Genomic DNA, 119824 nt, shown 5'->3' with positions numbered 1-119824 from the left:
CAGTAGTAAACAATCCACCTGCACCATACAAGACCCAGGTTCCATCCCGTCATCAGGAAGATCCCCTGTAGTAGGGAATAGTAACCCACTCCAGTATTTTGCCTGGAGAATCCCATGGACAGAGGAGCCTGGCAGGCTATGGTCTGTTGGGTTGCAAAGAATCGGACATGACTGAAGCGACTGAGTACCCACGCGAGCATTTAAAGTAACTGTATTCCTCTGGAATTATGAACCGTTAGGTAATGTGATATTAATGCCCTTTTGAACACTGGGATTCTAGGGTGTCTCTGCTTGAAAAGATTCTTCAAGGTAGCACTCTTTCATCCCACCTGGCTCTCCTCCAGCAGAAATGAAGAGAGGTCATTTGGAGCAGAATGGAGATCATAAAGTATTTCTTTTCAAAGAATCAGCGTTTTCTTCTATTAATTAGCCTGGGAATTAGTTGGGGGCGGCAAACTCAAGGATGATATTGTAATAGATATTGGTGTCTGGCTGCTCGCACTTAAAAGCCAATACAGAGGCCAGGTTGGGGGAAAGGAAAGTTAGCTTTATTTTGGATGCCAGAAACTGTTGAAAGTGAAAGTGTATTTGCTTAGTCAAGTCCAACTCTTTGCAACCCCATGGACTGTAGCCTACCAGGTTCCCCTGTCCATGGCATTTTCTGGGCAAGAGTACTGGACTGGGTTGCCATTTCCTTCTCCAACAACTGTGGAGGGCGGGGCACTGTGGCCACTGCTGAGTTTTCCAAATTTGCTGACTTATTGAGTGCAACACTTTCACAGCATCATGTCTGAGGATTTGAAATAGCTCAACTGGAATTCCATCACCTCCACTAGCTTTGTTCATAGTGATTCTTCCTAAGGCCCACTTGACTTCACATTCCAGGATGTCTGGCTCTAGGTGAGTGATCACACCTTTGGGATTATCTGGGTCGTGAAGATCTTTTTTGTATAGTTCTGTATATTCTTGCCACCTCTTCTTAATATCTTCTGCTTCTCTTGGGTCCATACTATTTCTGTCCTTTATTGTGCCCATCCTCGCATGAAATCTTCCCTTGGCAAATCCAAATCCTTTCTCACACCCGTGGAGTGCACCGCTCCTCACACTCTCTACCTTCTCCTCCACTTCCCAGCCACCTTGCACATGTGACCACCCCAAGCCCAACTATCTTTGCAGTCTGGCTTGTAGGGTTTTCCTCCGCTGTCTGGAAAGTCCTTCCCCTGATACCCTCAGGCTGTCCTCCGATCTCCACACAATCAGTGGTTCTATGAGACGGACAGGCCTGGCTGTTGCTTTATCACCCGCCATCTCACTCCCTCACCACGTTTCCTCAATAGCAGTTTCTCAGCCTCGGTATGTATTTTATTTTTAACTCCATTTATTTTCGGCTGTGCTGGGTCTTTGGTGCTGCTCGGGGCAGAGGGCTCCTCTCCAGTCGCAGGGCACAGGCCTCTCACTGCAGTGACCTCTCTTGTGCGGAGCCCGGGCTCTCGGGGCTCTGGGCTTCAGTAGTGGCGGCTCCCAGGCTCGGTGGTTGTGTCGCACGGCGTTAGTTGCTCCTGAGCCCTGGGACCTTCTCGGGCCAGGGATGGCACTTGTGTCCTTTCATTGGCAGGCACAGCCTTTATCTCCGAGCCTCAGGGGAAGCCCTATTATTCACTTTTCTTAACTAGTACTTAACTGCGTCTATGTTTTGAAGTCTTATTCATATTTCATCGTATTAATTTCTTGTGTTGATTCCTCGATAATGGTTCTAATACCCCTGTTTCTGAAGGGACCCAATCTTTATATTCTATATTGCTTCTTTGAATTAGTTGCCTCCATCTTGGGCCTGTAAGGTAAAATCCTTTAAGACAGAAGGAGGTGACAGAGGATGAGATGGTTGGATGGCATCACCGACTCAATGGGCACGAGTTTGAGCAAACTCCTGGGAGATAGTGAAGGACAGGGAAGCCTGGAGTGCTGCAGTGCATAGAGTTGCAAAGTAAAAGAAAGTGAAGTGGCTCTTTGTGACCCCATGGACTGTAGCCTACCAGATTCCTCCGTCCATGGGATTCTCCAGGCAAGAATACTGCAGTGGGTTGCCATTCCATTCTTTCAGGGATCTTCCCACTGAGGGAGCAAACCCACGTCTCCTGCATTGGCAGGTGGATTCTTTACCACTGAGCCTCCTGGGAAACCATGAGAGAAGCTGCCACAATTCTGAGAATTGACCCAAGAAATGAAAACAAATGGACCCTGGAACTGAAGGTTAACTGTATTTACAACAATAAAGATGACACTGATTAGACCAGTGATAACCAGTTTCAAGATGATTGTCAGACCTGACTGTGCTGTTTCTGCCTGTAGCCCCTTCCCTCCATCTATAAAAGCTGTTGCTCATTAATTGTCCGGGGTGGGAGGTGGGGGGAGTCAGCCATTGGCCAGATGTCTGCCCTGCCTCCACAGTTGTTGGAGAAGGAAAAAGCAACCCAGTCCAGTACTCTTGCCTAGAAAATACCATCAACTGAGGAACATGGTAGGCTACAGTCCACGGGGTCGCAAAGAGTTGGACATGACTGAGCGACTTCACTTTCACTTTCAACAGTTTCTGGCATCCAGAATAAAGCTAACTTTCCTTTCCCCCAACCTGGCCTCTGTATTGGCTTTTAAGTGCGAGCAGCCAGACACCAATATCTATTAAAACGTCATCCTTGAGTTTGCTGCCCCCAACAAATTCCCAGGCTAATTAATAGAAGAAAATGCTGATTCTTTGAAAAGAAATACTTCATTATCTCCATTCTGCTCCAAATGAGCTCTCTTAATTTCTGCTGGAGGAGAGCCAGGTGGGATGAAAGAGTGCTACCTTGAAGAATCTTTTCAAGCTGAGACACCCTAGAATCCCAGTGTTCAAAAGGGCATTAATACTACATTACCTAACAGTTCATAATTCCAAAAGAATACAGTTACTTTAAATGCTCTCGTGGGTGCTCAGTCGGTTCAGTCATGTCCGATTCTTTGCAACCCAACAGACCATAGCCTGCCAGGCTCCTCTGTCCATGGGATTCTCCAGGCAAGAATACTGGAGTGGGTTGCCATTCCCTACTCCAGGGGATCTTCCTGATGAAGGGATGGAACCTGGGTCTTCTATGGTGCAGGTGGATTGTTTATCGCTGAGTCACTGGGGAAGCCTTACAGAGGCACGATATTTCCACATAATAATTGCCATGTAACAAACCGAAGCTATCATCTACTCCATATAAAAAATCTTGGGAATAGGGTGGGATGATTTGCGAGAATGGCATTGAAACATATATAATATCATATATGAAACGAGTTGCCAGTCCAGGTTCGATACACCATAGTCGATGTTTTGCGCTGGTGCACTGGGACGACCCAGAGGGATGGTACAGGGAGGGAGGAGGGAGGAGGGTTCACGTTGGGGAACATGTGTATACCTGTGGCAGATTCATGTTGATACATGGCAAAAACAACACAAGATAGTAAAGGGAAAAAATAAAATAAAGAAAAAAAAAATCATGGAAGCCGAAATACACAGGACACTTATTTGACAGAAATGTCTCAGTTTATTTGAAATTTAAATTTCACTGGTGATCCTCTTTTTCATCTGGACACTCTGCTAGGAGCATCCTATTTTACGACGAAATGTTCTCTAATGGGGGGACAATCAGCAGTCACCTCAGTTTCACGAAGAAGAAAACTAATGAGACCTGCATTCACTGAAAGAAGAAAACACAGGCTACACTAAAGTAGAAAACGAATTCTGAAGGGAAAGATAAGTCATCACTCAATATTCACCTAATTCATGTGAATGGAACCCCATTGGTGCCAGTATGATTGTAAGTTCTTCACATGTCACCCTTTCATTGTATCACATAAGTGACAAATAATCCAGAATTTCCTTCTCGGAGCAGACGGCACTTGGACCTGATGGTGGGGTCCTGGGTGACTCATTTGGAATGGATTTTCCGGTGGCGTTTGAAAGTCCCCAGGTGACGAAAGGCACCGTGACACTCGGGGCACACGTAGGGCTTGAGGCCAGAGTGGATGCGTCGGTGAACCTTGAGGTTCCCTCGGTGGCTGAAAGCTCTGTCACAGTGCTCACAGCAGAAAGGCTTCTCCTGGGTGTGGGTCCTCTTGTGAGCGCGCAGTGTGGAGTCGTGGGTGAACTTCTTGAGGCAGAGATCACAGCTGTAGGGCTTTTCGCCAGTGTGGATCTGCTCGTGAACCTGCAGATCTGAAGGCTGTATGAACCCTTTGGCACAGATGTCGCATTGAAAGGGCCTCTCTCCTGTGTGTGTCCTCTGGTGCAAGATAAGCTGAGATTGATAAGGAAAGCTTTTTTTGCACATCCTGCATTCAGAGGGTGCCCGTCCCGGGGTTTCTGCTCCCTCAGGAAGACTGGTGGGTCCCACGGTGCCAGATGAACCAACGGAATGGGACCCAAGCTGTCCTGAGAACTCTCCTTGGTCCAAACATGTGGCTGCTTCTTGACCCATGTCTTGGCAAGTCGGACTGCTGTCCCGCTTCTTTTTCATATGTCTGTGATTTTTTAGAGGACCTCGTCTGGATCCCCTCATAGTGGAAACGTCTCCCTCTGGAACACAGAAGGAGAGGGTTCAGAGCCACATTTTAAATACCACTTTCTTCTTGAGGATTCTTCTGTCTCTCTATGCTCCCAGAATTCGCTGAATGAAATTCAGCACCACATTTAACATGGAGCATTTTCTGTGCTGCCGGCCTCACTGGAACCCTGATGTTGGCTGAGAAGTTCCCATCAAGCAACCAAGCTAAGAGCTTGGACTGTGGGACACTGGAACATTGATGATGGAGAAGGTTGGCACTGGACAATGATCTCCACCCACCCATCCAAGGATGGTGATGCTGGCTACCCAGCCTCATGCCACCACAGGAGGGAGTCACTAACTCTGCTGGATTCCACGGTTTTGAGTACTCACCAGGACCCTTCAGAAGTTGAGGTGCTTCAGATTGAAGGGTTTTTGTCTCTCCCCTGTCTTCCAGCAGGTCCTTCTCCAAGTTCTCCCTGGGCGTCAGACCCTCCAGCTCACCTGTTTCAGGAACAGTCTCTGGCGGGAGAGCTCTCTCATCCTGACAAGGGACAAACAAGCAGAGTCAAAGCCATTTACCTTAGTCCATGGAAAACTCTTTCCTATTTCCCCATCTGCCTCGTATCTTGACCTTATACTCCAACTTTCTTCATGTCATTTTAGGGGCTATGCCCTGACTTCTGGTCCACCCCATCACCCTGATTGATAATCATCTCCTGATACTCAAGGCTGTCCTGGATCTATACAGACTGTATCTTGCAATCAAATCAGGACATCACAGTTGGCACTCTGACTTCTCTATGCATAGGTCTCTCCAAATCATACCCACTCCTTCCTGCTCCTGACTCTGGAAGTAAAGAACTCTAGGTCCAGCTCTCTTGACTCCATCACTGTGGGAGACTTTGCCTGGATTCACCTTCGTGATAGTGGTTAACCAGTACATAGGAAGAATGATGACCAGTATTCTTGGTCTCTACTCCATGCAAGTCAATAGCATCCCCTGCCTATACCCAACCTTATTTGAACAAATCAACTGTCTTCCATGCATTCTTCAGTGTCTGAAAGGGAAAGTGTTAGTCGCTCAGTCGTGTGTGACTCTTGCAAACCCATGGCCTATAGCTGCCAGGTTCTTTTGTTGATGGGATTCTCCAGGCAAGAACATTAGAGTGTGTAGCCATTCCCTTCTCCAGGGGATCTTCCTGACCCAGGGATCGAACCCAGGTCTCCTGCATTGTCGGCAGATTCTTCACCATCTGAGCCACCAGGGAAGCCCAATGTCTACTGGGGGGCAAAATGAGTCCACTTTGGAGTCACTCCTTCAGTTGCAAGGAATGATCATATTCTGAAATATGACGTTCCCTTGGGCAAAGTGGCCTTGGGTAAATCAGCTGTCAGTGCACTTACCTGCAGAAAATTGAACCTAGCATCATATCAGGAAGACAGGATTCCCTTCTCCCCACTCCTAAGACTAGAAGCTTTCATAGCAGAGGGACAGAGATGGATTATCTTCATTTTCACACTGATTAGAAAAAATGCCTAGGAACTGAATGCATCCACGGGGATTCCTGGAAGCAATGGATCCATTCCTGTCCTTTGCCAAATCTCCCCATTACTCCAGCAGCCACACCCACCTCACTCTCTTCTATCTGCTTCCACGCTCTCACCTGCTCCCTAGATAGGTTCGTGGCTCCTGGCAGATTCTGCAGGTCTTGGCTTCCCTCCTGGCCATCCTCTGGAGGTATGACCCTTGAGGAGGGTTGGGGCCCCCGGCACAGGTCTCTCTCATCGTCCATGTCACTGGCCTTGGCTTCAAACATCTCAATGTCTGGATCACGCACAAGATATTTCTGCCCTTGTATGCAGACTATAGTCTGTGAGGGGAGAAATCAATCAAGATCAGTCTCTATAAGACCTGGAATGTAGTTTTCAGGCATCCAATGGCATTGACAATAGAAGCTCCCGTTTGCTGTAAAAGATCTACATCCTTCGAGTTGAGACAGCAAAAAGGATCTCCCAAATTGCCCAACTGTGAACTTCTCTCACCTGTTTGGGAACCACTGATACAAAGCCAAACCCGCAGGTCCTATCTTGTGATCCCTGCAGCTTGCACGTGTCTCCTTGTCCCACACCCATCATGAAGGTCCTACTTACCCAGTTCTTGGGTTTCTGCTTATTTTTCAGCATGTCCTCCAGGTCTTTGCAACTCTGCACCCCACTTTCTTTGAGCAGGACCTGGCACTCCAGGGGCATGCAGATCATGAACTGTTCCAGCACCAGCCTGTCCATCATCTGCTCCTTGGTGTGAAGATCCGGCCTCAGCCACAGATGGCAGAGTTTACGGAGTCTCCTCAGATCCTTGACGGGGTCTGACTCCTCTGAGCTGCTAAATGTTCTGAACCGGACGTGCCAGGTTTCCTGGTCACAATCTGAGTTTTCCATGAGTGTGTTTTGGGGTGGCACGGACGCCAGTGACTCTGCCCCAGGGCTGTCTTTGATGTTTTCACAACCCTGAAAAAATGTCTGGTCCTCAGCCATATTGATGGAGCAAATTTCCAGTAGGACTCTGAGTAAATGTTTCTAGAAGTGGGTGCCCAGTTGACGCCTATGGAAATGGATGTCTTCTGCTTTTCCTCAGTAATAAAGTCACTGGGTAACAGTCTAGGGAGACAAAAAAAAAAAAAGAAACAAATGGGTTTCATTTTGTTCCACCCTTCTGTCTCCCCTACATCCCAATATTGGACACCATTGCCCGACTCATTCAATATTTCATGAAACTGTCTGGTCAGAAATGACCATAGGGCTTCCTTGGTGGTCCAGTGGCTAAGAATCTGCTGCCAATGCAGTTTGCCAGGCAATCATACCTGACATGGGTTTGATTCCTCATATGCGAAGACCCCGCCTGCCTCTAAGCCTGTGCATCAGAACTCTTGAGCCTGAGAGGGGCAACTACTGAACCCGAGCTGTAGACTCCCAGCTCTGCCATGGGAGAAGCCACCACAATGAGCCCATACCACTCAGCTAGACAGTAGTCCCCACTAGCTACGACTAGAGAAAGCCCTCACAGTAAAGAAGACCCAGCCCAGCCAAAATGAATGAATTAAAAAACTTAAAACTAATAATAATCATATATGTAGTTTTTAAATGGCCATAGGGTGCTGCTCAAAAACCCTTGAAGAAAACGAGCCACCTCACAGCAACATGTGTGGAAACATTCTTATCCCCTTGCAGAAGAGCTTGATTAAACATGGGGTTAGAGTAAGGTCTCCTGTCACAAGGTCTCCCAGCTAATGGAGGATGAACAGAAAGCAAGACCTTTCTGAAACCCACCAGTGTGTCCTGATTACTAGGCATCCTCCTTGGACGTGCCCACTCATCGCTTACCCCTTCCAGGTCTCTTGCCTTCAGCCTCCTCAGGTCAGGCACTGGTTCTCAAAGTGTGACTAGAGCTGAAATGTCTGTATTTATAGAGAGTTGGGTGAAACTCCAGGGGTTTCCAGCCATAACCTCATCATCCCAGTGATTGGATAAAGGGCATGGAAGGAACCACTTTGGATAATCTGGGTAGATTCCACATCCTGTGGAGATTCCAACAGGAAGAACCATTAAAGAGGCCACCATATTGCTTTGGCAGTAAACTTTCTCTAATGTATTTTATTTACTTTAGACTTCATGGATGGCATGTCTTGGGGAAACAGATTGATTTTCCTGATCTAATGAAGTTTTTTCTCTCTCCTTGGAGACTGTGAGGCAGTCCAATAATTGTAATCCGATGGTGGTAATCAAATTGGGTTACTTAATCTTGTTTCTTTTCTTCTGAAATAAGTCATGAAAGACTCTTGTCTAAAATCAGCTGATGAGATCTACTGTCAGAAACCATTTCAGAGAGGCATCACAGAAACCAGAGGTTGTACACCAGTAGGGAAAAGAGGAGAAGGCAATGGCGCCCCAGTCCAGTGCTCTTGCCAGGAAAATCCCATGGATGGAGGAGCCTGGTGGGCTACAGTCCATGGGGTCACTAAGAGTCGGACACGACTGAGCGACTTCACTTTCACATTTCCCTTTCATGCATTGGAGAAGGAAATGGCAACCCAGTCAGGTGTTCTTGCCTGGAGAATCCCAGGGACAGGGGAGCCTGGTGAGCTGCCATCTATGGGGTCCCACAATGTCGGACACGACTGGAAGGACTTAGCAGCAGTTAGCAGCAACAGGGGAAAAGAATGACACTTATCAATTTAACAAGCCTTCTTTTTCTAAATACCTAAGGAAGCAGTATCCAAACTAGTACAAAGGGAACATATCTCAACATAATAATGGCCACATAGACAAAACCATGGCTATCACCCACCTGTAGCAAAGTCTTAGAAGAGAAAACACACAGGTCTTTCATAGAAATGTGTTTGTTTATTTGAAATTTAAATTACACTGGTGATCCTGTATTTAAACTAGCCATCCTGCTGCTGCTGCTAAGTGGCTTCAGTCGTGTCCGACTCTGTGTAGCCCCATAGATGGCAGCCCACCAGGCTCCCCCATCCCTGGGACTCTCCAGGCAAGAACACTGGAGTGGGTTGCCATTTCCTTCTCCAATGCATGAAAGTGAAAATTGAAAGTGAAATCGCTCAGTCATGTCTGACTCTTGGCGACGCCATGGACTGTAGCCCACCAGGCCCCTCCATCCATGGGATTTTCCAGGCAAGAGTACTGGAGTGGAGTGCCATTGCCTTCTCTGGCCGTCCTGCTAGGAGTATCCTATTTTACAAGGAAATCACACCTGACAAGAAGGCAATCAGCAGTAGCCTCACTCTGATGATGAGGTACTGATAAGCGGTGAGACACAGCTTCATTGGAAGAACAAGAACACCACAAAGCGAAAAAATGTAAGAAAACCAGAGTCTAGGCAAAACACTCTCTGACATACATCACAGCAGGATCCTCTATGACCCACCTCCCAGAATATCGGAAATAAAAGCAAAAATAAACAAATGGGACCTAATTAACCTTAAAAGCTTCTGCACATCAAAGGAAACTATTAGCAAGGTGAAAAGACAGCCTTCAGAATGGGAGAAAATAATAGCAAATGAAGCAACTGACAAACAACTAATCTCAAAAATATACAAGCAACTCCTCCAGCTCAACTCCAGAAAAATAAATGACCCAATCAAAAAATGGGCCAAAGAACTAAATAGACATTTCTCCAAAGAAGACATGAGGATGGCTAACAAACACATGAAAAGATGCTCAACATCACTCATTATCAGAGAAATGCAAATCAAGACCTCTATGAGGTACCATTTCACACCAGTCAGAATGGATGTGATCCAAAAGTCTACAAATAATAAATGTTGGAGAGGGTGTGGAGGACAGGGAACCCTCTTACACTGTTGGTGGGAATGCAAACTAGTACAGCCACTCTGGAGAACAGTGTGGAGATTCCTTAAAAAACTGGAAATAGAACTGCCTTATGATCCAGCAATCCCACTGCTGGGCATACACACTGAGGAAACCAGAATGGAAAGAGACACGTGTACCCCAATGTTCATCGCAGCACTGTTCATAATAGCCAGGACATGGAAACAACCTAGATGTCCATCAGCAGATGAATGGATAAGAAAGCAGTGGTACATATACACAATGGAGTATTACTCAGCCATTAAAAAGAATACATTTGAATCAATTCTAATGTGGTGGATGAAACTGGAGCCTATTATACAGAGTGAAGTAAGACAGAAGGAAAAACACCAATACAGTATACTAACGCATATATATGGAATTTAGAAAGATGGTAACAATAACCCTGTGTACGAGACAGCAAAAGTGACGCTGATGTATGGAACAGTCTTATGGACTCTGTGGGAGAGGGAGAGGGTGGGAAGATTTGGGAGAATGGCATTGAAACATGTGAAATATCATGTATGAAACGAGATGCCAGTCCAGGTTCAACGCACGATTCTGGATGCTTGGGGCTAGTGCACTGGGATGACCCAGAGGGATGGTATGGGGAGGGAGGAGGGAGGAGGGTTCAGGATGGGGAACACATGTATACCTGTGATGGATCCATTTTGATATTTGGCAAAACTAATACAATTATGTAAAGTTTAAAAATAAAATAAAATTAAAAAAAAAAAAAAGAAAACCAGAGTCTAACATCGTAAGGAAATTCTTCTCCAATTGAAAATTCACAAATGAAAAAGAAAACTATAGTCTATAGCAAAGTAGAAAACAAAATCCAAAGGGAAAAATAAGTCATCACTCAAGTATCCTAATTCACGCGAATGGAATCCCACTGGGTTCCACGATCCTCCTAAGCCCCTCCCCTGTCATCCACACTTTGTATCACACAGGTGACAAATCATTCTAAATTTTCTCATTAAAACAGAAAGACTTGGACCTGAGGGCAGGGTCCTAAGGCAGTCATCTGGAATGGATTTTCCAGTGGCGTTTGAAACTCCCCAGCTGATGGAAGGCTCTGTGACACTCGGGGCACACGTAGGGCCTGAGCCCAGGGTGGGTGCATCGGTGAACATTGAGGTTCCCTCGGTGGCCGAAAGCTCTGTCACAGTGCTCACAGCGGAAAGGCTTCTCCTGGGTGTGGGTCCTCTTGTTAGCGTGCAGCGTGGAGTCGTGGGTGAACTTTTGAGGCAGATGTCACAGCTGTAGGGCTTCTGGCCTGTGTGGATCTGCTGGTGAACCCGCAGGTCTGAAGGATGTATGAACCCTCTGGCCCAGATGTCCCACTGAAAGGGCCTCTCTCCTGTGTGTGTCCTCTGGTGCAAGGTAAGCTGAGATTAATAAGGAAAGCTCTTTTTGCAAACCCTGCATTCAGAGGTGCCCAACCTGGGGTTCCTGCTCCCTCAGGAAGACTGGTGGGTCCCCCGGTGCCAGATGAACCAACGGAATGGGACCCAAGCTGTCCTGAGAACTCTCCTTGATCCAAACACATGGCTGCCTCTTGAAGCACCTCTTGGCAAAAGGGACTGCTGTCCCGTTTCCTTTTGACGTGTCTGCGATTCTTCAGAGGACCTCGTCTGGATCCACTCGGGGTGGAAACATCTCCCTCTGGAACTCAAGAGGAAAGGCTTCAGGAGCCACATTTGAAGTATCACTTCCTTCCTGGGGACTCTCCCCTCTCTCTCTGCCCTCCCAGAATCTGCTCAAAGAAGAGATTCAGCACCATATTTATCAAGGAGCTTTTTCCATGGTGCCGACCTCATTGGAACCATCCCTAATTTGGCTACAGACTTCCCAGCATACAAACTACTAAGAGTCTAGCTAATGAAACACTCTGAAACATTGACGATGGAGAAGGTTGGCATTGGAGAAGCAACTCCTACCCCACAACACCAAGGGATGGAAATGCTGGGTACCCCTTCCTGGACATCAGTGGAGGCAGTCAGTACCTTCTGTGGTCTCCAAGTTTTTAATACTCACCATGATCCTGCAGAAGTTCAGGCTCTTGAGACGAAAGGGTTCTTGTCACTCCTGTGTCTTTCACCAGGTCCTTCTCCAAGTTCTCCTTGGAGGGCGTCTGACCCTTCAGTTCAACTGTTTCAAGAATGGTCTCTAGCAGGAGAGCTTTCTGGTGCTGACAAGGGGCAACCAAGCAGAGTCAATCCCACTGCCTTAGCCCACGGCAAGCTCTGTCTCCTCTTTCCCCACCCGCCTCGTACCCTGATCTCACACTCCAGCTTTCTGGATATCAGTTTGGGGGATATGCCCTGACTGCTTCCCATCACCCTGATTGGCAAACCTCTTCTGATTCCCATGTCTGTCCTTGATCTATACCGACCACCTCTGGCGAAAGTCCAGACTTCATAGCTGGCTCTGCCAATTATCTTTGCACATATCTCTCCACCTCATCTCACATTCTCCAGGCCCTGAATCTGAAAACAGAGGATTCTGGCTCTAGGGCTCCTGACTTCACCACTTGTTGATACCTTGCCTGGATTTCTCTTCGACATGGAAGGTGGCCTGGGGCATAATAAGATGATAAGCAGTATAGCTGTTATACTGTATAGCTCTATTCTATACTATGTAGCTCTATTCGTGAGAAATCAGTAGCATCTCCTCTCCTGATTCACATTTCAAAAAATCCACTCTCTCCAGACATACTCCAAAATCTGAGGAGGAAAATGACTCCAACGGGGAACTTGTTATAAATTCAAGGTGTTTACAATATCCCCCAATATTAGTGCGTCTGACGAAATCCATCATGGGTGAAACAGCTGTGAGTGCATTTACCCCTGATGAACCGACCCAGCACCATCCCGTGGAAACAGGACTCCTCTCCCTCATGCTTAGGGCCACAAGCTTTCATGGTGAAGGACTATGAAAGATGGACTGTCTTCATTCTCACACTGGCTGGAAAACGGCCGGGAACGGAATGCATCCATGAGAATTCCTAGAGGCAGTGGGTCCATTCCTGTGTTTTTCCCCAGTTCTCCAAATACTTCCGCAGTCACACTCACTCGACCCTCTTCTACCTGCTCCCAGACTGGAGGTCAGGACATCATACTCACCTGCCCCCTCAACAGGTCCTTGGCTCCTGGCAGATGCTGCCCGTCTCGGCTTTCCTGCTGGCCATCGTCTGGAGGGACGACACTGACTGTAGACTGGGGCTCCCTGGCTTGGTCTTCCTCACCGTGCCTCTCACTGACCTCAGATCCTAACATCTCAACACCAGAGACTGGCATCAAAAAATCCTCACCTTGGACACGGACTACAGCCTGTGACAAAAAATTCAAATAGGATTAGTCTCCCTTCACAAGACCCAAAAAGGTATTCATTGCATATACTACCTTAGAAGCCCACCTCCTGGGAATGACATTTGAAAGACCAACACCCTCAAGTGAGGATCTACAGAAACATCTCCAGTGATGCCACAGGCCAAGTGCTCGCCCTTCTGGGAATCACTGATTCAGAGCCAAGCCCTCTGATCTTTCTCCTTCATCTCCCAGCTCCCAGCCGCTCATGCCACCGTTCCCTGTCTCAGCGGGTCACTAGGGTCCTACTCACCCATTTCTTCAGTTTCTGCTTCTTTCTCAGCACCTCTTCCAGATCCTTACAAGTCTCGGCACCACTACTTTTGACTAAGACCTGGATGTCCGGCGGCATGCACTTCACGAACTGCTCCAGCACCAGCCTGTCCACCATGTCCTCCTTGGTGTGAAGATCCGGCCTCAGCCACAGACTGCAGAGTTCACGGAGCCTCCTCAGAGCCTTGATCGGGTCGGATTCATCTGAGCTCCTAAACGTTCTGAAGCGAACTCGCAACTCTTCAAGGTCGGAGTCGGGGTTTTCCCTTCGGGTGTCTTGGCGTGGCGCAGATGCTGGCGACTCTGCTCCGGGGCTGTCCACGACAGGGCCATGACCCCTTGTCTGGTTCTCAGCCATACCGACTTTAGAGCTTTTCAGAGGGCTCTGGGCAAATGGTCTAGAAGTGGGTGCCCAACTGACCCCGATGGAAAGGAATTTCCTTTTGCTTTTCGTCAGTAATAGATGCAGTATTCAGAAATATGGGGGAAAAAGATAAACGAATGCAGCCAAATAGTTTTATTTTCATCCACCCTACCATCCCTCATCCCAATACTGGACATTATTCCCCCCTCAGAATTTCACACCAGGGACAAGAATCCATTCTCTTATTCTTCCAACATCCATCTTATAGTACAAGAAACTGTGTGGTCAAAACTGTCCGCAGGGCAGTGTTTAAAAGCCCTTGTTGGAAAAATGAACCACACCACACGACACCATGGAGTGTGGAAACAATCTCATCTCACAGAAGATTCCACAAATGAACCACAGTTCACGTGTGGCTGGAGGGAGATCGGTGGATTTCACACGGTCTCTGAGCGAATGCAAGGTGAACAGAAAGCCAGGACTTACTGAAACCCACTTCCACGTGCCCTGACTTCGAGCGTTCTCTTTAGACATTTCCCACCAATTACCTCTTTGAAGCCTTCTCGCCTCGGTCCTCCTCAGTTGGGGACTTGCTCTCAAACTCGGCCGGCGGAGAAGCGTCTCTCTATGGAGCTGGAAGAAATGCCGGACCTCTCGGCCTGTTACGCAATCGGCGCATGGATTCGTTGAGGGCGGAGCAAACCATTCTAGATAATCCCACTTTACTTAATCACAGGGATTCGATTGCCCATGGAAACTCGCTCAGGAGAAACCACGATTTACTAAAGAGGCCTCCATAGTGATTTAGCCACAGATTCTGTGTTTTTTTTTTCTGTTTTTGGCCAATCAGGGGGGCAGGTTCGGTCTCAGTTCCCAGACCGCGGAAGGAAACCACGCCACCCGCAGCGGGAGCGCTAAGTCTCACCCGCTGGACCGCTAGGGAAATCCCTCGGTTTCCTTTTGGATTTGATTGATTTTGGACTTTGGGGACTGCATTTTGGGGTGAACGGACTGGTTTTAATGATCTCTTGAATTTTTGGTCTCACTGCCTGGAGGGTTTGACGGAGTCAGAGACATGACTGGAATCTGGCTGGGAGCCAGATCGGTTGGACTCCTCTCGTCTGTTCTGTTCTTGTGAGATAAGTCTTAAAAGGCTTTCCTAAAATCAGCTGATGAGCTAAGGTGTGAGAAGCCCCGATTTCTAAGTAGCCTTTTTGAAGACTAGAAGTTGTACACCAATAGGAACAAGAATGACACCTATCACTTTCGGAAGCCTTCCTTTTTCAAAACACCTCGGGAAGAAATACCTGAACAAGTATGGAGTGAGTGAATCTATCTCAGCATAAAAGCAGCCATGTAGGCAAAACCACGGCCATCACCTATTCCCTGTAGAAAAGTCTTAGAAACTACACAGACACATTTGACAGAAATGTGTTTATTTGAAATTTAAATTCCACTGGAGAGCTTGGCCTCTGTGCCAGGACCATGCAGGTTTACAGAGAAGTCCTGCCTAACAGGAAGGCAGTCAACGGTAGGCTCAGTTTCATGATGAAGTACTGATAACTAATGAGACATGCTTTCAGTAAAAGAATAACAAAAGAAAGAAAAACTTTTTCAAACAGGCTACACTAAAGTAGAAAACAAAATCCAAAGGGAACGATAAGCCATCACTCAAATATCCTCCTCATTCATGTAAATGGAAGCCCCTGGACCCAATATCCTCCGAAGCTCTTCCCATGTCATCCACCCTTTGTGTTACAGAAGTGACAAATCATTGTGAATTTCCTTCTTGGACCCGAGGGCAGGGTCCTGGGCCAGTGGTTCGGAATGGGTTTCCTGGTGGGATTTGAGAGACCCCAGGGAGCAGAAGGCACGTGACACTCAGAGCACATGTAGGGCTCGAGCCCAGAGTGTGACCATGAGGTTCCCACTGTGGTCGAAAGCTTTTTCACAGTGCTCACAGCAGAAAGGCTTCTCTTGGGTGTGGGTCCTCTGGTGAGCGTGCAGCGTGGAGTCGTGAGGGAACCTCTTGGGGTAGAGATCACAGCCGTAGGGCTTCTCGCCCTGTGGGTCTCCTGGTGAACACACAGATCCGGAGGCTGCATGAACCACTGGACGTGGATGTCGCTTTTTTCTTTTTGTAATTTCAAGGGCCGTCTCTCTTTATGCGGTTCCAGAATAAGGGCCCATTACTTTGATAACCACGGGCTCAGCAGAAGACTCAACAGAATATGTGTAAAAGAATGTTTCCAAAGGCTCCAGAGATGACCCCAACTCTGCTTCCTGCTTCCCCTGGACAATACTCCATCTCCTGGGTGGGGCGGCTACTTGGTCCAGCTGACTTTAGGAATGTCATAGTGCTCCGTGAGCGTGTCCAGGTGTCTGTTGAAGTCCTCCACTCTCTGCTTGTGGGTTTTGGATGCTTTCTTCAGGATCCTCTCCATTTGTCGCTTCTCCTGCACCTTCTCAAAGGCCACCTGGGCTGGGGTCAGCTTGTCGAGGTGGCGCCTCAGCTCCTCCTCCTGGTTCTTCTGGATTTTCCCCATCATTTCCAGGAGTTTTGCCTTGTCTCTGTCCTTTTTCTTCTTCTGCTTGGTCACACCAAGCTCTGTGACTCCTTTGAGCTTCAGGGGTCCCTTTTGGACCTGCTCGTAGGCGTCCATGCTGCCCATGTTTGGATTCGGATTTCTAAATGGACAAAAGTCAGGGGTGGGTCAGTTTTCTGAAATGGAAATTGGGACAATATCGTTCTCTACTGTAGATCCGAGAGGTTCTCTCTTTGCGGGTTAACACAAATGAACACAGACGAACATGTCTGCTTAGCCCAGGGGTCAAGGTTCAGAAAGCCTTGTGGAATAAATGCGCCACACCCCACCGCAGCATGGAGGGTGGCAACACCCTATAAATCAGGGTGATTTATAAACCTATACATCAGATGGAGGCAGGAGGCGGGTGCCTGAAAGACCTCTTATTTAAAATGTCTTTTATGCAAGGGAAGGATCTGTGTTCCATTATAGTTCCCAAGTTCCATTTACATGTTTAAAGTCAGTTCTTCCCCCCTCACAGAGAGCTCAGCAGTCAACCGTAGTTAATATGGAGTTTAAGGGAGATCCACTGCTTTCACAAGGCCTCTGAGCTGATGCAAGGTGAGTAGAAAACCCAGCCTTCCGAAACCCACCACCTCCTTCTGTACTGATTCCAAAACCTTCTCCTTAGATGTTCTCACTCATCACTTACCTCCTTTGAGCCCTCTTGTCCTCAGCCCCCTCAAGTCGATGACTGGCTATCAGAGTGTGTCTGGGGCTGAAACATCTCTATTTATAGAGAGGCAGAGGAAATGGCAAGGGTCCTGCTTGTTACCCCATCAGCACAGTGATTGTGTAAGGGCGGGTTGAACCATTAATATGATGTCATTTTAGATAATCCAATTTATCCATGGATCCAGTTTCACATGGACACTGCACCAGAAAAAAACACAGTTTATCAAAGAGGCCTCCATATTGGTTTTCTGGTAGACTTCTCTGATAGCTCAGTTCGTAAAGAATCCTCTTGGAATGCAGGAGACGCTAGAGTAATTCCTGGGTCAGGTAGATCTGCTAGAGAAGGGATAGGCTACCCACTCCAGTGTTCTTGGGCTTCCCTTGTGGCTCAGCTGGGAAAGAAGTAAAGTGAAAGTCTTTCAGTCATGTCCGACCCTTTGTGACCCGCATGGATATACAGTCCATGGAATTCTCCAGGCCAGAAGACTGGAGTGGGTAGCCGATCTCCAAGGGATCTTCCCGACCCTGGGAGCAAGCCAGGTCTCCCACGTTGCAGGCAGATTCTTTACCACCAGGGAAGCCCGTGCACTTTGGCATTAAGATTGATTTTTTCTGGTCTAGCAAATACTTTTCTCATTTACCTGAGAGTTGGAAGGAGTCAAAGCATAGGTATCTGAGTTTTAACCAGTTTGGTTTGCCTATGCATCCCTGGTGGCTCAGTGGTAAAAAGTCTACCTGCCAATGCAGGAGACGTGGGTTCACTCCCTGGGTTGGGAAGATCTCTCGCAGAAGGAAATGGACAACCCACTCCAGTATTCTTGCCTGGAAAATTCAATGGACAGAAGAACCTGGTGGGCCATGGAATAGGAGAGTTGGACACAACTCAGTGACTAAACAACCCTTTTTAAAATTCCGCATGTAAAGATCTTGGATGAGATCAGAGTCCTGTATGTTCTGCAGGGCATGTGCCACTTTTGGGGTCGCAGCCTGGCTTTTCAGTAAGTACACTTTGGTGTGGCACAGACACTTGTGGTTCAGATTATGGCCTGTTTGGGACTATTCCATGACCCCACAAAAAATGTACATTCTTTAGCCATAGTGACTGAGGAATTTACTAGCAAAATGTTGAGCACATGCTTCTAGAAGCCCATGACAAATTCACCCCTACGTAAAGGGATTTCCTCTACCTTTCCTCAGCAATGTATTCACTGTTCAGAAGAATGGGGGCAAAAGATAAATGAACAAGACTAGTTTCATTTTATTCCACCCTTCCATCTCCTCTACATTCCTCACCCCAATACCCAATACCATTCTCTCATTGGTACAATATTTCATATTGAATGGTCATTAGTCCATCCATCATTCTGACATCCAGCTTTATGGGAAAAAATGGTTGAAATGTCTGAATGGCTCCCTAGATTTTGACTTCTGTAGTCTGGGACTATGGTGTTCCTTGCTGTACTTTCAAGAAATTTGCAGTGTGTGAGACTCCTCAAATGGATATGAACAGCAAGTGCCAGTTTTTATATGATTCGGTCAAGACAAGCCACCAGGCGAGGCTCTCAGTCATGATTCTTCTGGGGAAAAAAAATAGGAGGAAGACTATTTAAACACTGAATTCCATGTAGTATAGTGACGTTGGAAACGTTAAGCAAAGATTGTCCACCCAAAACATTTCCTTGTTCTCACCAGGGTATTTATTAGCTCCAAGGAAGGGACGCACAAAAGGATCCAAAGAGAATCAAGTTCCTGATCACATACTTGTTATGGTTATGAAACACACAACATACAGTTTTGACTCTTTTATAAAGTGTACAATCTCATTCCACCAAGTTTGTTCAAAATGTTGTGCAACTATCAATGTTGTCTATTTCCAACTTTGCTCAACACCCCAAGAACAAAATGTGAATCATGAAAAGTCCCTCCCCATTCTCTGCCCCCCTCCCCCTTTACCCTGGTCAATCCATTCATCTACTTCTTGCATCTATGGGTTCAGTTCAGGTCAGTTCAGTTCAGTCGCTCAGTCGTGTCCAACTCTTTGAGACCCCATGAAATGCAGCACGTCAGGCCACCCTGTCCAACAGCTCCCGGAGTTTACTCAAACTCACATCCATTGACTCAGAGATGACATCCAACTGTCTCATCCTCTGTCATCTCCTTCCCCTCCTGCCTTCAATCTTTCCCAGCATCAGGGTCTTTTCAAATGAGTCAGTTCTTTGCATCAGGTGGCCAAAGTATTGGAGTTTCTCCTTCAGCTCAAATATTTTCCAATGAATATTCAGGACTGATTTCCTTTAAGATGGACTTGTTGGATCTCCTTGCAGTCCAAAGGACACTCAGGAGTCTTCCCCAACACCAAGGTTCAAAAGTATCAATTTCTTGCCTCTCAGCTTTCTTTAAGTCCAACTCTCACATCCATACATGACTACTGGAAAAACCATAGCTTTGACTAGCTGGACCTTTGTTGGCCAAGTAATGTCTCTGTTGTTTACTATGCTGTCTAGCTTGGTCATAACTTTTCTTCCAGGGAGCAAGAGTCTTTTAATTTCATGGCTGCAGTCACCATCTGCAGTGAGTTTGGAGCTCCCCTGCCTCGAAAATAAATTATCTCACTTTTTCCACTGTTTCCCCATCTGTTTGCCATGAAGGGATGGGACTGGATGCCATGATCTTAGTTTTCTGAATATTGAGTTTTAAGCCAAGATTTTCACTCTCCTCTTTCACTTTCATCAAGGGACTCTGGTTCTTTTTCGCTTTCTGCCAGAAGGGTGGTGTCATCTGTGTATCTGAGGTTATTGATATTTCTCCTGCAAATCTGATTCCAGCTTGTGTTTCATCCAGCCCAGCTTGTCTCATGATGTATTCTGCATATAAATTACATAAGCAGGGTGACAATATACATCCTTGACGTACTCCTTTCCGATTTGGAATCAGTCCGTTGTTCCAAGTCAAGTTCTAACTGTTGCTTCCTGACCTGCATACAGATTTCTCAGGAGGCAGCTCAGGAAGTCTGGTATTCCTGTCTAACAATTTTCCACAGTTTCTTGTGATCCACACAGTCTAAGCCTGTGGCATAGTCAATAAAGCAGAAGTAGATGTTTCTCTGGAACGCTCTTGCTTATTCAATGATCCAATTGATGTTGGCAATTTGATCTCTGGTTCCTCTGCCTTTTCTAAATCCAGCTTGAGCATCTGAAGTTCATGGTTCACGTACTGTTGAAGAGTGGCTTGGAGAATTTTGAGCATTACTATGCTAGCATGTGCGATGAGTGCAATTGTGCAGTAGTTTGAACATTCTTTGGCATTGCCTTTCTTTGGGATTGGAATGAAAACTGACCTTTTCCAGTCCTGCGGCCACTGCTGACTTTTCCAAATTTGCTGACTTATTGAGCGCAACAGTTTCACAACATCATGCCTGAGGATTTGAAATAGCTCAAGTGGAATTCCATCACGTCCACTAGCTTTGTTCATAGTGATTCTTCCTAAGGCCCACTTGACTTCACATTCAGGATGTCTGGCTCTAGGTGAGTGATCACACCTTTGGGATTATTTGGGTCGTGAAGATCTTTTTTGTATAGTTCTGTATATTCTTGCCACCTCTTCTTAATATCTTCTGCTTCTCTTGGGTCCATACCATTTCTGTCCTTTATTGTGCCCATCCTTGCATGAAATCTTCCCTTGGCAAATCCAAATCCTTTCTCACACCCTCGGAGGGCACCACTCCTCACACACTCTACCTTCTCCTGCACTCCCCAGCCACTTGGCACATCTGACCACACCAAGCCCAACGGGCTTTGCGGTCTGGTTTCTAGGGTTTTCCTCCACTGTGTGGAAAGTCCTTCCCCCGACACCCTCAGGCTGTCCTCCGATCTCCACACAATCAGTGGTTCTTTGGAGACGGACAGGCCTGGCTGTTGCTTTATCACCCGGCATCTCACTCCATCACTACGTTTCCTCAGTAGCAGTTTTCCAGCCTCGGTATGTATTTTATTTTTAACTCCATTTGTTTTCGGCTGTGCTGGGTCTTTGTTGCTGCTCAGGGCACAGGGCTCCTCTCCAGTCACGGGGCACAGGCTTCTCGCTGCAGTGACCTCTCTTGTGTGGACCCCAGGCTCTCGGGGCTCTGGGCTTCAGTAGTGGCGGCTCCCAGGCTTGGTGGTTGTGTCGCACGGCCTATGCTCTGGAGCCCTGTGACCTTCTTGGGTCAGGGATGGAACTCGTGTCCTCTCATTGGCAGGCACAGCCTTTACCTCCGAGCCCCCGGGGAAGCCCTATTATCCACTTTCTTAAGTACTACTTAACTGTTTTTGAAGTCTTATTCATATTTCATCATATTAACTTCTTGTGTTGATTCTTCGATAATGGTTCTAATACCCCTGTTTCTGAAGAGACTCAGTCTTTATATTCTATATTGCTTCTTTGAATTAGTTGCCTCCATCTTGGGCCTGTAAGTTAACATCCTTTGAGATAGAAGGAGGTGACAGAGGATGAGATGGTTTGATGGCATCACCAAATTAATGGACACGAGGTTGAGCAAACTCCTGGGGGATAGTGAAGGACAGGGAAGCCTGGCGTGCTGCAGTGCATGCAGTTAGCAAAGTGAAGTGGCTCTTTGTGACCCCATGGACTGTAGCCAACCAGGTTCCTCCATCCATGGGATTCTCCAGGCAAGAATACTTCAGTGGGTTGCCATTCCCTTCTCTTGGGGAACTTCTCCACCGAGGGAGCAAACCCATGTCTCTTGCATTGGCAGGCGGATTCTTTACCACTGAGCCTCCTGGGAAACCATGAGAGATTCTGAGAATGACCCAAGAAATGAAAAGAAATGGACCCTGGAACTGAAAGTTAACTGTATTTACAACAATCAAGATGACACTCATCAGACCAGTGATGACCACTTTTAAGATGGTTGTCAGAGCTGACTACACTGTTTCCGCCTGTAGCCCCCTCTCTCCATGTATAAAAGCTGTCACTCATTAATTGTCCAGGGTGGGAGGTGGGGGGAGTCAGCCATTGGACAAACGTCTGCCCCACCTCCACAGTTGTTGGAGAAGGAAATGGCAACCCAGTCCAGTACTCTTGCCTGGAATGCCATGGACGGAGGACCCTGGTAGGCTACAGTCCACGGGGCTGCAAAGAGTTGGACATGACTGAGCAACTCTCTGATGCTTTCTGATGCTTTCTTCAGGATCCTCTCCATTTGTTGCTTCTCCTGCACCTTCTCAAAGGCCACCTGGGCTGGGGTCCGCTTATTGAGGTGGTGCCCAGCTCCTCCTCCTGGTTCTTCCGGATTTTTCCCATCGTTTCCAGGAGTTTTGCCTTGTCTATGTCCTTTTTCTTCTTCCGCCGCTAACCAAACTAGGTAAAACTTTCAGATACCTATGCTTTGACTCCTTCCAACTCTCCAGGTAAATGAGAAAAGTATTTGATAGACCAGGAAAATCAATCTTACTACCAAAAAGTGCACGGGCTTCCCTGGTGGTAAAGAATCTGCCTGCAATACGGGAGACCTGGCTTTGATACCTGGGTTGGGAAGATCCCTTGGAGAAGGGAACAGCTACTGACTCATCTTCTGGCGTGGAGAATTCCATGGACTGTATATCCACGGGGTCACAAAGTGTTGGACATGACTGAAAGACTTTCACTTTACTTCTTTCCCAGCTGAGCCACAAGGGAAGCCCAAGAATACTAGAGTGAGTAGCGTATCTCTTCTCCAGCAGATCTTCCTGACCCAGGAATTACTACAGCATCTCCTGCATTGTAGGTGGATTCTTTACCACCTGAGCTATCAGAGACGTCTACCAGAAAACCAACATGAAGGCCTCTTTGATAAATTGTGTTTTTTTTTCCAGTGGAGTGTCTGTGTGAAACTGGATCCATGGATAAATTGGATTATCTAAAATGAGGTCATATAAATGGCTTGAACCACCCTTGCACAATCGCTGTGCTGATGGGGTAACAAGCAGGGACCCTTGCCATTTCCCTCGGCTCTCTATAAATAAGATGTTTCAGCCCCAGACACATTCTGATAGCCAGTCACCGACATGAGGAGCCTGACGGCAAGAGGGCTCCTAGGAGGTAAGTGATGAGTGAGAACGTCTAAGGAGAAGGTATGGGAATCAATACAGAAGGAGGTGGTGGGTTTCAGAAGGCTGGGTTTTCTACTCACCTTGCATCAGCTCAAAGATCTTGTGAAAGCGGTGGATCTCCCTTAAACTCCATATTAACTACAGTTGACTGCTGAGCTCTCTGTGAGGAAAAGAACTTCCTCACAGACTTTAAACATATAAATGGAACTTGGGAACTATAATGGAACACAGATCCTTCTCTTGCAGAAAAGACATTTTAAATAAGAGGTCTTTCAGGTTCCCCCTGCGTGCCTCCATCTGATTTATAGGTTTATAAATCACCCTGATTTATAGGGTGTTGCCACCCTCCATGCTGTGGTGTGGTGTGCTGCATTTATTCCTCAAGGCTTTCTGAACCCTGGCCCCCTGGGCTAAGCAGAGATGTTCGTCTGTGTTCATTGCTGTTAACCCACACAGAGGGAACCTCTCGGATTTACACAGGAGAACGATATTGTCCCAATTTCCATTTGAGAAAACTGACCCCGCACTCTTGTCCATTTAGAAATCCGAATCCACAGATGGGCAGCATGGACGCCTACGAGCAGGTCCAAAAGGGACCCCTGAAGCTCAAAGGAGTCACAGAGCTTGGCGTGACCAAGTGGAAGAAGAAAAAGGACACAGACAAGGCAAAACTCCTGGAAACGATGGGGAAAATCCAGAAGAACCAGGAGGAGGAGCTGAGGCGCCACCTCGACAAGCTGACCCCAGCCCAGGTGGCCTTTGAGAAGGTGCAGGAGAAGCGACAAATGGAGAGGATCCTGAAGAAAGCATCCAAAACCCACAAGCAGAGAGTGGAGGACTTCAACAGACACCTGGACACGCTCACGGAGCACTATGACATTCCTAAAGTCAGCTGGACCAAGTAGCCGCCCCACCCAGGAGATGGAGTATTGTCCAGGGAAAGCAGGAAGCAGAGTTGGGGTCATCTCTGGAGCCTTTGGAAACATTCTTTTACACACATCCTTTTGAGCCTTCTGCTGAGCCCGTGGTTATCAAAGTAATGGGCTCTTATTCTGGAACCGCATTAAAGAGAGACGGCCCTTTAAATTACAAAAAGAAAAAAGCAACATCCATGTCCAATGGTTCATTCAGCCTCCGGACCTGTGCGTTCACCAGGAGACCCACGTGGGCGAGAAGCCCTACAGCTGTGATCTCTGCCCCAAGAAGTTCCCCCACGACTCCACGCTGCACGCTCACCAGAGGACCCACACCCAAGAGAAGCCTTTCTGCTGTGAGCACTGTGAAAAAGCTTTCAACCACAGTGGGAAGCTCAGTGGTCCCACTCTGGGCTCGAGCTCTACATGTGCCCCCAGTGTGACCTGCCTTCTGCTCCCTGGGGTCTCTCACATCCCACCAGGAAACCCATTCCGAACCACTGGCCTAGGACCCTGCCCTCAGGTCCAAGTTGTTTCTGCTCCAAGAAGGAAATTCACAATGATTTGTCACTTCTGTAACACAAAGGGTGGATGACATGGGAAGAGCTTCGGAGGATATTGGGTCCAGGGGCTTCCATTTACATGAATGAGGAGGATATTTGAGTGATGGCTTATCGTTCCCTTTGGATTTTGTTTTCTACTTTAGTGTAGCCTGTTTCAATCAGTTTTTGCTTTCTTTTGTTATTCTTCTACTGAAAGCATGTCTCATTAGTTATCAGAACTTCATCATGAAACTGAGCCTACTGTTGACTGCTTTCCTGTTAGGTGGGACTTCATGTAAAACTGCATGTTCCCGGCACAGAGGCCAGGCTCTGCCGTGGAATTTAAATTTAAATAAACACATTTTTGTCAAAGAGTGTCTGGTATCTTCTAAGACTTTTCTACAGGGATAGGTGATAGCCGTGGTTTTGCCTACATGGCTATTACTATGCTGAGGTAGATTGACTCACGCCATACTTGTTCGGGGATTTCTTCCCAAGGTGTTTTGAAAAAGGAAGGATTCCGAAAGTGATAGGTGTCATTGTTTTTTCCTATTGGTGTACAACTTCTACTCTTCAAAAAGCCTACTAGAAATCGGGTCTTCTCACACCTTAGCCCATCGGATGATTTTAGAAAAGCCTTTGAAGACTTATCTCACAAGAACAGAAAGAAGACAGGAGTCAAACCGATCTGGCTTCCACCATCATGTCTATGACTCCGTCAAACTCTCCAGGCAGTGAGACCAAAAATTCAACAGATCATTAAAACCGGTCCGTTCACCCCAAAATGCAGTCCCCAAAGTCCAAAATCAATGAAATCCAAAAGGAAACCGAGGGATTTCCCTAGCGGTCCAGCGGGTGAGCCTCAGCGCTCCTCTGCAGGTGGCGTGGTTTCCTTCCGCGGCCTGGGAACTGAGCCCGCACCTGCCTCCCTGCTTGGCCAAAGATAGAACAAAACAAATACACAGAATCTGTCGCTAAATCACTATGGAGGCCTCTTTAGTAAATCATGGTTTGTTCTGAGAGAATTTCCATGGGCAATCGAATCCCTGTGATTAAGTAAAGTGGGATTATCTAGAATGGTTTGCCCCGCCCCCAACGAATCCATGCGCCGACTGCGTAACAGGCCGAGAGGTCCGGCATTTCTTCCAGCTCCATAGAGAGACGCTTCTCCGCCGGCCGAGTTTGAGAGCAAGTCCCCAACTGAGGAGGACCGAGGCGAGAAGGCTTCAAGGAGGTAATTGGTGGGAAATGTCTAACGAGAACTCTAGAAAGTCAGGGCACGTGGAAGTGGGTTTCAGTAAGTCCTGGCTTTCTGTTCACCTTGCATTCGCTCAGAGACCGTGTGAAATCCACCGATCTCCCTCCGGCCACACGGGAACTGTGGTTCATTTGTGGAACTCTTGAGTGAGATGAGATTGTTTCCACACTCCATGGTGTCCTGTGATGTGGTTCATTTTTCCAACAAGGGCTTTTAAGCATTGACCTGTGGACAGGTTTGACCACACAGATTCTTGTACTATAAGATGGATGTCGGAGGAATAAGAGAATGGATTCTTGTCCCTGGTGTGAAATTCTGAGGGGGGAATAATGTCCAGTATTTGGATGAGGGATGGTAAGGTGGATGAAAATAAAACTAATTGGCTGCATTCGTTTTTCTTTTTTGCCCTCATATTTCTGAATACTGAATCTATTACTGAGGAAAAGCAAGAGGAAATTCCTTTCCATTGGGGTCAGTTGTGCACCCACTTCCAGAAGCATTTGCCCAGAGTCCTGCTGAAAAACTCTACAGTCGGTATGACTGAGAACCAGACAAGGGGTCGTGGCCGCTTCGCGGACATCCCCGGAGCAGGGTCTCCAGCGTCTGCGCCATGCCAAGACACCCGAAGGGAAAACCCCGACTCCGACCTTGAAAAGTTGCGCGTTTGCTTCCGAACATTTAGCAGCTCGGACGAATCTGACCCGATCAAGGCTCTGAGGAGGCTCCATGAACTCTGCAGTCTGTGGCTGAGGCCGGATCTTCACACCAAGGAGGACATGGTGGACAGGCTGGTGCTGGAGCAGTTCGTGATGTGCATGCCGCCGGACATCCAGGTCTTAGTCAAAAGTAGTGGTGCCGAGACTTGTAAGGATCTGGAGGAGTTGCTGAGAAAGAAGCAGAAACTGCAGAAATGGGTGAGTGGGACCCTAGTGACCCTGTGAGACAGGGAACGGTGGCATGAGGGGCTGCGAGCTGGGAGATGAAGCAGAAGGATCAGAGGGCTTGGCTCTAAATCAGTGATTCCCACAGGCGTGAGCCCTTGGCCTGTGGCATCACTGGAGATGTTTCTTTGGTCCTCACTTTGAGCGTGTTGGTCTTTCAAATGTCATTCCCAAGAGGTGGGCTCCTAGAGTGGGATACACAATGAATACCTTTTTGGATTTTGTGAAGGGAGACTGATTCTATCTGAATTTTTCCTCACAGGCTGCTGTCCGTGTCCAAGGCGAGGATTTTTTGATGCCAGTCTCGGGTGTTGAGATGTTAGGATCTGAGGTCAGTGAGGGGCACGGTGAAGGAGACCGAGCCAGGGAGCCTCAGTCTACAGTCAGTGTGGTCCCTCCAGACGAGGGCCAGCCGGAATGGCAAGACGGGCAGCATCTGCCAGGAGCCAAGGACCTTTCGACGGGGCAGGTGAGTGTGATGTCCTGACCTCCAGTCTGGGAACAGGTAGAAGAGGGTCGGATGGGCGTGGCTGCAGAAGTAATTGGGAGAACTTGGCAAAGGACAGGAATGGACCCACTGCCTCCAGGAATTCCCATGGATGCATTCAATTCCCGGCCATTTTCCGTCCAGTGTGAGAATGAAGACAGTCCATCTTTCACAGTCCTTCACCATGAAACCTTGTGGCCTAAGGATGAGGGCAGAGGAGTCCTGTTTCCACGGGATGCTGCTGGGTCGCTTCATCAGGGGTAAATGCACTCACAGCTGTTTCACCCATGATGGATTTCGTCAGACCCACTAATATTGGGGGATATTGTAAACACCTTGAATTTATAACAAGTTCCCCGTTGGAGTCATTTTCCTCCTCAGATTTTGGAGTATGCCTGGAGACAGTGGATATTTTGGAAATGTGAATCGGGGGAGGAGATGCTACTGATTTCTCACGAATAGAGCTACATAGTATAAAATAGAGCTATACAGTATAACAGCTATACTGCTTATCATCTTATTATGCCCCAGGCCACCTTCCATGATGAAGACAAATCCAGGCAAGGTATCAACAAGTGGTGAAGTCAGGAGCCCTAGAGCCAGAATCCTCTGCTTTCAGATTCAGGGCCTGGAGAATGTGAGATGAGGTGGAGAGATATGTGCAAAGATAATTGGCAGAGCCAGCAGTGAAGTCTGGACTTTCGCCAGAGGTGGTCGGTATAGATCAAGGACAGACATGGGAATCAGAAGAGGACTGCCAATCAGGGTGATGGGAAGCAGTCAGGGCATATTCCCCAAACTGATATCCAGAAAGCTGGAGTGTGAGATCAGGGTACGAGGCGGGTGGGGAAAGAGGAGACAGAGCTTGCCGTGGGCTAAGGCAGTGGGATTGACTCTGCTTGGTTGCCCCTTGTCAGGGCCAGAAAGCTCTCCCGCCGGAGACCATTCCTGAAACAGGTGAACTGGAGTGTCAGACGCCCTCCAAGGAGAACTTGGAGAAGGACCTGCTGGAAGACACAGGAGTGACAAGAACCCTTTTGTCTCAAGAGCGTGAACTTCTGCAGAATCATGGTGAGTATTAAAAACTTGGAGACCACAGGAGGTACTGACTGCCTCCACTGATGTCCAGGAAGGGGTACCCAGCATTCCCTTCCCTGGTGTTGTGGGGTAGGAGTTGGTTCTCCAATGCCAACCTTCTCCATCGTCAACATTCAAGAGTGTTTCATCAGCTAGACTCTTAGGTAGTTTGGTTGCTGGGAAGTCTGTAGCCAAGATTAGGGATGGTTCCAATGAGGCCTGGCACCATGGAAAATGCTCCTTGATAAATATGGTGCTGAATGTCTTCTTTCAGCAGATTCTGGGAGGGCAGAGAGAGAGGGGAGAGTCCCCAGGAAGGAAGTGATACTTTAAATGTGGCTCTGAACCCTTTCCTTTTGTGTTCCAGAAGGAGATGTTTCCACTCCAAGTGGATCCAGACGAGGTCCTCTGAAGAATCGCAGACATGTCAAAAGGAAGCGGGACAGCACTCCCACTTGCAAAGACGTGGGTAAAGAAGCAGCCACGTGTTTGGACCAAGGCGAGTTCTCAGGACAGCTTGGGTCCCGTTCCGTTGGTGCATTTGGCAACGTGGGACCCACCAGTCATTCTGAGGGAGCAGGAACCCCGGGACGGGCACGCTCTGAATGCAAGGTGTGCAAAAAGAGCTTTCCTTATCAATATCAGCTTACTGTGCACCAGAGGACACACACAGGAGAGAGGCCCTTTAAATGCGACATCTGTGCCAAAGGGTTCATACAGCCTTCAGACCTGCGGGTTCACCAGCGGATCCACACTGGTGAGAAGCCCTACAGCTGTGATATCTGCCTCAAGAAGTTCACCCACAACTCCACGATGCATGCTCACAAAGTGACCCATTCCCAGGAGAAGCCTTTCCGCTGTGAGCACTGTGACAGAGCCTTCGCCTACCGAGCGAACCTCACTGTTCACCGACGCACCCACTCTGGCCTCAAGCCCTACGTGTGCCCCGAGTGTCACAGGGCCTTCAGTCAGCTGGGGTCTTTCAAACGCCACCGGAAAATCCATTCCAGATGACTGGCTCAGGACCCTGCTCTCAGGTCCAGGTCTTTTGTGTTCTAATGAGAAAATTGAGAATGATTTGTCACCTGTGTGATACAAAGTGTGGATGACAGGGGAGGGGCTTAGGAGGATCGTGGAACCCAGTGGGATTCCATTCGCGTGAATTAGGATACTTGAGTGTTGACTTACTTTTCCCGTTGGATTTTGTTTTCTACTTTGCTATAGACTATAGTTTTCTTTTTCATTTGTTTATTTTCAATTGGAGGATAATTGCCTTATGGTGTTAGACTCTGGTTTTCTTACATGTTTTCGCTTTGTGTTGTTCTTGTTCTTCCAATGAAGCTGTGTCTCACTGGTTCTCAGTACCTCATCATCAGAGTGAGGCTACTGCTGATTGCCTTCTTGTCAGGAGTGATACCTTGTAAAATAGGATGCTCCTAGCAGGACAGCTAGATTAAATACAGGATCACGAGTGAAATTTAAGTTTCAAATAAACAAACACGTTTCTATCAAAGACCTGTGTGTTTTCTCTTCTAAGACTTTGCTAACTGCCGCTAAGTCATTCCAGTCGTGTCTGACATTGTGGGACCCCATAGATGGCAGCCCACCAGGCTCCCCTGTCCCTGGGGTTCTCCAGGCAAGAACACTGCAGTGGGTTGCCATTTCCTTCTCCAATGCATGAAAGGGAAATGTGAAAGTGAAGTCGCTCAGTCGTGTCCGACTCATAGCGACCGCATGGACTGTAACCCACCAGGCTCCTCCATCCATGGGATTTTCCTGGCAAGAGCGCTGGAGTGGGGCAGCATTGCTTTCTCCTCTTTTTCCCTACTGGTGTACAACTTCTGGTTTCTGTGATGCCTCTCCTAAATGGTTTCTTACAGTAGATCTCATCAGCTGATTTTAGACAAAAGTCTTTGATATCTTATTTCATGAGAAAGAAACAAGATTAGGAAACCCAATTTGATTACAACCATTGGATTACAATTATTGGACTGCCTCACAGTCTCCAAGCAGAGAGAAAAAATTCATCAGATCAGGAAAATCAATCTGTTTCACCAGGAAATGACATCCACGAAGTATAAAGTAAATAAAATACATTAGAGAAAGTTTACTGCCAAACCAATATGGTGGCCTCTTTAATAGTTCTTCCTGTTGGAGTCTCCACAGGATATGGAATCTACCCAGATTATCCAAAGTGGTTCCTTCCATGCCCTTTATCCAATCACTGGGATGATGAGGTTATGGCTGGAAACCCCTGGAGTTTCACCCAAGTCTCTATAAATACAGACATTTCAGCTCCAGACACACTTTGAGAGCCAGTGCCTGACCTGAGGAGGCTGAAGGCAAGAAACCTGGAAGGGGTAAGCGATGAGTGGGCACCTCCAAGGAGGATGCCTAGAAATCAGGACACACGGGTGGGTTTCAGAAAGGTCTCGCTTTCTGTTCATCCTACATTAGCTGGGAGACCTTGTGACAGGAGATCTTCCTCTAACCCCATGTTTAATCGAGCTCTTCTGCAAGGGGATAAGAATGTTTCCACACATGTTGCTGTGAGGTGGCTGGTTTTCTTCAAGGGTTTCTGAGCGGCATCCTATGGCCATTTAAAAACTACATATATATTTATTATTAGTTTTAAGTTTTTTAATTCATTCATTTTGGCTGGCCTGGGTCTTCTTTGCTGTGAGGGCTTTCTCTAGTTGTAGCTAGAGGGGACTACTGTCTAGCTGAGGGGTATGGGCTTTCATTGCGGTGGCTTCTCCCATGGCAGAGCTGGGAGTCTAGAGCTCAGGTTCAGTAGTTGCCCCTCTCAAGCTCAAGAGTTCTGGTGCACAGGCGTAGAGGCAGGCAGGGTCTTCCCATATGAGGAATCAAACCCATGTCCCCTGCATTGGCAGCAGATTCTTAGCCACTGGACCACCAAGGAAGCCCTATGGTCATTTCTGACCAGACAGTTTTATGAAATATTGAATGAGTCGAGCAATGGTGTCCAATATTGGGATGTAGGGGAGACAGAAGGGTGGAAAAAAATGAAACCCATTTGTTTCTTTCTTTTTTTTTTTTTGTCTCCCTAGACTTCTAACCAGTGACTTTAATGCTGAGGAAAAGCAGAGGAAATCCATTTCCATAGGTGTCAACTGGGCACCCACTTCTAGAAGCATTTGCTCAGAGTCCTACTGGAAATTTCCTCCATCAATAGGGCTGAGGACCAGACATTTTTTCAGGGTTGTGGACACATCACAGACAGCCCTGGGGCTGAGTCACCGGCATCCGTGCCACCCCAAGACACACTCATGGAAAACTCAGACTGTGACCAGGAAACCTGGCACGTCCGGTTCAGAACATTTAGCAGCTCGGAGGAGTCAGACCCCATCGAGGATCTGAGGAGACTCCGTGAACTCTGCCATCTGTGGCTGAGGCCAGATCTTCACACCAAGGAGCAGATGATGGACAGGCTGGTGCTGGAGCAGTTCATGATCTGCGTGCCCCTGGAGTGCCAGGTCCTGCTCAAAGAAAGTGGGGTGCAGAGTTGCAAAGCCCTGGAGGACGTGCTGAGAAATAAGCAGAAACCCAAGAACTGGGTGAGTAGGACCTTAGTGATGGGTGTGGGATGAGGAGACACGTGCAAGCTGCAGGGATCACAAGATAGGACCTGCGGGTTTGGCTATTCCCAAACAGGTGAGAGAAGTTCACAGTTGGGCAATTTGGGAGATACTTTTGGCTATCTCAACTCGAAGGATGTAGATCTTCTACAGCAAACGGGAGCTTCTATTGTCAATGCCATTGGATGCCTGAAAGCTACATTCCAGGTCTTATAGAGACTGATCTTGATTGATTTCTCCCCTCACCGACCATAGTCTGCATACAAGGGAAGAAATATCTTGTGTGTGATCCCAACATTGAGATGGTTGAAGCCAAGGCCTGTCACACGGACGATGAGAGAGACCCATGCGGGGAGCCCCAACCCCCCTCAAGGGTCATACCTCCAGAGGATGGCGAGTAGGGAAGCCAAGAGCTGCAGAATCTGCCAGGAGCCACAGACCTGTCTAGGGAGCAGGTGAGAGAGTGGAAGCAGGTAGAAGAGAGTGAGGTGGGTGTGGCTGCTGGAGCAATGGGGAGATTTGGCAAAGGACAGGAATGGACTCATTGCTTCCAGAAATTCCCATGGATACATTCAGTTCCGAGGCATTTTTTCTAGTAACTGTGAGAATGAAGCTCATCCATCTTTGTCCCTCTGCCATGAAAGCATCTATTCTTAGGAGTGGGGAGAAGGGAATCCTGTCTTCCTCACATGATGCTAGGTTCAATTTGCTGCAGGTAAATGCACTGACAGCGGATTTACCCACGGCCACTTTGCCCAAGGGAACTTCATATTTCAGAATATGATCATTCCTTGCAACTGAAGGAGTGACTCCAAAGTGGACTCAAAATGCCCCCCAGTAGACATTGGGCTTCCCTGGTGGCTCAGATGGTGAAGAATCTGCTGACAATGCAGGAGACCTGGGTTCGATCCCTGGGTCAGGAAGATCCCTGTAGATGGAATGGCTACACACTCTAATGTTCTTGCCTGGAGAATCCCATGAACAGAGGAACCTGGCAGCTATAGTCCATGGGGTTGCAGAAAGTCAGACAAAACTGAGCGACTAACACTTTCCCTTTCAGACATTGAAAAATGAATGGAAAACAGTTGATTTTTTCAAATAAGGTTGGGTATGGGCAGGGGATGCTATTGACTTGCATGGAGTAGAGACCGAGAATACTGGTTGTCATCTTCCTATGTACTGGGTAACCACCATCACAAAGATACATCCAGGCAAAGTCTCCAACAATGATGGAGTCAAGAGAGCTGGACCTAGAGTTCTTTACTTCCAGAGTCAGGGGCAGGCAGGAGTGGGTATGATTTGGAGAGACCTATGCATGGAGAAGTCAGAGTGCCAACTGTGATGTCCTGATTTGATTGCAAGATACAGTCTGTATAGATCCAGGACAGCCTTGAGTATCAGGAGATGATTATCAATCAGGGTGATGGGGTGGACCAGAAGAAGTCAGGGCATATCCCCTAAAATGACATAAGTTGAAGTCTTAGATTAAGATATGAAGTAGATGGGGAAACAGGAAAAAGTTTTCCACAGACTAAGGTAGATGGGTTATTGACTCTGCTTGTTTGTCCCTTGTCAGGAGCAGAGAGCTCTCCCACCAGGGACTGTTCCTGACATAGGTGAGCTGGAGGGTCAGACGCCCAGGGAGAAGTTGGAGAAGGAATACACGGGAGAGCCAAAAACCCTTCCATCTCAAGCACCTGAACTTCTGAAGGGTCCTGGTGAGTATTCAAAACTGTGAAATTCAGCAGTTAGTGACTCCCTCATATGGTGGCATGGGGCTGGGTAGCCAGCATCATCATGCTTGGATGGGTCGGATGGAGATCATTGTCCAGTGCCAACCTTCTCCATCATCAACGTTCCAGAGTCCCACAGTCCAAACTCTGAGCCTCGTTGCTTGATGGGAACTTCTCAGCCAACATCAGGGTTCCAGTGAGGCCAGCAGCACAGAAAATGCTCCTTGTTAAATGTGGTGCTGAATGTCTTTCAGCAGATTCTGGGAGCATAGAGAGACAGAAGAATCCTCAAAAAGGAATTGGTATTTAAAATGTGGCTCCTGAACCCTTTCCTTCTATGTTTCAGAGGGAGACGTTTCCACTACGAGTGGATCCAGATGAGGGCCTCTGAAGAATCGAAGACGTGTCAAAAGGAAACGGGACAGCAGTCCCACTTGCCAAGACGTGTGTCAAGAAGCAGCCACGTGTTTGGACCAAGAAGAGTTCTCAGGACAGCTTGGGTCCCGTTCCGTTGGTGCATCTGGCACCGTGGGACCCACCAGTCTTCCTGAGAGAGCAGAAACCCTGGGACGGGCACCCTCTGAATGCAAGGTGTGCAAAAAGAGCTTTCCTTATCAATCTCAGCTTACCGTGCACCAGAGGACACACACAGGAGAGAGGCCCTTCCAATGCGACATCTGTGCCAAAGGGTTCATACAGCTTTCAGATCTGCGGGTTCACGAGCAGATCCACACTGGTGTGAAGCCCTACAGCTGTGATCTCTGCCTCAAGAAGTTCACCCACGACTCCACGCTGCACACTCACAAGAGGACCCACACCCAGGAGAAGCCTTTCCGCTGTGAGCACTGTGACAGAGCTTTCAGCCACCGAGGGAACCTCAACGTTCACCGACGCACCCACTCTGGCCTCAAGCCCTACGTGTGCCCCGAGTGTCACAGTGCCTTCCGTCAGCTGGGCACATTCACACACCACCAGAAAATCCATTCCAGGTGACTGGCTCAGGACCCTGCCCTCAGGTCCGAGTGCCTTCTGCTCCGAGAAGGAAATCGGGATTATTCATCACTTATGTGATACAAAGAAAGGGTGACATGTGAAGAACTTACGATCACACTGGAACCCGATGGGGTTCCAGTCACATGAATGTGGTGAATATTGAGTGATGACTTATCTTTCCCTGCAGATTTTGTTTTCTACTTTAGTGTAGCCTGTGTTTTTGTCATAACTTTTGGCTCTGTGTTGTTCTTCTTCAGAGAATGCAGGTCTCATTAGTTTTCAGTACTTCTTTATGAAACTGAGGTGACTGCTGATTGTCTCCCCATTAGGCAAGATTTAATTGTACAATAGGATGCTCTTAGCAGAGTGGCCAGATGAAAAAGAGGATCACCAGTGAAATATAAATTTCAAATAAACAAAGACATTTCTGTCAAACAAGTGTCCTGTGTATTTCCCCTTCCAAGATTTTTTTTCTTATTATTTTTATTTTTTAACTTTACAATCTTGTACTGTTTTTGCCATATATCAACATGAATCCACAACAGGTATACTCATGTTCCCCATCCTGAACCCTCCTCCCTCCTCCTTCCCCGTACCATCCCTGTGGGTCGTCCGAGTGCAGTAGCCCAAAGCATCTACTATCGTGCATCAAAACTGGACTGGTGACTTGTTTCATATATGATATTATACATGTTTCAATGCCATTCTCCCAAGTCATCCCACCCTATCCCCAAGTTTTTTTATATGGAGTAGATGATAGCTGCGGTTTGTTACATGGCCATTATTATGTGGAGATATCATCCTTCTGTAAGACTTCCCCAGTGACTCAGCGGTAAAGAATACGCCTGCAGCACAGAAGACCCAGGTTCGATCCCTTCATCAGGAAGATCCCCTGGAGAAGGGAATGGCAACCCACTCCAATATTCTTGCCTGGAGAATCCCATGGACAGAGGAGCCTGGCAGGCTATGGTCTGTTGGGTTGCAAAGAGTCGGACATGACTGAAGCGACTGAGCACCCACGTGAGCATTTAAAGCAACTGTATTCTTTTGGAATTATGAACTGTTAGGTAATGTAATATTAATGCCCTTTTGAACACTGAGATTCTAGGGTGTCTCTGCTTGAAAAGATTCTTCAAGGTAGCACTCTTTCATCCCACCTGGCTCTCCTCCAGCAGAAATGAAGACAGGTCATTTGGAGCAGAATGGAGATAATAAAGTATTTTTTTTCAAAGAATCAGCATTTTCTTCTATGAATGAGCCTGGGAATTTGTTGGGGGCGGCAAACTCAAGGATGACATTTTAATAGATATTGGTGTCTGGCTGCTCGCACTTAAAAGCCAATACAGAGGCCAGGTAGGGGAAAGGAAAGTTAGCTTTATTCTGGATGCCAGCCACTGTTGAAAGTGAAAGTGAAGTCGCTCAGTTATGTCCAGCTTTTTGTGACCCCGTGGACTGTAGCCTAACATGGTCCTCTGTCCATGGCATTTTCCAGGCAAGAGTACTGGACTGGGTTGCCATTTCCTTCTCCAACAACTGTGGAGGCGGGCCAGACGTCTGTCTAATGGCTGACTCCCCCCACCTCCCACCCCGGACAATTAATGAGCAAGAGCTTTTATATATGGAGGGAGGGGGCTACAGGCAGAAACAGTGCAGTCAGCTCTGACAATCATCCTGAAACTGGTCATCACTGGTCTGATCAGTGTCATCTTGATTGTTGTCAATACAGTTAACCTTCAGTTCCAAAGTCCATTTGTTTTCATTTCTGGGGTCAATTCTCAGAATTGTGTCAGCTTCTCTCATGGTTTCCCAGGAGGCTCAGTGGTAAAGAATCCGCCTGCCAATGCAGGAGACGTGAGTTTGCTACCTCAGTGGGAAAGATCCCCGAGAGAATGGAATGGCAACCCACTGCAGTATTCTTGCCTGGAGAATCCCATGGACGGAGGAATCTGGTTGGCTACAGTCCATGGGGTCAGAAAGAGCCACTTCACTTTCTTTTACTTTGCAACTCCATGCACTGCAGCATGTCAGGCTTCCCTGTCTTTCATTATCTCCCAGGAGTTTGCTCAAACTCGTGTCCATTGAGTCGGTGACGCCATCCAACCATCTCATACTCTGTCACCGCCTTCTACCTCAAAGGATGTTAACTTACAGGCCCAAGATGGAGGCAACTAATTCAAAGAAGCAATATAGAATATAAAGACTAGGTGTCTTCAGAAACAGGGGTATTAGAACCATTATCGAGGAATCAACACAAGAAATTAATACGATGAAATATGAATAAGATTTCAAAAAACAGACACAGTTAAATACTAGTTAAGAAAAGTGAGTAACAGGGCTTCCCCGGGGGCTCGGAGGTAAAGGCTGTGCCTGCCAGCGAGAGCACACGAGTTCCATCCCTGACCCGAGAAGGTGCCAGGGCTCAGGAGCAACTAAGGCCACGCGACACAACCACCGAGCCTGGGAGCCGCGACTACTGAAGCCCAGAGCCCCGAGAGCCTGGGCTCCGCACAAGAGAGGTCACTGCAGTGAGAGGCCTGTGCCCCGTGACTGGAGAGGAGCCCTGCATCGCGAGCAGCAACAAAGACCCAGCACAGCCGAAAATAAATGGATTTAAAAATAAAATACATACCGAGGCTGAGAAACTGCTATTGTAGAAACGTGGTGATGGAGTGAGATGCCGGGTGATAAAGCAACAGCCAGGCCTGTCCGTCTCAAAGAACCACTTATTGTGTGGAGATCGGAAGACAGCCTGAGGGTGTCGGGGGAAGGACTTTCCAGACTAAAACCCTAGGCACCAGTCTGCAAAGACAGTTGGGCTTGGTGTGGTCACGTGTGCAAGGTGGCTGGGGAGTGGAGGAGAAGGTAGAGAGTGTGAGGAGCGGTTCCCTCCACGGCTGTGAGAAAGGATTTGGATATGCCAAGGGAACATTTCATGCAAGGATGGGCACAATAAAGGACAGAAATTGTATGGACACAAGAGAAGCAGAAGATATTAAGAAGAGGTGTCAAGAATATACAGAACTATACAAAAAAGATCTTCATGACCCAGATAATCCCAAAGGTGTGATCACTCACCTAGAGCCAGACATTCTGGAATGTGAAGTCAAGTGGGCTTTAGGAAGAATCACTATGAACAAAGCTAGTGGAGGTGATGGAATTCCAGTTGAGCTATTTCAAATCCTCAGACATGATGCTGTGAAAGTGTTGCACTCAAGAAGTCAGCAAATTTGAAAAACTCAGCAGTGGCCAGAGTGCCCCACCCTCCACAGTTGTTGGAGAAGGAAATGGCAACCCAGTCCGGTACTCTTGCCCGGAAAATGCCATGGATGGTGGAGCCTGGTAGGCTACAGTCCATGGGGTTGCAAAGAGTTGGACTTGACTAAGCAACTACACTTTCACTTTCAACAGTTTCTGGCATCCAAAATAAAGCTAACTTTCCTTTCCCCCAACCTGGCCTCTGTATTGGCTTTTAAGTGTGAGCAGCCAGACACCAATATCTATTACAATATCATCCTTGAGTTTGCCGCCCTCAACAAATTCCCAGGCTAATTAATAGAAGAAAACGCTGATTCTTTGAACAGAAATACTTTATTACCTCCATTCTGCTCCAAATGAGCTCTCTTCCTTTCTGCTGGAGGAGAGCCAGGTGGGATGAAAGAGTGCTACCTTGAAGAATCTTTTCAAGCAGAGACACCCTAGAATCTCAGTGTTCAAAAGGGCATTAATATTACATTACCTAACAGTTCAAAATTCCAAAAGAATACAGTAACTTTAAATGCTCGAGTGGGTGCTCAGTCACTTCAGTCATGTCCGACTCTTTGCAACCCAACAGACCATAGCCTGCCAGGCTCCTCTGTCCATGGGATTCTCCAGGCAAGAATACTGGAGTTGGTTGCCATTCCCTTCTCCAGGGGATCTTCCTGATGAAGGGATCGAACCTGGGTCTTCTATGGTGCAGGTGGCTTGTTTATCGCTGAGTCACTGGGGAAGCCTTACAGAGGGATGATATTTCCACATAATAATGGCCATGTAACAAGCCACAGCTATCATCTACTCCACATAAAAAATCTTGGGGATAGGGTGGGATGATTTGGGAGAATGGCAGTGACACATGTATAATATCATATATGAAACGAGTCGCCAGTCCAGGTTCGATGCAGAATAGTGGATGCTTTGCGCTGGTGCACTGAGACGACCCAGAGGGATGGGACAGGGAAGGAGGAAGGAGGAGGGTTCAGGATGGGGAACATGTGTATACCTGTGGCAGATTCATGTTGATACATGGCAAAAACAATACAAGATAGTAAAGATAAAAAATAAAATAAAGAAAAAAAAATCCTGGAAGCCGAAATACACAGGACACTTATTTGACAGAAATGTCTTTGTTTATTTGAAATTTAAATTTCAGTGGTGATCCTCTTTTTCATCTGGACACTCTGCTAGGAGCATCCTATTTTACGATGAAATGTTCTCTAATGGGGGGACAATCAGCAGTCACCTCAGTTTCACGAAGAAGAAAACAAATGAGACCTGCATTCACTGAAAGAAGAACAACACGAAGCCAAAACTCATCACAAAAACACAGGCTACACTAAAGTAGAAAACGAATTCTGAAGGGAAAGATAAGTCACCACTCAAATATTCACCTAATTCATGTGAATGGAACCCCATGGGTTCCAGTATGATCGTAAGTTCTTCACATGTCACCCTTTCTTTGTATCACCTAAGTGACAAATAATCCAGAATTTCCTTCTCGGAGCAGAAGGCACTTGGACCTGATGGTGGGGTACTGGGTGACTCATTTGGAATGGATTTTCTGGTGGCGTTTGAAAGTCCCCAGGTGACGAAAGGCACCGTGACACTCGGGGCACACGTAGGGCTTGAGGCCAGAGTGGATGCGTCGGTGAACATTGAGGTTCCCTCGGTGGCTGAAAGCTCTGTCACAGTGCTCACAGCGGAAAGGCTTCTCCTGGGTGTGGGTCCTCTTGTGAGCATGCAGTGTGGAGTCCTGGGTGAACTTCTTGAGGCAGAGATCACAGTGTAGGGCTTCTCGCCAGTGTGGATCCGCTCATGAACCCGCAATTCTGAAAGCTGTATGAACCCTTTGGCACAGATGTCACATTGAAAGGGCCTCTCTCCTGTGTTTGTCCTCTGGAGCAGGGTAAGCTGAGATTGATAAGGAAAGCTCTTTTTGCACACCCTGAATTCAGAGGGTGCCCGTCCCGGGGTTTCTGCTCCCTCAGGAAGACTGGTGGGTCCCACGGTGCCAGATGCATCAATGGAATGGGACCCAAGCTGTCCTGAGAACTCTTCTTGGTCCAAACACGTGGCTGCTTCTTGACGCACGTCTTGGCAAGTCGGACTGCTGTCCCATTTCCTTTTGACATGTCTGCGATTCTTTAGAGGACCTCGTCTGGATCCCCTTGTAGTGGAAACGTCTCCCTCTGGAACACAGGAGGAAAGGGTTCAGGAGCCACATTTTAAATACCAGTTTCTTCTTGAGGATTCTTCTGTCTCTCTATGTGTCCAGAATCCGCTGAAAGAAATTCAGCACCACATTTAACATGGAGCATTTTCTGTGCTGCCGACCTCACTGGAACCCTGATGTTGGCTGAGAAGTTCCCATCAAGCAACCAAGCTAAGAGCTTGGAGTGTGGGACACTGGAACTTTGATGATGGAGAAGGTTGGCCCTGGAAAATGATCTCCACCCACCCATCCCAGGATGGTGATGCTGGCTACCCAGCCCCATGCCACCACAGGAGGGAGTCACTAACTCTGCTGAATTCCACGGTTTTGAATACTCACCAGGACACTTCAGAAGTTCTGGTTCCTGAGACTAAAGGGTTTTTGTCTCTCCCCTGTCTTCCAGCAGGTCCTTCTCCAAGTTCTCCCTGGGCGTCTGACCCTCCAGCTCACCTGTTTCAGGAACAGTCTCTGGCGGGAGAGCTCTCTCATCCTGACAAGGGACAAACAAGCAGAGTCAAAGCCATTTACCTTAGTCCATGGAAAACTGTTTCCTGTTTCCCCATCTGCCTTGTATCTTGATCTAAGACTCCAACTTTCTTCATGTCATTTTAGGGGATATGCCCTGACTTCGTCTGGTCCACCCCATCACCCTGATTGATAATCACCTCCTGATGCTCAAGGCTGTCCAGGATCTATACAGACTGTATCTTGCAATCAAATCAGGACATCACAGTTGGCACTCTGACTTCTCTATGCATAGGTCTCTCCAAATCGTACCCACTCCTGCCTGCCCCTGATTCTGGAAGTAAAGAACTCTAGGCCCAGCTCTATTGACTCCATCACTGTTGGAGACTTTGCCTGGATTCATCTTTGTGATGGTGGTTACCCAGTACATAGGAAGAATGATGACCAGTATTCTTGGTCTCTACTCCATGCAATTCAGTAACATCCCCTGCCTATATCCAACCTTATTTGAACAAATCAACTGTCTTCCATTGATTCTTGTTCAGTCGTTCAGTCCTGTCTGACTCTGCAAACCCATGGACTATAGCTGCAAGGTTCCTCTGTTCATGGGATTCTCCAGGCAAGAACACTGGAGTGTGCAGCCATTGTCTTCTCCAGAAGAGGTTCCTGACCCAGGCATCGAACCCAGGTCTCCTGCACTGTCAGCAGATTCTTCACCATCTGAGCCACCAGGGAAGCCCAATGTCTACTGGGGGGCAAAATGAGTCCACTTTGGAGTCACTCCTTCAGTTGCAAGGAATGATCATATTCTGAAATATGACATGCCCTTGTGCAAAGTGGCCTTGGGTAAATCAGCTGTCAGTGCATTGACCTGCAGCATATTGAACCTAGCATCATATCAGGAAGACAGGATTCCCTTCTCCCCACTCCTAAGACTAGAAGCTTTCATAGCAGAGGGACAGAGATGGATTATCTTCCTTCTCACACTGATTAGAAAAAATGCCTAGGAACTGAATGCACCACGGGAATTCCTGGAAGCAATGGGTCCATTCCTGTCCTTTGCCAAATCTCCCCATTACTCCAGCAGCCACACCCACCTCACTCTCTTCTATCTGCTTCCACGATCTCACCTGCTCCCTAGATAGGTTCGTGGCTCCAGGCAGATTCTGCAGCTCTTGGCTTCCGTCCTGGCCATCCTCTGGAGGTATGACCGTCACGGGGGGTTGGGGCTCCTCGCACGGGACTCTCTCATCGTCCATGTCACCGGCCTTGGCTTCAACCATCTCAATGTCGGGATCATGCACAAGATATTTCTGCCCTTCTTTGCAGACTATGGTCTGTGAGGGGAGAAATCAATCAAGATCAGTCTCTATAAGACCTGGAATGTAGCTTTCAGGCATCCAATGGCATTGACAATAGAAGCTCCGTTTGGTGTAAAAGATCTACGTCCTTCGAGTGAGACAGCCAAAAGTATCTCCAAAATTGCCCAACTGTGAACTTCTCTCACCTGTTTGGGAACCACTGATACAGAGCCAAACCCACAGGTCCTATCTTGTGATCCCTGCAGCTTGCACGTGTCCCCTTGTCCCACACCCATCACTAAGGTCCTACTGACCCAGTTCTTGGGTTTCTGCTTATATCTCAGCACGTCCTCCAAGGCTTTGCAACTCTGCACCCCACTTTCTTTGAGTAGGACCTGGCACTCCAGGGGCATGCAGATCATGAACTGCTCCAGCACCAGCCTGTCCATCATCTGCTCCTTGGTGTGAAGATCCGGCCTCAGCCACAGATGGCAGAGTTCACGGAGTCTCCTCAGATCCTCGACGGGGTCTGACTCCTCCGAGCTGCTAAATGTTCTGAACCGGACGTGCCAGGTTTCCTGGTCACAATCTGAGTTTTCCATGAGTGTGTCTTGGGGTGGCACGGACGCCAGTGACTCTGCCCCAGGGCTGTCTGTGATGTGTCCACAACCCTGAAAAAATGTCTGGTCCTCAGCTGTGTTGATGGAGCAAATTTCCAGTAGGACTCTGAGCAAATGCTTCTAGAAGTGGGTGCCCAGCTGACGCCTATGGAAATGGATTTCTTCTGCTTTTCCTCAGCATTAAAGTCATTGGTTAGCAGTCTAAAGAGACAAAAAAAAAAAAAAGAAAGAAACAAATGGGTTTCATTTTTTTCCACCCTTCTGTCTCCCCTACATCCCAATATTGGACACCATTGCTCGACTCATTCAATATTTCATGAAACTGTCTGGTCAGAAATGACCATAGGGCTTCCTTGGTGGTCCAGTGGCTAAGAATCTGCTGCCAATGCAGGGGACATGGTTTGATCCCTCATATGGGAAGACCCCGCCTGCCTCTACGCCTGTGCACCAGAACTCTTGAGTCTGAGAGAGGCAACTACTGAACCCGAGCTCTAGACTCCCAGCTCTGCCATGGGAGAAGCCACGACAATGAGAAGCCCATACCCCTCAGCTAGACAGTAGTCCCCACTAGCTACGACTAGAGAAAGCCCTCACAGCAAAGAAGACCCAGCCCAGCCAAAATGAATGAATTAAAAAACTTAAAACTAATAATAAACATATATGTAGTTTTTAAATGGCCATAGGGTGCAGCTTAGAAACCCTTGAAGAAAACCAGCCACCTCACAGCAACCTGTGTGGAATCATTCTTCTCCCCTTGCAGAAGAGCTGGATTACACGTGGGGTTAGAGTAAGGTCTCCTGTCACAAGGTCTCCCAGCTAATGTAGGATGAACAGAAAGCAAGATCTTTCTGAAACCCACCCGTGTGTCCTGATTTCTAGGCATCCTCCTTGGAGGTGCCCACTCATCACTTAACCCTTGCAGGTCTCTTGCCCTCAGCCTCCTAAGGTCAGGCACTGGGCTCTCAAAGTGTGTCTGGAGCTGAAATGTCTGTATTTATAGAGACTTGGGTGGAACTCCAGGTGTTTCCGGCCATAACCTCATCATCCCAGTGATTGGATAAAGGTCATGGAAGGAACCACTTTGGATAATCTGGGTAGATTCCATTTCCTGTGGAGACTGCAAACAGGAAGAACCATTAAAGAGGCCACCATATTGGTTTGGCAGTAAACTTTCTCTAATGTATTTTATTTACTTTAGACTTTGTGGATGGCATTTCTTGGGGAAACAGATTGATTTTCCTAATCTGATGAATTTTTTCTCTCTGCTTGGAGACCGTGAGGCAGTGCAATAAGTGTAATCCGATGATTGTAATCAAATTGGGTTACTAATCTTGTTTCTTTCTCATGAAATAGGTCATGAAAGACTTTTGTCTAAAATCAGCTGATATGATCTACTGATAGAAACCATTTCAGAGAGGCATCACAGAAACCGGAGGTTGTACATCAGTAGGGAAAAAGAGGAGAAGGCAATGGCGCCCGACTCCAGTCCTCTTTCCAGGAAAATCCCATGGATGGAATAGTCTGGTGGGCTACAGTCCATGGGGTTGCTCTGAGTTGGACACGACTGAGCGCCTTCACTTTCACATTTCCCTTTCATGCATTGGAGAAGGAAATGGCAACCCACTCCAGTGTTCTTGCCTGGAGAATCCCAGGGACAGGGGAGCCTGGTGGGCTGCCATCTATGGGGTCCCACAATGTCGGACATGACTGGAGTGACTTAGCAGCAGTTAGCAGCAGCAGGGGAAAAGAATGACACTTATCAATTTAACAAGCCTTCTTTTTCTAAATACCTAAGGAAGCAGTATCCAAACTAGTACAAAGGGAACATATCTCAACATAATAATGGCCACATAGACAAAACCATGGCTATCACCCACCTGTAGCAAAGTCTTAGAAGAGAAAACACACAGGTCTTTCACAGAAATGTGTTTGTTTATTTGAAATTTAAATTACACAGGTGAACCTGTATTTAATCTAGCCATCTTGCTGCTGCTGCTGCTGCTGCTAAGTCACTTCAGTCATGTCCAACTCTGTGCAGCCCCATAGATCGCAGCCCACCAGGCTCCCCCATCCCTGGGACTCTCCAGGCAAAAACACTGGAGTGGGTTACCATTTCCTTCTCTAATGCATGAAAGTGAAAAGTGAAAGTGAAGTCGTTCAGTCGTGTCCGACTCTTAGCGACCCCATGGACTGTAGCCCACCAGGCCCCTCCATACATGGGATTTTCCAGGCAAGAGTACTGGAGTGGAGTGCCATTGCCTTCGCCAGCCATTCTGCTAGGAGCATCCTATTTTACAAGGAAATCACACCTGACAAGAAGGCAATCAGCAGTAGCCTCATTCTGATGATGAGGTACTGATAACCAGTGAGACACAGCTTCATTAGAAGAACAAGAACAACACAAAGCGAAAACATGTAAGAAAACCAGAGTCTAACTTCGTAAGGCAATTCTCCTCCAATTGAAAATACACAAATGAAAAGAAAACTATAGTCTATAGCAAAGTAGAAAACAAAATCCAAAGGGAAAAATAAGTCATCACTCAAGTATCCTAATTCACTCAAATATCCTAATTCACGTCAGGGGAACCCTGGGTTCCACGATCCTCCTAAGCCCTTCCCCTGTCATCCACACTTTGTATCACACAGGTGAAAATCATTCTAAATTTTCTCATTAAAACAGAAAAGACCTGGACCTGAGGGCAGGGTCCTGAGCCAGTCATCTGGAATGGATTTTCCGGTGGCGTTTGAAAGTCCCCAGATGACGGAAGGCCCTTTGACACTCGGGGCACACGTAGGGCTTGAGCCCACAGTGGGTGCATTGGTGAACACTGAGGTTCCCTCAGTGGCCGAAAGCTCTGTCACAGTGCTCACAGCGGAAAGGCTTCTCCTGGGTGTGGGTCCTCTTGTGAGCGCACAGTGTGGAGTCGTGGGTGAACTTCTTGAGGCAGACATCACAGCTATAGGGTTTCTCGCCAGTGTGGATCCGCTGGTGAACCCCCAGGTCTGAAGGCTGTATGAACCCTCTGGCACAGATGTCGCATTGAAAGGGCCTCTCTCCTGTGTGTGTCCTCTGGTGCAAGGTAAGCTGAGATTGATAAGGAAAGCTCTTTTTTGCACACCTTGCATTCAGAGGCTGCCCGTCCCGGGGGTTTCTGCTCCCTCAGGAAGAATGGTGGGTCCCACGGTGCCAGATGAACCAACGGAATGGGACCCAAGCTGTCCTGAGAACTCTCCTTGGTCCAAACACGTGGCTGCTTCTTGACCCATGTCTTGGCAAGTGGGAGTGCTCTCCCGCTTCCTTTTGACATGTCTGCGATTCTTCAGAGGACCTTCTCTGGATCCACTTGGAGTGGAAACGTCTCCCTCTGGAACATAAGAGGAAAGGGTTCAGGAGCCACATTTAAAATATCACTTCCTTCCTGGGGACTCTCCCCTATCTCTCTGTCACCTCCTTCTATCTCAAAGGATGTTAACTACAGGCCCAAGATGGAGGCAACTAATTCAAAGAAGCAATATAGAATATAAAGACTGGGTCTCTTCAGAAACAGGGGTATTAGAAACATTATCGAAGAATCAACACAAGAAGTTAATACAATGAAATATGAATAAGACTTCAAAACACAGACGCAGTTAAGTAGTATTTAAGAAAGTGGATAATAGGGCTTCCCCGGGGGCTCGGAGGTAAAGGCTGTGCTGCCAATGAGAGGCACACGAGTTCCATCCCTGACCCAAGAAGGTCACAGGGCTCCAGAGCATAGGCCATGCGACACAACCACCGAGCCTGGGAGCCGCCACTACTGAAGCCAGAGCCCCGAGAGCCTGGGGGTCCGCACAAGAGAGGTCACTGCAGCGAGAAGCCTGTGCCCCGCGACTGGAGAGGAGCCCTGTGCCCTGAGCAGCAACAAAGACCCCGCACAGCCGAAAACAAATGGAGTTAAAAATAAAATACATACCGAGGCTGGAAAACTGCTATTGAGGAAACGTAGTGATTGGAGTGAGATGCCGGGTGATAAAGCAACAGCCAGGCCTGTCCGTCTCCAAAGAACCACTGATTGTGTGGAGATCGGAGGACAGCCTGAGGGTGTCGGGGGAAGGACTTTCCACCACAGTGGGAGGAAAACCCTAGAAACCAGACCGCAAACGCCCGTTGGGCTTGGTGTGGTCAGATGTGCCAAGTGGCTGGGGAGTGCAGGAGAAGGTAGAGTGTTGTGAGGAGTGGTGCCCTCCGAGGGTGTGAGAAAGGATTTGGATTTGCCAAGGGAAGATTTCATGCAAGGATGGGCACAATAAAGGACAGAAATGGTATGGACCCAAGAGAAGCAGAAGATATTAAGAAGAGGTGGAAGAATATACAGAACTATACAAAAAAGATCTTCACGACCAGATAATCCCGAAGGTGTGATCACTCACCCTAGAGCCAGACATCCTGAATGTGAAGTCAAGTGGCCTTAGGAAGAATCACTATGAACAAAGCTAGTGGACGTGATGGAATTCCAGTTTAGCTATTTCAAATCCTCAGGCATGATGTTGTGAAAACTGTTGCGCTCCAATCAGTCAGAAATTTGGAAAAGTCAGCAATGGCCGCAGGACTGGAAAAGGTCAGTTTTCATTCCAATCCCAAAGAAAGGCAATGCCAAAAGAATGTTCAAACTACTGCACAATTGCACTCATCGCACATGCTAGGCATAGTAATGCTCAAAATTCTCCAAGCCACTCTTCAACAGTACGTGAACCATGAACTCAGAGGCTCAAGCTGGATTTAGAAAAGGCAGAGGAACCAGAGATCAAATTGCCAACATCAATTGGATCATTGAATAAGCAAAAGCGTTCCAGAGAAACATCTACTTCTGCTTTATTGACTATGCCACAGCCTTAGGACTGTGTGGATCACAAGAAACTGTGGAAAATGTTAGACAGGAATACCAGACTTCCTGAGCTGCCTCCTGAGAAATCTGTATGCAGGTCAGGAAGCAACAGTTAGAACTGGACTTGGAACAACGGACTGATTCCAAATTGCGAAAGGAGTACGTCAAGGATGTATATTGTCACCCTGCTTATGTAATTTATATGCAGAATACATCATGAGACAAGCTGGGCTGGATGAAACACAAGCTGGAATCAGGATTTGCAGGAGAAATATCAATAACCTCAGATACACAGATGACACCACCCTTCTGGCAGAAAGCGAAAAAGAACCAGAGTCCCTTGATGAAAGTCAAAGAGGAGAGTGAAAATCTTGGCTTAAAACTCAATATTCAGAAACTAAGATCATGGCATCCAGTCCCATCCCTTCATGGCAAACAGATGGGAAACAGTGGAAAAAGTGAGATAATTTATTTTCGAGGCGGGGGAGCTCCAAACTCACTGCAGATGGTGACTGCAGCCATGAAATTAAAAGACTCTTGCTCCCTGGAAAAAAGTTATGACCAAGCTAGACAGCATAGTAAACAACAGAGACATTACTTGGCCAACAAAGGTCCACCTAGTCAAAGCTATGGTTTTTCCAGTAGTCATGTATGGAGGTGAGAGTTGGACTTAAAGAAAGCTGAGAGGCAAAAAATTGATGCTTTTGAACCTTGGTGTTGGGGAAGACTCCTGAGTGTCCTTTGGACTGCAAGGAGATCCAACCAGTGCATCTTAAAGGAAATCAGTCCTGAATATTCATTGGAAAATATTTGAGCTGAAGGAGAAACTCCAATACTTTGGCCACCTGATGCAAAGAACTGACTCATTTGAAAAGACCCTGATGCTGGGAAAGATTGAAGGCAGGAGTGGGAGGAGATGACAGAGGATGAGATGGTTGGATGGCATCTCGAGTCAATGGATGTGAGTTTGAGTAACTCCGGAGCTGTTGGACAGGGGTGGCCTGACGTGCTGGCATTTCATGGGGTCTCAAGAGTTGGACACGACTGAGCGACTGAACTGAACTACCTGAACTGAACCCATAGATGCAAGAATAGATGACATGGATTGACCAGGGTAAAGGGGGAGGGGGGCAGAGAATGGGGAGGGACTTTTCATGATTCACATTTTGTTCTTGGGGTGTTGAGCAAAGTTGGAAATAGACAACATTGACAGTTGCACAACATTTTGAACAAACTTGGTGGACGAGATTGTACACTTTATAAAAGAGTCAAAACTGTATGTTGTGTGTTTCATAACATAACAAGTATGTGATCAGGAAATTGATTCTCTTTGGATCCTTTTGTGCATCCCTTCTTGGAGTAATAAATACCCCTGGTGAGAACAAGGAAATGTTTGGTGGACAATCTTTGCTTAACGTTTTCCAACGTACTATACTACATGAATTCAGTGTTTAAATAGTCTTCCTCCTATTTTTTTCCCCAAGAAGAATCATGACTGAGAGCCTCGCCTGGTGGCTTGTCTTGACCGAATCAATGATAAAACTGGCATTGCTGTTCATATCCATTTGAGGAGTCTCACACACGTAAATTTCTTGAAAGTACAGCAAGAACAACATAGTCCCAGACTACAGAAGTCAAAATCTAGGGAGCCATTCAGACATTTCAACCATTTTTTCCCATAAAAGCTGGATGTCAGAATGATGGATGGACTAATGACCATTCAATATGAATATTGTACCAATGAGAGAATGGTATTGGGTATTGGGTGACGAATGTAGAGGAGATGGAAGGGTGGAATAAAATGAAACTAGTCTTGTTCATTTTATCTTTTGCCCCCATTCTTCTGAACAGTGAATACATTGCTGAGGAAAGGTAGAGGAAATCCCTTTACGTAGGGGTGAATTTGTCATGGGCTTCTAGAAGGCATGTGCTCAACATTTTTGCTAGTAAATTCCTCAGTCACTATGGCTAAAGAATGTACATTTTTGTGGGGTCATGGAATAGTCCAAACAGGCATAATCTGAACCACAAGTGTCTGTGCCACACCAAAGTGTACTTACTGAAAAGCCAGGCTGCGACCCCAAAAGTGGCACATGCCCTGCAGAACATACAGGACTCTGATCTCATCCAAGATCTTTACATGCGGAATTTTAAAAAAGGGTTGTTTTAGTCACTGAGTTGTGTCCAACTCTCCTATTCCATGGCCCACCAGGTTCTTCTGTCCATTGAATTTTCCAGCAAGAATACTGGAGTGGGTTGTCCATTTCCTTCTGCGAGAGATCTTCCAACCCAGGAGTGAACCCACGTCTCCTGCATTGGCAGGTAGACTTTTTACCACTGAGCACCAGGGATGCATAGGCAAACCAAACTGGTTAAAACTCAGATACCTATGCTTTGACTCCTTCCAACTCTCCAGGTAAATGAGAAAAGTATTGCTAGACCAGAAAAAATCAATCTTAATGCCAAAGTGCACGGGCTTCCCTGGTGGTAAAGAATCTGCCTGCAACGTGGGAGACCTGGCTTGCTCCCAGGGTCGGGAAGATCCCTTGGAGATCGGCTACCAACTCCAGTCTTCTGGCCTGGAGAATTCCATGGACTGTATATCCACGGGTCACAAAGGGTCGGACATGACTGAAAGACTTTCACTTTACTTCTTTCCCAGCTGAGCCACAAGGGAAGCCCAAGAACACTGGAGTGGGTAGCCTATCCTTCTCTAGCAGATCTACCTGACCCAGGAATTACTCTACCATCTCCTGCATTCCAAGAGGATTCTTTACGAACTGAGCTATCAGAGAAGTCTACCAGAAAACCAATATGGAGGCCTCTTTGATAAACTGTGTTTTTTTCTGGTGCAGTGTCCATGTGAAACTGGATCCATGGATAAATTGGATTATCTAAAATGACGTCATATAATGGTTCAACCCGCCTTACACAATCCCTGTGCTGATGGGGTAACAAGCAGGACCCTTGCCATTCCTCTGCCTCTCTATAAATAGAGATGTTTCAGCCCCAGACACACTCTGATAGCCAGTCATCGACTTGAGGGGGCTGAGGGCAAGAGGGCTCCTAGGAGGTAAGTGATGAGTGAGAACATCTTAAGGAGAAGGTTTTGGAATCAGTACAGGAGGAGGTGGTGTGTTTCGGAAGGCTGGGTTTTCTACTCACCTTGCATCAGCTCAGAGGCCTTGTGAAAGCAGTGGATCTCCCTTAAACTCCATATTACCTACGGTTGACTGCTGAGCTCTCTGTGAGGGGGGAAGAACTGACTTGAAAACATGTAAATGGACTTGGGAACTATAATGGAACACAGATCCTTCCCTTGCATAAAAGACATTTTAAATAAGAGGTCTTTCAGGCACCCCCTCCTGCCTCCATCTGATGTATAGGTTTATAATCACCCTGATTTATAGGGTGTTGCCACCCTCCATGCTGCGGTGGGGTGTGGCGCATTTATTCCACAAGGCTTTCTGAACCTTGACCCCTGGGCTAAGCAGACATGTTCGTCTGTGTTCATTTGTGTTAACCCGCAAAGAGAGAACCTCTCGGATCTACAGTAGAGAACGATATTGTCCCAATTTCCATTTCAGAAAACTGACCCACCCCCGACTTTTGTCCATTTAGAAATCCGAATACAAAAATGGGCAGCATGGACGCCTACGAGCAGGTCCAAAAGGGATCCCTGAAGCTGAAAGGAGTCACAGAGCTTGGTGTGACCAAGCGGAAGAAGAAAAAGGACAGAGACAAGGCAAAACTCCTGGAAACGATGCGGAAAATCCAGAAGAACCAGGAGGAGGAGCTGAGGCACCACCTCGACAAGCTGACCCCAGCCCAGGTGGCCTTTGAGAAGGTGCAGGAGAAGCGACAAATGGAGAGGATCCTGAAGAAAGCATCCAAAACCCACAAGCAGAGAGTGGAGGACTTCAACAGACACCTGGACACGCTCACGGAGCACTATGACATTCCTAAAGTCAGCTGGACCAAGTAGCCGCCCCACCCAGGAGATGGAGTATGTCCAGGGGAAGCAGGAAGCAGAGTTGGGGTCATCTCTGGAGCCTTTGGAAACATTCTTTTACACATATTCTGTTGAGCCTTCTGCTGAGCCCGTGCTTATCAAAGTAATGGGCCCTTATTCTGGAACCGCATTAAAGAGAGACGGCCCTTTAAATTACAAAAAGAAAAAAGCGACATCCACGTCCAGTGGTTCATGCAGCCTCCGGACCTGTGTGTTCACCAGGAGACCCACAGGGCGAGAAGCCCTACGGCTGTGATCTATACCCAAGAGGTTCCCTCACGACTCCACGCTGCACACTCACCAGAGGACCCACACCCAAGAGAAGCCTTTCTGCTGTGAGCACTGTGAAAAAGCTTTCGACCACAGGGGGGACCTCATGGTCACACTCCGGGCTCGAGCCCTACATGTGCCCTGAGTGTCACGTGCCTTCTGCTCCCTGGGGTCTCTCAAATCCCACCAGGAAACCCATTCCGAACCACTGGCCCAGGACCCTGCCCTCGGGTCCAAGAAGGAAATTGACAATGATTTGTCACTTCTGTAACACAAAGGGTGGATGACATGGGAAGAGCTTCGGAGATATTTCGTCCAGGGGGTTCCATTTTTATGAATGAGGAGGATATTTGAGTGATGGCTTATCGTTCCCTTTGGATTTTGTTTTCTACTTTAGTGTAGCCTGTTTGAAAAAGTTTTCTTTCGTTATTCTTTTACTGAAAGCATGTCTCATTAGTTATCAGTACTTCATCATGAAACTGAGCCTACCGTTGACTGCCTTCCTGTTAGGCAGGACTTCTCTGTAAACCTGCATGGTCCTGGCACAGAGGCCAAGCTCTCCAGTGGAATTTAAATTTCAAATAAACACATTTCTGTCAAATGTGTCTGTGTAGTTTCTAAGACTTTTCTACAGGGAATAGGTGATGGCCGTGGTTTTGCCTACATGGCTGCTTTTATGCTGAGATAGATTCACTCACTCCATACTTGTTCAGGTATTTCTTCCCGAGGTGTTTTGAAAAAGGAAGGCTTCCGAAAGTGATAGGTGTCATTCTTCTTTCCTATTGGTGTACAACTTCTAGTCTTCACAAAGGCTACTTAGAAATCGGGGCTTCTCACACCTTAGCTCATCAGCTGATTTTAGGAAAGCCTTTTAAGACTTATCTCACAAGAACAGAACAGACGGGAGGAGTCAAACCGATCTGGCTCCCAGCCAGATTCCAGTCATGTCTCTGACTCCGTCAAACCCTCCAGGCAGTGAGACCAAAAATTCTCGAGATCATTAAAACCAGTCTGTTTCACCCCAAAATGCAGTCCCCAAAGTCCAAAATCAATCAAATCCAAAAGGAAACCGAGGGGTTTCCCTAGCGGTCCAGCGGGTGAGACTTAGCGCTCCCGCTGCAGGTGGCGTGGTTTCCTTCCGCGGTCTGGGAACTGAGACCGCACGTGCCTCCCTGATTGGCCAAAAACAGAAAAAAAAAAAAAAAAAATACACAGAATCTGTGGCTAAATCACTATGGAGGCCTCTTTAGTAAATCGTGGTTTCTCCTGAGCGAGTTTCCATGGGCAATCGAATCCCTGTGATCAAGTAAAGTGGAATTATCTAGAAAGGTTTGCCCCGCCCTCAACGAATCCATGCGCCGATTGCGTAACAGGCCGAGAGGTCCGGCATTTCTTCCAGCTCCATAGAGAGACGTTTCTCCGCCGGCCGAGTTTGAGAGCAAGTCCCCAACTGAGGAGGACCGAGGGGAGAAGGCTTCAAGGAGGTAATTGATGGGCAATGTCTAAAGAGAACGCTCGAAGTCAGGGCACGTGGAAGTGGGTTTCAGTAAGTCCTGGCTTTCTGTTCACCTTGCATTTCGCTCAGAGACCGTGTGAAATCCACCGATCTCCCTCCGGCCACACGTGAACTGTGGTTCATTTGTGGAATCTTCTGTGAGATGAGATTGTTTCCACACTCCATGGTGTCGTGTGGTGTGCTTCATTTTCTCAACAAGGGCTTTTAAACACTGCCCTGTGGACAGTTTTGACCACACAGTTTCTTGTACTATAAGATGGATGTCGGAGGAATAAGAGAATGGATTCTTGTCCCTGGTGTGAAATTCTGAGGGGGGGAATAATGCCCAGTATTGGGATGAGGGATGGTAGGGTGGATGAAAATAAAACTAATTGGCTGCATTCGTTTATTTTTTTTCCCTTATATTTCTGAATACTGAATCTATTACTGAGGAAAAGCAAAAGGAAATTCCTTTCCATCGGGGTCAGTTGGGCACCCACTTCTAGACCATTTGCCCAGAGTCCTACTGAAAAGCTCTAGAGTCGATATGGCTGAGAACCAGACAAGGGGTCGTGGCCCCGTCGCAGACAGCCCCGGAGCAGAGTCGCCAGCATCTGCGCCACGCCAAGACACCCGAAGGGAAAACCCCGACTCCGACCGTGAAGAGTTGGGAGTTCGCTTCAGAACGTTTAGGAGCTCGGATGAATCCGACCCGATCAACGCTCTGAGGAGGCTCCGTGAACTCTGTGGTCTGTGGCTGAGGCCGGATCTTCACACCAAGGAGGACATGGTGGACAGGCTGGTGCTGGAGCAGTTTGTGATGTGCATGCCGCCGGACATCCACATCTTAGTCAAAAGTAGTGGTGCCGAGACTTGTAAGGATCTGGAAGAGGTGCTGAGAAAGAAGCAGAAACTGAAGAAATGGGTGAGTAGGACCCTAGTGACCCGCTGATTCAGGGAACGGTGGCATGAGCGGCTGGGAGCTGGGAGATGAAGGAGAAAGATCAGAGGGCTTGGCTCTGAATCAGTGATTCCCAGAAGGGCGAGCACTTGGCCTGTGGCATCACTGGAGATGTTTTTGTAGATCCTCACTTGAGGGTGTTGGTCTTTCAAATGTCATTCCCAGGAGGTGGGCTTCTAAGGTAGTATATGCAATGAATACCTTTTTGGGTCTTGTGAAGGGAGACTAATCCTATTTGAATTTTTTGTCACAGGCTGTAGTCCGTGTCCAAGGCGAGGATTTTTTGATGCCAGTCTCGGGTGTTGAGATGTTAGGATCTGAGGTCAGTGAGAGGCACGGTGAGGAAGACCAAGCCAGGGAGCCCCAGTCTACAGTCAGTGTCATCCCTCCAGACGATGGCCAGCAGGAAAGCCGAGACGGGCAGCATCTGCCAGGAGCCGAGGACCTGTTGAGGGGGCAGGTGAGTATGATGTCCTGACCTCCAGTCTGGGAGCAGGTAGAAGAGGGTCGAGTGAGTGTGACTGCGGAAGTATTTGGAGAACTGGGCAAACACAGGAATGGACCCACTGCCTCTAGGAATTCTCATGGATGCATTCCGTTCCCGGCCGTTTTCCAGCCAGTGTGAGAATGAAGACAGTCCCTCTGTCATAGTCCTTCACCATGAAAGCTTGTGGCCTAAGCATGAGGGCAAAGGAGTCCTGTTTCCACGGGATGGTGCCGGCTCAGTTCATCAGTTGTAAATGCACTCACACGTGTTTAACCCATGATGGATTTATTCAGAGGCAATAATATTGGGGGATATTGTAAACACCTAGAATTGATAACAAGTTCCCCGTTGGAGTCATTTTCCCCCTCAGATTTGGAGTATGTCTGGAGAGAGTGGATTTTTGAAATGTGAATCAGGGGAGGAGATGCTACTGATTTCTCGTGAATAGAGCTACATAGTGTAGAATAGAGCTATACAGTATAACAGCTGTACTGCTTATCATCTTATTATGCCCCAGGCCACCTTCCATGACGAAGGGAAATCCAGGCAAGGTATCAACAAGTGGTGAAGTCAGGAGCCCTAGAGCCAGAATCCTCTGCTTTCAGATTCAGGGCCTGGAGAATGTGAGATGAGGTGGAGAGATATGTGCAAAGATAATTGGCAGTGCCAGCTATGAAGTCTGGACTTTCGCCAGAGGTGGTCGGTATAGATCAAGGACAGAAATGGGAATCAGAAGAGGACTGCCAATCAGGGTGATGGGAAGCAGTCAGGGTATATCCCCCAAACTGATATCCAGAAAGCTGGAGTGTGAGATCAGGGTACGAGGCGGGTGGGGAAAGAGGAGACAGAGCTTGCTGTGGGCTAAGGCAGTGGGATTGACTCTGCTTGGTTGCCCCTTGTCAGGGCCAGAAAGCTCTCCTGCTAGAGACCATTCTTGAAACAGTTGAACTGGAGGGTCAGACGCCCTCCAAGGAGAACTTGGAGAAGGACCTGGTGAAAGACACAGGAGTGACAAGAACCCTTTCAGCTCAAGAGCCTAAACTTCTGCAGGATCATGGTGAATATTAAAAATTTGGAGACCACAGGAGGTACTGACTGCCTCCACTGATGTCCAGGAAGGGGTACTGAGCATTTCCATCCCTTGGTGTTGTGGGGTAGGAGTTGCTTCTCCAATGCCAACCTTCTCCATCGTCAATGTTTCAGAGTGTTTCATTAGCTAGACTCTTAGTAGTTTGTATGCTGGGAAGTCTGTAGCCAAATTAGGGATGGTTCCAATGAGGCCGGCACCATGGAAAATGCTCCTTGATAAATATGGTGCTGAATCTCTTCTTTCAGCAGTTTCTGGGAGGGCAGAGAGAGGGGAGAGTCCCCAGGAAGGAAGTGATACTTCAAATGTGGCTCCTGAAGCCTTTCCTCTTGTGTTCCAGAGGGAGATGTTTCCACTCCGAGTGGATCCAGACTCGGTCCTCTGAAGAATCGCAGACACGTCAAAAGGAAACGGGACAGCAGTCCCTCTTGCCAAGAGGTGCTTCAAGAGGCAGCCACGTGTTTGGATCAAGGAGAGTTCTCAGGACGACTTGGGTTCCATTCCGTTGGTTCATCTGGCACCGGGGGACCCACCAGTCTTCCTGAGGGAGCAGGAACCCCAGGATGGGCACCCTCTGAATGCAGGGTGTGCAAAAAGAGCTTTCCTTATCAATCTCAGCTTACCTTGCACCAGAGGACACACACAGGAGAGAGGCCCTTTCAATGCGACATCTGTGCCAAAGGGTTCATACAGCCTTCAGACCTGCGGGTTCACCAGCGAATCCACACTGGCGAGAAGCCCTACAGCTGTGACATCTGCATCAAGAAGTTCACCCACGACTCCACACTGCGCGCTCACAAAAGAACCGACACCCAGGAGAAGCCTTTCCGCTGTGAGCACTGTGACAGAGCTTTCGGCCACCGAGGGAACCTCAATGTTCACCGATGCACCCACTCTGGGCTCAGGCCCTACGTGTGCCCCGAGTGTCACAGAGCCTTCCGTCAGCTGGGGACTTTCAAACGCCACTGGAAAATGCATTCCAGATGACTGGCTTAGGACCCTGCCCTCAGGTCCAAGTCTTTCTGTTTTAATGAGAAAATTTAGAATGATTTGTCACCTGTGTGATACAAAGTGTGGATGACAGGGGAAGGGCTTAGGAGGATCGTGGAACCCAGTGTTCCACTGACGTGAATTAGGATATTTTAGTGAATTAGGATACTTGAGTGATGACTTATTTTTCCCTTTTGATTTTGTTTTCTACTTTGCTATAGACTATAGTTTTCTTTTTCATTTGTGAATTTTCAATTGGAGAAGAATTGCCTTACGATGTTAGACTCTGGTTTTCTTTTTTTTTTTAATTTTATTTTATTTTTAAACTTTACATAATTGTATTAGTTTTGCCAAATATCAAAATGGATCCATCACAGGTATACATGTGCTCCCCATCCTGAACCCTCCTCCCTCCTCCCTCCCCATACCATCCCTCTGGGTCATCCCAGTGCACTAGCCCCAAGCATCCAGAATCGTGCATTGAACCTGGACTGGCATCTCGTTTCATACATGATATTTCACATGTTTCAATGCCATTCTCCCAAATCTTCCCACCCTCTCCCTCTCCCACAGAGTCCATAAGACTGTTCCATACATCAGCGTCACTTTTGCTGTCTCATACACAGGGTTATTGTTACCATCTTTCTAAATTCCATATATATGCGTTAGTATACTGTATTGGTGTTTTTCCTTCTGGCTTACTTCACTCTGTATAATAGGCTCCAGTTTCATCCACCTCATTAGAACTGATTCAAATGTATTCTTTTTAATGGCTGAGTAATACTCCATTGTGTATATGTACCACTGCTTTCTTATCCATTCATCTGCTGATGGACATCTAGGTTGCTTCCATGTCCTGGCTATTATAAACAGTGCTGCGATGAACATTGGGGTACACGTGTCTCTTTCCCTTCTGGTTTCCTCAGTGTGTATGCCCAGCAGTGGGATTGCTGGATCATAAGGCAGTTCTATTTCCAGAGTTTTAAGGAATCTCCACACTGTTCTCCATAGTGGCTGTACTAGTTTGCATTCCCACCAACAGTGTAAGAGGGTTCCCTGTCTTCCACACCCTCTCCAACATTTATTATCTGTAGACTTTTGGATCACATCCATTCTGACTGGTGTGAAATGGTACCTCATAGTGGTCTTGATTTGCATTTCTCTGATAATGAGTGATGTTGAGCATCTTTTCATGTGTTTGTTAGCCATCTGTATGTCTTCTTTGGAGAAATGTCTATTTAGTTCTTTGGCCCATTTTTTGATTGGGTCATTTATTTTTCTGGAGTTGAGCTGGAGGAGTTGCTTGTCTATTTTTGAGACTAGTTGTTTGTCAGTTGCTTCATTTGCTATTATTTTCTCCCATTCTGAAGGCTGCCTTTTCACCTTGCTAATAGTTTCCTTTGATGTGCAGAAGCTTTTAAGGTTAATTAGGTCCCATTTGTTTATTTTTGCTTTTATTTCTGATATTCTGGGAGGTGGGTCATAGAGGATCCTGCTGTGATGTATTTCAGAGAGTGTTTTGCCTAGACTCTGGTTTTCTTACATTTTTTCGCTTTGTGTTGTTCTTGTTCTTCCAATGAAGCTGTGTCTCACCGCTTATCAGTACCTCATCATCAGAGTGAGGCTACTGCTGATTGCCTTCTTGTCAGGTGTGATTTCCTTGTAAAATAGGATACTCCTAGCAGGACGGCCAGAGAAGGCAATGGCACTCCACTCCAGTACTCTTGCCTGGAAAATCCCATGGATGGAGGGGCCTGGTGGGCTACAGTCCATGGCGTCACCAAGAGTCAGACACGACTGAGCGACTTCCCTTTCACTTTTTACTTTCATGCATTGGAGAAGAAAATGACAACCCACTCCAGTGTTTTTGCCTGGAGAGTCCCAGGGATGGGGGAGCCTGGTGGGCTGCCATCTATGGGGCTACACAGAGTCGGACACGACTGAAGCAACTTAGCAGCAGCAGCAGCAGCAGGATGGCTAGTTTAAATACAGGATCACCAGTGTAATTTAAATTTCAAATAAACAAACACATTTCTATGAAAGACCTGTGTGTTTTCTCTTCTAAGACTTTGCTACAGGTGGGTGATAGCCATGGTTTTGTCTATGTGGCCATTATTATGTTGAGATATGTTCCCTTTGTACTAGTTTGGATACTGCTTCCTTAGGTATTTAGAAAAGGAAGGCTTGTTAAATTGATAAGTGTCATTCTTTTCCCCTGTTGCTGCTAACTGCTGCTAAGTCATTCCAGTCATGTCCGACATTGTGGGACCCCATAGATGGCAGCTCACCAGGCTCCCCTGTCCCTGGGATTCTCCAGGCAAGAACACTGGAGTGGGTTGCCATTTCCTTCTCCAATGCATGAAAGGGAAATGTGAAAGTGAAGTCGCTCAGTCGTGTCCGGCTCTTAGTGACCCCATGGGCTGTAGCCCATCAGGCTTCTCCATCCATGGGATTTTCCTGGCAAGAGCACTGGACTGGGGTGCCATTGCCTTCTCCTCTTTTTCCCTACTGGTGTACAACCTCTGGTTTCTGTGATGACTCTCTGAAATGGTTTCTGACAGTAGATCTCATCAGCTGATTTTAGACAAGAGTCTTTCATGACTTATTTCAGAAGAAAAGAAACAAGATTAAGTAACGCAATTTGATTACCACCGTCGGATTACAATTATTGGACTGCCTCACAGTCTCCAAGCAGAGAGAAAAAACTTCATTAGATCAGGAAAATCAATCTGTTTCCCCAAGAAATGCCATCCATGAAGTCTAAAGTAAATAAAATACATTAGAGAAAGTTTACTGCCAAACCAATATGTTGGCCTTTTTAATGGTTCTTCCTGTTGCAATCTCCACAGGCTGTGGAATCTACCCAGATTATCCAAAGTGGTTCCTTCCATGCCCTTTATCCAATCACTGGGATGATGAGGTTATGGCCGGAAACCCCTGGAGTTTCACCCAACTCTCTATAAATACAGACATTTCAGCTCTAGTCACACTTTGAGAACCAGTGCCTGACCTGAGGAGGCTGAAGGCAAGAGAACTGGAAGGGGTAAGCGATGAGTGGGCACGTCCAAGGAGGATGCCTAGTAATCAGGACACACTGGTGGGTTTCAGAAAGGTCTTGCTTTCTGTTCATCCTACATTAGCTGGGAGACCTTGTGACAGGAGATCTTACTCTAACCCCATGTTTAATTGAGCTCTTCTGCAAGGGGAGAAGAATGATTCCACACATGTTGCTGTGAGGTGGCTCGTTTTCAAGCATTTTTGAGCAGCACCCTATGGCCATTTAAAAACTACATATATGATTATTATTAGTTTTAAGTTTTTTAATTCATTCATTTTGGCTGGGCTGAGTCTTCTTTACTGTGAGGGCTTTCTCTAGTCGTAGCTAGTGGGGACTACTGTCTAGGTGAGGGGTATGGGCTTCTCATTGTGGTGGCTTCTCCCATGGCAGAGCTGGGAGTCTACAGCTCGGGTTCAGTAGTTGCCCCTCTCAGGCTCAAGAGTTCTGATGCACAGGCTTAGAGGCAGGCGGGGTCTTCCCATATGAGGAATCAAACCCATGTCAGGTATGATTGCCTGGCAAACTGCATTGGCAGCAGATTCTTAGCCACTGGACCACCAAGGAAGCCCTATGGTCATTTCTGACCAGACAGTTTTATGAAATATTGAATGAGTCAGGCAATGGTGTCCAATATTGGGATGTAGGGGAGATGGAAGGGTGGAAAAAAATGAAACCCATTTGTTTCTTTTTTTTTTTTGTCTCCCTAGACTGCTAACCAGTGACTTTATTACTGAGGAAAAGCAGAAGACATCCATTTCCATAGGCGTCAACTGGGCACCCACTTCTAGAAGCATTTGCTCAGAGTCCTACTGGAAATTTCCTCCATCAATAGGGCTGAGGACCAGACATTTTTTCAGGGTTGTGAAAACATCACAGACAGCCCTGGGGCAGAGTCACTGGCGTCTGTGCCACCCCAAGACACACTCATGGAAAACTCAGATTGTGACCAGGAAAACTGGCACGTCCGGTTCAGAACATTTAGCAGCTCAGAGGAGTGCAACCCTGTTGAGGATCTGAGGAGACTCCGTGAACTCTGCCAGCTGTGGCTGAGGCCGGATCTTCACACCAAGGAGCAGATGATGGACAGGCTGGTGCTGGAGCAGTTCATGATCTGCATGCCCCTGGAGTGCCAGGTCCTGCTCAAAGAAAGTGGGGTGCAGAGTTGCAAAGACCTGGAGGACGTGCTGAAAAATAAGCAGAAACCCAAGACCTGGGTGAGTAGAACCTTAATGATGGGTGTGGGACAAGGAGACACGTGCAAGCTGCAGGGATCACAAGATAGGACCTGAGGGTTTGGCTCTGTATCAGTGGTTTCCAAACAGGTGAGAGAAGTTCACAGTTGGGCCATCTGGGAGATACTTTTTGCTGTCTCAACTCAAAGGATGTAGATCTTTTACAGCAAACGGGAGCTTCTATTGTCAATGCCATTGGATGCCTGAAAACTACATTCCAGGTCTTATAGAGACTAATCTTGATTGATTTCTCCCCTCACAGACTATAGTCTGCATACAAGGGCAGAAATATCTTGTGCGTGATCCCAACATTGAGATGGTTGAAGCCAAGGCCAGTGACATGGACGATGAGAGAGACCTGTGCCGGGGGCCCCAACCCTCCTCAAGGGTCATACCTCCAGAGGATGGCCAGGAGGGAAGCCAAGAGCTGCAGAATCTGCCTGGAGCCATGAACCTATCTAGGGAGCAGGTGAGAGCGTGGAAGCAGATAGAAGAGAGTGAGGTGGGTGTGGCTGCTGGAGTAATGGGGAGATTTGGCAAAGGACAGGAATGGATCCATTGCTTCCAGGAATTCCCGTGGATGCATTCAGTTCCTAGGCATTTTTTCTAATCAGTGTGAGAATGAAGATAATCCATCTCTGTCCCTCTGCTATGAAAGCTTCTAGTCTTAGGAGTGGGGAGAAGGGAATCCTGTCTTCCTGATATGATGCTAAGTTCAATTTTCTGCAGGGAAGTGCACTGACAGCTGATGTACCCAAGGACACTTTGCCCAAGGGAACGTCATATTTCAGAATATGATCATTCCTTGCAACTGAAGGAGTGACTCCAAAGTGGACTCATTTTGCCCCCCAGTAGACATTGGGCTTCCCTGGTGGCTCAGATAGTGAAGAATCTACTGACGACGCAGGAGACCTGGGTTCGATCCCTGGGTCAGGAAGATCCCCTTGAGAAGGGAATGGCTACACACTCTAATGTTCTTGCCTGGAGAATCCCATCAACAAAAGAACCTGGCAGCTATAGTCCATGGGTTTGCAAGAGTCACACACGACTGAGTGACCAACACTTTCCCTTTCAGACATTGAAGAATGAATGGAAGACAGTTGATTTGTTCAAATAAGGTTGGGTATAGGCAGGGGATGCTATTGACTTGCATGGAGTAGAGACCAAGAATACTGGACGTCATCTTCCTATGTACTGGGTAACCACCATCACAAAGATGAATCCAGGCAAAGTCTCCAACAGTGATGGAGTCAAGAGAGCTGGACCTAGAGTTCTTTACTTCCAGAGTCAGGGGCAGGAAGGAGTGCGTATGATTTGGAGAGACCTATGCATAGAGAAGTCAGAGTGCCAACTGTGATGTCCTGATTTGATTGCAAAATACAGTCTGTATAGATCCAGGACAGCCTTGAGTATCAGGAGATGATTATCAATCAGGGTGATGGGGTGGACCAGAAGAAGTCAGGGCATATCCCCTAAAATTTCATGAAGAAAGTTGGAGTATAAGGTCAAGATACGAGGCAGATGGGGAAATAGGAAAGAGTTTTCCATGGACTAAGGTAAATGGCTTTGACTCTGCTTGTTTGTCCCTTGTCAGGATGAGAGAGCTCTCCCGCCAGAGACTGTTCCTGAAAGAGGTGAGCTGGAGGGTCAGACGCCCAGGGAGAACTTGGAGGAGGACCTGTTGGAAGTCAGGGGAGAGACAAAAACCCTTCAATCTGAAGCACCTCAACTTCTGAAGGGTCCTGGTGAGTACTCAAAACCGTGGAATCCAGCAGAGTTAGTGACTCCCTCCTGTGGTGGCATGAGGCTGGGAAGCCAGCATCACCATCCTTGGATGGGTGGGTGGAGATCATTGTCCAGTGCCAACCTTCTCCATCATCAATGTTCCAGTGTCCCACAGTCCAAGCTCTTAGCTTGGTTGCTTGATGGGAACTTCTCAGCCAACATCAGGGTTCCAGTGAGGCCGGCAGCACAGAAAATGCTCCATGTTAAATGTGGTGCTGAATTTCATTCAGCGAATTCTGGGAGCATAGGGAGACAGAAGAATCCTCAAGAAGAAAGTGGTATTTAAAATGTGGCTCCTGAACCCTTTCTTCCTGTGTTCCAGAGGGAGACGTTTCCACTACGAGGGGATCCAGACGAGGTCCTCTAAAAAATCGCAGACATATGAAAAGGAAGCGGGACAGCAGTCCGACTTGCCAAGACGTGCGTCAAGAAGCAGCCATGTGTTTGGACCAAGGAGAGTTCTCAGGACAGCTTGGGTCCCATTCCGTTGGTTCATCTGGCACCGTGGGACCCACCAGTCTTCCTGAGGGAGCAGAAACCCCGGGACGGGCACCCTCTGAATGCAGGATGTGCAAAAAAAGCTTTCCTTATCAATCTCAGCTTATCTTGCACCAGAGGACACACACAGGAGAGAGGCCCTTTCAATGCGACATCTGTGCCAAAGGGTTCGTACAGCCTTCAGATCTACAGGTTCACGAGCGGATCCACACTGGGGAAAAGCCCTACAGCTGTGATCTCTGCCTCAAGAAGTTCACCCAGGACTCCACACTGCGCGCTCACAAGAGGACCCACACCCAGGAGAAGCCTTTCCGCTGTGAGCACTGTGACAGAGCTTTCAGCCACCGAGGGAACCTCAAGGTTCACCGACGCATCCACTCTGGGCTCAAGCCCTACGTGTGCCCCGAGTGTCACGGTGCCTTTCGTCACCTGGGGACTTTCAAACGCCACCGGAAAATCCATTCCAAATGAGTCACCCAGTACCCACCATCAGGTCCATGTGCCGTCTGCTCCGAGAAGGAAATTCTGGATTATTTGTCACTTAGGTGATACAAAGAAAGGGTGACATGTGAAGAACTTACGATCATACTGGAACCCGATGGGGTTCCATTCACATGAATTAGGTGAATATTGAGTGGTGACTTATCTTTCCCTTCAGAATTCGTTTTCTACTTTAGTGTAGCCTGTGTTTTCTTCTTTCAGTGAATGCAGGTCTCATTAGTTTTCTTCTTCATGAAACTGAGGTGACTGCTGATTGTCCCCCCATTAGGGAACATTTCATCGTAAAATAGGATGCTCCTAGCAGAGTGTCCAGATGAAAAAGAGGATCACCAGTGAAATTTAAATTTCAAATAAACAAAGACATTTCTGTCAAATAAGTGTCCTGTGTATTTCGGCTTCCATGATTTTTTTTTTCTTTATTTTATTTTTTCCCTTTACTATCTTGTGTTGTTTTTGCCATGTATCAACATGAATCTGCCACAGGTATACACATGTTCCCCAACGTGAACCCTCTTCCCTCCTCCCTCCCTGTACCATCCCTCTGGGTCGTCCCAGTGCACCAGCGCAAAACATCGACTATGGTTCATTGAACCTGGACTGGCAACTCGTTTCATATATGATATTATATATGTTTCAATGCCATTCTCGCAAATCATCCCACCCTATTCCCAAGATTTTTTATATGGAGTAGATGATAGCTTCGGTTTGTTACATGGCAATTATTATGTGGAAATATCGTCCCTCTGTAAGGCTTCCCCAGTGACTCAGCGATAATCAATCCACCTGCACCATAGAAGACCCAGGTTCCATCCCTTCATCAGGAAGATCCCCTGGAGTAGGGAATGGCAACCCACTCCAGTATTCTTGCCTGGAGAATCCCATGGACAGAGGAGCCTGGCAGGCTATGGTCTGTTGGGTTGCAAAGAATCGGACATGACTGAACCGACTGAGCACCCACGAGAGCATTTAAAGTAACTGTATTCTTTTGGAATTATGAACTGTTAGGTAATGTAGTATTAATGCCCTTTTGAACACTGGGATTCTACGGTGTCTCAGCTTGAAAAGATTCTTCAAGGTAGCACTCTTTCATCCCACCTGGCTCTCCTCCAGCAGAAAGGAAGAGAGCTCATTTGGAGCAGAATGGAGATCATGAAGTATTTCTTTTCAAAGAATCAGCATTTTCTTCTATTAATTAGCCTGGGAATTTGTTGGGGGCAGCAAACTCAACGATGACGTTTTAATAGATATTGGTGTCTGGCTGCTCGCAATTAAAAGCCAATACAGAGGCCAGGTTGGGGGAAAGGAAAGTTAGCTTTATTCTGGATGCCAGCAACTGTTGAAAGTGAAAGTGAAGTCGCTCAGTCATGTCCAACTCTTTGCGACCCCGTGGACTGTAGCCTACCATGTTCCTCAGTTGATGGTATTTTCTAGGCAAGAGTACTGGACTGGGTTGCTTTTTCCTTCTCCAACAACTGTGGAGGCAGGGCAGACATCTGGCCAATGGCTGACTCCCCCCACCTCCCACCCCGGACAATTAATGAGCAACAGCTTTTATAGATGGAGGGAAGGGGCTACAGGCAGAAACAGCACAGTCAGGTCTGACAATCATCTTGAAACTGGTTATCACTGGTCTAATCAGTGTCATCTTTATTGTTGTAAATACAGTTAACCTTCAGTTCCAGGGTCCATTTGTTTTCATTTCTTGGGTCAATTCTCAGAATTGTGGCAGCTTCTCTCATGGTTTCCCAGGAGGCTCAGTGGTAAAGAATCCACCTGCCAATGCAGGAGACGTGGGTTTGCTCCCTCAGTGGGAAGATCCCTGAAAGAATGGAATGGCAACCCACTGCAGTATTCTTGCCTGGAGAATCCCATGGACGGAGGAATCTGGTAGGCTACAGTCCATGGGGTCACAAAGAGCCACTTCACTTTCTTTTACTTTGCAACTCTATGCACTGCAGCACTCCAGGCTTCCCTGTCCTTCACTATCTCCCAGGAGTTTGCTCAAACTCGTGCCCATTGAGTCGGTGATGCCATCCAACCATCTCATCCTCTGTCGCCTCCTTCTGTCTTAAAGGATTTTACCTTACAGGCCCAAGATGGAGGCAACTAATTCAAAGAAGCAATATAGAATATAAAGATTGGGTCCCTTCAGAAACAGGGGTATTAGAACCATTATCGAGGAATCAACACAAGAAATTAATACGATGAAATATGAATAAGACTTCAAAACATAGACGCAGTTAAGTACTAATTAAGAAAAGTGAATAATAGGGCTTCCCCTGGGGCTCGGAGATAAAGGCTGTGCCTGCCAATGAAAGGACACAAGTGCCATCCCTGACCCGAGAAGGTCCCAGGGCTCAGGAGCAACTAAGGCCGTGCGACACAACCACCGAGCCTGGGAGCCGCCACTACTGAAGCCCAGAGCCCCGAGAGCCCGGGCTCCGCACAAGAGAGGTCACTGCAGTGAGAGGCCTGTGCCCGGTGACTGGAGAGGAGCCCTGTGCCCCGAGCAGCACCAAAGACCCAGCACAGCCGAAAATAAATGGAGTTAAAAATAAAATACATACCGAGGCTGAGAAACTGCTATTGAGGAAACGTGGTGAGGGAGTGAGATGGCGGGTGATAAAGCAACAGCCAGGCCTGTCCGTCTCATAGAACCACTGATTGTGTGGAGATGGGAAGACAGCCTGAGGGTATCAGGGGAAGGACTTTCCAGACAGCGGAGGAAAACCCTACAAGCCAGACTGCAAAGACAGTTGGGCTTGGGGTGGTCACATGTGCAAGGTGGCTGGGAAGTGGAGGAGAAGGTAGAGAGTGTGAGGAGCGGTGCACTCCACGGGTGTGAGAAAGGATTTGGATTTGCCAAGGGAAGATTTCATGCGAGGATGGGCACAATAAAGGACAGAAATAGTATGGACCCAAGAGAAGCAGAAGATATTAAGAAGAGGTGGCAAGAATATACAGAACTATACAAAAAAGATCTTCACGACCCAGATAATCCCAAAGGGGTGATCACTCACCTAGAGCCAGACAGCCTGGAATGTGAAGTCAAGTGGGCCCTAGGAAGAATCACTATGAACAAAGCTAGTGGAGGTGATGGAATTCCAGTTGAGCTATTTCAAATCCTCAGACATGATGCTGTGAAAGTGTTGCACTCAATAAGTCAGCAAGTTTGGAAAACAGCAGTGGCCACAGTGCCCCGCCCTCCACAGTTGTTGCAGAAGGAAATGGCAACCCAGTCCAGTACTCTTGCCCAGAAAATGCCATGGACGGGGGAGCCTGATAGGCTACAGTCCATGGGGTTGCAAAGCGTTGGACTTGACTAAGCAAATACACTTTCACTTTCAACAGTTTCTGGCATCCAAAATAAAGCTAACTTTCCTTTCCCCCAACCTGGCCTCTGTATTGGCTTTTAAGTGCGAGCAGCCAGACACCAATATCTATTACAATATCATCCTTGAGTTTGCCGCCCCCAACTAATTCCCAGGCTAATTAATAGAAGAAAACGCTGATTCTTTGAAAAGAAATACTTTATGATCTCCATTCTGCTCCAAATGACCTCTCTTCATTTCTGCTGGAGGAGAGCCAGGTGGGATGAAAGAGTGCTACCTTGAAGAATCTTTTCAAGCAGAGACACCCTAGAATCCCAGTGTTCAAAAGGGCATTAATATCACATTACCTAACAGTTCATAATTCCAGAGGAATACAGTTACTTTAAATGCTCGCGTGGGTGCTCAGTCGCTTCAGTCATGTCCGATTCTTTGCAACCCAACAGACCATAGCCTGCCAGGCTCCTCTGTCCATGGGATTCTCCAGGCAACATACTGGAGTGGGTTACCATTCCCTTCTCCAGGGGATCTTCCTGATGACGGGATGGAACCTGGGTCTTGTATGGTGCAGGTGGATTGTTTACTACTGAGTCACTGGGGAAGCCTTACAGAGGGATGATATCTCCACATAATAATGGCCATGTAACAAACCGCAGCTATCATCTACTCCATATAAAAAATCTTGGGGATAGGGTGCGATGATTTGGGAGAATGGCATTGAAACATGTCTAATATCATATATGAAACGAGTCTCCAGTCCGAGTTCGACGCACGATAGTGGATGCTTTGGGCTGGTGCACTGGGATGACCCAGAGGGATGATACAGGGAGGGAGGAGGGAGGAGGGTTCACGTTGGGGAACATGTGTATACCTGGGCAGATTCATGTTGATACATGGCAAAAACAACACAAGATAGTAAAGTTAAAAAATAAAATAAAGAAAAAAAAATCTTGGAAGCCAAAATACACAGGACACTTATTTGACAGAAATGTCTCAGTTTATTTGAAATTTAAATTTCACTGGTGATCCTCTTTTTCATCTGGACACTCTGCTAGGAGCATCCTACTTTATGATGAAATCTTCCCTAATGGGGGGACAATCAGCAGTCACCTCAGTTTCACGAAGAAGAAAACTAATGAGACCTGCATTCACTGAAAGAAGAAAACACAGGCTACACTAAAGTAGAAAACGAATTCTGAAGGGAAAGATAAGTCACCACTCAATATTCACCTAATTCATGTGAATGGAACCCCATGGGTTCCTGTATGATCGTAAGTTCTTCACATGTCACCCTTTCATTGTATCACATAAGTGACAAATAATCCAGAATTTCCTTCTCGGAGCAGACGGCACTTGGACCTGATGGTGGGGTCCTGGGTGACTCATTTGGAATGCATTTTCCAGTCGCCTTTGAAAGTCTCAAGCTGACGGAAGGCACTGTGACACTCGGGGCACACGTAGGGCTTGAGCCTAGAGTGGGTGCGTCGGTGAACACTGAGGTTCCCTCGGTGGCTGAAAGCTCTGTCACAGTGCTCACAGCGGAAAGGCTTCTCCTGGGTGTGGGTCCTCTTGTGAGCACGCAGCGTGGAGTCGTGGGTGAACTTCTCGAGGCAGAGATCACAGCTGTAGGGCTTTTCGCCAGTGTGGATCTGCTCGTGAACCCGCAGATCTGAAAGCTGTATGAACCCGTTGGCACATATGTCGCATTGAAAGGGCCTCTCTCCTGTGTGTGTCCTCTGGTGCAAGGTAAGCTGAGATTGATAAGGAAAGCTCTTTTTGCAGATGCTGCATTCAGAGGGTGCCCGTCCCGGGGTTTCTGCTCCCTCAGGAAGACTGGTGGGTCCCACGGTGCCAGATGAACCAACGGAATGGGACCCAAGCTGTCCTGAGAACTCTCCTTGGTCCAAACACGTGGCTGCTTCTTGACCCATGTCTTGGCAAGTCGGACTGCTGTCCCGCTTCCTTTTGACATGTATGCGATTCTTTAGAGGACATCGTCTGGATCCACTTGTGGTGGAAACGTCTCCCTCTGGAACACAGGAAGAAAGGGTTCAGAGTCACATTTTAAATATCAGTTTCTTCTTGAGGATTCTTCTGTCTCTCTATGCTCCCAGAATTCACTGAAAGAAATTCAGCACCACATTTAACAAGGAGCATTTTCTGTGCTGCTGGCCTCACTGGAAACCTGATGTTGGCTGAGAAGTTCCCATCAAGCAACCAAGCTAAGAGCCTGGACTGTGGGACACTGGAACGTTGATGATGGAGAAGGTTGGCACTGGACAATGATCTCCACCCACCCATCAAGGATGGTGATGCTGGCTACCCAGCCCCATGCCACCATGGGAGGGAGTCACTAACTCGGCTGAATTCCACGGTTTTGAATACTCACCAGGACACTTCAGAAGTTCAGGTTCTTGAGATTGAAGGGTTTTTGTCTCTCTTCTGTCTTCCAGCAGGTCCTTCTCCAACTTCCCCCTGGGCGTCAACGCTCCAGCTCACCTGTTTCAGAAACAGTCACTGGCTGGAGAGCTCTCTGGTCCTGACAAGGGACAAACAAGCAGAGTCAAAGCCATTTACCTTAGTCCATGGAAAACTGTTTCCTGTTTCCCCACGGCCTCGTATCTTGATCTAAGACTCCAACTTATGTCATTTTAGGTGATATGCCCTGACTTCTTCTGGTCCACCCCATCACCCTGATTGATAATCATCTCCTGATACTCAAGGCTGTCCTGGATCTATACAGACTGTATCTTGCAATCAAATCAGGACATCACAGTTGGCACTCTGACTTCTCTATGCATAGGTCTCTCCACTCCTGCCTGCCCTTGACTCTGGAAGTAAAGAACTCTAGGTCCAGCTCTCTTGACTCCATCATTGTTGGAGATTTGCCTGGATGCATCTTTGCGACGGTGGTTACCCGGTACATAGGAAGATGATGTCCAGTATTCTTGGTCTCTACTCCATGCAAGTCAAGAGCATCCCCTGCCTATACCCAACCTTATTTGAACAAATCAACTGTCTTCCACTCATTCTTCAGTGTATGAAAGGGAAACTGTTAGTCTGACTCTCTGCAAACCCATGGACTATAGCTGCCAGGTTCCTCTGTTCATGGGATTCTCCAGGCAAGAACATTAGAGTGTAGCCATTCCCTTCTATAGGGGATCTTCCTGACCCAGGGATCGAACCCAGGTCTCCTGCATTGTCAGCAGATTCTTCACCATCTGAGCCACCAGGGAAGCCCAAAGTCCACTGGGGGGCATTTTGAGTCCACTTTAGAGTCACTCCTGCAGTTGCAAGGAATGATCATATTCTGAAATATGATGTGCCCTTGGGCAAAGTGGCCTTGGGTAAATCACCTGTCAGTGCATTTACCTGCAGCAGATTGAACCTAGCATCATATCAGGAAGACAGGATTCCCTTCTCCCCACTCCTAAGACTAGAAGCTTGCATAGCAGAGGGACAGAGATGGATTATCTTCATTCTCACAGTGATTAGAAAAAAATGCCTAGGAACTGAATGTATCCACGGGAATTCCTGGAAGCAATGGGTCCATTCTTGTCCTTTGCCAAATCTCCCCATTACTCCAGCAGCCACACCCACCTGACTCTCTTCTACCTGCTTACACGCTCTCTCCTGCTCCCCAGATAGGTTTGTGGCTCCTGGCGGATTCTGCAGCTCTTGGCTTCCTTCCTGGCCATTCTCTGGAGGTATGACCCTCACAGGGGGTTGGGGCTCCCCACACGTGTCTCTCTCATCGTCCATGTCACCAGCCTTGGCTTCAACCATCTCAATATTGGGATCACGCACAAGATATTTCTGCCCTTGTATGCAGACTATGGTCTGTGAGGCGAGAAATCAATCAAGATCAGTCTGTATAAGACCTGGAATGTAGCTTTCAGGCATCCAATGGCATTGACAATAGAAGCTCCCGTTTGGTGTAAAAGATCTACGTCCTTCGAGTGAGACAGCCAAAAGGATGTCCCAAATTGCCCAACTGTGAACTTCTCTCACCTGTTTGGGAACCACTGATACAAAGCCAAACCCGCAGGTCCTATCTTGTGATCCCTGCAGCTTGCACGTGTCTCCTTGTCCCACACCCATCACTAAGGTCCTACTCATCCAGGTCCTGGGTTTCTGCTTATTTCTCAGCACGTCCTCCAGGGCTTTGCAACTCCACACCCCACTTTCTTTGAGGAAAACCTGGCACTCCAGGGGCATGCAGATCATGAACTGCTCCAGCACCAGCCTGTCCATCATCTGCTCCTTGGTGTGAAGATCCGGCCTCAGCCACAGATGGCAGAGTTCACGGAGTCTCCTCAGATCCTCGACAGGGTCCCATTCCTCTGAGCTGCTAAATGTTCTGAACCGGACGTGCCAGGTTTCCTGGTCACAGTCTGAGTTTTCCATGAGTGTGTCTTGGGGTGGCACGGATGCCGGTGACTCTGCCCCAGGGCTGTCTGTGATGTGTCCACAAGCCTGAAAAACTGTCTGGTCCTCAGCCCTATTGATGGAGCAAATTTCCAGTAGGACTCTGAGGAAATGCTTCTAGAAGTGGGTGCCTAGTTGACACCTATGGAAATGGATTTCCTCTGCTTTTCCTCAGCATTAAAGTCACTGGTTAGAAGTCTAGGGAGACAAAAAAAAAAAGAAAGAAAGAAACAAATGGGTTTCATTTTTTTCCACCCTTCTGTCTCCCCTACATCCCAATATTGGACACCATTGCCCGACTCATTCAATATTTCATGAAACTGCCTGGTCAGAAATGACCATAGGGCTTCCTTGGTGGTCCAGTGGCTAAGAATCTGCTGCCAATGCAGGGGACGTGGGTTTGATTCCTCATATGGGAAGACCCCGCCTGCCTCTAAGCCTGTGCACCAGAACTCTTGAGCTTGAGAGGGGCAACTACTGAACCTGAGCTCTAGACTCCCAGCTCTGCCATGGGAGAAGCCACTGCAATGAAAGCCCATACCCCTCAGCTAGACAGTAGTCCCCTCTAGCTACGACTAGAGAAAGCCCTCACAGCAAAGAAGACCCAGCCCAGCCAAAATGAATGAATTAAAAAACTTAAAACTAATAATAAATATATATGTAGTTTTTAAATGGCCATAGGATGCCGCTCAGAAACCCTTGAAGAAAACCAGCCACCTCACAGCAACATGTGTGGAAACATTCTTCTCCCCTTGCAGAAGAGCTGGATTAACAGTTGTTAACGTGGGGTTAGAGGAAGATCTCCTGTCACAAGGTCTCCCAGCTAATGTAGGATGAACAGAAAGCGAGACCTTTCTGAAACCCACCCGTGTGTCCTGATTTCTAGGCATCCTCCTTGGACGTGCCCACTCATCGCTTACCCCTTCCAGGTTTCTTGCCTTCAGCCTCCTCAGGTCAGGCACTGGCTCTCAAAGTGTGTCTGGAGCTGAAATGTCTGTATTTATAGAGACTTGGGTGAAACTCCAGGGGTTTCCGGCCATAACCTCATCATCCCAGTGATTGGATAAAGGGCATGGAAGGAACCACTTTGGATAATCTGGGTAGATTCCATATCCTGTGGAGACTCCAACAGGAAGAACTATTAAAGAGGCCACCATATTGGTTTGGCCGTAAACTTTCTCTAATGTATTTTATTTACTTTATACTTTGTGGATGTCATTTCCTGGTGAAACAGATTGATTTTCCTGATCTGATGAATTTTTTCTCTCTGCTTGGAGACTGTGAGGCAGTCCAATAATTGTAATCCAATGGTTGTAATCAAATTGGGTTTCCTAATCTTGTTTCTTTCTCATGAAATAAGATATCAAAGACTTTTGTCTAAAATCAGCTGATGAGATCTACTGTAAGAAACCATTTAGGAGAGGCATCACAGAAACCAGAAGTTGTACACCAGTAGGGAAAAAGAGGAGAAAGCAATGCTGCCCCACTCCAGCGCTCTTGCCAGGAAAATCCCATGGATGGAGGAGCCTGGTGGGTTACAGTCCATGCGGTCGCTATGAGTCGGACACGACTGAGCGACTTCACTTTCACATTTCCCTTTCATGCATTGGAGAAGGAAATGGCAACCCACTGCAGTGTTCTTGCCTGGAGAACCCCAGGGACAGGGGAGCCTGGTGGGCTGCCATCTATGGGGTCCCACAATGTCAGACACGACTGGAATGACTTAGCGGCAGTTAGCAAAGTCTTAGAAGAGAAAACACACAGGTCTTTGATAGAAACGTGTTTGTTTATTTGAAACTTAAATTTCACTCGTGATCCTGTATTTAATCTAGCTGTCCTGCTAGGAGCATCCTATTTTACAAGGTATCACTCCTGACAAGAAGGCAATCAGCAGTAGCCTCACTCTGATGATGAGGTACTGAGAACCAGTGAGACACAGCTTCATTGGAAGAACAAGAACAACACAAAGCGAAAACATGTAAGAAAACCAGAGTCTAACACCATAAGGCAATTATCCTCCAATTGAAAATAAACAAATGAAAAAGAAAACTATAGTCTATAGCAAAGTAGAAAACAAAATCCAACGGGAAAAGTAAGTCAACACTCAAGTATCCTAATTCACGCGAATGGAATCCCACTGGGTTCCACGATCCTCCTAAGCCCCTCCCCTGTCATCCACACTTTGTATCACACAGGTGACAAATCATTCTCAATTTTCTCATTAGAACACAAAAGACCTGGACCTGAGAGCAGGGTCCTGAGCCAGTCATCTGGAATGGATTTTCCGGTGGCGTTTGAAAGACCCCAGCTGACTGAAGGCCCTGTGACACTCGGGGCACACGTAGGGCTTGAGGCCAGAGTGGGTGCGTCGGTGAACAGTGAGGTTCGCTCGGTAGGCGAAGGCTCTGTCACAGTGCTCACAGCGGAAAGGCTTCTCCTGGGAATGGGTCACTTTGTGAGCATGCATCGTGGAGTTGTGGGTGAACTTCTTGAGGCAGATATCACAGCTGTAGGGCTTCTCACCAGTGTGGATCCGCTGGTGAACCCGCAGGTCTGAAGGCTGTATGAACCCTTTGGCACAGATGTCGCATTGAAAGGGCCTCTCTCCTGTGTGTGTCCTCTGGTGCACAGTAAGCTGATATTGATAAGGAAAGCTCTTTTTGCACACCTTGCATTCAGAGCGTGCCCGTCCCGGGGTTCCTGCTCCCTCAGAATGACTGGTGGGTCCCATGCTGCCAAATGCACCAACGGAATGGGACCCAAGCTGTCCTGAGAACTCTCCTTGGTCCAAACACGTGGCTGATTCTTGACCCACATCTTGGCAAGTGGGAGTGCTGTCCTGCTTCCTTTTGACATGTCTGTGATTCTTCAGAGGACCTCGTCTGGATCCACTCGGAGTCGAAACATCTCCCTCTGGAACACAAGAGGAAAGGGTTCAGAGCCACATTTGAAGTATCACTTCCTTCCTGGGGACTCTCCCCTCTCTCTCTGCCCTCCCAGAATCTGCTGAAAGAAGACATTCAGCACCATATTTATCAAGGAGCATTTTCCATGGTGCCGGCCTCATTGGAACCATCCCTAATCTTGGCTACAGACTTCCCAGCAACCAAACTACCTAAGAGTCTAGCTGATGAAACACTCTGGAATGTTGACGATGGAGAAGGTTGGCATTGGAGAACCAACTCCTACCCCACAACACCAGGGAAGGGAATGCTGGGTACCCCTTCCTGGATATCAGTTGAGGCAGTCATTACCTCCTGTGGTCTCCAAGTTTTTAATACTCACCATGATTCTGCAGAAGTTCAGGCTCTTGAGACAAAAGGGTTCTTGTCACTCCTGTGTCTTCCAGCAGGTCCTTCTCCAAGTTCTCCTTGGAGGGCGTCTGACACTCCAGTTCACCTGTTTCAGGAATGGTCTCCAGCGGGAGAGCTTTCTGGCCCTGACAAGGGGCAACCAAGCAGAGTCAATTCCACTGCCTTAGCCCACGGCAAGCTCTGTCTCCTCTTTCCCCACCCGCCTCGTACCCTGATCTCACACTCCAGCTTTCTGGATATCAGTTTGGGGGATATGCCCTGACTGCTTCCCATCACCCTGATTGGCAATCCTCTTCTGATTCCCATGTCTGTCCTTGATCTATACCAACCACCTCTGGCGAAAGTCCAGACTTCACAGCTGGCACTGCCAATTATCTTTGCAAATATCTCTCCACCTCATCTCACATTCTCCAGGCCCTGAATCTGAAAGCAGAGGATTCTGGCTAGGGCTCCTGACTTCACCACTTGTTGATACCTTGCCTGGATTTCTCTTCGTCATGGAAGGTGGCCTGGGGCATAATAAGATGATAAGCAGTATAGCTGTTATACTGTATAGCTCTATTCTATACTATGTAGCTCTATTCACGAGAAATCAGTAGCATCTCCTCCCCCGATTCACATTTCCAAAATATCCACTGTCTCCAGGCATACTCCAAAATCTGAGGGGGAAAATGACTCCAACGGGGAACTTGTTATAAATTCAAGGTGTTTACAATATCCCCCAATATTAGTGCGTCTGACGAAATCCATCATGGGTGAAACAGCTGTGAGTTCATTTACCCCTGATGAACCGACCCAGCAGCATCCCGTGGAAACAGGACTCCTCTGCCCTCATCCTTAGGCCACAAGCTTTCATGGTGAAGGACTGTGAAAGATGGACTGTCTTCATTCTCACACTGGACGGAAAACGGCCGGGAATTGAATGCATCCATGGGAATTCCTGGAGGCAGTGGGTCCATTCCTGTCCTTTGCCAAGTTCTCCCAATTACTTCTGCAGCCACGCCCATCCGACCCTCTTCTACCTGTGCCCAGACTGGAGGTCAGGACATCACACTCACCTGCCCCGTCGAAAGGTTCTTGGCTCCTGGCAGATGCTGCCCGTCTTGCCATTCCGGCTGGCCCTCGTCTGGAGGGACCACACTGACTGTAGACTGAGGCTCCCTGGCTCGGTCTCCTTCACCGTGCCCCTCACTGACCTCAGATCCTAACATCTCAACACCCGAGACTGGCATCAAAAAATCCTCGCCTTGGACACGGACACCAGCCTGTGAGGAAAAATTCAGATAGAATCAGTCTCCCTTCACAAAATCCAAAAAGGTGTTCATTGTGTATACCACTCTAGGAGCCCACCTCTTGGGAATGACATTTGAAAGACCAACACGCTCAAAGTGAGGACCAAAGAAACATCTCCAGTGATGCCACAGGCCAAGGTCTCACGCCTGTGGGAATCACTGATTTAGAGCCAAGCCCTCTGATCCTTCTGCTTCATCTCCCAGCTCGCAGCCCCTCATGCCACCGTTCCCTGTCTCACAGGGTCACTAGGGTCCCACTCACCCATTTCTGCAGTTTCTGCTTCTTTCTCAGCACCTCCTCCAGATCCTTACAAGTCTCGGCACCACTACTTTTGACCAAGACCTGGATGTCCGGTGGCATGCACATCACGAACTGCTCCAGCACCAGCCTGTCCACCATCTCCTCCTTGGTGTGAAGATCCGGCCTCAGCCACAGACTGCAGAGTTCATGGAGCCTCCTCAGAGCCTTGATCGGGTCAGATTCGTCCGAGCTGCTAAATGTTCGGAAGCAAACACGCAACTTTTCAAGGTCGGAGTCGGGGTTTTCCCTTCGGGTGTCTTGGCATGGCGCAGACGCTGGAGACCCTGCTCCGGGGATGTCCGCGAAGGGGCCACGACCCCTTGTCTGGTTCTCAGCCATACCGACTGTAGAGCTTTTCAGTAGGACTCTGGGCAAATGCTTCTGGAAGTGGGTGCACAACTGACCCCGAAGGAAAGGAATTTCCTCTTGCTTTTCCTCAGTAATAGATTCAGTATTCAGAAATATGGGGGCAAAAAAGAAAAACGAATGCAGCCAATTAGTTTTATTTTCATCCACCTTACCATCCCTCGTCCCAATACTGGGCATTATTCTCCCCTCAGAATTTCACACCAGGGACAAGAATCCATTCTCTTATTCCTCCGACATCCATCTTATAGTACAAGAATCTGTGTGGTCAAACCTGTCCACAAGTCAATGCTTAAAAGCCCTTGTTGGAAAAATGAACCACACCAGACGACACCATGGAGTGTGGAAACAATCTCATCTCACTCAAGAGTTCCACAAATGAACCACAGTTCACGTGTGGCCGGAGGGAGATCGGTGGATTTCACACGGTCTCTGAGCGAATGCAAGGTGAACAGAAAGCCAAGAGTTACTGAAACCCACTTCCACGTGCCCTGACTTTCTAGCGTTCTCTTTAGACAATTCCCACCAATTACCTCTTTGAAGCCTTCTCCCCTCGGTCCTCCTCAGTTGGGGACTTGCTCTCAAACTCGGCCGGCGGAGAAGCGTCTCTCTATGGAGCTGGAAGAAATGCCGGACCTCTCGGCCTGTTACGCAATCGGCGCATGGATTCGTTGGGGGCGGGGCAAACCATTCTAGATAATTCCTCTTTACTTAATCACAGGAATTCGATTGCCCATGGAAATTCTCTCAGAACAAACCATGATTTACTAAAGAGGCCTCCATAGTGATTTAGCGACAGATTCTGTGTATTTGTTTTGTTCTATCTTTGGCCAACCAGGGAGGCAGGTGCGGGCTCAGTTCCCAGGCCGCGGAAGGAAACCACGCCACCTGCAGAGGAGCGCTGAGGCTCACCCGCTGGGCCGCTAGGGAAATCCCTCGGTTTCCTTTTGGATTTCATTGATTTTGGACTTTGGGGACTGCATTTTGGGGTGAACGGACCGGTTTTAATGATCTCTTGAATTTTTGGTCTCACTGCCTGGAGAGTTTGACGGAGTCATAGACATGATGGTGGAAGCCAGATCGGTTTGACTCCTGTCTTCTTTCTGTTCTTGTGAGATAAGTCTTCAAAGGCTTTTCTAAAATCATCCGATGGGCTAAGGTGTGAGAAGACCCGATTTCTAGTAGGCTTTTTGAAGAGTAGAAGTTGTACACCAATAGGAAAAAACAATGACACCTATCACTTTCGGAATCCTTCCTTTTTCAAAACACCTTGAGAAGAAATCCCCGAACAAGTATGGCGTGAGTCAATCTACCTCAGCATAGTAATAGCCATGTAGGCAAAACCACGGCTATCACCTATTCCCTGTAGAAAAGTCTTAGAAGATACCAGACACTCTTTGACAAAAATGTGTTTATTTAAATGTAAATTCCACGGCAGAGCCTGGCCTCTGTGCCAGGAACATGTAGTTTTACATGAAGTCCCACCTAACAGGAAAGCAGTCAACAGTAGGCTCAGTTTCATGATGAAGTTCTGATAACTAATGAGACATGCTTTGAGTAAAAGAATAACAAAAGAAAGCAAAAACTGATTGAAACAGGCTACACTAAAGTAGAAAACAAAATCCAAAGGGAACGATAAGCCATCACTCAAATGTCCTCCTCATTCATGTAAATGGAAGCCCCTGGACCCAATATCCTCCGAAGCTCTTCCCATGTCATCCACCCTTTGTGTTACAGAAGTGACAAATCATTGTGAATTTCCTTCTTCGAGCAGAAACGACTTGGACCTGAAGGCAGGGTCCTGGGCCAGTGGTTCGGAATGGGTTTCCTGGTGGGATGTGAGAGACCCCAGGGAGCAGAAGGCAGGTGACACTCAGGGCACATGTTGAGCTCGAGCCCAGAGTGGGACCACTGAGCTTCCCACTGTGGTTGAAAGCTTTTTCACAGTGCTCACAGCAGAAAGGCTTCTCTTGGGTGTGGGTCCTCTGGTGAGCGTGCAGCGTGGAGTCGTGGGGGAACTTCTTGGGGCAGAGATCGCAGCTGTAGGGCTTCTCGCCCACGTGGGTCTCCTGGTGAACGCACAGGTCCGGAGGCTGAATGAACTATTGGACATGGATGTTGCTTTTTTCTTTTTGTAATTTAAAGGGCCGTCTCTCTTTAATGCGGTTCCAGAATAAGAGCCCATTACTTTGATAACCACGGGCTCAGCAGAAGGCTCAAAAGGATGTGTATAAAAGGCTGTTTCCAAAGGCTCCAGAGATGACCCCAACTCTGCTTCCTGCTTCCCCTGGACAATACTCCATCTCCTGGGTGGGGCGGCTACTTGGTCCAGCTGACTTTAGGAATGTCATAGTGCTCCGTGAGTGTGTCCAGGTGCCTGTTGAAGTCCTCCACTCTCTGCTTGTGGGTTTTGGATGCTTTCTTCAGGATCCTCTCCATTTGTCGCATCTCCTGCACCTTCTCAAAGGCCTCCTGGGCTGGGGTCAGCTTGTCGAGGTGGCGCCTCAGCTCCTCCTCCTGGTTCTTCTGGATTTTCCCCATCGTTTCCAGGAGTTTTGCCTTGTCTGTGTCCTTTTTCTTCTTCCACTTGGTCACGCCAAGCTCTGTGACTCCTTTGAGCTTCAGGGGTCCCTTTTGGACCTGCTCGTAGGCGTCCATGCTGCCCATCTGTGGATTCGGATTTCTAAATGGACAAGAGTGCGGGGTCAGTTTTCTCAAATGGAAATTGGGACAATATCGTTCTCCTGTGTAAATCCGAGAGGTTCCCTCTGTGTGGGTTAACAGCAATGAACACAGACGAACATCTCTGCTTAGCCCAGGGGGCCAGGGATCAGAAAGCCTTGAGGAATAAATGCAGCACACCACACCACAGCATGGAGGGTGGCAACACCCTATAAATCAGGGTGATTTATAAACCTATACATCAGATGGAGGCACGCAGGGGGAACCTGAAAGACCTCTTATTTAAAATGTCTTTTCTGCAAGAGAAGGATCTGTGTTCCATTATAGTTCCCAAGTTCCATTTACATGTTTAAAGTCTGTGAGGAAGTTCTCTTCCTCACAGAGAGCTCAGCAGTCAACCGTAGTTAATATGGAGTTTAAGGGAGATCCACCGCTTTCACAAGATCTTTGAGCTGATGCAAGGTGAGTAGAAAACCCAGCCTTCTGAAACCCACCACCTCCTTCTGTATTGATTCCCATACCTTCTCCTTAGACGTTCTCACTCATCACTTACCTCCTAGGAGCCCTCTTGCCGTCAGGCTCCTCATGTCGGTGACTGGCTATCAGAATGTGTCTGGGGCTGAAACATCTTATTTATAGACGGCCGGGGGGAATGGCAAGGGTCCCTGCTTGTTACCCCATCAGCACAGCGATTGTGCAAGGGTGGTTCAAGCCATTTATATGACCTCATTTTAGAGAATCCAATTTATCCACAGATCCAGTTTCACACAGACACTCCACTGGAAAAAAACCCACAATTTATTAAAGAGGCCTCCATATTGGTTTTCTGGTAGACTTCTCTGATAGCTCAGGTGGTAAAGAATCCACCTACAATGCAGGAGATGCTGTAGTAATTCCTGGGTCAGGAAGATCTGCTGGAGAAGAGATACGCTACTCACTCCAGTATTCTTGGGCTTCCCTTGTGGCTCAGCTGGGAAAGAAGTAAAGTGAAAGTCTTTCAGTCATGTCCAACACTTTGTGACCCCGTGGATATACAGTCCATGGAATTCTCCACGCCAGAAGATGAGTCGGTAGCTGTTCCCTTCTCCAAGGGATCTTCCCAACCCAGGTATCAAAGCCAGGTCTCCCGTATTGCAGGCAGATTCTTTACCACCAGGGAAGCCCATGCACTTTTTGGTAGTAAGATTGATTTTCCTGGTCTATCAAATACTTTTCTCATTTACCTGGAGAGTTGGAAGGAGTCAAAGCATAGGTATCTGAAAGTTTTACCTAGTTTGGTTAGTGGCGGAAGAAGAAAAAGGACATAGACAAGGCAAAACTCCTGGAAACGATGGGAAAAATCCGGAAGAACCAGGAGGAGGAGCTGAGGTGCCACCTCGATAAGCGGACCCCAGCCCAGGAGGCCTTTGAGAAGGTGCAGGAGAAGCAACAAATGGAGAGGATCCTGAAGAAAGCATCAGAAAGCATCAGAGAGTCACTCAGTCATGTCCAACTCTTTGCAGCCCCGTGGACTGTAGCCTACCAGGGTCCTCCGTCCATGGCATTCCAGGCAAGAGTACTGGACTGGGTTGCCATTTCCTTCTCCAACAACTGTGGAGGTGGGGCAGACGTTTGTCCAATGGCAGACTCCCCCCACCTCCCACCCCGGACAATTTATGAGTGACAGCTTTTATAGATGGAGGGAGGGGGCTACAGGCAGAAACAGTGTAGTCAGCTCTGACAACCATCTTAAAAGTGGTCATCACTGGTCTGATGTGTGTCATCTTGATTGTTGTAAATACAGTTAACCTTCAGTTCCAGGGTGCATTTGTTTTCATTTCTTGGGTCATTCTCAGAATCTCTCATGGTTTCCCAGGAGGCTCAGTGGTAAAGAATCCGCCTGCCAATGCAAGAGACATGGGTTTGCTCCCTCGGTTGGGAAGTTCCCCAAGAGAAGGGAATGGCAACCCAGTGAAGTATTCTTGCCTGGAGAATCCCATGGACGGAGGAACCTGGTTGGCTACAGTCCATGGGGTCACAAACAGCCTCTTCACTTTGCAACTCCATGGACTGCAGCACGCCAGGCTTCCCTGTCCTTCACTATCCCCCAGGAGTTTGCTCAACCTCGTGTCCATTAATTTGGTGATGCCATCAAACCATCTCATCCTCTGTCGCCTCCTACTATCTCAAAGGATGTTAACTTACAGGCCCAAGATGGAGGCAACTAATTCAAAGAAGCAATATAGAATATAAAGACTGGGTCTCTTCAGAAACAGGGGTATTAGAACCATTATCAAAGAATCAACACAAGAAGTTAATATGATGAAATATGAATAAGACTTCAAAACACAGACACAGTTAAGTAGTAGTTAAGAAAGTGGATAATAGGGCTTCCCTGGGGGGCTCGGAGGTAAAGGCTGTGCCTGCCAATGAGAGGACACAGGTTCCATCCCTGACCCGAGAAGATGCCAGGGCTCAGGAGCAACTAAGGCCGTGCGACACAACCACCGAGCCTGGGAGCCGCCACTACTGAAGCCCAGAGCCCCGAGAGTCGGGGGTCCCCACAAGACAGGTCACTGCAGCGAGAAGCCTGTGCCCCGCGACTGGAGAGGAGCCCTGCACCCCGAGCAGCAACAAAGACCCAGCACAGCCAAAAACAAATGGAGTTAAAAATAAAATACATACCGAGGCTGAGAAACTGCTATTGAGGAAACGTGGTGATGGAGTGAGATGCCACGTGATAAAGCAACAGCCAGGCCTGTCCGTCTCAGAGAACCACTGATTGTGTGGAGATCGGAGGACAGCCTGAGGGTGTCGGGAGAAGGACTTTCCAGACAGTGGAGGAAAACCCTAGAAACCAGACCGCAAAGCCAGTTGGGCTTGGTGTGGTCAGGTGTGCAAGGTGGCTGGGGAGTGGAGGAGAAGGTAGAGTGTGTGAGGAGCGGTGCCCTCCGAGGGTGTGAGAAAGTATTTGGATTTGCCAAGGGAAGATTTCATGCAAGGATGGGCACAATAAAGGACAGAAATGGTATGGACCCAAGAGAAGCAGAAGATATTAATATACAGAACTATACAAAAAAGATCTTCACGACCCAAATAATCCCGAAGGTGTGATCACTCACCTAGAGCCAGACATCCTGAATGTGAAGTCAAGTGGGCCTTAGGAAGAATCACTATGAACAAAGCTAGTGGACGTGATGGAATTCCACTTGAGCTATTTCAAATCCTCAGGCATGATGTTGTGAAAGTGTTGCGCTCAATAAGTCAGCAAATTTGGAAAAGTCAGCAGTGGCCACAGGATGGGAAAAGGTCAGTTTTCATTCCAATCCCAAAGAAAGGCAATGCCAAAGAATGTTCAAACTACTGCACAATTGCACTCATCGCACATGCTAGCATAGTAATGCTCAAAATTCTCCAAGCCACTCTTCATCAGTAAGTGAACCATGAACTTTCAGATGCTCAAGGTGGATTTAGAAAAGGCAGAGGAACCAGAGATCAAATTGCCAACATCAATTGGATCATTGAATAAGCACGAGCATTCCAGAGAAACATCTACTTCTGCTTTATTGACTATGCCACAGCCTTTGACTGTGTGGATCACAAGAAACTGTGGAAAATTGTTAGACAGGAATGCCAGACTTCATGAGCTGCCTCCTGAGAAATCTGTATGCAGTTCAGGAAGCAACAGTTAGAACTGGACTTGGAACAACGGACTGATTCCAAATCAGGAAAGGAGTACATCAAGGATGTATATTGTTACCCTGCTTATGTAATTTATATGCAGAGTACATCATGAGACAAGCTGGGCTGGATGAAACACAAGCTGGAATCAAGATTTGCAGGAGAAATATCAATAACCTCAGATACACAGATGACACGACCCTTCTGGCAGAAAGCGAAGAATAACCAGAGTCCCTTGATGAAAGTCAAAGAGGAGAGTGAAAATCTTGTCTTAAAACTCAATATTCAGAAAACTAAGATCATGGCATCTGGTCCCATCCCTTCATGGCAAACAGATGGGGAAACAGTGGAAAAAGTGAGATAATTTATTTACAAGGCGGGGGAGCTCCAAACTCACTGCAGATGGTGACTGTAGCTATGAAATTAAAAGACTCCTGCTCCCACAAAGAGAAAACCTCTCGGATCTACAGTAGAGAACGATATTTTCCCAATTTCCATTTCAGAAACCTGACCCACCCCCGACTTTTGTCCATTTAGAAATATGAATCCAAAAATGGGCAGCATGGACGCCTACGAGCAGGTCCAAAAGGGACCCCTGAAGCTCAAAGGAGTCACAGAGCTTGGTGTGACCAAGCGGAAGAAGAAAAAGGACAGAGACAAGGCAAAACTCCTGGAAACGATGGGGAAAATCCAGAAGAACCAGGAGGAGGAGCTGAGGCGCCACCTCGACAAGCTGACCCCAGCCCAGGTGGCCTTTGAGAAGGTGCGGGAGAAGCGACATATGGAGAGGATCCTGAAGAAAGCATCCAAAACCCACAAGCAGAGAGTGGAGGACTTCAACAGACACCTGGACACGCTCACGGAGCGCTATGACATTCCTAAAGTCAGCTGGACCAAGTAGCCGCCCCACCCAGGAGATGGAGTATTGTCCAGGGGAAGCAGGAAGCAGAGTTGGGGTCATCTCTGGAGCCTTTGGAAACATTCTTTTACACATATTTTGTTGAGGCTTCTGCTGAGCCCGTGCTTATCAAAGTAATGGGCCCTTATTCTGGAACCGCATAAAAGAGAGACGGCCCTTGAAATTACAAAAAGAAAAAAGCGACATCCACGTCCAGTGGTTCATGCAGCCTCCGGACCTGTGTGTTCACCAGGAGACCCACAGGGCGAGAAGCCCTACGGCTGTGATCTCTACCCCAAGAGGTTCCCTCACGACTCCACGCTGCACACTCACCAGAGGACCCACACCCAAGAGAAGCCTTTCTGCTGTGAGCACTGTGAAAAAGCTTTCAACCACAGGGGGGACCTCATGGTCACACTCTGGGCTCGAGCCCTACATGTGCCCTGAGTGTCACGTGCCTTCTGCTCCCTGGGGTCTCTCAAATCCCACCAGGAAACCCATTCCGAACCACTGGCCCAGGACCCTGCCCTCGGGTCCAAGAAGGAAATTCACAATGATTTGTCACTTCTGTAACACAAAGGGTGGATGACATGGGAAGAGCTTCGGAGGATATTGGGTCCAGGGGCTTCCATTTACATGAATGAGGAGGACATTTGAGTGATGGCTTATCGTTCCCTTTGGATTTTGTTTTCTACTTTAGTGTAGCCTGTTTCAAAAAGTTTTTCTTTCTTTTGTTATTCTTTTACTCAAAGCATGTCTCATTAGTTATCAGTACTTCATCATGAAACTGAGCCTACTGTTGACTGCCTTCCTGTTAGGCAGGACTTCTCTGTAAACCTGCATGGTCCTGGCACAGAGGCCAAGCTCTCCAGTGGAATTTAAATTTCAAATAAACACATTTCTGTCAAATGTGTCTGTGTAGTTTCTAAGACTTTTCTACAGGGAATAGGTGATGGCCGTGGTTTTGCCTACATGGCTGTTATTATGCTGAGATAGATTCAGTCACTCCATACTTGTTCAGGTATTTCTTCCCGAGGTGTTTTGAAAAAGGAAGGCTTCCGAAAGTGATAGGTGTCATTCTTGTTCCTATTGGTGTACAACTTCTAGTCTTCAAAAAGGCTACTTAGAAATCGGGTCTTCTCACACCTTAGCTCATCAGCTGATTTTAGGAAAGCCTTTTAAGACTTATCTCACAAGAACAGAAAAGACGAGAGGAGTCCAACCGATCTGGCTCCCAGCCAGATTCCAGTCATGTCTCTGACTCCGTCAAACCCTCCAGGCAGTGAGACCAAAAATTCTCGAGAACATTAAAACCAGTCCGTTCACCCCAAAATGCAGTCCCCAAAGTCCAAAATCAATCAAATCCAAAAGGAAACCGAGGGATTTCCCTAGCGGTCCAGCGGGTGAGACTTAGCGCTCCCGCTGCAGGTGGCGTGGTTTCCTTCCGCGGTCTGGGAACTGAGACCGCACGTGCCTCCCTGCTTGGCCAAAAACAGAACAACAACAACAAAAAAAATACACAGAATCTGTGGCTAAATCACTATGGAGGCCTCTTTAATAAATCGTGGTTTGTCCTGAGCGAATTTCCATGGGCAATCGAATCCCTGTGATTAAGTAAAGAGGGATTATCTAGAATGGTTTGCCGCGCCCTCAACGAATCCATGCGCCGATTGCGTAACAGGCCGAGAGGTCCGGCATTTCTTCCAGCTCCATAGAGAGACGTTTCTCCGCCGGCCGAGTTTGAGAGCAAGTCCCCAACTGAGGAGGACCGAGGGGAGAAGGCTTCAAAGAGGTAATTGGTGGGAAATGTCTAAAGAAAACGCTCGAAAGTCAGGGCACGTGGAAGTGGGTTTCAGTAAGTCCTGGCTTTCTGTTCACCTTGCATTTCGCTCAGAGACCGTGTGAAATCCACCGATCTCCCTCCGGCCACACGTGAACTGTGGTTCATTTGTGGAATCTTCTGTGAGATGAGATTGTTTCCACACTCCATGGTGTCGTGGGGTGTGGTTCATTTTCTCAACAAGGGCTTTTAAGCAGTGCCCTGTGGACAGTTTTGACCACACAGTTTCTTGTACTATAAGATGGATGTCGGAGGAATAAGAGAATGGATTCTTGTCCCTGGTGTGAAATTCTGAGGGGGGAATAATGTCCAGTATTGGGATGAGGGATGGTAGGGTGGATGAAAATAAAAGTATTTGGCTGCATTCGTTTATCTTTTTTCCCCCATATTTCTGAATACTGAATCTATTACTGAGGAAAAGCAAAAGGAAATTCCTTCCATCGGGGTCAGTTGGGCACCCACTTCTAGACCATTTGCCCAGAGTCCTACTGAAAAGCTCCAAAGTCGGTATGGCTGAGAACCAGACAAGGGGTCGTGGCCCTGTCGTGGACAGCCCCAAAGGGAAAACCCCGACTCCAACCGTGAAGACTTGCGAGTTCGCTTCAGAACGTTTAGCAGCTCGGACGAATCCGACCCGATCAAGGCTCTGAGGAGGCTCCGTGAACTCTGCAGTCTGTGGCTGAGGCCGGATCTTTACACCAAGGAGCAGATGGTGGACAGGCTGGTGCTGGAGCAGTTCGTGATGTGCATGCTGCAGGACATCCACATCTTAGTCAAAAGTAGTGGTGCCGAGACTTGTAAGGATCTGGAAGAGGTGCTGAGAAAGAAGCAGAAACTGACGAAATGGGTGAGTAGGACCCTAGTGACCCTGTGAGACAGGGAACGGTGGCATGAGCAGCTGGGAGCTGGGAGATGAAGGAGAAGGATCAGAGGGCTTGGCTCTGAATCAGTGATTCCCAGAAGGGCGAGCACTTGGCCTGTGGCATCACTGGAGATGTTTCTGTACATCCTCACTTTGAGGGTGTTGGTCTTTCAAATGTCATTCCCAGGAGGTGGCCTTCTAAGGTAGTATATGCAATGAATACCTTTTTGGGTCTTGTGAAGGGAGACTAATCCTATTTGAATTTTTTGTCACAGGCTGTAGTCCGTGTCCAAGGCAAGGATTTTTTGATGCCAGTCTCGGGTGTTGAGATGTTAGGATCTGAGGTCAGTGAGAGGCACAGTGAGGAAGACCAAGCCAGGGAGCCCCAGTCTACAGTCAGTGTCATCCCTCCAGACGAGGGCCAGCAGGAAAGCCGAGACGGGCAGCATCTGCCAGGAGCCAAGGACCTGTTGAGGGGGCAGGTGAGTATGATGTCCTGACCTCCAGTCTGGGAGCAGGTAGAAGTGGGTCGAGTGAGTGTGACTGCGCAAGTATTTGGAGAACTGGGCAAAGGACAGGAATGGACCCATTGCCTCCAGGAATTCCCATGGATGCATTCTGTTCCCGGTCGTTTTCCAGCCAGTGTGAGAATGAAGACAGTCCCTCTTTCATAGTCCTTCACCATGAGAGCTTGTGGCCCTAAGCATGAGAGAGAGGAGTCCTGTTTCCACGGGATGGTGCTCGGTCACTTTATCAGGGGTAAATGCACTCACAGCTGTTTCCCCCATGATGGATTTCATCAGAGGCACTAATATTGGGGGATATTGTAAACACCTTGAATTGAATAACAAGTTCCCTGTTGGAGTCATTTTCCCCCTCAGATTTTGGAGTATGTCTGGAGAGAGTGGATTTTTTGAAATGTGAATCAGGGGAGGACATGCTACTGATTTCTCATGAATCGAGCTATATAGTATAGAATAGAGCTATATAGTATAACACCTATACTGCTTATCATCTTATTATGCCCCAGGCCACCTTCCATGACGAACAAAAATCCAGGCAAGGTATCAACAAGTGGTGAAGTCAGGAGCCCTAGAGCCAGAATCCTCTGCTTTCAGATTCAGGGCCTGGAGAATGTGAGATGAGGTGGAGAGATATGTGCAAAGATAATTGGCAGAGCCAGCTTTCAAGTCTGGATCTGTTTGCCAGAGGTGGTCGGTGTAGATCAAGGACAGACATGAGAATCAGAAGAGGATTGCCAATCAGGGTGATGGGAAGCAGTCAGGGCATATCCCCCAAACTGATATCCAGAAAGCTGGAGTGTGAGATCAGGGTACGAGGCGGGTGGGGAAAGAGGAGACAGAGCTTGCCGTGGGCTAAGGCAGTGGGATTGACTCTGCTTGGTTGCCCCTTGTCAGGGCCAGAAAGCTCTCCTGCTAGAGACCATTCTTGAAACAGTTGAACTGAAGGGTCAGACGCCCTCCAAGGAGAACTTGGAGAAGGACCTGGTGAAAGACACAGGAGTGACAAGAACCCTTTCGGCTCAAGAGCCTGAACTTCTGCAGGATCATGGTGAGTATTAAAAACTTGGAGACCACAGGAGGTAATGACTGCCTCCACTGATGTCCAGGAAGGGGTACCCAGCATTTCCATCCCTTGGTGTTGGGGTAGGAGTTGCTTCTCCAATGCCAACCTTCTCCATCGTCAATGTTTCAGAGTGTTTCATTAGCTAGACTCTTAGGTAGTTTGTATGCGGGGAAGTCTGTAGCCAAATTAGGGATGGTTCCAATGAGGTCGGCACCATGGAAAATGCTCCTTGATAAATATGGTGCTGAATCTCTTCTTTCAGCAGATTTTGGGAGGGCAGAGAGAGGGGAGAGTCCCCAGGAAGGAAGTGATACTTCAAATGTGGCTCCTGAACCCTTTCCTCTTGAGTTCCAGAGGGAGATGTTTCCACCCCGAATTTATCCAGATGAGGTCCTCTGAAGAATCGCAGACACGTCAAAAGGAAACGGGACAGCAGTCCCTCTTGCCAAGACGTGCTTCAAGAGGCAGCCACGTGTTTGGATCAAGGAGAGTTCTCAGGACGACTTGGGTTCCATTCCCTTGGTTCATCTGGCACTGGGGGACCCACCAGTCTTCCTGAGGGAGCAGGAACCCCAGGACGGGCACCCTCTGAATGCAAGGTGTGCAAAAAGAGCTTTCCTTATCAATCTCAGCTTACCTTGCACCAGAGGACACACACAGGAGAGAGGCCCTTTCAATGTGACATCTGTGCCAGAGGGTTCATACAGCCTTCAGACCTGGGGGTTCACCAGCGGATCCACACTGGCGAGAAGCACTACAGCTGTGACATCTGCATCAAGAAGTTCACCCACGACTCCACACTGCGCGCTCACAAGAGGACCCACACCCAGGAGAAGCCTTTCCTCTGTGAGCACTGTGACAGAGCTTTCGGCCACCGAGGGAACCTCAGTGTTCACCGGTGCACCCACTCTGGCCTCAAGCCCTACGTGTGCCCCGAGTGTCACAGTGCCTTCAGTCAGCTGGGGACTTTCAAACGCCACCGGAAAATCCATTCCAGATGACTGGCTCAGGACCCTGCCCTCAGGTCCAGGTCTTTTCTGTTTTAATGAGAAAATTTAGAATGATTTGTCACCTCTGTGATACAAAGTGTGGATGACAGGGGAGGGGCTTAGGAGGATCGTGGAACCCAGTGGGGTTGCATCTCACGTGAATTCGGATATTTAAGTGAATTAGGGTACTTGAGTGATGACTTATTTTTCCCTTTGGATTTTGTTTTCTACTTTGCTATAGACTATAGTTTTCTTTTTCATTTGTGAATTTTCAATTGGAGAAGAATTGCCTTACGATGTTAGACTCTGGTTTTCTTACATATTTTCGCTTTGTGTTGTTCTTGTTCTTCCAGTGAAGCTGTGTCTCACCGCTTATCAGTACCTCATCATCAGAGTGAGGCTTCTGCTGATTGCCTTCTTGTCAGGTGTGATTTCCTTGTAAAATAGGATACTCCTAGCAGGACGGCTAGAGAAGGCAATGGCACTCCACTCCAGTACTCTTGCCTGGAAAATCCCATGGATGGAGGGGCCTGGTGGGCTACAGTCCATGGCGTCGCCAAGAGTCGGACACGACTGAGCAACTTCACTTTCACTTTTCACTTTCATGCATTAGAGAAGAAAATGACAACCCACTCCAGTGTTTTTGCCTGGAGAATCCCAGGGATGGGGGAGCCTGGTGGGCTGCCATCTATGGGGCTACACAGAGTCGGACACGACTGAAGCGACTTAGCAGCAGCAGCAGCAGCAGCAGGATGGCTAGTTTAAATACAGGATCACCTGTGTAATTTAAATTTCAAATAAACAAACACATTTCTATGAAAGACCTGTGTGTTTTCTCTTCTAAGACTTTGCTACAGGTGGGTGATAGCCATGGTTTTGTCTATGTGGCCATTATTATGTTGAGATATGTTCCCTTTGTACTAGTTTGGATACTGCTTCCTTAGGTATTTAGAAAAGGAAGGCTTGTTAAATTGATAAGTATCAATCTTTTCCCCTGCTGCTGCTAACTGCTGCTAAGTCATTCCAGTCGTGTCCGACACTGTGGGACCCCATAGATGGCAGCCCACCAGGCTCCCCTGTCCCTGGGATTCTCCAGGCAAGAACACTGGAGTGGGTTGCCATTTCCTTCTCCAATGCATGAAAGGGAAATGTGAAATTGAAGTCGCTCAGTCGTGTCCGACTCTTAGTGACCCCATGGACTGTAGCCCACCAGGCTCCTCCATCCATGGGATTTTCCAGGCAAGAGCAGTGGACTGGGGTGCCATTGCCTTCTCCTCTTTTTCCCTACTGGTGTACAACCTCTGCTTTCTGTGATGCCTCTCTGAAATGGTTTCTGACAGTAGATCTCATCAGGTGATTTTAGACAAGAGTCTTTCATGACTTATTTCATGAGAAAAGAAACAAGATTAAGTAACCCAATTTGATTACCACCGTCAGATTACAATTATTGGACTGCCTCACAGTCTCCAAGCAGAGAGAAAAAACTTCATTAGATCAGGAAAATCAATCTGTTTCCCCAAGAAATGCCATCCACAAAGTCTAAAGTAAATAAAATACATTAGAGAAAGTTTACTGCCAAACCAATATGGTGGCCTCTTTAATGGTTCTTCCTGTTGGAGTCTCCACAGGAAGTGGAATCTACCCAGATTATCCCAAGTGGTTCCTTCCATGCCCTTTATCCAATCACTGGGATGATGAGGTTATGGCTGGAAACCCCTGGAGTTTCACCCAACTCTCTATAAATACAGACATTTCAGCTCTAGTCACACTTTGAGAACCAGTGCCTGACCTGAGGAGGCTGAAGGCAAGAGAACTGGAAGGGGTAAGCGATGAGTGGGCACGTCCAAGGAGGATGCCTAGTAATCAGGACACACTGGTGGGTTTCAGAAAGGACTTGCTTTCTGTTCATCCTCCATTAGCTGGGAGACCTTGTGACAGGAGATCTTACTCTAACCCCATGTTTAATCGAGCTCTTCTGCAAGGGGATAAGAATGTTTCCACACATGTTGCTGTGAGGTGGCTCGTTTTCTTCAAGGGTTTCTGAGCGGCATCCTATGGCCATTTAAAAACTACATATATGATTATTATTAATTTTAAGTTTTTTAATTCATTCATTTTGGCTGGGCTGAGTCTTCTTTACTGTGAGGGCTTTCTCTAGTCATAGCTAGTGGGGACTACTGTCTAGCTGAGGGGTATGGGCTTCTCATTGTGGTGGCTTCTCCCATGGCAGAGCTGGGAGTCTACAGCTCGGGTTCAGTAGTTGCCTCTCTCAGGCTCAAGAGTTCTGGTGCACAGGCTTAGAGGCAGGCGGGGTCTTCGCATATGAGGAATCAAACCCATGTCAGGTTTGATTGCCTGGCAAACTGCATTGGCAGCAGATTCTTAGCCACTGGACCACCAAGGAAGCCCTATGGTCATTTCTGACCAGACAGTTTCATGAAATATTGAATGAGTCGGGCAATGGTGTCCAATATTGGGATGTAGGGGAGACAGAAGGGTGGAAAAAAATGAAACCCATTTGTTTCTTTTTTTTGTCTCCCTAGACTTCTAAGAAGTGACTTTAATGCTGAGGAAAAGCAGAGGAAATCCATTTCCATAGGCGTCAACTGGGCACCCACTTCTAGAAGCATTTGCTCAGAGTCCTACTGGAAATTTGCTCCATCAATATGGCTGAGGACCAGACATTTTTTCAGGGTTGTGAAAACATCACAGACAGCCCTGGGGCAGAGTCACTGGCGTCCGTGCCACCCCAAGACACACTCATGGAAAACTCAGAGTGTGACCAGGAAAACTGGCACGTCCAGTTCAGAACATTTAGCAGCTCGGAGGAGTCAGACCCCGTCAAGGATCTGAAGAGACTCCGTGAACTCTGCCATCTGTGGCTGAGGCCAGATCTTCACACCAAGGAGCAGATGATGGACAGGCTGGTGCTCGAGCAGTTCATGATCTGCATGCCCCTGGAGTGCCAGGTCCTGCTCAAAGAAAGTGGGGTGCAGAGTTGCAAAGACCTGGAGGACGTGCTGAGAAATAAGCAGAAACACAAGACCTGGGTGAGTAGGACCTTAATGATGGGTGTGGGACAAGGAGACACGTGCAAGCTGCAGGGATCACAAGATAGGACCTGCGGGTTTGGCTCTGTATCAGTGGTTCCCAAACAGGTGAGAGAAGTTCACAGTTGGGCAATTTGGGAGATACTTTTGCTGTCTCAACTCGAAGGATGTAGATCTTTTACAGCAAACGGGAGCTTCTATTGTCAATGCCATTGGATGCCTGAAAACTACATCCCAGGTCTTATACAGACTGATCTTGATTGATTTCTCCCCTCACAGACCATAGTCTGCATACAAGGGCAGAAATATCTTGTGCGTGATCCCAACATTGAGATGGTTGAAGCCAAGGCCGGTCACATGGACGATGAGAGACACCTGTGCGGGGGGCCCCAACCCTCCTCAAGGGTCATACCTCCAGAGGATGGCCAGGAGGGAAGCCAAGAGCTGCAGAATCTGCCTGGAGCCACGAACCTATCTAGGGAGCAGGTGAGATCGTGGAAGCAGATAGAAGAGAGTGAGGTGGGTGTGGCTGCTGGAGTAATGGGGAGATTTGGCAAAGGACAGGAATGGATCCATTGCTTCCAGGAATTCCCGTGGATGCATTCAGTTCCTAGGCATTTTTTCTAATCAGTGTGAGAATGAAGATAATCCATCTCTGTCCCTCTGCTATGAAAGCTTCTAGTCTTAGGAGTGGGGAGAAGGGAATCCTGTCTTCCTCACATGATGCTAGGTTCAATTTTCTGCAGGTAAGTGCACTGACAGCTGATTTACCCAAGGCCACTTTGCCCAAGGGAACGTCATATTTCAGAATATGATCATTCCTTGCAACTGAAGGAGTGACTCCAAAGTGGACTCATTTTGCCCCCCAGTAGACATTGGGCTTCCCTGGTGGCTCAGATGGTGAAGAATCTACCGACAATGCAGGAGACCTGGGTTGGATCCCTGGGTCAGGAAGATCCCCTGGAGAAGGGAAGGGCTTCTAATGTTCACACTCTAATGTTCTCGCCTGGAGAATCCCATCAACAAAAGAACCTGGCAGCTATAGTCCATGGGTTTGCAAGCGTCACACACGACTGAGCGACTAACACTTTCCCTTTCAGACATTGAAGAATGAATGGAAGACAGTGGATTTGTTCAAATAAGGTTGGGTATAGGCAGGGGATGCTATTGACTTGCATGGAGTAGAGACCAAGAATACTGGACGTCATCTTCCTATGTACTGGGTAACCACTATCACAAAGATGAATCCAGGCAAAGTCTCCAACAGTGATGGAGTCAAGAGAGCTGGACCTAGAGTTCTTTACTTCCAGAGTCAGGGGCAGGAAGGAGTGGGTATCACTTGGAGAGACCTATGCATAGAGAAGTCAGAGTGCCAACTGTGATGTCCTGATTTGATTGCAAGATACAGTCTGTATAGATCCAGGACAGCCTTGAGTATCAGGAGATGATTATCAATCAGGGTGATGGGGTGGACCAGAAGAAGTCAGGGCATAGCCCCTAAAATTTCATGAAGAAACTTGGAGTATAAGGTCAAGATACGAGGCAGATGGGGAAATAGGAAACAGTTTTCCATGGACTAAGGTAAATGGCTTTGACTCTGCTTGTTTGTCCCTTGTCAGGATGAGAGAGCTCTCCCGCCAGAGACTGTTCCTGAAACAGGTGAGCTGGAGGGTCTGACGCCCAGGGAGAACTTGGAGAAGGACCTGCTGGAAGACAGGGGAGAGACAAAAACCCTTCAATCTGAAGCACCTCAACTTCTGAAGGGTCCTGGTGAGTACTCAAAACCGTGGAATCCAGCAGAGTTAGTGACTCCCTCCTGTGGTGGCATGAGGCTGGGTAGCCAGCATCACCATCCTTGGATGGGTGGGTGGAGATCATTGTCCAGTGCCAACCTTCTCCATCATCAACGTTCCAGTGTCCCACAGTCCAAGCTCTTAGCTTGGTTGCTTGATGGGAACTTCTCAGCTAACATCAGGTTTCCAGTGAGGCCGGCAGCACAGAAAATGCTCCTTGTTAAATGTGGTGCTGCATCTCTTTCAGGGGATTCTGGAAACAGAGAGACAGAAGAATCCTCAAGAAGAAACTGGTATTTAAAATGTGGCTCCTGAACCCTTTTTTCCTGTGTTCCAGAGGCAGACGTTTCCACTACGGGGGGATCCAGACGAGGTCCTCTAAAAAATCGCAGACATATGAAAAGGAAACGGGACAGCAGTCCGACTTGCCAAGACGTGCGTCAAGAAGCAGCCACATGTTTGGACCAAGGAGAGTTCTCAGGACAGCTTGGGTCCCATTCCATTGATGTATCTGGCACCGTGGGACCCACCAGTCTTCCTGAGGGAGCAGAAACCCCGGGACGGGCACCCTCTGAATGCAGGATGTGCAAAAAGAGCTTTCCTTATCAATCTCAGCTTATCTTGCACCAGAGGACACACACAGGAGAGAGGCCCTTTCAATGCGACATCTGTGCCAAAGGGTTCATACAGCCTTCAGATCTGCGGGTTCACGAGCGGATCCACACTGGCGAAAAGCCCTACAGCTGTGATCTCTGCCTCAAGAAGTTCACCCACGACTCCACACTGCGCGCTCACAAGAGGACCCACACCCAGGAGAAGCCTTTCCGCTGTGAGCACTGTGACAGAGCTTTCAGCCACCGAGGGAACCTCAATGTTCACCGACGCATCCACTCTGGCCTCAAGCCCTACGTGTGCCCCGAGTGTCACAGTGCCTTCCGTCAGCTGGGGACTTTCAGACGCCACCAGAAAATCCATTCCAGATGACTGGCTCAGGACACTGCCCTCAGATCTAAGTGCCTTCTACTCCAAGAAGGAAATTTGGGATTATTTGTCACTAATGTGATACAAAGAAAGGGTAACATGTGAAGACCTTACGATCATACTGGAACCGGATAGGATTCCATTCACATGAATTTCGTGAATATTGAGTGGTGACTTATCTTTCCCTGCAGATTTTGTTCTCTACTTTAGTGTAGCCTGTGTTTTTGTGATAAGTTTTGGCTTCGTGTTGTTCTTCTTCAGTGAATGCAGGTCTCATTAGTTTTCAGTACTTCTTCGTGAAACTGACTGAGCTCACTGCTGATTGTCCCCCCATTAGGCAAGATTTAATTGTACAATAGGATGCTCCTAGCAGAGTGGCCAGATGAAAAAGAGCATCACCAGTGAAATTTAAATTTCAAATAAACAAAGACATTTCTGTCAAATAAGTGTCCTGTGTATTTCCCCTTCCAAGATTTTTTTTTATTATTTTTTATTTAACTTTACAATCTTGTATTGGTTTTGCCATATATCAACATGAATCCACCACAGGTATACTTATGTGCCCCATCCTGAACCCGCCTCCATCCTCCTTCCCTGTACCATCCCTCTGGGCCGTCCCAGTGCACCAGCCCAAAGCATCCACTATCGTGCATCAAACCTGGACTGGCGACTTGTTTCCCATATATTATATATGTTTCAATGCCATTCCCCCAAATCATCCCACCCTATCCCCAAGATTTTTTTATATGGAGTAGATGATAGCTGCGGTTTGTTACATGGCCATTATTATGTGGAGATATCATCCCTCTGTAAGGCTTCCCCAGTGACTCAGTCGTAAAGAATCTGCCTGCAGCACAGAAGACCCAGGTTTGATCCCTTCATCAGGAAGATCCCCTGTAGAAGGGAATGGAACCCACTCCAGTATTTTGCATGGAGAATGCCATGGACAGAGAACCTTGGCAGGCTATGGTCTGTTGGGTTGCAACAAGTTGGACACAACTGAAGCGACCGAGCACCCTCTCGAGCATTTAAAGTAACTGTATTCTTTTGGAATTATGAACTGTTAGGTAATGTAATATTAATGCCCTTTTGAACACTGAGATTCTAGGGTGTCTCTGCTTGAAAAGATTCTTCAAGGTAGCACTCTTTCATCCCACCTGGCTCTCCTCCAGCAGAAATGAAGAGAGGTCATTTGGAGCAGAATGGAGATAAGTATTTCTTTTCAAAGAATCAGCATTTTCTTCTATTAATTAGCTTTGGAATTTGTTGGGGGCAGCAAACTCAAGGATGATATTGTAATAGATATTGGTGTCTGGCTCCTCGCACTTAAAAGCCAATACAGAGGCCAGGTTGGGGGAAAGGAAAGTTAGCTTTACTCTGGATGCCAGCAACTGTTGAAAGTGAAAGTGAAGTCACTCAGTCATGTCCAGCTCTTTGTGACCCCATGGACTGTAGCCTACCAGTCTCCTCCGTCCATGGTATTTTCCAGGCAAGAGTACTGGACTGGGTTGCCATTTCCTTTTCCAGCAACTGTGGAGGTGCGGCAGACGTCTGTCCAATGGCTGACTCCCCCCACCTCCTACCCTGGACAATTAATGAGCAACAGCTTTTGTAGATGGAGGGAGGCGGCTACAGGCAGAAACAGCGCAGTCAGCTCTGACAATCATCCTGAAACTGGTCATCACTGGTCTGATCAGTGTCATCTTGATTGTTGTAAATACAGTTAACCTTCAGTTCCAGGGTCCATTTGTTTTCATTTCTTGGGTCAATACTCAGAATTGTGGCAGCTTCTCTCATGGTTTCCCAGGAGGCTCAGTGGTAAAGAATCTGCCTGCCAATGCAGGAGACGTGATTTGCTCCCTCGGTGGGGAAGATCCCCGAGAGAAGAGAATGGCAACCCACTGCAGTATTCTTGCCTGGAGATACCCATGGATGGAGGAACCTGGTTGGCTACAGTCCATGGGGTCACAAAGAGCCACTTCACTTTGCAACTCCATGGAATGTAGCATGCCAGGCTTCCCTGTCCTTCACTATCTCCCAGGAGTTTCCTCAAACTCGAGTCCATTGAGTCAGTGATTCCATCCAACCATCTCATCCTCTGTCGCCTCCTTCTATGTTAAAGGATGTTAACTTACAGGCCCAAGATGGAGGCAACTTATTCAAAGAAGCAATATAGAATACAAAGACTGGGTCTCTTCAGAAACAGGGGTATTAGAATCATTATCGAAGAATCAACACAAGGAGTTAATACAATGAAATATGAATAAGACTTCAAAACACAGACGCAGTTAAGTACTAGTTAAGAAAAGTGAATAATAGGTCTTCCCCGGAGGCTCGGAGGTAAACGCTGTGCCTGCCAATGAGAGCACATGAGTTCCATCCCTGACCCGAGAAGATCCCAGGGCTCAGGAGCAACTAAGGCTGTGCGACACAACCACCGAGCCTGGGAGCCGCCACTACTGAAGCCCAGAGCCCCGAGAGCCCAGGCTCCGCACAAGAGAGGTCAGTGCAGCGAGAAGCCTGTGCCCCGCGACTGGAGAGGAGCCCTGCGCCCCGGGCAGAAACAAAGACCCAGCACAGCTGAAAATAAATGGAGTTAAAAATAAAATACATACCGAGGCTGAGAAACTGCTATTGAGGAAATGTAGTGATGGAGTGAGATGCCGGGCGATAAAGCCTTAGCCAGTCCTGTCCGTCTCCAAAGAACCACTGATTGTGTGGAGATCTGAAGACAGCCTGAGGGTGTCAGGGGAAGGACTTTCCAGACAGCGGAGGAAAACCCTAGAAACCAGACCGCAAAGCCAGTTGGGCTTGGTGTGGTCAGGTGTGCCAGGTGGCTGGGGAGTGGAGGAGAAGGTAGAGAGTGTGAAGAGCAGTGCCCTCTGAGGGTGTGAGAAAGGATTTGGATTTGCCAAGGGAAGATTTCATGCAAGGATAGGCACAATAAAGGACAGAAATGGATGGACCCAAGAGAAGCAGAAGATATTAAGAAGAGGTGGCAAGAATACACAGAACTACACAAACAAGTTCTTCATGACCCAGATAATCCCGAAGGTGTGATCACTCACCTAGAGCCAGACATCCTGGAATGTGAAGTCAAGTGGGCCTTAGGAAGAGTCACTATGAACAAAGCTAGTGGACGTGATGGAATTCCCGTTGAGCTATTTCAAATCCTCAGACATGATGCTGTGAAAGTGTTGCAGTCAATAAGTCAGCAAATTTGGAAAACTCAGCAGTGGCCACAGGACTGGAAAAGGTCAGTTTTCATTCCAATCCCAAAGAAAGGCAATGCCAAAGAATGTTCAAACTACTGCATAACTGCACTCATCTCACATGCTAGCAAAGTAACGCTCAAATTCTCCAAGCCTTCATATACAGTCTTAAATAGTACATGAACCATGACCTTTCAGATGTTCAAGCTGGATTTAGAAAAGGCAGAGGAACCAGAGATCAAATTGCCAACGTCAATTGGATCATTGAAAAAGCAAGAGCGTTCCAGAGAAACATCTACTTCAGCTTTATTGACTATGCCAAAGCCTTTGACTGTGTGGATCACAAGAAACTGGAAAATTGTTAGACAGGAATACCAGACTTCCTGAGCTGCCTCCTGAGCAATCTGTGTGCAGGTCAGGAAGCAACAGTTAGAACTGGACTTAGAACAACGGACTGATTCCAAATCGGGAAAGGAGTACATCAAGGATGTATACTGTCACCCTGCTTATGTAACTTATATGCAGAGTACATCATGAGACAAGCTAGGCTGGATGAAACACAAGCTGGAATCAAGATTTGCAGGAGAAATATCAATAACCTCAGGTACACAGATGACACCACCCTTAGGGCAGAAAGCGAAGAAGAACCAGAGTCCCTTGATGAAAGTGAAAGAGGAGAGTGAAAAAGTTAGCTTAAAATTCAACGTTCAGAAACTAAGATCACAGCATCCAGTCCCATCCTTTCATGGCAAATAGATGGGGAAACAGTAGAAACAGTGAGATAATTTATTTTCGGGGCGGGGGAGCTCCAAACTCACTGCAGATGGTGACAGCAGCCATGAAATTAAAAGACTGTTGCTCCCTGGAAGAAAAGTTATGACCAACCTAGACAGCATAGTAAACAACAGAAACATTACTTGGCCAACAAAGGTCCAGGTAGTCAAAGCTATGGTTTTTCCAGTAGTCATGTATGGATGTGAGAGTTAGACTTAAAGAAAGCTGAGAGGCAAGAAACTGATGCTTTTGAACCTTGGTGTTGGGGAAGACTCTTGAGAGTCCTTTGGACTGCAAGGGGATCCAACCAGTCCATCTTAAAGGAAATCAGTCCTGAATATCATTGGAAAATATTTGAGCTGAAGCTGAAACTCCAATACTTTGGCCACCTGATTCAAAGAACTGACTCATTTGAAAAGACCCTGATGCTGGGAAAGATTGAAGGCAGGAGGGGAAGGGGATGACAGAGGATGAGATGGTTGGATGGCATCTCCGACTCAATGGATGAGTTTCAGTAAACTACGGGGGCTGTTGATGGACAGGATGGCCTGACGTGCTGCATTTCATGGGGTCTTAAAGAGTTGGACACGACTGAGCGACTGAACTGAACTGACCTGAACTGAACCCATAGATGCAAGAAGTAGATGAATGCATTGCCAAGGGTAAGGGGGGAGGGGGGCAGAGAATGGGGAGGGACTTTTCATGAACCACATTTTGTTCTTGGGGTGATGAGAAAGGTTGGAAATAGACAACACTGACAGTGCACAACATTGTGAATGAACTTGGTGGAACGAGATTGTACACTTTATAAAAGAGTCAAAACTGTATGTTGTGTGTTTCATAACCATAACAAGTATGTGATCAGGAACTTGATTCTCTTTGGATCCTTTTGTGCGTCCCTTCCTTGGAGCTAATAAATACCCTGGTGAGAACAAGGAAATGTTTTGGGTGGACAATCTTTGCTTAACATTTCCAACGGCACTATACTACATGGAATTCAGTGTTTAAATAGTCTTCCTCCTATTTTCTTTCCCCAGAAGAATCAGGACTGAGAGCCTCGCCTGGTGGCTTGTCTTGACCGAATCATATAAAACCTGGCATTGCTGTGAATATCCATTTGAGGAGTCTCAACACTGTAAATTTCTTGAAAGTACAGCAAAGATCAACATAGTTCCAGACTACAGAAGTCAAAATCTAGGGAGCCATTCAGACATTTCAACCTTTTTTTTCCTGAAAAGGTAGATGTCAGAAGAATGATGGATGGACTAATGTCCATTCAATATGAAAGATTGTACCAGTGAGGGAATGGTATTGGGTATGGGGTGAGGAATGTAGAGGAGATGGAAGGGTGGAATAAAATGAAACTAGTTCTGTTCATTTCTCTTTTACCCCCATTCTTCTGAACAGTGAATACGTTGCTGACGAAAGGTAGAGGAAATCCCTTTACGTAGGGGTGAATTGTCATGGGCTTCTAGAAGCATGTGCTCAACATTTTTCTAGTAAATTCCTCAGTCACTATGGCTAAAGAATGTACATTTTTTGTGGGGTCATGGTATAGTACCAGACAGTCCATAATTCAAACCACCAGTGTCTGTGCCACACCAAAGTGTACTTACTGAAAAGCCAGACTGCGACCCCAAAGGTGGCACGTTCCCTGAGAACATACAGGACTCTGACCTCGTCCGAGAGCTTTGCATGTGGAATTTTAAAAAGGGTTGTTTAGTCGCTGAGTTGTGTCCAACTCTGCTATTCCATGGCCCACCAGGTTCTCCTGTCCATCGAATTTTCCAAGCAAGAATACTGTAGCGGGTTGGCCATTTCCTTCTGTGAGAGATCTTCCCAACCCAGGGAGTGCATTGGCAGGTAGATTCTTTACCACTGAGCCACCAGAAAAGCATAGGCGACCAAACTGGTTGAAACTTTCAGATACCTATGCTTTGACTCCTTCCAACTCTCCAGGTAAATGAGAAAAGTATTTGCTAGACCAGAAAAATCAATCTTACTGCCAAAAAGTGCACGGGCTTCCCTGGTGGTAAAGAATCTGCCTGTAATGCGGGAGACCTGGCTTCGCTCCCTGGGTTGGGAAGATCCCTTGGAGAAGGGAACGGCTACCCACTCCAGTCTTCTGGCCTGGAGAATTCCATGGACAGTATATCCACGGGGTCACAAAGGGCTGGACATGACTGAAAGACTTTCACTTTACTTCTTTCCCACCTGAGCCACAAGGGAAGCCCAAGAACGCTGGAGTGGGTAGCCTATCCCTTCTCCAGCAGATCTTCCTGACCCAGGAATTTCTCTAGCGTCTCCTGCATTTGAGGAGGATTCGTTACCACCTGAGCTATCAGAGAAGTCTACCACAAAACCAACATGGAGGCCTCTTTGATAAACTGTGTTTTTTTCTGGTGCAGTGTCCGTGTGAAACTGGATCCATGGATAAATTGGATTATCTAAAATGAGGTCATATAAATGGCTTCACCCGCCCTTACACAATCACTGTGCTGATGGGGTAACAAGCAGGGACCCTTGCCATTTCCCCCGGCTCTCTATAAATAGAGATGTTTCAGCCCCAGACACATTCTGATAGCCAGTCACCGACTTGAGGAGGCTGACGGCAAGAGGGCTCAAAGGAGGTAAGTGATGAGTGAGAACGTCTAAGGAGAAGGTTTGGGAATCAGTACAGAAGGAGGTGGTGGGTTTCAGAAGGCTGGGTTTTCTACTCACCTTGCATCAGCTCAAAGGCCTTGTGAAAGCAGTGGATCTCCCTTAAACTCCATATAAACTACGGTTGACTGCTGAGCTCTCTGTGAGGGGGGAAGAACTGACTTGAAACATGTAAATGGAACTTGGGAACTATAATGGAACACAGATCCTTCTCTTGCAGAAAAGACATTTTAAATAAGAGGTCTTTCAGGTTCCCCCGTCCTGCCTCCATCGATGTATATGTTTATAAATCACCCTGATTTATAGGGTGTTGCCACCCTCCACGCTGTGGTGTGGTGTGGTGCATTTATTCCTCAAGGCTTTCTGAATCCTGGCCCCCTGGACTAGGCAGAGATGTTCGTCTGTGTTCATTTGTGTTAACCCACACAGAGAGACCCTCTCGGATCTACAGTAGAGAACGATATTGTCCCAACTTCCATTTCAGAAACCTGACCCCCCCCCAACTTTTGTCCATTTAGAAATCCGAATCCAAAGATGGGCAGCATGGACGCCTACGAGCAGGTCCAAAAGGGACCCCTGAAGCTCAAAGGAGTCACAGAGCTTGGTGAGACCAAGCGGAAGAAGAAAAAGGACAGAGACAAGGCAAAACTCCTGGAAACGATGGGGAAAATCCAGAAGAACCAGGAGGAGGAGCTGAGGCGCCACCTCGACAAGCTGACCCCAGCCCAGGTGGCCTTTGAGAAGGTGCGGGAGAAGCGACAAATGGAGAGGATCCTGAAGAAAGCATCCAAAACCCACAAGCAGAGAGTGGAGGACTTCAACAGACACCTGGACACGCTCACGGAGCACTATGACATTCCTAAAGTCAGCTGGACCAAGTAGCCGCCCCACCCAGGAGATGGAGTATTGTCCAGGGGAAGCAGGAAGCAGAGTTGGGGTCATCTCTGGAGCCTTTGGAAACATTCTTTTACACATATTCTGTTGAGGCTTCTGCTGAGCCCGTGGTTATCAAAGTAATGGGCTCTTATTCTGGAACCGCATTAAAGAGAGACGGCCCTTTAAATTCAAAAAAGAAAAAAGCAACATCCACGTCCAATGGTTCATGCAGTCTCCGGACGTGTGTGTTCACCAGGAGACCCAGGTGGGGGAGAAGCCCTACAGCTTCCATCTCTGCACCAAGAAGTTTCCTCACGATCCACGCTGCATGCTGCAGAGGACCCAACCCAAGAGAAGCCTTTCTACTGTGAGCACTGTGAAAAAGCTTTCAACCACAGTGGGAACCTCAGTGGTCACACACTGGGCTCGAGCTCTACATGTGCCCCGAGTGTGACCTGCCTTCTGCTCCCTGGGGTCTCTCAAATCCCACCAGGAAACCCATTCCAAACCAGTGGCCCTAACCCTGCTTGTCGGGTCCAAGTCCTTCTGCTCCAAGAAGGAAATTCACAATGATTTGTCACTTCTGTAACACAAAGGGTGGATGACATGGGAAGAGCTTCGGAGGATATTGGGTCCAGGAGCTTCCATTTACATGAATGAGGAGGACATTTGAGTGATGGCTTATCGTTCCCTTTAGATTTTGTTTTCTACTTTAGTGTAGCCTGTTTCAATAAGTTTTTGCTTCCTTTGTTATTCTTCTACTGAAAGCATGTCTCATTAGTTATCAGTACTTCATCATGAAACTGAGCCTACTGTTGACTGGCTTCCTGTTAGGCAGGACTTCACTGTAAAATTGCATGTTCCTGGCACAGAGGACAGGCTCTGCCGTGGAATTTAAACTTCAAATAAACACATTTCTGTCAAAGAGTGTCTGCGTAGTTTCTAAGACTTATCTACAGGGAATAGGTGATAGCCGTGGTTTTGCCTACATGGCTGTTATTATGCTGAGATAGATTCACTCACTCCATACTTGTTCGGGGATTTGTTTCCAAGGTGTTTCGAAAAAGGAAGGCTTTAGAAAGTGATAGGTGTCCTTCTTTTTTCCTATTGGTGTACAACTTCTAGTCTTCAAAAAGGCTACTTAGAAATCGGGTCTTCTCACACCTTAGCTCATCACCTGGTTTTAGAAAAGCCTCTTAAGACTTATCTCACAAGAACAGAAAAGATGAGAGGAGTCAAACCGATCTGGCTCCCACCATCATGTCTCTGACTCCGTCAAACCCTCCAGGCAGTGAGACCAAAAATTCAAGAGATCATTAAAACCAGTCCGTTCACCCCAAAATGCAGTCCCCAAAGTCCAAAATCAATCAAATCCAAAAGGAAACCGAGGGGTTTCCCTAGCGGTCCAGCGGGTGAGACTTAGCGCTCCCGCTGCAGGTGGCGTGGTTTCCTTCCGCGGTCTGGGAACTGAGACCGCACCTGCCTCCCTACTTGGCCAAAAACAGAACAACAAAAAAAAAAATACACAGAATCTGTGGCTAAATCACTATGGAGGCCTCTTTAATAAATCGTGGTTTGTCCTGAGCAAGTTTCCATGGGCAATCGAATCCCTGTGATTAAGTAAAGTGGGATTATCTAGAATGGTTTGCTCCGCCTTCAACGAATCCATGCGCCGATTGCGTAACAGGCCGAGAGGTCCGGCATTTCTTCCAGCTCCATAGAGAGACGCTTCTCCGCCGGCCGAGTTTGAGAGCAAGTCCCCAACTGAGGAGGACCGAGGCGAGAAGGCTTCAAGGAGGTAATTGATGGGAAATGTCTAAAGAGAACGCTCGAAGTCAGGGCACGTGGAAGTGGGTTTCAGTAAGTCCTGGCTTTCTGTTCACCTTGCATTCGCTCAGAGACCGTGTGAAATCCACCGATCTCCCTCCGGCCACACGTGAACTGTGGTTCATTTGTGGAATCTTCTGTGAGATGAGATTGTTTCCACACTCCATGGTGTCGTCTGGTGTGGTTCATTTTCTCACAAGGGCTTTAAAGCACTGCCCTGTGGAGATTTTTCACCACTCAGTTTCTTGTACTATAAGATGGATGTCAGAGGAATAAGAGAATGGATTCTTGTCCCTGGTGTGAAATTCTGAGGGGGGAATAATGCCCAGTATTGGGATGAGGGATGGTAGGGTGGATGAAAATAAAACTAATTGGCTGCATTCGTTTTTCTTTTTTGCCCCCTATTTCTGAATACTGAATCTATTACTGAGGAAAAGCAAGAGGAAATTCCTTTCCATCGGGGTCAGTTGTGCACCCACTTCTAGAAGCATTTGCCCAGAGTCCTACTGAAAAGCTCTACAGTCAGTATGGCTGAGAACCAGACAAGGGGTCGTGGCCCTGACGCGGACAGGCCCGGAGCAGAGTCGCCAGCATCTGCGCCACGCCAAGACACCCGAAGGGAAAACCCCGAATCCGACCTTGAAGAGTTGCGCGTCCGCTTCAGAACGTTTAGGAGCTCCGACGAATCCGACCCAATCAAGGCTCTGAGGAGGCTCCGTGAACTCTGTGGTCTGTGGCTGAGGCCGGATCTTCACACCAAGGAGCAGATGGTGGACAGGCTGGTGCTGGAGCAGTTCGTGATGTGCATGCCGCCTGACATCCAGGTCTTAGTCAAAAGTAGTGGTGCCGAGACTTGTAAGGATCTGGAAGAGGTGCTGAGAAAGAAGCAGAAGCTGAAGAAACGGGTGAGTAGGACCCTAGTGACCCTGTGAGACAGGGAACGGTGGGATGGTGGCTCCAAGCCAGGAAATGAAGCAGAAGGACCAGAGGGCTTGGCTCTAAATCACTGATTCCCACAGGGGTGAGCACTTGCTTGTGCCATCACTGGAGATGTGTCTGCTGGTCCTCACTTTGAGGGTGTTGGTCTTTCAAATGTCATTCCCAGGAGGTGAGCTCTAGGGTAGGATACACAATAAATACCTTTTTGGATCTTGGAAGGGAGACTGATCCTATTTGAATTTTTCCTCACAGGCTGTTGTCCGTGTCCAAGGCGAGGATTTTTTGATGCCAGTCTCGGGTGTTCAAATGTTAGGATCTGAGATCAATGAGGGGCACAGTGAGGGAGACCAAGCCAGGAAGCCCCAGTCTACAATCAGTATCGTCCCTCCAGACGAGGGCCAGCAGGAAAGCCAAGACAGGCAGCATCGGCCAGGAGCCAAGGACCTGTCGAGGGGCCAGGTGAGTGTGATGTCCTGACCTCCAGTCTGGGAGCAGGTAGAAGAGGGTCGGGTGGGCGTGGCTGCGGAAGTAATTGGGAGAACTTGGCAAAGGACAGGAATGGACCCACTACCTCCAGGAATTCCCATGGATGCATTGCGTTCCCAGCCGTTTTCCGCCCAGTGTGAGAATAAAGACAGTCCCTCTTTCATAGTCCTTCACCATGAAAGCTTGTGGCCCTAAGCATGAGGGAGAGGAGTCCTGTTTCCACGGGATGGTGCTGGGTCAGTTCATCAGGGGTAAATGCACTCACAGCTGTTTCACCCATGATGGATTTCGTCAGAGGCACTAATATTGGGGAATATTGTACTTTTAATTGAATATTGAATTGAATAAAAAATACCCAATTGGAGTCGTTTTCTCCCCCAGAAGATATTGGAGTATGCCTGGAGAGAGTGGATTTTTTTGAAATGTGAATCGGGGGAGGAGATGCTACTGATTTCTCATGAATAGAGACTAGCTATACTGCTTATCATCTTATTATGCCCCAGGGCACCCTCCATGACGAAGACAAATCCAGCAAGGTATCAGCAAGTGGTGAAGTCAGAAGCCCTAGAGCCAGGGTCCTGTGCTTTCAGAGTCAGGGGCAGGGAGAATTTGAGATGAGGTGGAGTGATTTGTGCAAAGACAATTGACAGTGCCAGCTGTGAAGTCTGGACTTTTGCCAGAGGTGGTCGGTATAGATCAAGGACAGACATGGGAATCAGGAGAGGATTGCCAGTCAGGGTGATGGGAAGCAGTCAGGGCATATCCCCCAAACGGATATTCAGAAAGCTGGAGTGTGAGATCAGGGTACGAGGGGGATGGGGAAAGAGGAGACAGAGCTTGCCGTGGGTTAAGGCAGTGGGATTGACTCTGCTTGGTTGCCCCTTGTCAGGGCCAGAAAGCTCTCCCGCCAGAGACCATTCCTGAAACAGGTGAACTGGAGGGTCAGACGCCCTCCAAGGAGAACTTGGAGAAGGACCTGCTGAAAGACACAGGAGTGACAAGAACCCTTCCGTCTCAAGAGCCTGAACTTCTGCAGGATCGTGGTGAGTATTAAAAACTTGGAGACCGCAGGAGGTACTGACTGCCTCCACTGATGTCCAGGAAGGGGTACCCAGCATTTCCATCCCTTGGTGTTGGGGGGTGTGAGTTGGTTGTCCAATGCCAACCATCTGCATTGTCAACGTTCCAGACTGTTGCATCAGCTAGACTCTTAGGTAGTTTGTATGCTGGGAAGTCTGTAGCCAAATTAGGGATGGTTCCAATGAGGTCGGCACCATGGAAAATGCTCCTTGATAAATATGGTGCTGAATCTCTTCTTTGAGCAGATTCTGGGAGGGCAGAGAGAGGGGAGAGTCCCCAGGAAGGAAGTGATACTTCAAATGTGGCTCCTGAAGCCTTTCCTCTTGTGTTCCAGAGGGAGACGTTTCCACTCTGAGTGGATCCAGACGAGGTCCTCTGAAGAATCGCAGACATGTCAAAAGGAAACGGGACAGCAGTCCCTCTTGCCAAGACATGGGTCAAGAAGCAGCCACGTGTTTGGACCAAGGAGAGTTCTCAGAACAGCTTGGGTCCCGTTCCGTTGGTTCATCTGGCAGCGTGGGACCCACCAGTCTTCCTGAGGGAGCAGAAACCCCAGGACGGGCACCCTCTGAATGCAAGGTGTGCAAAAAGACCTTTCCTTATCAATCTCAGCTTACCTTACACCAGAGGACACACACAGGAGAGAAGCCCTTTCAATGCGACATCTGTGCCAGAGGGTTCATGCAGCTCTCAGATCTGCAGGTTCACCAGCGGATCCACACTGGCAAGAAGCCCTACAGCTGTGACATCTGCCTCAAGAAGTTCACTCATGACTTCACGCTGCGCGCTCACAAGAGGACCCACACCCAGGAGAAGGCTTTCCGCTGTGAGCACTGTGACAGAGCTTTCGGCCACCGAGGGAACCTCAAAGTTCACCGACGCACCCACTATAGGATCAAGCCCTACGTGTGCCCCGAGTCCCAATTGCCTTCTGTCAGCTGGGGACTTTGAAACGCCACCAGAAAATCCATTCCAAATGATTCCCCCAGGACCCCACCATCAGGTCCAAGAGCTGTCTGCTCCTAGAAGGAAATTCTGAATTATTTGTCGTTTATTTGATACAATTAAAATGTAACATGTGAAGAACTTATGATCATACTGGAACCCGATGGGATTCCATTCACATGAATTAGGTGAATATTTGAGTGATGACTTATCTTTCCCTGCAGAATTTGTTCTCTACTTTAGTGTAGCCTGTGTTTTGTGATAAGTTTTGGCTTTGTGTTGTTCTTTCAGTGAATGCAGGTCTCATTAGTTTTCAGTACTTCTTCATGAAAATGACTGATGTCACTGCTGATAGTCCCCCCATTATGGACAATGGGGGGACGCTCCTAGCAGAGTGTCCAGATGAAAAAGAGGATCACCAGTGAAGTTTAAATTTCAAATAAACAAAGACATTTTTGTCAAGTTAGTGTCCTGTGTATTTCCTCTTCCAAGATTTCTTTATATGGAGTAGATGATAGCTGCAGTTTGTTACATGGCCATAATTATGTGGAGATACCTTCCCTCTGTAAGGCTTCCCCAGTGGCTCAGTGGTAAAGAATCCACCTGGAACACAGAAGACCCAGGTTCGATCCCTTCATCAGGAAGATCCCCTGGAGAAGGGAATGGCAACCCACTCCAGTACTCTTGCCTGGAGAATCCCATGGACAGAGGAGCCTGGTGGGCTACAGTCCATGGGGTCACATAGAGTCGGACATGACTGAAGCAACTGAGCACCCACGTCTTCACTCTGTACTTGTTTGGATATTTCTTCCCTAGTTATATAGAAAAAGGAAGACTTCCAAAACTGATAGGTGTCATTCTTTGGCCCTACGGCAGTACAACCTCTGATTTTCTAAATGCTTACTCCAAAGTAGGTTCTTTTCATACTGTAGCTTTTAAGCTGATTTTAGAAAATTCTTTTGAGCTGTATTTACATAAGAAAAAATAGCTATGTAACCCAACAACTATCATATCTCTATTCTCTTACTCCTGTGAACTCTTCAGGCAAATGAAAAAAAAAAATTCACTAAACCAGGAATACCAATCCATTTCCCCCCCCAAATGCAATCCATAAAAGACTAAAGTACAATAAATGAAGTCCTCCACAAAACCAATATGGAGGCCTCTTTAATAAGTCCTGGTTCTTCTGGTGTAGTTTCCATGGAAAATGAATCCCCCTGGTTTACCTAAAACAGTTCATTCTCCAATATTCACCCAATCACTCCACTTGTGGGGTAACAGGCAGGGACTCCTGAAATTTCCCCCAGCACCATATAAATAGAGATATTTCATCTCCTGGCACAGTTTGAGAGTCAGTCCCTGACTTGGGAATACTTAGGGCAAGAGGGCACAATGGAGAAAATGTCAAGTGGGGACATGTGAAGAGACTGCTTGGAGGTCAGGACAGATGGACGTGGGTTTCAGAAGGGTTTGGTTTTCTATGCTACGTTCATTAGTTCGAGACCTTGTGAAAACAACTGATCTCCCCAGATCCCCATATTAACTGTGGTTGATTGTCAAACTGTTCCATGACATGAGAAGAACTTGTCACCCAGTTGAACCTGAAAACCCAAGACACTAATTGTAAAATATACATGCACCCCAATCTTCATAGCAGCAGTATTTACAGTAACCAAGACATGCATGCAATGCAAGTGTGCATCAGCAGAGGAATGAAGATGTGGAATGTGTAGACAATGGAATATTACTCAGTCATACAAAGGATGAAATTCTGCCACTGGCAGCAACATCGATGTACCTGGGGGGCATTATGCTTAGTGAAGTAAGTCAGAGAAAAGCAAATGTTGCGCAATATTATTGATACTTCTATGTGTAATCTTAAAAAATAGTGGCTAATACAACAGAGACTTCCCGGTGGCTAAGACTCAGAGCTCCCAATGCAGGGGCGCATGGTTAGATTCCTGGTCAGGGAACTAGATCCTGCCTGCCAAAACTAAGACTCAGAGCAGCTGAATAAATAAATATTTTTTAAATTAAGTAATTAAAAGATACAAAAGCTAGTGAATATAACAGAAAGCAGGCTCACAGATACAGAGAACTAACTAGTGGGTGACTGGTGATGAGAGGAAAGCTGGGGGAGTGGAAGGCAGAGACTACTGAGTGTCGGGATACAAGGATGTTGTGTACAACATGGGGAATAGAGCCCGTATGTATTAGATATCGAATATCTAGCCATTGTCATTCATTTAATGTAACAGTAAATGAGGTGAAAAGTGAAAGTGAAAGTCACTCAGTCGTGTCCGACTCTTTGCAATCCCATGGGAATAGTCCATGGAATTCTCTAGGTCAGAATGCTGGAGTGGGTAGCCTTTTCCTTCTCCAGGGGATCTTCCCAACTCAGAGATCAAACCCACGTCTCCCACATTGCAGGCAGATTCTTTACCAGCTGAGCCAGCAGGGAAGCCCAAGAATCCTGGAGTGGGTAGCCTATCCCTTCTCCAGCACCATCTTCCCAACCCAGGAATCAAACTGGGGTCTCCTACATTGCAAGTGGATTCTTTACCAACTGAGCTATCAATAAGTGACAATTAACTCTTCTTTGCAAGCTTGGAACATTTCTCTTGAAATCAGCCAGCCAGCAGAGGGCAGGGGTATCATTTCTGTACATTCTTGCCAAACTGGATATTGTACTTTTTGCCTCCAGAGGCACAAATGTAAGGCCATTTTTTTTAAGGATTTATTTATTTTGGTTGTGGTGGGTCTTCGTTGCTGCACATGGGCGATCTCTATTTGTTGGACTTCCCTGGTGGTACAGTGGATAGGAATCCGCCTGTGAGCACAGGGGACACGGTTCGAGCCCTGGTCCAGGAAGATCCCACAAGCCTGGGTGCCACAGCTACTGAGCCTGTGTGCCTAGAGCCCATGCTCGCAACAAGAGAAGCCACAGCCAAAAATAAACAAAAAGTTAATTAATTAAATAATTATTGTAAAGACAGAGAGAGACCAGAGACTGAGGACTCTGGATGCAGTACCAAGACCTGACCCAATGGACAAGTGACCCAGTGGACCAGTGACCCAGTGGACAAGTGAGCACGGAGCGTGGACATCCTGAGCAGTGCCCTTGAGACAAATATCAAATTACTACTTTGTACATCTGAAACTAATATTATATTGTAAGCCAACTATCCTTCAGTAAAACATAAAATGAAAAAATAAAAATCACCAGTGCTTCAAGTGGGGAAATGTTTTGCTAACCGATGCCCCAAGGAATGAGTATCTGTTTAAAATACATAAAACTTCCTGCTGTTAGTGCAGGCAGGAATTTGATCCTTCGTATAATATGGCACATGATCTGCCATTCTTTTCTTTTACTAGAATGCTATGTTTGAATTTTATCATGAAATATTTTATTATTCTATAAATCATTATTAACCCCAAAGTATTATATAGGGGTAAAATTCTGATTACTATAATGACAATCTTTTTTGAGGGGCCACCCCACGACGCGTGTGGGGTCTTCGCCCCCTGACCAGGGGTTGAACCCGGACCCCTTGCACTGGAAGGTGAAGTCTTAACCACTGGGCTGCCAAGGAAGTCCCCGCTGTAGTTTCTTGTGTGCATGTGCACTTTCTCTTTCAAGGTGAACTTCAGAACCTACTTAGTAAATTCTATTTTTTAAAAACCCCGTTGGGACATGTCTTTCTTTAGTTTGCCTAGTTTCCTTTGCTTCTATTTACTTTTTGTTTACAACCACACTGTCAGCCCAGTACACAGCCCATGTCATAAGCCTCATACATATTCACCGAAAGAGGGACTGTATAAAGTTATGGTGCATCCGCGGGATAGAAGAGTGTGTGGTACACAGAGCTTTATCTACTGCGCTGGCAAACTGCGACAAACTGATAGCCGGAAGAAAAAGCAGGTTACCTAGCCGTAGGCAGGACGGGGCTCTGTTTGCATATTTGGTACGGGTGCAGGCAGGTGTGTGTGTGCAGGTGTGCGCACCTGGGCGTGCGTGTGAAACCCACACCACACTAAACAGGGTTACCACGAAAAGAATAAAGAAATGAAGTGCACATTTCTCTGCATTCTTCAAGCTGCTATTGTTAGCAGCAGTAAAGACTCTTCACTTTAGGTTAAAAAGCTTTTGTTGACTATTTAGTAGTGAAAAGCACCTCACAGAGTCGTATCTAACCTATGATTCCAAGAGTGTCAAAGTTGAGCCTAAGTGGGGTCAGACGCCAGCTGAGGACCTGGGGTGGTGAGCATGGAAGAGGAATGGCTGATTGGACAGCCGGAGGAAAACTCTGCCCACAGAGAGTCATTCAACCAGGAACTCCCGATGCAAGGCAGATGAGTGTTAAACAAAACAAAAAAGGAAAAGAAAGAAACAGCGTCAGCGCCCACAGGTGGGTGCTGCCTAATTACAGCCCAGACATCACTCTCCTCTCACAATTTCAAAGTTTTAATTCCCTCTAATACGTTCAAATTTGTTTGTTTCCCTCCCTCTCTTGCTCGGAGGGTAAAGTTTCTTTTTCCCTTCGGTGTTCTCTCTGTCCCCGTGGCCTCAAAAATGAAGCTGTTTTTCTTAATCCTCCTGGAGATGGGTTGAATAATTGATCATAATTACGCAGCCTGGCAGGAAAGATGAAGAAAACAGCCTCACCTACTTCCAGGGTCCCTCCGAGGGTTGTTAAGGCAATTTTAATGAGTCCCAGAGTGTGATGCTCAACTTCTGCCTGTTGAGATGCTAAACTGGCATCAAAAAGTTCACTCTGAAGATCTGGAAAACATGACTCGCCAATTGTGAGCTGCCAGGCTGGGCTGCTTGGTTCAATGCTTATTTAAAAAAAAAAAAAAACCAACTACAATCATTGCCTGTTTCTGATCTTGAAGCATCACTCCTAAAGGAAATCAACCCCGAGTATTCATTGGAAGGACTGATGCTGAAGCTCCAATACTTTGGCCACCTGATTGGAAGAACCAGACTCATTGGAAAAGACCCTGGTGCTGGGAAAGATTGACGACACGAGAAGGGGACGACAGAGGATGAGATTGTAAAATCGCAACACTGACTCAATGGACGTGAGTTTCAGCAAACTCCAGGACACAGTGGAGGACAGAGGAGCCTGACATGCTGCAGTCCATGGGGTTACATGAGTGTCAAAGTCCAAGAGTCAGACACAACTTAGTCCCTGAACAACAACAACAATATATCGTATTTTAGGTTCTACACATCGAGTGATAGCGTATGGTATTTGTCCTTCTTGGTCTGGCTTGCTTCACTTCGTGTGATCACCTCTGGATCCATCCATGCTGCTGCAGATGGCATTGTTTTGTCCTTTGCATGGCTGAGTAGTATTCCACTGTGTGTGTGTGTGTGTGTGTGTGTGTGTGTGTGTATCTCACATCTTCTCTATCCATTCATTGAGACAAGCAGTCTTAATACTTAGTGTGTCTTTGTGTTTCCTATGTATGCATATATATATAACATAAACATGCTTATATGCATAACATATACGTTATATATATATCTCTCTCCACAAATACGTATATACACAGACACACACATTACACACATGTCTTTTTTAAATGCAGGACAATTAGGAGGAGCAGCAAAGAGACTGAAACACAAGAGTGACGTGATCATGATTTCCTTTAAAAAATCCACATAGCAGTTTCTGGGGACAGATGGCCCTGGAGGCCTGGACCCGTGGGGAGCCCCCTGCCACGGCCGAGGCTGCCCCTCCTTGTGATGAGCATGCCCTGAGTTAGGCAGGGGTGGAGACAAGAGTCTGAGCAGCATTCAAAAAGGTGTCTCGAGGGCCTCTGCAGCAGATGGTGATAAAGAAAAGCAAGTCTAGAAAAGAAAAAGAAAAGAAGAATAATTTTTATTTATTTATTTTTAGAATAATTTTTAAAAAAGAAAAGCAAGCCAGGGGCCCAAGGGGCTCCCCCTGAAGGCAAACTGGAGTTGAAGGGCAGGTCCGAAGGAGGAATATAAGTGCCCATTTTTATTCTCTTTTTATTTTTATTCTATTATTTATTTATTTATTATTATCTATTTATTATTATTCTATTTTCTAATTTTCCTTGTTACGGTTTCTTAGACATAGCCCTCATTTAAAACCGGGCATTTAATTTCCAAATATATGGGGTTTTTAAAGTATCTTTGATATTAACTTCTCATTTCGATATTAATTTCTCATTTCAATGCTTTCTCCTCTGCAATTGCCCTCTGTGGTTTTCCAGTCTCCTAACTTTATCCAGGCTTTTGATGGGGAAGTCAAAGATGTCTCTTGGTAAATGTCACAATTTGCTTGAAATAAGTGGGTTTTTTCAAACATCTTGATATTGATTTCTAACATAATTCCACAGTAATAAGAGAAAACGCCATGTGTGACTGCAATATCTTTAGACCATGAAATTTCTGCACCTGCCCTTATGTCCCTGGGTGTGGCCCAGTGTCTCCTAGTTTACAGTCTATGGGAACTTGAATAGAATTTCTATCCTCCTGCTGTGTGAAAATTGTATAAATCTTAAATATGTCAAATTGGTTCATAATGCTTTTCAAGTCTACCATAGTCTACCTCTCTGTACATTCATTCTATTAATTTCTGAGAGTTTGATATTGAAACTCTGACTTAAAAAAAAAACTTAATTTATCTAAACAATTGTAACAAATAGTGGAACTATATGTAATTTTGTTCTGTATTTTCCAAATCTTGTGTAAATGTATTATCATATTTTCATAATTTTAAAAAGAAAAAATAAAGACAAAAAGCAAAAAAAAATTTATATAATGGGGCGATATGTGACTTTGTTTTGTATTTCCCAAGTCTCCTGTAAACATGTTATCTTATTTTCATAACTGAAAAAAGAAAAGTGAAGACTGCCCATTTTCAGTGATCAGTGAGCAGGTCGGTGGGACGGACGTCCAGGGAGATACCCGTGGACCCCATGGGTAGCTTGGTTTTGGGGTCTGGAGTAGACAGCGGGCTTGACCACTGTCTGCAGGGGGTTCACGAGCCCCAGGTAGTGGAGAGGGTAGGTGGGGAGAGAGCCCCGTATCTGAGTGAGGTCCACAGGAAGGACTAAGCAGGGGAGGGGACTCAGGATACTGTCAGAAGCCACGGCAATCAGGACAGGGGTGAAGGAAGGGGGAAGCAATGGAGACATTCAGGGGCAGTGAGATGGTAGACTTCTAGCAAGGGGTGATTCATCAGGGCCAGTGGGTCAGCTGGGAATGACCGCCAGGGCTGACCCCCACGTCCTCAAGAAAATTTATGGGGAGGTTACGGAACACTTGCTCCTGGGACGTGAGCTTCAGAGTCCCTCCAGTGCCTCCTGATCAAAGATGTGCAGAAACCAGACGCCCACTGGCCTCAGACACCTGGAGACCTGGCCGTCTTCCACCCTGGATCTTCCCGCCCACCATGGCCACATCTTCCTAAGTGTGGGGGACTCCGTGAGCCTCTGGCACATTTGGAGAACTCTGCCACCCTTAGGGAGTCACGGGGGTGGAGTTTGGGGCAGTCAACCCCTCCTTTTGTATTAAAAGTCATTTCTACTAGAAGTTAAGTAAGCAAATATAAGTAGACAAAAATAAATATTCAGAATACCTTTTCCTAGTTTTTTTGTACTTGATTTGTGTTTTGCAGAAATAAGAAATACTATGAGGACTCTTCCCTGGTGGCTCAGAGGGTAAAGAATTCGCCTGCAATGTGGGAGACCTGGGTTGGGAAGACCCCCTGGAGAAGGGAACAGCTACCCACTCCAGTATTCTTGCCTGGAGAATCCTATGGACACAGGAGCCTGGCAGGCTACAGTCCATGGGGTTGAAAAGAGCTGGACACAACTGAGCAACTTTCACTTTCATAAGGACTCTTGGGTCTTCCCTGGTGGTGCCGATGGTAAAGAATCTGCCTGCAATGCAGAAGACAGGGTTTCCCTGGTGGCTCAGTGGTAAAGAATATGCCTGCCAATGCAAGAGATGCAGGTTCGATCCCTGGGTCGGGAAGATCCCCTGGAGAAGGGCAAGGCAACCCACTCCAGTATTCGTGCCCAGAGAATCCCATGGACAGAGGAGCCTGGTGGGCTAAAGTCCATGGGGTCGCAGAGCTGGACACAACTTAGTGACTGACACTTCAGTGTGTATATGTCAGTCCCAACCTCTGAATTTATTCTTCCTCCCTTACTGTCTGGTAACCACAAGTTTGTTTTTTACAACTGTGATTCCATTTCTATTTTGTAGATAAATTCATTTGTATCATTTTTTTAAGATTCCATATGTAAGTGATATTGTATGATATTTGTCTTTCTCTGTCTGAATTACTTCACTCACGATGACAATCTCCAGCTCCATCTTGAAAGCCCTGTGGCCAAAACACAATTTTTTTAAAACTTATGCTTACAAATCAGTGGTTGTTAAATAGTTGAAGGCTTGGAGAAATGATCAGTATACTGTGCGTGAAAGTAAAGGACTTTGAATACTTCATGCATGAAATAATATTTTTTTTCTTTTTTTGACTTTTTTTCCTGCCGTGCGGCCTGTGAGATCTTAGTTCCTGACCAGGGATCCAACCCCTGGTCTCGGCAGTGAAAGTGTGGAGTCCTAACCACTGGACCGCCAGGGAATTCCCAAAAATCATTTCTTTTCTTTTTTTTTTTTTAACTATTGTTATTTTTTTTTATTTTATTTTTAAACTTTACAATATTGTATTAGTTTTGCCAAATATCGAAATGAATCCGCCACAGGTATACCTGTGTTCCCCATCCTGAACCCTCCTCCCTCCTCCCTCCCCATACCCTCCCTCTGGATCGTCCCATTGCACCAGCCCCAAGCATCCAGTATCGTGCATCGAACCTGGACTGGCGACTTGTTTCATACATGATATTATACATGTTTCAATGCCATTCTCCCAAATCTCCCCACCCTCTCCCTCTCCCACAGAGTCCATAAGACTGATCTATACATCAGTGTCTCTTTTGCTGTCTCGTACACAGGGTTATTGTTACCATCTTTCTAAATTCCATATATATGCGTTAGTATACTGTATTGGTGTTTTTCTTTCTGGCTTACTTCACTCTGTATAATAGGTTCCAGTTTCATCCACCTCATTAGAACAGATTCAAATGTATTCTTTTTAATGGCTGAGTAATAGTCCATTGTGTATATGTACCACAGCTTTCTTATCCATTCATCTGCTGATGGACATCTAGGTTGCTTCCATGTCCTGGCTATTATAAACAGTGCTGCGGTGAACATTGGGGTACACGTGTCTCTTTCCCTTCTGGTTTCCTCAGTGTGTATGCCCAGCAGTGGGATTGCTGGATCATAAGGCAGTTCTATTTCCAGTTTTTTAAGGAATCTCCACACTGTTCTCCATAGTGGCTGTACTAGTTTGCATTCCCACCAACAGTGTAAGAGGGTTCCCTTTTCTCCACACCCTCTCCAGCATTTATTGCTTGTAGACTTTTGGATGGCAGCCATTCTGACTGGCGTGAAATGGTACCTCATAGTGGTTTTGATTTGCATTTCTCTGATAATGAGTGATGTTGAGCATCTTTTCATGTGTTTGTTAGCCATCTTCATGTCTTCTTTGGAGAAATGTCTATTTAGTTCTTTGGTCCATTTTTTGATTGGGTCATTTATTTTTCTGGAGTTGAGCTGTAGGAGTTGCTTGTCTATTTTTGAGATTAGTTGTTTGTCAGTTGCTTCATTTGCTATTATTTTCTCCCATTCTGAAGGCTGCCTTTTCACCTTGCTAATAGTTTCCTTTGTTGTGCAGAAGCTTTTAAGTTTAATTAGGTCCCATTTGTTTATTTTTGCTTTTATTTCCAATATTCTGGGAGGTAGGTCATAGAGGATCCTGCTGTGATGTATGTCGGAGACATAGAAAACCCTAAAGACTCCACCAGAAAATTACTAGAACTAATCAATGATTATAGTAAAGTTGCAGGATATAAAATCAACACACAGAAATCCCTTGCATTCCTATACACTAATAATGAGAAAACTGAAAGAGAAATTAAGGAAACAATTCCATTCACCATTGCAACGGAAAGAATAAAATACTTAGGAATATATCTACCTAAAGAAACTAAAGACCTATATATAGAAAACTATAAAACACTGGTGAACGATATCAAAGAGGACACTAATAGATGGAGAAATATACCATGTTCATGGATTGGAAGAATCCATATAGTGAAAATGAGTATACTACCCAAAGCGATTTATAGATTCAATGCAATCCCTATCAAACTACCAATGGTATTCTTCACAGAGCTAGAACAAATAATTTCACAATTTGTATGGAAATACAAAAAACCTCGAATAGCCAAAGCTATCTTGAGAAAGAAGAATGGAACTGGAGGAATCAACCTACCTGACTTCAGGCTCTATTACAAAGCCACAGTTATCAAGACAGTATGGTACTGGCACAAAGACAGAAATATTGATCAATGGAACAAAATAGAAAGCCCAGAGATAAATCCACGCACATATGGACACCTTATCTTTGACAAAGGAGGCAAGAATATACAATGGATTAAAGACAATCTCTTTAACAAGCGGTGCTGGGAAATCTGGTCAACCACTTGTAAAAGAATGAAACTAGAACACTTTCTAACACCATACCCAAAAATAAACTCAAAATGGATTAAAGATCTCAACGTAAGACCAGAAACTATAAAACTCCAAAAATCACTTCTTAAGAGATGTACGGGTAACATATCATTGTTGTTGCTGTTTAGTCACTAAGTTGTATCTGACTCTTTGCGACCCCATGGACTGTAGCCCGCCAGGCTCCTCTGTCCATGGGATTCTCCAGGCAAGAATACTGGAGGGGGTCGCCATTTCCTTCTCCAGGGGATCTTCCTGACCCAGGGATCAAACCTGCATCTCCTGCATTGGCAGGCATATTCTTCACCACTGAGCCACCAGGGAAGCCCTCAGAATATTTTTAAAACCCACTTATAGGTCACGGGTCCTACACAAACAGGAGATGGGAGTCATAGGATGACAAATATCAGGCTCAGCATAACATTATTCTAAAATGTGGTTTTAGGATAGATAAGCAGGGACTTCGTTGGTGGTCCAGTGGCTAAGACTCCGAGCTCCCACTGTCGGGGACTCAAGTTCGATCCTTGCTTGGGGAACTAGATCCCACACACCACAAGTAAGACCCCCAGACTGACAGTTCAGTTCAGTCGCTCAGTCGTGTCCGACTCTTTGCGACCCCCATGGACTGCAGAACGCCAGGCTTCCCTGTCCATCACCAACTCCCGGAGCTTGCTAAATAAATAAAAATTTTTGAAAAGTACCTGATGCACTTAACTCTTATCTAGGCACCTATTTAAAAAAAAAGATAAATAAGCAGACACCAGTGGGAAGAAGCAGTCTGTGTGCCAGCCCCTGGTGTCGGGGGCACAGAGCAGACACCTGTCAGCCTCCAGGCGGCTGGAGGGCATGTGTGGGCAGTTAGCTTCACCCTTGGAATCTGAGAGAACAGTGAGTGACCAGAGTCCCATTGGTCCTGAAAGGAGCTCATCCACCCCAACCCACAAGCCCACTGTCCACAAGTCAGGGCCCTCTCTGAAGATGTTCTTGCTGATTCTGCTTTTCCTGGGACTGGCAGATGCCTGCATCCCCCGAGAAGGTAAGCCCAGCTCCTCCTGCCCTCTCCCCCTCCTCTGTTTC

The 119824-nt window shown here is 47.2% G+C and overlaps 7 protein-coding genes and 11 pseudogenes across 7 annotated transcripts; 11 read left to right on the top strand and 7 right to left on the bottom strand.

The window, feature by feature from the left end:
* Positions 1-3950: 3950 nt before the first annotated feature.
* Positions 3951-7103, bottom strand: LOC113875623 (zinc finger and SCAN domain-containing protein 5B-like). Its single transcript, XM_027514160.1, has 4 exons — positions 6720-7103; positions 6233-6439; positions 4959-5109; positions 3951-4597 (listed from the first exon to the last, which is right to left on the bottom strand). The coding sequence occupies exons 1-4, from the start codon at positions 7101-7103 to the stop codon at positions 3951-3953; spliced, it is 1389 nt and encodes a 462-aa protein (XP_027369961.1).
* A 3873-nt stretch (positions 7104-10976) lies between these two features.
* LOC113875572 lies at positions 10977-13956 on the bottom strand (annotated as a pseudogene).
* Positions 13957-16282: 2326 nt separating this feature from the next.
* On the bottom strand, positions 16283-16624 carry LOC113875859 (annotated as a pseudogene).
* Positions 16625-23876: 7252 nt separating this feature from the next.
* On the top strand, positions 23877-24218 carry LOC113875863 (annotated as a pseudogene).
* Positions 24219-26560: 2342 nt separating this feature from the next.
* On the top strand, positions 26561-29543 carry LOC113876178 (zinc finger and SCAN domain-containing protein 5B-like). Its single transcript, XM_027515107.1, has 4 exons — positions 26561-26938; positions 27228-27434; positions 28370-28523; positions 28897-29543. The coding sequence occupies exons 1-4, from the start codon at positions 26561-26563 to the stop codon at positions 29541-29543; spliced, it is 1386 nt and encodes a 461-aa protein (XP_027370908.1).
* A 1965-nt stretch (positions 29544-31508) lies between these two features.
* LOC113875799 lies at positions 31509-34854 on the top strand (annotated as a pseudogene).
* Positions 34855-39455: 4601 nt separating this feature from the next.
* On the bottom strand, positions 39456-46015 carry LOC113875798 (annotated as a pseudogene).
* Positions 46016-51218: 5203 nt separating this feature from the next.
* Positions 51219-51559, top strand: LOC113875864 (annotated as a pseudogene).
* Positions 51560-53896: 2337 nt separating this feature from the next.
* On the top strand, positions 53897-57013 carry LOC113876756 (zinc finger and SCAN domain-containing protein 5B-like). Its single transcript, XM_027516345.1, has 4 exons — positions 53897-54274; positions 54564-54770; positions 55701-55854; positions 56225-57013. The coding sequence occupies exons 1-4, from the start codon at positions 53897-53899 to the stop codon at positions 56869-56871; spliced, it is 1386 nt and encodes a 461-aa protein (XP_027372146.1). The 3' UTR covers positions 56872-57013.
* A 1437-nt stretch (positions 57014-58450) lies between these two features.
* Positions 58451-63938, top strand: LOC113875797 (zinc finger and SCAN domain-containing protein 5B-like). Its single transcript, XM_027514473.1, has 5 exons — positions 58451-58492; positions 60790-61146; positions 61427-61633; positions 62759-62909; positions 63272-63938. Exons 1-5 carry the CDS (start codon positions 58451-58453, stop codon positions 63916-63918), a joined length of 1404 nt encoding a protein of 467 aa, XP_027370274.1. The 3' UTR covers positions 63919-63938.
* Positions 63939-68659: 4721 nt separating this feature from the next.
* Positions 68660-71997, bottom strand: LOC113875796 (annotated as a pseudogene).
* Positions 71998-73971: 1974 nt separating this feature from the next.
* Positions 73972-76951, bottom strand: LOC113875548 (zinc finger and SCAN domain-containing protein 5B-like). The gene is made up of 4 exons (XM_027514045.1): positions 76574-76951; positions 76078-76284; positions 74991-75144; positions 73972-74618 (listed from the first exon to the last, which is right to left on the bottom strand). The coding sequence occupies exons 1-4, from the start codon at positions 76949-76951 to the stop codon at positions 73972-73974; spliced, it is 1386 nt and encodes a 461-aa protein (XP_027369846.1).
* A 2346-nt stretch (positions 76952-79297) lies between these two features.
* LOC113875565 lies at positions 79298-79636 on the bottom strand (annotated as a pseudogene).
* Positions 79637-83882: 4246 nt separating this feature from the next.
* On the top strand, positions 83883-84221 carry LOC113875564 (annotated as a pseudogene).
* Positions 84222-86024: 1803 nt separating this feature from the next.
* On the top strand, positions 86025-89508 carry LOC113875795 (annotated as a pseudogene).
* Positions 89509-92162: 2654 nt separating this feature from the next.
* Positions 92163-95323, top strand: LOC113875547 (zinc finger and SCAN domain-containing protein 5B-like). Its single transcript, XM_027514044.1, has 4 exons — positions 92163-92546; positions 92826-93032; positions 94166-94316; positions 94677-95323. Exons 1-4 carry the CDS (start codon positions 92163-92165, stop codon positions 95321-95323), a joined length of 1389 nt encoding a protein of 462 aa, XP_027369845.1.
* Positions 95324-102510: 7187 nt separating this feature from the next.
* Positions 102511-102851, top strand: LOC113875563 (annotated as a pseudogene).
* Positions 102852-105197: 2346 nt separating this feature from the next.
* On the top strand, positions 105198-108126 carry LOC113875549 (zinc finger and SCAN domain-containing protein 5B-like). Its single transcript, XM_027514046.1, has 4 exons — positions 105198-105575; positions 105862-106068; positions 106985-107138; positions 107510-108126. The coding sequence occupies exons 1-4, from the start codon at positions 105198-105200 to the stop codon at positions 108124-108126; spliced, it is 1356 nt and encodes a 451-aa protein (XP_027369847.1).
* Positions 108127-119824: the final 11698 nt, after the last annotated feature.

The sequence above is a fragment of the Bos indicus x Bos taurus genome, chromosome 18 (assembly GCF_003369695.1).
Source record: "Bos indicus x Bos taurus breed Angus x Brahman F1 hybrid chromosome 18, Bos_hybrid_MaternalHap_v2.0, whole genome shotgun sequence".
Taxonomy (NCBI): Eukaryota; Metazoa; Chordata; class Mammalia; order Artiodactyla; family Bovidae; genus Bos; species Bos indicus x Bos taurus.
This window is presented reverse-complemented; position numbering and strand designations above follow the sequence as displayed.

What these genes read in the sequence shown, in the direction of transcription:
- LOC113875623 (XM_027514160.1), bottom strand. Translation starts at nt 7,103, where the DNA reads ATGGCTGAGGACCAGACATTTTTTCAGGGTTGTGAAAACATCAAAGAC. An exon ending in CGAACCTATCTAGGGAGCAG is followed by an intron (nt 5,110 to 6,232) that starts GTGAGAGCGTGG and finishes GTCCCTTGTCAG; the next exon opens with GATGAGAGAGCTCTCCCGCC. An exon ending in TCAACTTCTGAAGGGTCCTG is followed by an intron (nt 4,598 to 4,958) that starts GTGAGTACTCAA and finishes TCTGTGTTCCAG; the next exon opens with AGGGAGACGTTTCCACTATG.
- LOC113876756 (XM_027516345.1), top strand. Translation starts at nt 53,897, where the DNA reads ATGGCTGAGAACCAGACAAGGGGTCGTGGCCCCGTCGCAGACAGCCCC. An exon ending in AGCAGAAACTGAAGAAATGG is followed by an intron (nt 54,275 to 54,563) that starts GTGAGTAGGACC and finishes TTTTTGTCACAG; the next exon opens with GCTGTAGTCCGTGTCCAAGG. An exon ending in AGGACCTGTTGAGGGGGCAG is followed by an intron (nt 54,771 to 55,700) that starts GTGAGTATGATG and finishes GCCCCTTGTCAG; the next exon opens with GGCCAGAAAGCTCTCCTGCT.
- LOC113875548 (XM_027514045.1), bottom strand. Translation starts at nt 76,951, where the DNA reads ATGGCTGAGAACCAGACAAGGGGTCGTGGCCCCTTCGCGGACATCCCC. An exon ending in AGCAGAAACTGCAGAAATGG is followed by an intron (nt 76,285 to 76,573) that starts GTGAGTGGGACC and finishes TTTTCCTCACAG; the next exon opens with GCTGGTGTCCGTGTCCAAGG. An exon ending in AGAACCTTTCGACGGGGCAG is followed by an intron (nt 75,145 to 76,077) that starts GTGAGTGTGATG and finishes GCCCCTTGTCAG; the next exon opens with GGCCAGAAAGCTCTCCCGCT.
- LOC113875547 (XM_027514044.1), top strand. Translation starts at nt 92,163, where the DNA reads ATGGCTGAGGACCAGACATTTTTTCAGGGTTGTGAAAACATCACAGAC. An exon ending in AGCAGAAACACAAGACCTGG is followed by an intron (nt 92,547 to 92,825) that starts GTGAGTAGGACC and finishes CTCCCCTCACAG; the next exon opens with ACCATAGTCTGCATACAAGG. An exon ending in TCAACTTCTGAAGGGTCCTG is followed by an intron (nt 94,317 to 94,676) that starts GTGAGTACTCAA and finishes CCTGTGTTCCAG; the next exon opens with AGGCAGACGTTTCCACTACG.
- LOC113876178 (XM_027515107.1), top strand. Translation starts at nt 26,561, where the DNA reads ATGACTGAGAACCAGACAAGGGGTCGTGGCCGCTTCGCGGACATCCCC. An exon ending in AGCAGAAACTGCAGAAATGG is followed by an intron (nt 26,939 to 27,227) that starts GTGAGTGGGACC and finishes TTTTCCTCACAG; the next exon opens with GCTGCTGTCCGTGTCCAAGG. An exon ending in TGAACTTCTGCAGAATCATG is followed by an intron (nt 28,524 to 28,896) that starts GTGAGTATTAAA and finishes TTTGTGTTCCAG; the next exon opens with AAGGAGATGTTTCCACTCCA.
- LOC113875797 (XM_027514473.1), top strand. Translation starts at nt 58,451, where the DNA reads ATGAAGCTGTGTCTCACCGCTTATCAGTACCTCATCATCAGA. An exon ending in ATCAGTACCTCATCATCAGA is followed by an intron (nt 58,493 to 60,789) that starts GTGAGGCTACTG and finishes ACATTTTTTCAG; the next exon opens with GGTTGTGAAAACATCACAGA. An exon ending in TGAACCTATCTAGGGAGCAG is followed by an intron (nt 61,634 to 62,758) that starts GTGAGAGCGTGG and finishes GTCCCTTGTCAG; the next exon opens with GATGAGAGAGCTCTCCCGCC.
- LOC113875549 (XM_027514046.1), top strand. Translation starts at nt 105,198, where the DNA reads ATGGCTGAGAACCAGACAAGGGGTCGTGGCCCTGACGCGGACAGGCCC. An exon ending in AGGACCTGTCGAGGGGCCAG is followed by an intron (nt 106,069 to 106,984) that starts GTGAGTGTGATG and finishes GCCCCTTGTCAG; the next exon opens with GGCCAGAAAGCTCTCCCGCC. An exon ending in TGAACTTCTGCAGGATCGTG is followed by an intron (nt 107,139 to 107,509) that starts GTGAGTATTAAA and finishes CTTGTGTTCCAG; the next exon opens with AGGGAGACGTTTCCACTCTG.